The sequence below is a fragment of the Scaptodrosophila lebanonensis genome, unplaced genomic scaffold, assembly GCF_003285725.1.
Source record: "Scaptodrosophila lebanonensis strain 11010-0011.00,11010-0021.00 unplaced genomic scaffold, SlebRS2 tig00001410-arrow-pilon, whole genome shotgun sequence".
Classification (NCBI taxonomy): Eukaryota; Metazoa; Arthropoda; class Insecta; order Diptera; family Drosophilidae; genus Scaptodrosophila; species Scaptodrosophila lebanonensis.
Window position 1 is genome coordinate 793,696 of NW_022060738.1, and position 144,179 is coordinate 937,874.

Below are 144,179 nucleotides of genomic sequence, written 5' to 3' on the forward strand. Positions count from 1 at the left end.
TATGCCTTATGTGTGTACGCTGTGCAAGTTTGTTTTATTTTTTTTGATTTGCTGCCCAAGCGCTGCCCGCAGCTGTTGTTGATGTTGCTGTGTGGTTGGCTACAAACATGTTCACACAGACACGAGTAGACGCGCATAGACATACATACATTCACAACATGCGATTATCCACAAACAGGTGAGTTGAAGCTGCCAACCATTGTTTCTTTGGTTGCTGCATTAAGAATAATTTAGTTCGCGTTTGTTCAATTACATTGCACAGCAGTATGTCGATTGAAGAACTTAAGGCCAAGAGAGGTAATATTAAGCGTAATGTATCTCGCAAAATGTCTTTGGTTGAAATAAAGGATGAGTCCAATGATGAATTGCAATGTCGCTTGGGCATAATAGAGTCATATTTTAAGACTAGCAGGTCTTGCCCGTCTTTGCTGGGCTAAGTAAAATTTGATTATAATTATAAGTTTATTTACTATATGATATTCTTCTTTCGACACTCTCTAAAGTTTTTTAAAGAGTTCATTCGTTGAACCTTTCAAAAAGCATATGTAGTACAATAAGTACTATGTATGGTACATACATACATATATACATAGGTATCTTCGTTACGCACCGGAAGGACTGCCAGTCCTGTGTGCTTCCTCAGCACGTTGTACACATGGTCGAGTTATCCCCGAAAAGTCCGACGCTGGACATTTAATTTTGATTTATAAATCGGGACGTCCCGCCAAAATTGGAGCTTTCGGCAACGCTGATATGTGCATACATTTAAATTTTTCATGCAGGCGTTATCCGCCTCTATACATACATATAGAAGTATGTATTAAATTTTTTAATTCAGCATTAATTTGTGTCTTCAATTCCAAATATGATTGTTGTGAATGTAAAAGGTGTGTTTCTGCTTTTGTAAATCACATGAATACACTCAAAAAAAGGCTTAACGATAAATGACTCTTAGATTTGTTCAGAACACATTTGTAGCGTTGTTAGCTAACACTAAAACGGTAAGTCCCTGTAAATATGCGATCAGCTGAGATGGTAGAGATGGGCATGTGTCGGATGCTCTATGTGCTGGACCATCACAACTATCGATAGATGAATCAATCGATACAATCAATAATTCCATCGAAGTTTGAATGCAATTAACAGAAAATTTAAATAATAACATCTTATAATTTATTGAGATCAATTAGAACAAATCATATACAAACATACATATCTACATCTGCCCGCAACGCGAAGAAGAATATGCGTAGGTCCGCTTTCGGTTTCTGCTTTACTATCGCTTACGCAGTCGTTGCCTAGCGACGGTAACTGTAAACTTTTGACATTTTGCCTTTGAAATTAACAGGCGTAAATGATCAAAACGAAAGAAGAAGCGCGAGCCAATGACTTGCAGTTGTTGTTGTTTTTCGTTTTAACAATTTGACTTAAAACATTATTTATTACAATCAAACAACAGTGCTCGATTGTCCAATGTATACATTGTAACGACGCACAGCTGCCAGCTACGCAACGCGTCGTCACGATGCCGATGAGTAGTTTTAAGTAGGTGTAAGTAGTTGTAAGTTAAAGAGAGGTTTTGGAGTTAGTTCTGTTGGGGAGGCAAACGAACGCGCATTGAAGCGCACCCTCCTATTTGGAGATTTATGAAATAAAAGATAAATCATCCTATTTGAGTGGTAACTGCGGCATCGCTTTATTTCTGGGGGACCAAACCAAGAATTTTGCAGCGACTCTGGCCGACGAGTATACCCGGGCCAGAGCAACGTTACAAGTGGCGCCCGAGCAAGGACCCCAAAATAAAGTGAGGTTAAACACGACCGCGACCACGCAGCGAGTTGGAAAACGTAAGGCGAGAACTGTTGACTCGTGATGGTGCTAACGAGCTAGGTGCGAGCGTTGAGGAAAGAGGAGCTGCTGCAGGAGTTTGGGATCGACGACGCGGGCGCCGTGGAAACGCTGAGAACACGCTTCGCCACGTTTGTGAAAGCGGCGGGGCCGGAACACCAGTTACGCCTAGAACTGCTAGCGGCCCGCTATGAATCACGTCCGGTGAGTCCTGTACCGCCGAAGGCACAACTGGAGGTCCCCAAGCGAGAGGAAGGTTCGCCCGGCATGCATCTGCCGCCTACGGAAGCTGCGGCATCGCCAAGAAAACCGACCGAGCATCTCAAGACACCATCAAGTTGGGGCTGCACCAGTGACCGTGACCGCCACCACCACCTATACGACAGAAGCGCCAGCGGCGCCATGCGTGACCACGAACCAGATCGTGGCCACGACGGTGGTAACGACCCTCGCCACACCGTCGATGGTCTCGACGGCAGGGCCGGCCGTGTCAATCGCATCCGCGGCTGGTTCGGCCCACTCGACAATGTCACGAGCGGAGCGAAGAGCCCTGAGCACGGAGGTGGCACAGTGGGGAGTGCATTTCGACAGCAGCGGGGACCCACGGGCATTCTTGCGCAGACTAGAAGAAAAAGCGGAAGTGAGTGGGGAGCCGGTAGATAGTTTGGTGCCGATGTTACCAAACATTCTGGAGGGCGCGGCACTGACGTGGGACCGCACAAGGCGAAACTCGACCCAGTCGTGGGCAGAGTTCCGCGCGGAACTGCTAGAAGCGTACCCGGCCGCTCCTCACATTGAGCGGTGGCGACAGAATGCGCAACGACGCTTTCAGGGTGAGTCGGAGTCCACGGCGACCTACGTCCAAGCGATGCTGGAATTGATGCTCGATGCAGACATGCCCGGAGAGGAGCAGCTGAGGCTCATCTACCGCAACAGCCGACCAGCGATCAACATCAGGATACGACATCAGGATGTCCATACTGTGGCAGAATTCAAACGGCAAGCAGCAGAACTGGAGGAGTTGGGCCTGGTTCCGGCCTGTACCATTGGGGCAGGGCCATCCCAGCCAGCGTTCATGGGCCCACGGGGGTTCCCGATCCGACGTCCGGAGCCAACGGATACGCAGCCCATTTCTGGTGGTGAGTTAAACAGGCGAGACTTTGTCCCTTTACAGACTACACCCGCACGAACAACAGCAACCGGGCCCGAGATGCAGAGCTCGTCGGCACACCAGGGGCGGTCTTGCTAACGCTGTGGTATGGCGGGGCACGACAACGAATGCTGCCCAAACCAACAACAACTATACTGCTGGGATTGCGGTAGGCTGGGCATACGAGCGAACGAATGCTGTCGCCGCAGAGCGGGAAACGCCAGGGGGGCTCGCCACATACAGCCAATAGGCGAGCCCACGCAGGAAAACTAGTGGCAGAACGCTCGCGAGTGATGCTGTTGAGGGTGGATTGCGGTGGTGAATACGGGAGCCACTCGCAGCTTCGTGAGCCCGGCGCTGGCACGACGCTTGAGAAAGCCAGGTGGGGAGAATGTACGGAGTGTAGAGGTGTCGATGTCGATGGCCAACGGCTCGCGACAAACTGTTTGCGAGGAGACGATGACGGCGATAACAGTGGACGACAAATGCATCTCGGTACCACTGTTGACACTGCCGGGCTGCGAGGACGAGCTCTCACTAGGGCTGGATTTTATCAGCAAGGCCTATGGTACGCTCACCGCCGGCAGCCACAAGCTGGAGATGCGAGATGTGCGTGAGCGACGACGGCGGAGAAGGCGTCAGGCGCGCCGCAGAGTACGATGTGCGGCATTGGTGACCACAGAGCCAATTGCTCCATCGGCGGCTACGCTGACAGATGAGCAGGCTGCTCAGGCTGCCACGTTCCTTCAGGAGGAATTACCACGCTTTGAGAACATTGTGGGCGTGTCATCGGCGACGACACACACGATCCGCGTGAAAGACGACAGACCCATTAAACAGCGCTACTATCCGAGGAATCCGGCGATGCAAGCGGTGATTGACAACGAGGTTGACGAGTTGCTGGCGAAGGGCTGCATTGAGCGGTCCGATAGCGCGTACAGCGCGCCCATAGTCCTGGTACGCAAGAAGAATGGGGCGTGGCGAATGTGCATCGACTACCGCCAGCTGAACGAGCGCTCGGAGCCAGACGCATACCCCATTCCGAGGATCCAACATATTCTCGAACAGTTACGACAGGCAAAGTACATCAGCAGCATCGACTTGCGAAACGGCTATTGGCAGATCCCCATGGAGCCCGAGAGCCGTAAATACACCGCCTTCACAGTGCCCGGACGGGGCCTTTTCCAATGGCGAGTGATGTCATTTGGCCTGCACTCCGCCCCAGCCACCTTCCAGCGGGCGCTAGATAGCGTCATCGGCCCGGATATGGCTCCACACGCGTTTGCCTATCTGGACGACATAGTTGTGGTTGGGAAGACATTCGAAGAACACCTATGTAACCTGAGGGAGGTGTTTCGAAGACTGAGAGCGGCAAACCTACGGGTAAATCAAGATAAGTGTGAGTTTTTTCGCAGGTCCATACGCTACCTGGGGCACCTGGTGACAGAAGACGGGGTATAGACGGAACTGAAGCCCCCGGCCAACCTAAAACAGCTGCGGCAGTACATCCGGATGGCCTCGTGGTACCGCCGCTTTGTACCCAATTTCGCCACAAAGAAAGGCCACAAGTGGAGTTGGGGAACACCGCAGCAGGAGGCATTTGATTGTATCCAAAGATGGAAGCGCCGGTGTTAGCGTGCCCCGATTTCACACAACTCTTCTACCTACAGACTGACGCAACATTCGCACACATCGCTCACGCAAGCATTAGCTACACCAAATAACGTGTTTCACCAAGTGCAAGCTGCATCACATTCTCACAAGAATTTTTTTGCTCCTGGTGATCAGATTCTCTTGGCAACTGCTATGGTGTTGGTCAAAGATTCACCAGGTAAATACAAGCTTGGTAGAGCGTCACTGCATTCATGGTCTCAGGTTAACTTTATGACTGAAACCAAAAACAGATTGAAATGAGAAAACTAATTCAGCTTGAGGATGATAGCTTGATCTTTTACTTTGCGGATGGGCTGCCAGCCACCATATCCAATAAGGCAAGTCTTTATCGTTGCAAAACTATAAAAGATTTAAAAGAGGAATTCCAGCTCCACGAAAAGATCGTAGATGGTAGCAAAGAAATTGTTATGAAAAAAGGACAGGAACAAAATACAAGGAAGTGTTTTACATGCAATAAAGAAGGTCATCAGGCAAGGGAATGTTAGGAACCGTCAACATGCTATAATGATGCAACAAGTCTGGCCACATCACCAAAAATTTTAGGCAAAAAGTTAAAAAAGAGGAAACTGCACTTGCCGATTTCGAAGCAGTGAGAATGGACCTAGCCTATAAACAGTTTGTCATCAAGGACAGGCAGTTTTTAGCGATGGTTGATACTGGTTGTGATTTGTGTCTTATGAGAGAAGTCACAGCATTTGTAGCACCCCAAAAGGCAAGTGCTTGACGGAGTTGCTCGAGAGAGTTGCTGGAGTAAAGTTGCAAGAGTATGTGGACAGTGAGTGTTCGTCGGTAGTATAAAACAAGAAAGGAATGCTAAAGTCGTGCGGGCTCAACTCTTAAATACCCTGTATCACCCCACAAAAAAAAACAAGTAAAAAAGCTAATGTCGGGTGTCCCGACTTTGAAATACTCTGTACATATGTTTAAAATAATTATTTCTGTGTATGTCTCGTGTGCATGAGCAAAGCAGTAACAACTACAACAGCTGCTGGCACTGCTTGGTCTTATGTACATATATGGCTATAACTTCCTGTTAAATCGGCTTATCATTATGAAACTTGGCATTTGGACTTATAATCACAAACTGGAAATACGGAAGTTATGGATTGCGGGGGAGAGGGGGGAGGGAGGGAAATTCAAAAATGCAAATTTTCTGCATATTCACAAAAGACATCTTGGACTAAAATGTTGTGTTCCTAGGTCTTATAGTCTCTGAGATATAGGCGATTATACGAATGGAAAATCGGGTAAACCCCCATAGGGGTGAAGTGGGGGAGGGGTGGGGGGAGGGGGAAATCACGAAATTAAAACAAACTTCCACAGCGTACACACATAGCGCAACTTTGTGTAAAGTTTGGTATCTCTACCTCTTATAGTCTCTGAGATCCAGGTGTTCATACGGACAGATGGACAGACTGACGGACGGAATCTATGTATGTCTCTATATATATAAAACAGTTTGTCCTGACTGACTGACTGACTGATTGGCAATCAACGCACAGCCCAAACGGTAAGAGCTAGGAAGCTGAAATTTGGACACAAGATCCCTCTTATAGTGAAAGTGAGCACTAAGAAGGGGTTTCGGAAAATTCGAGCTCCAAAGGGGGGAAAACGAGCTCCAACGTTTGTATGAAAAATCTACAATTTTTATCCGATTAACTGCAAACTTAGTTTGTATATTCTCACAAAGATACAAAAAAAACTGTATACTTGGATTTTCAATATTTTTCCTGCGGCCTGAATAATAATGATTTTCCGGTGGAAAATTCGGTAAACGAAAAGCTATGTGCAATCAACGCACAGCCCAAACGGTTAGAGCTAGGAGGCTGAAAATTGGACACATGTTGTCTTCAGTGGTGTAGGTGAGCACTAAGAAGCGGTTTTGGAAAATTCGAACGCCAAGGGGGGAAAACGGGCTCCAACGTTTGTATGAAAAATCTACAATTTTCATCCAATTAACTTCAAAATTAGAGTGTATACTCTCAAAAAGAATACAAAAAAAACTGTATACTTGGTTTTTCACCATTTTTCCTGGGGCATGAAAAAAGGGGGGTTTTCCGTGGAAAAATTGAAACACAATCAACACCCCACAGCCCAAACGGTAAAAGCTAAGAAACTGAAATTTGGGCTCAAGTATCCTATCATGGTGTAGATGCGCAATAAGAAGGAATTTTGGAAAATTCGAGCTCCAAAGGGGGGAAAAGTAGCTCCAAAGTTTGTTTGAAAATTCTGCATTTCTGAATCGATCAACTTTAAATTTGGTTTTTATAATCTATAAAAGAATACAAACAAAACTGCATACTCGGTTTTTCGAAATTTGTGTTGGAGCTTGAATTATTGGGGTTTTAATATTTATTCATTTTTTCAAATGAAAAGTTTGTGTTATAAATTTTGTCCGATCGCTTTTAAATTTGGGTAATATAATCTACGTAACTAAAATTACAACTTTGCATTTAACGATTTTTAAAATATGCATTTTACAAATGCAGGCAGAACAAACAATACAAAATATCAAACAGTTGGGGACAACTAAGTATACATACACACACACACACATACATACAAGCAGCTGTTCGTGTAGTGCGTGGTTGAAGTAGCCAAAGCAAAATGTGAGACACTAATGTGTGAATGTTCATTTGTACACATGTATGTACATACATACATACATATGTACAAAAGTATGTACATACAAATGTGAGACACTAATGTGTGAATGTTCATTTGTACACATGTATGTACATACATACATACATATGTACAAAAGTACATTCGTCTTGCACTGACAGAGCAAGAAATGTTAATTAATTAAAAATTATTAACATTATAACATAAACATTTTTATGTTATTTTTTCTTTGTTTAGTACATTTGGCATAAGGGATTTTAGGTCAACGGACTACAAGGGCGTACGCAGGTTGGGCAGGGGGGACATTGCTCCCCTTAGAAAGAATTTCGCATTATGAATTACACCAGCACCATGTGTATTACATACGTACATACATATGTATGTACATACGTCCGTATGTATAGTATGTACATATGTACATCAATAAGTATGTATGTACGTACATACATTCTTATATACATATATAGGTTTGTATGTATGCTGTGGGCCATCGAACACTGTTGTTTAATTGTAATAAATAGTGTTCTATGGTTTCAAATCAAAATTTTTAAAACAACAACAACAAGTTATTGGCTCGCAAATCTTCCTTCGTTTTGATCATTTTCGGCTGTTAATTGCATGCCAAAAGTTTACAGTTACCGTACACATACAAATGCATTTGTATGTATGTATGTGTACAGTGAACAATCGAATACAGTATTATAATCAATAACTCCCAAACGATGTTTTTCGATGTATTTGTATTCGACATGTATTACGATATATCAACACAAGTATCGATATTTTCGATATATCGCATTTAATTTTATTATTGAGGTTTTAATATTTATTCACTTTTTCGAATGGTCAAATGTGTTATAAATTTTGTCCGATCGATTTCAAATTTGGGTAATGTAATCAACATAACTATATCAACAAATTGGCATTCAACGATTAAAATATAGCAATATGTTTTTTACTTACCATATATGAAATATCAAATAGTTGGGGACATCACATACACACACTCACACATACATACAACAAGCAACAGTTCGTGTCTATGTGTGCCCATGCACACATACATATGTACCATACAAGCATATGTATGTATGTATGCCTGTATATGTATGCAGCATGTACATACAAATCAACAACAACAACTTCAAGTTCTTGGCTCGCACATCTTCTTTCGTTTTGACCATTTAATGTTAATTGCAAAGGCAAAACGCCAAAAGTTTACAGTTACCGTCGCTAAGCAACGACTGCGTAAGCGATAGTAAAGCAGAAACCGAATAACGGAGCTACGCATATTCTGCTTCGCATTGCGGGCAGATGTATGTATGTATGATTTGTTCTTATTGATCTCAATAAATAATTAGATTTTATTATTTAAATATTCTGTTTATTGCATTCGATCTTCGATATTTTGATGGTATCGGTAGCTTCAACTATCGAAAGTTTTAATCTAGCAAATTGAGATGAGAATTGTCAGTGCTTTTCGATCGTGGCTCATCGCTGCACGGCACTGACACGAGTGCCGAGTTTCATATTCCGAGTTTGTGCGTGACCGTATTGACTCAATATGGCACGAAAAGACTCAAATGTGAATTTAAAATTAGGATATACCCTTATAATTATTCCCCTTTTTTGCACATAGTCTATCTTAAAACGTTGCTTTATCTCTATATATAAAACAGTTTGTCCTGACTAATTGGTGATCAACGCACAGCCCAAACGGTAAAAGATGAAATTTGGACTCAAGTATCCTTTCATAATATCCATCATAGTGTAGGAGCACACTAAGAAAGGCTTTTGGAAAATTCTAGCTCCAAAGGGGGGAAAACGAGCTTTAAAAAATATTAGTTATAGTGGTCATGTTCGTTTAACGAAATAGTTTGGCAAGAACAAAAATGTAACGGACTACTGAACAATTTTTTGTCAAGAACAGAAAATGTTCATTTAAATACCTTAAATGCCTTCCTACTGGTAACTTATAAGGTGAAAACATATGGGTAGGTTATGCACACACAAAATAAATACAATTGGAAACATTATATTGAGCCGGGTTAAGACGGGCAATACCTGCTAGTATTAAATAAATTAGTAATGTAGTGTTCTCTCTTGTTTTCTTACAAGAAACACACATGTACTCTACACAAAACATACCCATCCCAATTAATTATACACTCTATCTCAGAAACTCATCGGCGAACGGATACAGGGAATTGGCCCTTCTGGTACACAACACCATAGAACGAGAACAAATTAACATCAACAATTCAGACTTCAGACAATACATTCCAAAATAAAGTTCACTATAATCTCATCATACATTCCACCAAATAAACCTATCTCAAAAAAAGACATCAGAAATATCTTTAGTAACATCAGACCACCATAGGAGATTTCAATAGCTGGCACAGACACTGGGGCTCGCAAAAAAACAACACCAGAGATAATACACTTCACAAATTCATCAACTAAACTTCTCTTATTACTCCTAATTAGCGACCACTTCTGAATCCATCTAAAATTATTCCAGGAAAATAGCTCAAGTACACCCTCCTTCAAGCGCATATATAATCTTACAAAGTGCACATCCCACAGACACAGAAAAATCACACGACAGTTGAAAAATAAGAAAAACGCAGCTTGGCCTAATCTTAAAAGAAACATTAGCACAGAAAACATCCTCACCTACAAAAGAGGTAATGCCAAACTCAAGCGAGAACTTCATATTATACAAGTAAAAAAGCTAAATTCGGGTGTCCCGACTTTGAACTACTCTGTACATACATATGTGTAGAATAACTATAGAAATTAAAAAAAAAAAACTACTTCACCTCTCTCGGTATTCGAACTCACGTAAATGGTGTATAATTGCACATTTCAAAAGCAATTGCGCCTATGTGAGTGTATGAGTGTATGTATGTCTCTGCGCGTCTATTCGTGTCTGTGTGAACATGTTTGCAGTCAACCATGCTGGATGCTGGTGCTTCATCAAGAACAGCTGCGAGCAGCGCTTGGGCAGCAATTATCAAAAAAAAATAAAACGTATAGCGTACACACAGAAGGCATCTTTGTGCAAATTTTTCTCTAGCTCTTAAAGTATCTGAGTTCCAGGTGTTCATACGGCCGGACAGACGGACAGACAGACATAGATCGACTCGTCTTGTCGTGCTGTTCAAGAATATATACACTTTGTGGGGTCTGCCACGCCTGCTTCTACATGTCACATTTTTCAGCTCCAGCAGAACTAAAATAGTCTTGTGCATTTCATGTAGAGTATAAAAACGAGAAGCGCTGCAATATTTCACAGCAGAAATAAACCCATGCACTTCTACACCTAGAACTTGGTCCAATATCAACAGATTTTGCGACCTAAGCACTCGTCATGATATCCATTGCCTAGTAAATTATAACAACCCCACACAAACAATAGTCAAAAAAATTGAAATAGCCAACACCCTATGTGACCATTGGTCAACCGCAGCCTCAGACAACAACTTTCACCCAATATTTAGACCCCACAAAAGGAACTCCTGCCGTACAATAACGCAATCCCCATCACTTATAGCCATGAAGCTAGAAGACGATGTTTCTCTCCTAGAACTGAAAGCTGTCATTAATCAACTAAAAATCAGTCACCCTACGTTCAAAAACTAATAGAAGCAATACGCACTCAAAATTGACAATCTTATAGTAGACATTATAGAGTGGTGCAACTACTCAGGTGCATCACTCTCAATACCTAAATGAAAACACACCCATATCTACCGGAAAAAGGATGCACTTTTCAACTACAATCCAACAGTTTTACATTAAAAACTGAGGGCTCCTTTAAAATACTCGGAGTCACATTCAACAGCAACTACAGATGGAACCAACACATAGAAAATCTCACACTATAGCTATCAAAACGACTAAGCAATAAAGCTTATAAAGCAAAAGATTTAATTACCACACCAATACACTAATAAATATAGTAAAATTCATGATTTTATCCAAAATAGACTGCTGCCTTCAGCTATATGGTAAATCACCGGAATGATCACTTAGTAAAATATATATAATAAAATAAAAATCTTCAATTTTCATCCAATTAACTTCAATCTTAGTTTGCTCATAAAGAATACAAGAAAAACTGTATACTTTGCTACTGCCAGAATTATAGGGATTTTCCCGTAGAAAAATAGGGACTCGAAAAACTACGTGCAATCAACGCACATCCCAAACGGTAAGAACTAGGAAGCTGAAATTTAGAAAAAAGTTGTCTTTTATGGTGAGTAAGAAGCAATTTTGAATAATTCGAATGCCATTCGAAAACGGGCTCCAAAGATTGTATGAAAAATCTGCAATTTACATTTGATTGGCTTCAAACTGGGTTTGCGTAATCTAAATTTAAAAAACACTGCATTCTTTTTTACCATTTTTCCTGGGGCATGAGAGAGGGGGGTTCCTGTGGAAAAATTGAACACAATCAACACCTCACAGCCCAAGCGGTAAGAGCTAGGAAGCTGAATTTTGATCTCAAGTACTATGAAGATTTTGGTAAATTTGAGCTCCAAGTGGGGCAAAACGAGCTCAAAAGATTGTTTGAAAAATCCACGTTTTTCCACCAACCATTTTTAAATTTAATTTTTATAATCTATAACAAAATGCAAAAAAAACTACATACTCGAATTTTCAAAATTTGTGGTGGAGCTTGAATTTTTGTGGTTTTAATATTTATTCACTTTTTCAGTGAAAAGTTTGTGTTATAAATTTTGTCCGATCGATTTCAAATTTGGGTAATGTAATCTACGTAACTAAATATACAACTTTGCATTCAAGGATTTTCAAAATATAGAAATAAGTGTTTCGCTTTATGAATGCAGGCAGAACAAACAACATAAAATGCATGTCTAACAGTTGGGGACAACTCGGGAAAACCCCCATAGGTGTGAAGTGGGGGGAAATCAAAAAATAAAACAAGCTTGCACAGCGCACACACATAAGGCATCTTTGTGCAAAATTTGGTGTCTCTAGCTGTCAAAGTCTCTGAGATCCAGGTGTTCATACGGACAGACAGACAGGGCTAGATCGACTGTAATAAAAATCAAGAATATATATACAAGTGTGGTTATACTTATACTTTCTAAGATCCTTGCGTTGATACAGACAGGCGGGCATACTGATATGGCTATATTGACTCGCTTTATCACCCTGATCAAGAACATTTATACTCTTTGCGGACTGCCACGCCTCCTTCTATGTGTTACATACATACATTCGCACAAAACTAGTACACAGCACACAACTTACCTAGTTGTACCAGCGTATAAAAACATACATATGTTTTTATTCTTCCCTAAAAAGCCTACAATTACCCTTGAATAGATATTTAATATTCGTTCCAATGGTAACTTATATACTGTTAATCGTTGTTTTTTATCTTGTTTAAATAAATTTAGTTTGTGACTCACCCTTATACTTTTTGATAAATATCAAAGATAACAAATTGTCTTTGGCCCACGTTCTTTATATATGTATGCTAATTATATGTTTAAAATGTTTTAACAAAGCTCTTCAGGCACAAGTTATGTTTTTTACCTGTTTTAAGGGATATGTGAACATTTACACAATCAATATTATAAGAGTTTAACTGAATCAAAATTTGTAAAACTTTTTTTCATACAAATATTTTTAAAATATGCTCAGTGTTTTTATTATGTCATTATTTTTGTTGCCTCATTATATGCAAGCAAATACAGAATTTTTAACGAGGGTTTCCTATCAAGTGTTTATAAACATTTTTAATGAAAAAAGTGGTCATTTTGAAATTCTTTGCTACGGAACTATTTTACAAAGCCATGTTATTTTAACAACTGCATCATGTTTGATAAATGACGTTGAATCTTCAAACGTAATAAGCTACTTGAATTATGAGAAAGTTATTACTTTTTCAGAAGTGGCAACAAATGAAACTATATATCGCGTTGATACCGTTCATATTTTTCATAAATTTAATTTATTGACATGGGAACATAATATTGCGCTTATGAAATTGGAAACTCCGCTTCCTTTATCCTATAGAAATGATCTGCAATGGATAATTTTGGCGGATCCAGCACAGAATATAGAAAAATGTATTGTAGATCTAAAAGAGACCAACTTAAGTACTTTACATAAGGGTTGCCCTAAAATATATTTAAGAAACGTCAAATTGGCGTGCTGAACGCTGAAGGTATATTAAGCTTGTGCAATATATTTAACGTAATTCTTGGAATTTCGAACTCAAATTTGGGAAATACCGTATGTGTCCGTATGCCAATTTTCATCATGATAGACCGATTTAACAAGAAGTTATAGCCATAAATATATTCGCTTACACATGCTTACACAGACACGAATAGAAGCGCATAAACATACATACACTCACATAGACGCAATTGCTATGTAAATGTGCAATTATACACCCTTTACGTGAGTTCGAATACCCAGAGAGGTAAAATCGATCAATTTTTTATACCCTGTTCCCGTAGGGTAAAAAGGGTATATTAGGTTTGTGCAACGTATGTAACATGCACCTCCGCTCCCATAAAGTATATATGTACATATATTCTGAATCAGCGTGACGAGAGAAATCGATCTAGACATGTCCGTCCGTCTGTCTGGATGAGCGCAAGGATCTCAGAAATTATAAAAGCTACAATAACCAAAGTTGGTATCCAGATTCTCCAATGTCCGAGAAAGGACGAGTTTATTTTATTTTTTTGAATTTTCCCCCCTGCCCCCGCTACAGAATTCAATTCGTCAATAGCGTCCACATTTCAAATGCTACCTAAACCAAACTTTGCACACATAATTTATATATAATTATCTACTGTTGTTATTATTATTATTAGCGAAACAAATTCTCTCCAGTGCAACCCCCCCCCCACAAACTGCAGCAACAAGTTAGCTCTTCTTCTTCCTCTTTTTGCTTCTGCTATGGGCGCATATATGTATGTACCTTAGTGTCAGAGTATTTCAAAGTCGGAACAACCGACTTTAGCTTTTTTCTTGTTTTATTTTAAAAGTAAATTCTGATAAGTTCTGCTTAAAATCCAAAGTGAGGCAACTAAAGACCATAATACAATTTCAAGTTAATCGTTAAGCATTTCAACCATCCTAAACAAAATGATGTTGATTCATTTTTAGAGATGTACACGTTACCCGTGACGAGTAAATTTACGTTCTTATGACCGTCAAAAAATCGTCAATCAAAATACCGGTAATTGCACATCTCTATTCATTTTAGAACGCATCCATTGGCATCTACATATTTTGTGGCGGTACGTTGGCACTGCGTGTGAGCATTGACGATTGAGGAATTCCCCATTTAGTTTTCACCGCTGCTACTGGGGCAAGCTAGCAACATTATGTTAGGGGAATTCCGTATTTGATTTTTTTTGAGGGCTCTACTGACTGTGTATTCTTTGTGTGATTATTGTGACAATTGGTAATTTGTATCTTTGATTTGTCGTAGTTGTTCTTTTATTGAATATGAAAATGGTTGCAAAGTAAAGTTGATTGTGAAAATTAGTTGAAGTTAAATGTCTAGTTCCTGAAAATGTTTATGTGGGAGCGTATTTTATCAAGTTCTATATCTAATAAAGAGAGTCTTCAACTTCAATAACATTAAAAACATTAAGCCCTACTAGATGGGCAGCACGTTATGATACCGTTTTGCCTTTAAAAGATCGGTTTGTTGAAGTCCAAAAAACACTAACGAAAACAGTTCAGTTAAATTGCCTATCAAATGAAAAAAATGAAGCTGTTTCACTCAAAAAGAAGATCGAAAACTAAAATTGTATTATGATATTGGTTTTCCATTGCAAGATCCTACTTACTTCGATACAGTCTAAACCCATCGATCATTCAAATGCCTTAAAATGTAAAACTATGGTCCATCACCCCTGAAATTTCTTAAACTCGACAGAGCAAGGTAAAATGCCATTTTGATGAGCTTTACGAAGATGAGCGTCTCCAAGATCCGGAAAGTTTGTTCAAAGAACATATTTTTATCGAGCATTGGACATCATTATAAACCAACTGAAATGTTTCCTTCCAATGAATGAAATGGTTTCAAATGTTAGTGTTTTGCAACCTTCCACTTTAAAAGTTTTACATGGCACTGATCTATTAAAAATAGCTCTAGAATTTTTTGATTCTCAGTTTTAGATCCACTTTCAGAGACAAAATAGATAAATCTTGTTTTAAAGACCTTTCTGATTTATTAATACAAGTAATGTCCTGCAACTTTCCTGAAGTATGCACCGAAATAATGTTATTTCTTACAATTTCTGTGACTACAGCTAGTGCTGAACGATCATTTTCAAAACTAAAATTGACCTATGAGACAAGACAGGTTATGTAATTTAGCTATTCTGTCAATTGAAAATTCTATGGCCCAATCTTTGTTATAAAAACTTTTGCGGAACAGAAAGATCGAAAAAAATTTTTCTTAATATCTTATTGAAATTTAATTATTTTTATTTCATTGAAAATGTATGCAGGTTTTTCTTACGATGTTGTTCCTTCACCGAAAAGCTAGCGAATAGGTGATGAATCCATTGATATACTATGTTCTATGGATGAATGTAAAGTCTCCAATACGCATTGGGTAAGCGTGGGGACTACATACGTATACGCTGAAAATCTCAAAGTTTATTAAAACTGAACTGAGTACAACGTGAAGATTTTTACTGATAGGTCCCCATCAGAAAAATTTCCCACGGGTCGCAGATGGTATTGATTGTTCCCAAGAATTTCCCCATAACTGGAAGCCGTACGTCGAAATAGGCTTTATGTATGCGCCAGTCTGCTAGCCCTGTCTCCACAACTTTTAGATGGCAGACTATTTGCCGTTTGCTAGATATTATGGATATTATATTTATTTGTCCTGACAAATATCTGTCAATAAACATGTTACTAGCTTCCTGCCCCTGCTTCACACGGGTATTTTTAAAAAGTATACCTTTTATAACACACATACACCCTTTTGGCTATGAGTTACTAAGAAGGAATGAACTTTATTTTGAATATTATTATTTTAATGATTTTTTGTTCGTTTTTAAATTTTTTGTTATGCTATTAGGTCAGAGGTTCTCTGTAAAACATATTTGATGTTTTATTTTGTGGTAGCAAAATAAATTGATTTTGAGGAGCTCCGACCCGTGATTGGTCACATACCGTAAAACGCTTGGCCTTGGGACTACCGGAAATTGAAGCCATATAAATGATCAAATGGGATCATCGTATATGAGCTAGTTGACCAGTTGCTGGGCCATTGACAATAGTTGCTACATTTAAATTGTACTGCAATTCCTTAATAAGCAGCCTCGTCCCATTGCACATGCTTGGAAGGCTTTAATTTCTCAAAAGAATGTTTGCAATTCCGAATTTTACCGTCCATTCATGTGTCGGCAGTCCAGAAGAGTTTAGTGAATTTCAATGTCTTCAATATTAATCAAAATTAAACTGACAATGTTTCAAGGATGATTATGAATAAACAGCATGCAATTCAGGAGTTTTTATACTCTGTACATATTAGGTTTGCGGGAGCTGAAAATGTAACAGGCAGAAGGAGGCGAGGCAGACCCCACAAAGTATATATAGCATGACGAGACGAGTCGATCTAGCTCTGTCTGTCTGTCAGTCTGTCCGTATGAACACCTGGATCTCAGAGCCTTATGTGAATACTTGTACGTAGAAAATGTATATTTTGGAATTTCCCTCTTTCCCCCTCTCCACCACAAATCGTAACTCCCTTAATTCTTGGAATTTCAACCTCCATTTAGTTATTATAAGTCCAAATGCTAAGTTTCATCATGATAGGCCGAATTACCAGGAAGTTATAGCCATATATGTACATAAGACCAAGTAGTGCCCGCAGCTGTTGTAGTTGTTACTGCTTTGTTCAGGCGCACGAGACATACACAAATACACACATACACGCATAATTATTCTACACATATGTACAGAGTATTTCAAAGTCGGGACGCCCGACTTTAGCTTCTCTACTTGTTTAAGCAACGTTTTTTATACCTTTGGTTACATTATTGGCGTTTTAGTAAGGATTCCATTCTTTTTTGCAAATATAATATAGCCCATGTTAACCGTCGATAGTGTAGCTTCCCAACAGTGAAAGAATCCATTAAATCAGTCCAGTAGATTCGGAGTCTTTACAATTCAAACAAACAATCAATCAAATCTTTCCTCTTTATAATATTAGTATAGATAACATAAAACATACGAAATATGTACAGAGTATTTCAAAGTCGGGACACCTGACTTTAGCTTCACCACTTGTTGCTTCTGATCTCTATGGTTTTGTACAGGACTACGTCTAGCCAGATTCGGTCAAATGCTTATGCGACGTCAAGAAACGTTGCGGTTCTACGTTGTCTCCTTCTTCGTCACTGCGGAGCCAACTGCCGTGTGGCTTCGAATGGAACGGTTAGATTTCGATAAGCTCTTCATAATGAATGCTTTTTACTGGTGGGAAAAAGTTCCTCATTGTACTGGAGTTAGGCATTCTTGAGCGTCTGCGTTTAGCCTCTTTCTGTGTATTCTTTTAAGTCGGTGATCTGTTGGATTGCTACTATCGTCAAAGTCGCCTCTTATCCAGGACCAGGTTAATTTCTTAGTTAGTTCTGATGCCATTGTGCTAGGTATCACCCTGGAACCTAGAACGTATGCCTTTGGTATTATAAGTACCTGGCAAAAGCTATAGTAACCCAACGCAACGTAATGGCTGCTCTAGTTCAATCTCTTTTCAATCCCTGTTTTATAGAGGAGGTTGTTAGTCTCTCCTCTTCACTTTAAAAGGTGTTTGAGATCAGATCGTGGCTCGGGTTGCTGAGCGTGTAAAACTTAATGAGATCTTGTCGGAGCATTAATTTCGATTCAGGAAAGAGACAGGTGATAAAAGCCATAAAGCATAAAATATATACAAGCCATTTCACAATTGTTACACATCGCAAATAAATTACTTGTATATAAATTCAGCAACAAGAACTCTTAACGTATTATTAACATAGCTCTGTATATGAAATGTACAAAAGTATATTAGGTTTTCGGGAGCTGAAAGTATATACACAAGTATATATATTCTTGATCAGCATGACAAGACGAGTCGATCTATGTCTGTCTGTCCGTCTGCCTGTATGAACACATGGAACTTAGAGACTACAAGAGCTAGAGACACAAATTTTGCACAAAGATGCCTTATGTGTGTACGCTGTGCAAGTTTGTTTTGTTTTTTGATTTTCCCCTACTTCCCCACCTATGGGGGTTTTCCCGATTTTCCATTCGTATAATCACTTATATCTCAGAGACTGTAAGAGCTAGGGACACCAAATTTTACTTCAAGATGCCTTCTGTGAATACGCAGAAAACGTTTATTTTGGAATCTTCCCCTTGTCCCCGCAATTAGTGATTTTTCATAACTCCCGTAATTCTTGGAATTTCGAACTCAAATTTGCTAACATGACCCACGGCCATAATGTTCACATGCCTTTGTTTAATTATTACCCATTTAATTTCTTATATACTACATAATACAATAGTGATTAGTATGACTAATTAGAAGCGGATTAGTGCCGGTCTTATTATTCTGTATATGTCTGTTACTGCGGCAGTAGTTATTTTAATTAAATTTGCACCGGGCTTCCACCAACACGTCTGTTCTTCTTCGTTTCTAAACTACAAGTCAGTTTATTCAAAAGTGTTTACATATAATAGGTGTAATAAGTGTGTACATAATCTATTATTCAAATGAACTAAAAATCTGCTAAATTCATTTTAGCAAAATGTACAAATTTTCTGCGACAATGTCAATTAATCAGCTATTGGATTTATGTACTTAATCCGATTCAATTCTAATATACTAACTTACTTTTTTTTATAGTCGATTTTAGATCCGGAGAGATATAAGGGATTTGGCTTAACATGTGATAGCAAATTAATAGGAATATTCTCAGATTTTAGACTGCGGCAAGGAAATGAGTTGCAGTTTATATCAGTTCTTCCGTATTTCAATTGGATATTTGAAATAATATTGAACGAAGAACTCAAAGACATGCAAAATAAAAACTACACGACTTCAGTGCCTTATCAAGAAAGAAAAAATGCTCCTATGGGTAATAAATAAAACATACTATTTTATAATTCCTCATATAATTTCTAATAATCATTTCTTTGTTTTCTTTGCTTTCAGTTGATTCATATACAAATTCCAGGTCCACAAAATATACCGCTAAATCTTCTGATATTAGTTGTATGTGTATATTTTTCCAGCTATTAGCTATTTCAAATGCATTAACAATATCAATCTAATATTTTCAGACCTAAAATTATGATATAATCGAGTTTTTTATACTTATACTTACGTAGTTGCAATAAACTAACAAAAGACTTGAAAAAATATATACATATTTACCATTTTCATTTTAATTTTTTATTTTTCAATATTTATGTAGCTTAGATCTTTAATAAAAGGTACAACATCCTCTACCCATTCAGAATTTATTTCAACGACTTGGCGTAGAAAGTTACGACCAGTAAGTACCATTTCTGCAAATATGACACATTTTGGCTTATAAGATCCATGTAAAACACTAGATGGGTGAATTTTTGCTCTATGGCGACCAGTAATTGTAAGATATTCACCGTCTTTTTGAAGTACGGCAATATTGCCAAATAAACCAGTTATAAGGCACTTTCTCACAGAATCCAAGTTTTCCCCACAGCTGTTAAAAGAGAGTCCCAATTTTGTGCTAATTTCTAATAGTTGGCAACGCACATTACGTGCATATATAAGATTTCGTATATTTAAAAAATTATCGTGACACCACAGCTGAAAAAGAAGAAAAGGCATATGAATACCAAATTATTTACAAAAATGTGTTTGCGAAAAATTTGGAGAGCATGAAATAATCACCATGAGCGGCAATTCGAATACTACATATAATATTAAAGCTAACTTTATCGTGTTTTATGATGTTGACTAATATGTATGTGGTAAGGTATTGAAAAACGCTCTTTTTATACCCTGTACCCAAAGGGTGAAAGGGTATACTAGTTTTGTGCGAATGTATGTAACAGGCAGAAAGAGGCGTGGCAGACCCCACAAAGTATATATATTTTTGATCAGGATGACAAGACGAGTCGATATAGCCATGTCCGTCTGTCTGTCTGTCTGTCCGTCTGTCTGTCTGTATGAGCGCAAGGATCTCAGTAAGTACAAGAGCTAGGATAACCAAAATTGGTATCAAGGTTCCTATAAGCCCTAGGCAGATCGAGTTTGTTTATTTTTTCTGATACACCCCCCCCCCCCCCACTCCCCCGCAATTGTGTTTTTTCTTATAACTTCCGTAATTCTCGGAATTTCGAAATAAATTTTGGTAAGTACTTCCAGTAAGTACTAATGTGATATAAAAACATGCGACAAAATCTGAAATCAAGAATATATATATATATATTTACCTTTGTTTTTTCTGTTTTTTCAAAACACTTATAGATGTTTAGAAGAGTAAGATGATCGCCATATTTTGATTTAAATTTCGCATGCGCCAATGTGGCTAATTCCATTTTGTCTGGGGGATTCACATATATATTTTCGGTTGATAGAACGGCAACCAAGCTCAGCATTTCCTCCATGCAGCCAAAAGTTGGCGCTGATAACAACAACTTAGAGTACTTTGGGTCTAGTGGAAACTGAGACATTAATCGACCCAAACTTGTGATATTGGGCAATTTCGCACTTTTAATAGCACCAAGGTTTTCTAATGTGGTATAAGCATTACTAATACATTTCACATTTGGTGAATCTAATAAGTTAAAGTCTTGTATGTTGATTCCCAACGCTAAGAGTTGTAGAGTTGTAGAGGTCAGATTAGCTCTTAGAATTTCTGGTTCAGCTGAATTTTCGAATGATAACATTTCTTCCTTAGTATATGTACGATAACAGGTCCCCGGAGCATCTCGACCTGCACGACCACTTCTTTGCCAGGCTTGTGCTTTTGATATACGAACAGTTTGCAAAATATCTAGACCGGAAGTAGGGCTGTATGACTTTTCTTTAACAAACCCACAGTCAATGACGCAACGTATTCCAGGAATGGTAATTGATGTTTCCGCAATATTTGTAGCTATTACAATTTTCCGAGTATTTAGAGGAACTGGCAAAAAACATTCCAGTTGTTTTCCTTGAGCCAACTGAGAATACAACGTAAATACACGAACATCAGAAGATCCAACACTATTTATCTGCAAAAATAAAGAAATAAAAATATTATTAATTAAAGATAATGAAATCATTATGTAAACATGTATAAAACAATAGTTCTCCAATTTTGACCTGCATAACGTACAATTTAACATACATATAGGAGACCAAAGTTTTACATTTTTATATTACTTTATATAAATTTAAAGCGAAAACATTTATTATTTGGCTTAGTTGATGCCAAGTCTACTGCAGCTCGTTCGCAACCTTGCATTATACCGACTGATGTGCCGGCTTATATGGAACTCTGCGGTCTTCAGATTTAGGTCATGGTGCAGCATGGAACTGAGGCCGTACCAGTCGCACTCTTTGGTTCAACGCTGCAGCACCTCAACGTTTAGTGTGACAGGAAGGTGTCACTCTTCTTCTCTACGGAAAGCAAACGTTCCGACACTTCGTTGGATTGAGTTAAATTGAGTCGGAGATACTCTTGCGGACACGTTTAATCTTGGCCAACAGCCCAGTAAGTCAAACACGATCAAAAGCCTGTTGCAGGTAAATAAAACAACATTACAATAATCGCTGTTGTCATATGTAGCTAGGATATGGTTAAACACCCCGTGGACCTGTTCTATGGCGCCATGTCCTTCCCTGAAACGAAACGGCAAGATCTCATAATTCTTACTCGCTTATCAAGCCGAGCCACGACCAGTCTCTCGAACACCTTCGAAATTGAAGGTAAACGACTGATAGGCCGCTACGATACTGGTTCGTCCTCGGGCTTGCCAGGCTTCCAAAATACACATTTTCAGCGTATTCACATAAGGCACCTGGGACTATAATTCGGTGCTCCTAGGTCTTATAGTGTCCGAAATATAGGCGATTATACGAATGGAAAATCGGGATAGCCCCCATAGGGGGAAAGTGGGGGAAAAATCAAAAAAATAAAACAAACTTGCACAGCGTACATACATAAGCCATCTTTGTGCAAAATTTGGTGTCTCTATCTCTTATAGTCTCTGAGATCCAGGTGTTCAAACGGACAGACAGACGAACAGGGCTAGATCGACTCGTCTTGTCACGCTAATCAAGAGTATACATACTTTGTGGGGTCTGCCACTCCTTCTGTCTGTTACATTTTTCACCTCCCGCAAACCTAGTATACGCTTGTACTTTTCATGTACAGAGTATAATAAACAAGCTGTACAATCACAGCAAAAAGAAACTACAAATCCTAAATCACCCGAGGTAAACTTATTCAACTATGAGTTGAAAGCGTTTGAGCTCCTGGTGCAGGACACAGACAAGAGGGCAGGAGATAGTATTAGCAGCATGGAACCAAATCCAGGACATACGTCGTCAGCTCAACATCGACAAGGAAAACCCAGAGTACCAAGGCTTCGATTCCGTACGCTTCTTCGAGGCCCAAAGTCTACTGAATGAATTTCTTTGCAAAGAAGAGCCACAAGCATGAACGCCGTCTAGACAACCTGCGGACATCACCGTGCGGCTGCCACAAATTACAATTCCACCGCTATCTAAACTGGCCCGCCTTCAACGACCTGTTCCAGGAACAAATCCATAGGACCGGTCTACCGGACGTACAGAAGATGTGCTATCTGAAATCCTGCGTAAGGGGAGAGGCAGCTGAACTCATCAACTATTTAAACAGCTTCAAACTATTCAGTGGCCTGGGAGACATTAGTGCAGCGCTATCAAAACCCTCGGGCTATCACCACTGCCGTATTGGAAAGGTTAATGGAGCAGCCTTCAGCAAGAAACGATAGCAATGCTATCCGGCTGCTCCACGACACCACCGCTAAAACGCTTAGCGCTTTGAAGCAGGTAGGCCTGGATCCAGTCGAACTCATATGGGACAGCATGCTGTTGTACATTCTAAGGAAACAGTTGGATAAATTAAATTTAGCCTTAGTGGAGCAAGAAACCAAGGACTCAACTGAATTGCAAGCTGTTAGTTCGTTCCTGGACTTTCTTAACCGTCGCTTCCGAGCGCTGGAGGTAACAAGAACCAGCAACCGACCAGCCAAAACCACCATCGGAGCGGCACTGACCAGAGAGCTAAGGTCTAAAAGAGGCTGCTGCTACTGCATGCTGACTGGGCACACAGTATACAAATGCGTGACGTTCAAGGCAAAGCACGTGGACCGACGATGGGCCTGGATTCGAGAAACTAACCGATGCCCAAAATGCATCATCGCCACGCGCAGCTCTCGGGAGTGTTCAAGCACACCATGTTTCCGATGCCAGCAGCCGCATCATACATTGCTACACAAGGACAGCGGAATAACGGCGGCAGCAGCCTTCAGCCAACCAGCGATTTCCAGAACTAAGATCCAATATGTGTTATTGGCCACGGCACAGGTGAAAGTAGTAGCCCACAATGGTCAGCACAAAATCGTGCGAGGATTACTGGATTCTGGATCCCAAGCCAACTTTGTATCCAGTCGCCTATTGACACACTTGAAGATCAGGCCACAGCGAATAGAGACTACATTGCAGGGCATTGGATACAGCAATCTACCAGCTTCAAAACAAGTAAGTCTGCAGGTGTCATCGGCAAATTGCAAGCATGACATGCAAATAAATGCTCTGGTTCTGAACACAATTGTGCCCGACCAACCATCGACGACTATCACCAGACTTGATGAAGTACAGATTCCGATGGGAATAGAGTTAGCTGATCCTAAGTTCTACCGGTCAACCGAAATTGACTTGTTGATTGGAACCGAATTTTATCACCTACCACTAGTAATTGGCCAACCCATCTTACAAAGTACTGCACTCGGATGGATTGTGTCGGGACCAGTAAATGATCGGGAAACATCCAAGACAAGGGTCAATGAGGGCAGGCTGTCACAGTAGCAGAAAATTCAGGTCAGTACTACAGGAAGCATAACCGGACATCGCTCTACCAGGAGCCGTTGACCGGTCATCAGAACCGACAAATCAATGCCGAAATCGACCAATAATGAACCTGCTAAGCATGAGAACATGAGAGTCAGACGGACCGCACCAATCAGTTGATCACCCATAAGATGGATCGTAATGCTGTTGGTAGCTGTTGGTATACTACTAGCGTCAGCCGAGCATCCCAGCGTCAACGATACTTAGCTTCCAAATGTACCTGGACTTTATTGTCAAGGACGGGCACCCATGGCCACAGCAGTGTCCTAATGGAAATTCGTTAGCTACTATGAACTGCAATCGTTATGGCAAAATATGAAGATTGCCAAGCAAGGCATTGAAATGAATGTAAGGACACTTCGCAAAAAGACCACTTATGTAAGTCGCTTGTGTACTCCATCCAGCACGAAAGCACCTATAAAAGGAGGCAGGCAAAGCAGATCCGAACAAGAGATCGATGGAAACATTACCAACGGGCTATTTGAAGAACGGGACTCAAGGTATACTGTACCCAAGGCTAAGCCCATCATCTAGAATATGATGCAGAAAAATTGCATGAAAGACGCGCCCGAGGGCAAGCCTTGATTCAAGACAGCACGCTGAACATTGCACAACAGAACGGATTTGACAGCAAGGCGTTTGACTGGCAGCTTATAAACATGAAGACAACATTTATCCCCCCCATTGACCTTGCGTGCTCACTAAGCAGTTCACATTACCTCCTACCGCTAAGTACAGACCAAGTTACCATGTTGATGCAGTAAGCACAACTTACCATTCTGACAAATACACTACTTGAAGAGCTGGGATCCCAATCTTTGCTTGCCATCGTACTCTAGTATACTGATGCTTATAAACCTTCCTTCCTAAGTAAATCGTAGGACGGTGCTTGGAGTAGTTTTTCTTCACAAGTTGGTTATCGGTTATCTTCACAAGTAAATTTTTCAGTTCCTTGTAGACCAGCAAAGAATTATTTGCCGTTCATATTGGCAAGATGCACAACTGATTACGCTTTTCACATTCGTTTTCGGGTCATGTGCAGCCATTATAATGATCTTTCACATTTACTTCCGACAGGACTCTCTCTCTCTCTGTTCTATCAAAATTATTCTTTATAATTATCTTCGGGGAAATCTATGTCCAGTTACTGCTGTGAGTTGGGGCATAGCTTGCTGGACTGGTATTTAAAATGTCCCCCACCGGGTTGGAGATTTCCCTCTTTTTTTTTCGTCTCTCTCTTTCCACCTTTCTCTTTCCCTGTTTCTCTATCTCTCTTTCCTTCTATCTTTTTCTCTTTTCCTCTCTCTCTTTTTACTTCTTACTTTTTCTAATTAGTTCTTAAATAGAATTAATTTTCCTCCTATATCTACTTTTTTATAGTTTTTTAGGTCAATAATGTCTCTGACCACATATGGCTGTGAATCGGGGCATAGCTGGCCAACTGGCAAATAAAATTCCCCCAACGTGTCGGAGGTATTAATAGACGTTATTGTACAGCTTTCTGTTAGACTTTCTTATCTTTTAAGTTTAGTTTAAATAGTTATATTAAGTTATATTATATAATCGACATTAGATGTTCTAAATAAAATTAAAAAAATAAAATAAAAACAAGATAGAACGCTACAGTCGAGCAAGCCCGACAGTAAAATAGCCTGTACTCTCCACAAAAAGGAAAAATTAAAAAAAAAAAAATTCTTTAAAATTAAATTATTAAAAAAAATGAATGAATGAATTAATTAAAATAATTAATTAAATTAAATTAGAATACATGTTTATGTTCAGTTTAAACAGCATACATTTACATCACGTACCTATGCGTGTTTATATGCGTGTATGTATGCAGCACAAAGTTGAACCCAAGCAGCAACAACAACAGCTGCGGGCAGCGATGCCGACAGAGCTGCAGGCAGCGCATGACCAGCGATTTTACTTATGGCTATAACTTTCTTCACAATTGACCTATCATGAAATTTGGCACACGGACACATTAGTACTAACTGGATGTAATTACCAAAATTGATTTTAAAATTCCGAGAATTACGGAAGTTATAAAAAAATACGAATTGCGAGGGAGTGGGCGGGTGTATCAGAAAAAATAAACAAACTCGATCTGCCTAGGGCTTATAGGAACCTTGATACCAATTTTGGTTATCCTAGCTCTTGTACTTACTGAGATCCTTGCGCTCATACAGACAGACGGACAGACAGACAGACAGACGGACATGGCTATATCGACTCGTCTTCTCATATACTTTGTGGGGTCTGCCACGCCTCCTTCTGTGTGTTACATACATGCGCACAAAACTAGTATAGCCTTTCACCCTTTGGGTACAGGCTATAAAAATAAATAAAAAAAGACATAAAGTCAGTTCCACTTCGCCGCAGTCGTCGCCACCATTGGCATCTACGTAAACCTAATCATCTCAATCTGCATCATGTTGCGGCTCCGACGTCTGCCAATAATAGTCAAGGTCAGCAACGCACTTGACCATTAACATTAATCTCTAAACGGCACTACCGGTCGCCACAAATATACAACTGCTCTCGAAATAATTTACAATCGCCAAAGTCACACAAGCACTTAGCATTTGCGAAATTTGATCTAGTCTTCGCTTCAATGGCCGGTCGTAGTGACCAACTTTACTGCAACAGAGATTACGCAAATTGCGAAAGAATCCGAAATTTAGGGGGGAAAATGTTGTGACGCGGCATAAACAGAGCCGACAGTTCAGTGCACCTGCAAGTTACACGAATTGACCATCCAGGACACATGAAGGCGTATACTAAACACAAGAAATACGATTGACAAGCCATATTCACGCACCATGCGCTGCCCAAGCGCTGCCAGCAGCTGTTGTAGATGCTGGTGCTTTAGTTGACTGCAAACATGCGTACAGAGACACGAATAGACGCGCATAAACATACATACACTGACATAGACGCAATTGCTATGTAAATGTGCAAGTATACACCCTTTATGTGAGTTCGAATACCAAGAAAGATAAAATCAACAAAAAAAATTTTTTTTAATTCTCTTACTTTTTTTAAATTTCTACAATTATTCTAAATATATGTACAGAGTATTTCAAAGTCGTTACACCCGACCTAGCTTTTTCACTTGTTTTAAGCATGGCTATATAAGCCATGATTTGTAAGAATTATGCAAATTATCAACGAACGGCCTGGTACTTTGGGTTAATACGGGAACCGCTGATCGTTATCACGCCGACTACCACGTGGAACTACATGCTCCCAAGGATTGCCATCCGGTATCCTGCAGCAATATTGTACAAACTCTTCTATATACATAAATAATTTAAAAGTAACAGATACTTGTAACGCTAGGATAAGGTTAATAAATAAATAAATAATAAAATAAATATAAATATAATAAAAAAAATAATCTACATAAAATACATACATATGTATGTATGTACATATGCATATACAGTGGCGAGCACATGTGGATACATGTTTATCACTTTTCATCTATTATTCCTACGAAATCTTTAAAAATGCATCAATCCTTGTAATTCGTTTTTTATTTATTTACTAGCAGGTATTGCCCGTCTTAACCCGGCTCAATATAATGTTTCCAATTGTATTTATTTTGTGTGTGCATAACCTACCCATATGTTTTCACCTTATAAGTTACCAGTAGGAAGGCATTTAAGGTATTTAAATGAACATTTTCTGTTCGTGACAAAAAATTGTTCAGTAGTCCGTTACATTTTTGTTCTTGCCAAACTATTTCGTTAAACGAACATGACCACTATAACTAATATTTTTTAAAGCTCGTTTTCCCCCCTTTGGAGCTAGAATTTTCCAAAAGCCTTTCTTAGTGTGCTCCTACACTATGATGGATACTATGAAAGGATACTTGAGTCCAAATTTCATCTTTTACTGTTTGGGCTGTACGTTGATTGCAGATAGCTTTTCGTTTACCGAATTTTCCACCGGAAAATCATTATTATTCAGGCCGCAGGAAAAATATTGAAAATCCAAGTAAAGTTTTTTTTGTATTCTTTGTGAGAGTATACAAACTAAGTTTGAAGTTAATCGGCTAAAAATTGTAGATTTTTCATACAAACGTTGGAGCTTGTTTTCCCCCCTTTGGAGCTCGAATTTTCCAATGGTTATCACATTTTAACCATTTTGGTCAAATAATCGGACACAGACGTCAATCGATGAGACGGCGCATTATCGTGCAACAAGCGCCAACTTTCCAATACCCTTGGAATCATAAAAACAAATCAGCATTGTCTTCACTTTAGACTTCTCCATGCGCGATTTTTTGGGTTTCGGCTCGTCCGGTGCCTTCCATTCAGCACTCTGTCGTTTCGTTTCGGGATCATATTGGAAACACCACGTTTCGTCACCAGTCACAATATTGTAAAGGAAGTTATTGTCAGTTTTGACATCTTTAATCCTCCAACCTCATCACAACAAAAATGGGAGACGCTGAGCAGCGCATTCTTACCGTGCTGCTGGAGCGTCTGGATATATTGGCTGGTGAGATGAAGCAGCTGCACGAGAGGGTAAACTCTTTGGAGCGCGAGGTTTTGGAGCTGTCGGCATTGCGGGAGCGAGTTGGTGGGCTGGAGGCGAAACTTGCCTCTCAGCTCTCATCGCATGTGACCTGCGAGTGCATGGAGTCCCTTACGCTGAGGGTGAAAATCCACGAGCACTGTATAACGCCCTCTGCTTCGCCATCAACGTTGCACCACCGCCGAGGATACGGGAAATTTTCCGCACGAGGAGAACGCAAGTATCAACGGTCGATCCCGACATAATTATTCGTTTTGATCATTTTTATGAAAAAAACACGTTGCTGAGAGCAGTTGCAGCTTACCGACGAACAGAGAAAGCACCACTAACCCTACTAATGCTGGGCTTTGACTCCCTAGCTCCCATATATGTAAATGAGCAGCTTTCAAGGGAGAATTATAAGATCTTTAAAGAAGCGATAAAGCTCAAGAAGCAAAAACGTCTCGCTGCTGTTTTCGCACGTAGAGGACAGGTATATGTGAAGCGTAAGGAGAGTGAGAGTGCGCAGCTCATTCAAAGCTGTGATGAGCTTTTAAAGCTCGCTCAAGAAGATGCAATGGGTTTCCCTTTCCCCCTCCTCTTCCTTCTCAACATGTAACTCTCCTTTACAACCCAGTGCTAGCTCCCACTAATAAAATCTGTCCTAGGTTTAAGTCTATGCTAAGTTATATTGCTTATCTAAGTTTAATTGTTAATGTGCGTAGTATAGTGTGCAGTTTTTTTAGTCTTCTGGCTTTTTGTAAAGTGCGTATGCGATGGTTGTCTTCTGGTTTTAAATGCAAAATAACTTAAGACACTATTCCACAGCGAACAGCAAAACTATTATTAGGGTTCTTAGTAAACAATAGAAAGGTCTACATACTTGTATATGTCACCTTAATGCACAAAGCTTAGCGAAAAAAATGGACAGGTTCAGATTTTTGTTTGTTAACTCCAATGTAGATTTAATCTGTGTGTCTGAAACGTGGCTTGTGTCCTGTCTTAATGATCAATATGTATGTTGTGATGGGTACAGTGTATATCGTTCCGATCGTGAGGGGCATGTGGGGGGTGTAGCCATATATGTGAAAAATAATCAGAAATGTTATGTTAGTTGTAAACAGTAGTAGTATTGAGTATCTGTTTTTGCACATCTCAGCAAGCATAAATATGAATAACATCCTTGTCGGATGTGTATGCAGGCCGAACAGGCATACTGAATACAGTGAGGTCCTACACATCTTTTCTTCTGTGGCTATGAAACACTCCAATATTGTCCTGGCTGGGGATTTCAATAGCAATATGCTATTGGAACGACAATTAAAGGATGATATGGTCTCCCTAGGCATGGAGCTCGTTAACACTATTGTACCCACACACTTACCTGTGATATACTTCTTGACGTATTTTTTGTTAATGACACAAAAAAAACGCTCCCATTTGACCAGATCTCAGTACCTGCTTTTTCCAAACATGACATGATGTTCTTGACGTATGATATATTTTTGAACATAGTGACCACTCAATAACTTATAGGGACTTCAGGAATATTGACCATAGGCTACTGTATGACCATTTCGCTGACTTGAACTTTGATGACATATATACAAAACCCACTATTGATGACAACTTGAACTGTTTAATGAAAACATTCAGCAATTATACAATACTTTTGTGCCGCTGCGACACAAGATAATCAAGCCGGCAACATGAGTGGTTTAACAAAGATATCGGTAGTGCAATAAAAAGCAGAGATGATGCATATAAAAGGTGGAAAAAATGCAAAACGACGACTCACCTATTGCAATTTAAACAAGAGAGAACGCTACAGTCGAGCAAGCCCGACAGTGTAATACCCTGTACCCAGGTAAACTTCCGTCACTGAGTTATATGCGCCCATAGCAGCAGCAAAAAGAGGAAGAAGAAGAGCGAACTTGTTGCTGCAGTTTGGGGGGGTTGTACTGGCGAGAATTTGTTTTGCTAATAACTTTATTTAGAATTGAAAATTAAAAAAAATAAAATAAACTCGTCCTTACTCGGACCTAGGAAAATCTGGATGCCAACTTTGGTTATTCTAGCTTTTATAGTTTCTGAGATCCTCGCGTTCATCCGGACGGACAGACGGACGGACATGTCTAGATCGATTTCTCTCGTCATGCTGATCAAGAATATATATACTTTATGGGGTCGGAGATGCTTCCTTCTGTATGTTACATACTTTGCACAAACCTAATATACCCTTTTTACCCTACGGGTACAGGGTATAAAAATTAAGACGTATAGTTGGGCTGAAGATTACTAATGCTAAGCGTGCCCACTACTCTGACAAATTCACCTCAGCCACCACATCCAAATAAGTTTGGGCTGAAATCAAAAAGATAGCGGTTGGAAAAAATAGACCTTCTATATCTCCAGACGTAGATTTAAATAAATTAAATGATAAATTTATACAGTTAGCAGTACCTGAAACCCATGAAAATGAGTACCTAAACGCTACATCGTTAGTAAACTGTGATACTAGTTTTAGCTTTATGTGTGTACGTCAATGTGATGTTTTATACTCAATACTGAAAGTGAAGTCCAACGCTATTGGCTTAGACGAGTTAGATCCCAAATTTGTTAAGCTGCTGCTCCCCAATGTTCTAAAATATATTTTGTAATCCCACATCACATTTGTAATAAGGTGCTAACAACATCTTGCTTCCCAAATAAGTGGAAATTCGGAAAAATAATCCCTATTCCAAAAGGAGGCGATGATTTTAGGCCATCTGCATCCTACCTTTTCTATCTAAAGCACTAGAACATTTGATGACGAACCAAATGACCAACTATATGATAGGAAATCGACTCCTGAACGACAAGCAATCCGGCCTTAGGAAAAATAGGAGCTGCACCACCTCTTTAGTAAAAATCACTGAGGACATTCGCACGGAGATGGATAACAGTATGGTAACCTTGATGAATATGTGCCTGTAATGACGATCTTGGGAAAATACACAAATGGGCGAGTTTAAATGGATTGGAAGTTAACCCAAAAAAGTCGAAATATTTAGTTATATACAAAAAGAAAGTACACACACTCAAATTAGAGAAAGTGTGGCTAAACAACGAGCCTATTGAATATGTAGAGAGGGTAACCAACTTAGGGATAACCATGAATCAAACATTATCTTGGCATGACCATGTAAATAAAACAGTTGGGAAGCTTTAGAGCTCGCTAAGGCATCTGTCCTTGACGCAGCATTTCCTTCCAGTTAAACTGAAGCTCCTAATTGCTAAGACTTACTTGACACCCTCATTATTCTATGGTATTGAAATCTTCAGGAGCTGTGATGCTGTAAGCCAGAATAAAATCAAAGTAGCCTTTAATAGTATAACCCGATATATTTTTGACATTAAGAGGCAACAACCAATAACGGCTTTCGCTAACAAAATTTACAACATGACCCTTAACGACTGGATAAAACTTAGAACTCTAATTCTCTTACACCGAACTATAACACGTAAAGAACTAAATTATTTGTACGAAAGAATCAGTTTCTCCACGTCAAGAAGAACAAATAATTATACTCTGCACATGAAATGTACAAAAGTATATTAGGTTTGCGGGAGCTGAAAAATGTAACAGGCAGAAGGAGGCGTGGCAGACCCCACAAAGTATATATATTCTTGATCAGCATGACAAGACGAGTCGATTTAGCCCTGTCTGTCTGTCCGGCTGTCCGTCTGTCCGTCCGTATGATCACCTAGATCTCAGAGACTATAAGAGCTAGAGACACCAAATTTTGCACAAAGATGCCTTATGTGTGTACGCTATACGAGTTTGTTTTATTTTTTTGATTTTCCCCCCACTTCCTCCCTATGGTTTTCCCGATTTTCCATTCGTATAATCGCCTATATCTCGGAGACTATAAGACCTAGGAACACCAAATTTTAGTCCCACATCCCTTATGTGAATACGCAGAAAATGAATATTTTGGAATTTCCCTCCCTCCCTCCTCTCCCATGCAAATCGCAATTTTCTCTAACTCGAAATAACTACGAACGATTTACCGCATCACTTTAAGACAATTACCAGGGAAACGCACTTCAAACTAAAAACTCAAGCACACTTACAACAGCACATCTAAATAACGTAAATTATAATATATATCACATGTCTGTAACACGCACGTTCAACGTCAATTAAATTAAATTAAATTAAATCAAACTTTGTAACTTAAATTAAGCTGAATTAAATTGAAAATGAATATGTATTGTAATGACTAGCGTAATAACTTAAAAGTAATCTGTTACTTGTGACGCTAGGATAATTAAGTTAATAATAATAAATAAATAATAGGTTACACTAAAAAAAAAAAAAAAAAAATCGGTCAAAATGCGATAAATCGATGTTTTGGAGATGTTCAATTCTATTTCCATCAATTTCAATGATGATTTCGGCTGATTTTTGATGAATTCACGCACAGTTTCAATGGAAGTTTCGGTGATCACAAATTTTGATTGATATTTTCCCACTAAATTATTTGTTCGTGTGCAAGTTATCCAAACCTTGTAAAGGCGTTTATTTTTGTATCCACTCCCAACCTCGGCGTTTATCGAGATCATTTCTTCGTTTCTGGCCTGCGCAAATTATTTATATTTTTTGGAAATATGGGAGACACATTTCTTTTCTATTCTAAAACTAGCAGGTATTGCCCGTCTTAACCCGGCTCAATATAATGTTTCCAATTGTATTTATTTTGTGTGTGCATAACCTACCCATATGATTTCACCTTATAAGTTACCAGTAGGAAGGCATTTAAGGTATTTAAATGAACATTTTCTGTTCTTGACAAAAAATTGTTCAGTAGTCCGTTACATTTTTGTTCTTGCCAAACTATTTCGTTAAACGAACATGACCACTATAACTAATATTTTTTAAAGCTCGTTTTCCCCCCTTTGGAGTTAGAATTTTCCAAAAGCCTTTCTTAGTGTGCTCCTACACTATGATGGATACTATGAAAGGATACTTGAGTCCAAATTTCATCTTTTACCGTTTGGGCTGTGCGTTGATCACCAATTAGTCAGGACAAACTGTTTTATATATAGAGATAACGCAACGTTTTAAGATAGACTATGTGCCATATTGAGTCAATACGGTCACGCACAAACTCGGAATATGAAACCCGGCAGGCGTGTCAATGCCGTGCAGCGATGAGCCACGATCAAAAAGCACTGGCAATTCTCATCTCAATTTGCTAGAGTAAAACTTTCGATAGTTGAAACCACCGATACCATCAAAATATCGAAGTTTGAATGCAATAAACAGAATATTTAAATTATAAAATCTAATTATTTATTGAGATCAATAAGAACAAATCATATACATACATACATCTTCCCGCAATGCGAAGAAGAATATGCGTAGCTCCGTTATTTGGTTTCTGCTTTACTATCGCTTAAGCAGTCGTTGCCTAGCGACGGTAACTGTAAACTTTTGACATTTTGCCTTTGAAATTAACAGGCGTAAATGATCAAAACGAAAGAAGAAGCGCGAGCCAATGACTTGCAGTTGTTGTTGTTTTTCGTTTTAACAATTTGACTTAAAACATTATTTATTACAATCAAACAACAGTGCTCGATTGTCCAATGTATACATACATACATACGAATGTACATAAATGCTTTATATGTACTGTTTATTTTTTCAACCGTACGTAGAGAACCGCACACATAGACACGAACTGTTACTTGTTCTGTGTGTGAGTGTGTATATGATGTCCCCAACTATTTGATATTTGCGTTCTTTGTAATTTGTTGTTGCTGCATAAAGTTACTAATGAAAACCCTAATGCCAAATGTACTAAACAAAGAAAAAATTACTTTTAAAAAAGTTAAATAATTTTTAATTAATTAACATTTCAGGCTCTGTCAGTGCAAGACGAATGAACATACATACATACATAGATGTGTACATGTACATAGATGTATACATATATATGTGTGTACATTAACACATTAGTGTCTTACATTTTGCGTTGGCTAATTCAATCATTTGCATGCAACTACACGAACAGCTGCTTGTATATGTGTGTGTGTATGTATGTATACTTAGTTGTCCCCAACTGTTTGATATTTTGTATTGTTTGTTCTGCCTGCTTTTGTAAAATGCATATTTTGAAAATCCTTGAATGCAAAGTTGTAGATTTAGTTACGTAGACTACATTACCCAAATTTTAAATCGATCGGACTAAATTTATAACACAAACTTTTCATTTGAAATAGTGAATAAATATTAAAACCCCAATAATTCAAGCTCCAACACAAATTTCGAAAATATAAGTATGCAGTTTTGTTTGTATTCTTTAATTGATTTTAGAAACTAAGTCGATCGGTTGAAAAATGCGGATTTTTGAAACAAACTTTGGACCTCGATTTCCCCCTCGAATTTTCCAAAAACCCTTCTTAATGAGCACCTACATTATGACAGGATACTTGGGCCTAAATTTCAGTTTCCTTACTTTTACCGTTTGGGCTGTGGGGTGTTGATTGTGGTTCAATATTTCCACGGAAAACCCCCCCTTTTTCATTCCCCAGAAAAAATGGTGAAAAATTAAGTATACAGTTTTTGTTGTATTCTTTTTGAGAGTATACAAACTAAGTTTGAAGTTAATTGGATGAAAATTGTAGATTTTTCATACAAACGTTGGAGCTCGTTTTCCCCCCTTTGGAGCTCGATTTTTCCGAAACCCCTTTCTTAGTGCTCAATTTCACTATAAGAGGGATCTTGTGTCCAAATTTCAGCTTCCTAGCTCTTACCGTTTGGGCTGTGCGTTGATTGCCAATCAGTCAGTCAGTCAGGACAAACTGTTTTATATATATAGAGATAATATCCGAAAGCAGTCGTAAGCTTTCCGTTTGTATCGGCGCCCAACAAACGGAAAGCGGAAAGCCAACATTCCAAGCTCAACACACAAAACTGTGACCCTATTTTGTGCTTCTTCTGCGACCGCAAGCTTCCCAAGATCGCCTGAGCTGTCTGGGAGCAATCCTTAAAAAGCAAAACAGAAGTTCCAAAATTGGTGGATCTCAGCACGTTTCTGGTTGAACGCTCCCGCACCCTTGAGGCAATGGACGACGAGTTCCAGTTTTCAGGACCAAAGCCATTCCAAGCCTCAGAGAAGGGGCGGGGTGCCTAAAAAAAAATCGTTGAAATTCGTTTGAGACACAGGTCAGCGTGAAACCACCCTCATCCAACAAAACCAAGCCACAGGCATGCAAGATATGTTCAAAGGAGAATCATGCCATCCGAATGTGCTCTCGATTTGTGGCAATGTCCATTATCGACCAGATTGCTTGCGTCAAACAGCAAAAACTTTGTCTTTGTCCTCCATCGATCCCAGCTACAAGCACATCCACGCAAGCTGTAGCTTCTTCAACAAGTTTCGGTATACAGTCCACTACTCTCAGTCCAAGAGAAGCATACTCTTCTCCACCGATCCCAGCTACAGGCACATCCACACACGCCGTAACTGCTTCTACTCCAAATGGGAACATACAGTCCACGACTGCACAAGCGAATGTACAGAATTACCTCGCATCAAACATTCAAGGTGTGCTTTTGGGCACCGCTGTAGTTAATATCTTTTACTCAAGCACAATCCATACAGCACGTGCACTGTTCGATTCAGGATCAATCAGGCTCTCGTTCCAGACGTTACAGGCCCAAGTATCCGGGCTCAACCAAGTCATTTCTGGCGATGTTGAGAAGCTGTGTAATCTTATGCTTGTTTTTCCTTCGAAACCAAGGCTGCAAATTGAGATTTCAGCCTTTCACACACGATGTTTTGAGGGACCTGCCAAATTTACAGTTGGCTGACCATTTCTTCTTCCAAAGCTCGCCAATAGATATTCTCATCGGTGCGGATATGTTTCCATCAATTTTATTGGACGGTTGTATATTGACCTGCCTAGTAGTCCTTCTCCACGTAGTTTGAGCACAAGATTCCTTTTAATGGTGGAGAGACAAAGGGAATCCCGGTGATGCTAACAAACACGGCAGCTTTTACAAAAACTACAGTCATCATACAAGATGTGAAGCCAGATTCAGCCAAGGATAAGTCAACGCCTATGGATTGCCCTGGTCTAAATTCTTGATCAGCGTGACAAGACAAGTCGATCTAGCCCTGTCCGTCTGTCTGTCCGTCCGTATGAACACCTGGATCTCAGACACTATAATAACTAGAGACACAAAATTTTGCACAAAGATGCCTTATGTGTGTACGCTATTCGAGTTTGTTTTATTTTTTGATTTTCCCTCACTTCCCCCTTATGGGGGTTTTCCCGATTTTCCATTCGTATAATCGCCTATATCTCGGAGACTATAAGACCTAGGAACACCAAATGCCGATGCCTTATGTGAATACGCAGAAAATATATATTTTGGAATTTCCCTCCCTCCCCCCTCTCCCATGCAAATCGCAATTTTCTCTAACTCCCGTAATTATTGGAATTTCGAACTAAAATTTTGCAAATACCCCCAGTTGGTTATTATGTGTCCGTATGCCAAGTTTCATGATAGGCCGATTTAACAAGAAGTTATAGCCATAAATATATTTGCTGCTGCAGCGCTGCTCAAGCGCTGCCCGCGGCTGTTGTTGATGTTACTGCTTTGCACAGGCACACATACACACACAAACACACACATACACGCATAGATACGCATAATTATACTACACATATGTACAGAGTATTTCAAAGGTTCCGACGCTCTCCTCACGGGGAAACTCTCGTCATGCCGTCCGCGTCCTTATTGATCCCTGCAGCCCTGTAAGCCGCGACAACGAAATTCATCCAAATTTTGTACCCGTTGTAGTCTAAGAAGTTTCATTTTATTGTGAATTATCAAGTGAATAAACAACCAAGCAAAAACCAACCACCAACTTCTCGTCTACTACTCCATCTGATAACTGTGTTTTATCAGTTGTCCACCCCACTACGTTTTAGTAGTATGCAGTATTCAGTTTCTCTTGGAATACTTCTGAGAGTATACAAACCAAGTATGAAGTTAATCAGAAGAAAATTATAGAAGCCTGTTTTCCCCCTTTGGAGCTCGAAATTTCCAAAATCTTATAGCCAGCCTACGCTATAAAAGGATACTTGAGTCCAAATTTCAGTTTCCTAGCTTTTACCGTTTAGGCTGTGCCTTGATCACCAATCAGTCAGTCAGGACAAACTGTTTTACATATATAGATACTTGTATATGAAGTTGCTATTAGAGCTGGGAATCTATCGATAGTTGAGACATTCGATATTCTCGATGTTTTTCAACAAAAAATTCGATAGTATCGTTTTTTTAAGCATTTGAAATTCTGTTTATTATTTAAACTAAGGAACGGTTCATTTCACAGTCATTAGTCGCATTATTACTAATGTAAAAAAATTAATTTGTTTTCAAATAAAAATACTTCCAATACTTTCTTTCAGAAGACGAATCGTAATTGTTCGTCAGAAATGGAACAATCGTCCTGGGGCCTTCTGGTAATTCGTCCAATGAAAGGCCTGGGTTCACTCTCTTAATGTGGTCGAATAAATTTGACGTATTTCCACTTGTTTTATAAACATTCTAACAGTGGATACATCTGGCCGTCTTACCATCTTTCGACCTTTCGAAATGACCCCAAACCTTAGATTTGCCAATTCGGGGCTTCTTAATTGATTCAGAATCTCCCTCATTGTTCATGCTGGGATCTGCTTGCGAACAAAACTATAATGAATATTTGCACATAGCGTTAAATAAATAATTGCACCTACCCTTGAAACTTGCATTTTGCAAAAATTTGTCCATATTTACAAAATTAGAAGCCGCCAACACCAATTAATTTAAACGCGTATTCCAAATGCGCCAAAAACAGTGATGTGAAAATGTAGAAAATGCGGGCCACTATCGTTTACTATCGGAACCGAAACATCGATAGTATAACGCTCCCACGATATATCGATAGTATCGTGAGTAGTCGACCCAGCTCTAGTTGCTATTGAACCAATAGCCAAAAAAAAACAATAGAAAATGCATGTGCACGTGCACTCGCCGATATCATTGCTCGGTTGCCATGACTCGGGAATTACTCGGGAATTATAATTAATGCAACGTTCGATCATTGCTTGCACACAGGCAAAAAGTTTCGGTCACCACCGCTCTTTCTGAGTCTTTGCAGTTTCAATTCGAACTGACTGGTTGGTGAGCGCTCGCTCACAACCGGTCATTGCTTGTATTCATGCAACAAGTTTCGATCACAACCGCTCACTTCTAAGCAGGGTTCGTAAAATGTTTCTGTTTCTGCCGCGGGTTTTAGTGGGTCGCAGCCGGCAGAGCCCGTGGGTATCGTGGGTCGTTGTCGACAGCAGCAAAGTATCGTACAAGCCGGCAGGAAAAGCCTAGCGCTCATTCGTGGCCACGAGCGAGCGCTCGGCTTCTGCAGCGCAGCTCGTACGATTCTCAGCTGCTGTCGACGGCCGACACGCACGACCTCATGGTCTCTGCCAGACGGCTCAGACGACCCTCTGAGTCAGTCGGCAGCTAATCACTGTGACCCGCGGTAAAATTTCTCGTGTCCGAATGAGTTTTGCTCGCATTTTACGAACCTTGCTTCTGAGTGTTTGCATTTTTGATTCGAACTGAGTGTTCTTTCACAATCAGTCATTGCTTGTCACGATTCCCCAATGAAATAATCATACCGAGTATGGGTAAATACTCGAGTATGACCGAAAATGTAGTACTCGTTGCAGTTCTCTGGTATATATATATGAACATACGTCTTGCACTGACAGGGAAAGAAATGTTAATTTAAAACTATTAAACATTTTTAAATGTAATTATATACTAGTTTTATGCGAATGTATGTAACACAAAGAAGGAGGTGTGGCAGACCCCACAAAGTACATAAACTATTGATCAGGATGACAAGACAAGTCGATATAGCCATGTCCGTCCGTCCGACCGTACGTCTGTCTGTATGAGCGCAGCCATCTCAGCAAGTACCAAACTTGGCATTCAGGTTCCCCTAATCCCTAGGCAGATCGAGTTTTTTTTTTTTTTTTGATGCACACCCCACCCCTCCGCAATTCGTCTTTTTCATAGCTCCCGGAATTCTGGAATGGAATTTTTAACTCAAATTTGACATATACATCCAGTTAGTGATAATGAATCCGTACGTTAAATTTCATCATTATTGGTCAATTCTGAAGAAAGTTATAGCCATAAATAATCGCTGCTCATGCACTGCCTGCAGGTATGTCCGCAGCTGTTGTTGTTGCTGCTTTGGTTCAACTTTGTACTTCATACGTACACGCATATAAGCACGCAGAGACACGAGAGAGGCGTGTCAGACCCCACCAAGTATATATATTCTTGATCAGTATGACGAGACGAGTCGATCTAGCCCTGTCTGTCTGTCTGTCCGTCTGGATCTCAGACACTATAAGAGATAGAGACACCAAACTTTGCACAAAGATGCCTTATGTGTTTACGCTATACGAGTTTGTTTTATTTTTTTTTAATTTTCCCCCCACTTCCCCCTATGGGAGTTTTCCCTATTTTCCATTCGTATATCGCCTATATCTCGGAGACTATAACACCTTATGTGAATACGCAGAAAATGTGTATTTTGGAATTTCCCTCCATCCCCCCTCTCCCACGCAAATCGTAACTCCCGTAATTCTTGGAATTTCGAACTTAAATTTTGCAAAGTGATTATGTGTCCGTATGCCAAGTTTCATCATGATAGACCGATTTAGCATGAAGTTATAGCCATTAATATATTTGCTGCCCACGCGCTGCCCGCAGCTGTTGTTGATGCAAACATGTTTACACAGACACGAATAGACGCGCATAGGCATTCAAACATTTACATAGACGCTGGGCATTGTCAGCAGTGTTGCCAATTTGCCTTTTTCCCCGTCAAACGGTTGTTATACCCTGTAACCGTAGGGTAAAAAGAGTATACTAGGTTTGTGCAAAGTATGTAACATGCAGGAGGAAGCATCTCCAAGTGTATATATTCTGAATCAGCATGACGAGAGAAATCGATCTAGACATGTCCGTCCGTCTGGATGAACGCAAGGATCTCAGAAACTATAAAAGCTAGACTAACCAAAGTTGGCATCCAGATTCTCCTAGGTCCGAGAAAGGACGAGTTTATTGTATTTTTTTTTTAATTTTCCCCCGCTACAGTCAATAGCGTCCACATTTCAAATGCTACCTAAACCAAATTTTGAACACATAATTAATATATAATTATCTACTGTTGTTTAAAATTTCAATTCTAAGAAAAGTTATTAGCGAAACAAATTCTCTCCAGTGCAACCCCCCCCAAACTACTGCAACAAGTTCGCTCTTCTTCTTCCTCTTTTTGCTGCTACTATGGGCACATATAACTCAGTGACGGAAGTTTACCTAGGTACAGGGTATTACACTGTCGGGCTCTCTTGTTTTTGAAATGAGATTGCAGGAAAATAATCCAAATTACGGGAAGCGGAAATTATGCCTTTTTAAAAATGCATTTAGCTTTTTTTCCGCATTTTGTAATTTGGCCAACAAATATATGTTTATTTGTGGTTAATAAAAAAAATTGACTTATGTACTAATTCTGTTTTCCGCTCGCTTGTGACAGTAATAGCGCTCGCTTTTGAAAATAGAACAATGTATTGATGATCAACTGTTGTGGTTATACATGACATCACTAGTTTAAGCCATCTTTTTCTCAAAATGCGCTTAATTTGTAAAGGTGGGAATGCCGAAAGAATGCAATGATAAATGCCGTGATGTTTGGCGCACTTACAAAGAAACACAGACTTTCTATGGGACAAACAAAATTAGTTTTGTAAAGCTACCGAAGAAAGAAGCAGCCTTTTTCTTGCTCAGCAAAAAGCAATAGCGCAGATTGACCGCTTTTGAAGAACACATGTTGAAATAGGTAAATATCATTTAAAATGTTCATCAAGATGAAAATACATTTTTCTAAGCATATCTTCTTCTTAGCTTTTTATTAGGATTTTTTGCAAACATTTTTAGCTTTATTTCACTCTCCTTCACGTCAAAATCAGCTTTTTTTTCCTTCTAAAAAGTTGGCAACACTGATTATCAGCGCTTTTTGATCGTGGCTCATCCCTGCACGGCATTGACCTCGTGCCGTCTTCCATATTCCGAGATCGTGCGTGATCGTATTGACTCAATAAGGCACAAAAAGTCACAAATGTGAATTTAAAATTAGGATATACTACTATAATTATTCCCCTTTCTTGCACTTATCCAAACATATATACACATATATATCAAACAGTTTGTCCTGACTGATTGGTGATCAACGTACAGCCCAAACGGTAAAAGCTAGGAAGCTGAAATTTTAACTCAAGTATCCTTTCATAGTATCCATAATAGTGTGGGTGCGCACTAAGAGAGGCTTTTGGAAAATTCGAGCATTGGCTGGCGACAAACGCACGTATTTTGTTTTTGGCACTCGTCTTTTGCATCTGCTGGCGCTACTTATTAAAACATGATGGAAATTTCCCTTCTACCTTCTTTTGCTTTCGAACTCACGTCAAGGGTGCATAACATCAGACAAAGCAGCAACAACAGCTGTGGGCAGAGCTTTGGCGGAGATAATATTTATGGCTATAACTTTCTTCATAATTGGCCTATCATGATGAAACTTGACATACAAAAACACATAATCCATAACGAGATGGTATTAGCAAATTTAAGCCCAAAATTCTAAGAATAACAAGAGTTATGGAAAATAACAAATAGCAAGGGAGTGGGGGTGTATCAGAATAAAAAACAAACTGGACCTGCCTAGGGCTTAATCTAATTTGGATACCTAGTTTGGTGATTCTAGCTCTTGTACCTTCTGAGATTTTTGCGCTCACACAGACGGACATGGCTTTAAGAAACTTGACTTGTCACCCTGATCAAGAATATACAAGTGTTGTATTTTGCATCACGATAAGGAAGGAAGGATAAGTTCATTATATCTGAGGGGGATTACTTTGAAGGGGACAAATGTATATTGATAAATAAATTCTTTTAAAAAACAAGCAAAAAAGCTAAAGTCGGGTGTCCCGACTTTGAAATACTCACATATGTTTACAATAATTATAGAAAATAAAAAAATTAAGAAAATAAAAAAAAATTTTGATCGATTTCACCTTTCTCGGTATTCGAACTCACGTAAAGGGTTTATAATTGCACATTTACATAGCAATTGCGTCTCCGATTTAACGAGAATTTAAAGCCATAAATATATTTGCTGCTGCAGCGCTGCTCAAGCGCTGCCCGCGGCTGTTGTTGATGTTGCTGTTTGGTTGACTGCGAAAATGCTTACACAGACACGAATAGATGCGCATAGGCATACATGTATGTCTATCATAGTGAAATTTGGCATACGGACACATAATAACCAACTGGGGGTATTTCCAAAATTTTAGTTCGAAATTCCAAGAATTACGGGAGTTTGAGAAAATTGCGATGCGCATGGGAGAGGGGGGAGGGAGGGAAATTCCAAAATATTCATTTTCTGCGTATTCACATAAGGGATGTGGGACATAAGGGATGTGGGACTAAATTGGTGTTCCTAGGTCTTATAGTCTCCGAGATATAGGCGATTATACGAATGGAAAATCGGGAAAACCCCCATAGGGGGGAAATGGGGGCGAAAATCAAAAACACAAAACAAATTTGCACAGCGTACACACATAAGGCATTTTTGTGCAAAATTTGGTGTCTCTATCTCTTATAGTCTCTGAGATCCAGGTGTTCATACGGACGGACGGACAGACAGACAGACAGCGTTAGATCGACTCGTCTCGTCATGCTGATCAAGAATATATATACTTTCTGGGGTCTGCCACGCCTCCTTCTGCCTGTTACATTTTTCAGCTCCCGCAAACCTAATATACTTCTGTACATTTCATGTACAGAGTATAATAAATTCAAAATTCACCTTTTCTCTTGCACAGACTATGTATACTGTTTGTTACACACTAATATACACTTTGGGTATAGGGTATAAAAACTTTGAAATTTGCAATGGGCCATGGGTACTGATGGTATTAATTTTAAAAATGAACTCGTGCACTTACCTTTGCCAGTTGACGTATTTGTTGTGCCAATACCTCAATTTCTTCTTTTCCAGTTAAGAATATTAAAATGTCATGACTGAAATAGATTTTTGATAAGGTTTAAAATAAAAATGGTAGAACTTATCAGACATTTGTATTGTAAAACTTGACATTTTTAGCGTAATCAGAATGTGTTGACTTATTATGTGGTGGTCGTCCACATGTAAAAGAATTCTAAGGATTCCGACAAACTATCATACATTCAATATTATATATGGATTTATTCGTTAGAAAGATTTGTTCGCCTTCGATACTGAACAATATTTTAGAAAAAGGCTGGTCTCGTATCAATTGGTGCTAATTGTTGGTAGCAATATATAATGCAACGAGAACCCCAAAGCGCTGACTGTTTGATAGAAGATTGAAACACCGTTTTAATACCCTGTACCCGTAGTGCAAAAAGGATATATTAGGTTTGTGCAAAGTATGTTACGGGCAGAAGGAAGCATATTCCACTGCATGAAGTCTGTCCGTCTCGATGAACGCCTGGATGATTTTTTTACAGCAGTTATGGAGAGTTGTTGTGGAAGAAGCCGTGAATATCTCAAATACACATGTTCTGCATTTGTATACCCTGTACCCGTAGGGTAAAAAGGGTATATTAGGTTTGTGCAAAGTATGTAACATGCAGAAGGAAGCATCTCCGACCCCATAAAGTATATATATTCTGAATCAGCATGACAAGAGAAATCGATCTAGACATGTCCGCCCGTCTGTCCGTCTGGATGAACGGAAGGATCTCAGAAACTATAAAAGCTAGAATAACCAAAGTTGGCATCCAGATTCTCCTAGGTCCGAGAAAGGACGAGTTTATTTTTTTTTAATTCAAAACCCCCCCCCCCCTTCCCCCCCCTTAACCAAACTTTATACACATAATTTATATATAATTGTCTACTGTTGTTTAAAATTCTATTCAATTCGGTCAATTCTAAGAAAAGTTATTAGCAAAACAAATTGTCGCCAGTACAACCCCCCAAACTGCAGCGACAAGTTCGCTCTTCTTCTTCCTCTTTTTGCTGCTGCTATGGGCGCATATAACTCAGTGACGGAAGTTTACCTGGGTACAGGGTATTACACTGTCGGGCTTGCTCGACTGTAGCATTCTCTCTTGTTTTTTTTTATTCTCGTTCACCTTAGCATTCCTTTCTTGTTTTTTTAATTTTAATTTAATTGGGCCAATCAAAATTCGTGATCACCGAAAATTCCATCGAAACTGTGCGTGAATTCATCAAAAATCAGCCGAAATGAAATTGATGGAAATGGAATTGAACATTTCCAAAACATCGATTTATCGCATTTTGACCGAACATTTGGGCTTACGAAAGGTGTGTGCACGGTTTGTTCCGCACAAATTGACTGACGAAATATTGCTCAGAATCCAACATTTGAAGGAAATCATTAAAGAGGTCAAAAACTTCCATCCTGGTGTTTCCAATATGATCCCGGAACGAAACGCCAGAGTTCTGAATGGAAGGCACCGGACGAGCCCACTTTGAAAACGTTGAAACCACTCGTGCACTCTGCTACGGGATAGGCAATTATCGCCATAAACTTGTTCCATCAATTGAAACGTTTCGGTAAAAGTTTTACCAATTTTAAAACAAAATTTAATGCAATAACTTTACTTCCAATCGATGAAATGTCATGGACAATCGATAAAGATAGCAGATTCTAACGCACCAGTCAACATATAGATAGCGCTACCGGGGGGCGCTAGATTCAAAAAGTCCTGTTTACTTTGGAACACACCTTGTATATGGATTAAATTAATTAATTACATTTTTTTCATTAATTTTTTTTTTTTTTTTTTGGGGGGGGGGGGGGGGGGGGGTATGTGGTATTTAAGAGTTGAGACCGCTTGACTTAAGCATTCCTTTGTTGTTTGGACAATATAATGTCCTTTGTCCCAGCTAATTATTTCGCGCACTATATAAGGCTGTCGAATAGGTGCAGCATCTATCACCCTACAAGTACATTTGCATGTTTCATACAGATTATAAAACCAACTAAAGGGGGAAGATGGATGCAATGCAGGAAAACACATTAAATATGAACACCTCAGTTTGCCTGGGCTCGTAGAGGCGGTCAGACAAACTAATACTCGTGTCAACGTTCCTAATTAGCTCTAATCGAAACATTCAAGCTATGGAAGCTCAAAAGCTTCATGGGCTGTGTAAACAAAGCAATTGCTAAAATCTGGTGATACATCTGCATAATGGAAACTTATAACATATGCAGCGTTTTATTCAATAAGAATACATACTTGATTGGAGTAGTACGATGAACTTCAAAAACGGTAACTAGTACTGCATGCATATAGTCTGCTTGATGCTCTTTTGTGTTCAGCACACGAACTGAATGAGTTCGACCTTCTAAATACATTCCACGCACATTTAAGTATTTTCCAAAATGATCTATATCCATTGTTGCTGAGGTAATTATAAGTTTTAATCCAGGTAGTTTTTGAATACATCTTTTGTGTTGAGCTTCTTTAACTATTCCAAGAAGAACATCAGTATTCACAGTGCGCTCATGAGCTTCGTCTAACATAATTATAGAATATTTCCGTAGAAGTCGATCACATATAGCTTCACGTAATAAAACGCCATCTGTCAAAAATCTGATTCGAGTTTTATGTGATGTCATATCTTCGAATCGTACGGTGTAACCGACGATGTCACCAACAGTGGTTGACAACTCTTGTGCAACCCGCTTAGCAATTGTAATAGCGGCAACTCGCCTAGGTTGCGTGACTGCAATAACACCGTTACGCGCATGGGCTGAATAAAGTAGAAATTGTGGGATCTGTGTTGTCTTTCCCGAGCCTGTCTCACCCATTATTAATAATGTGTCGTTCGTTTCTAATTCCTTCAAAATTCTGTCACGACAATTAAAAACTGGCAATTTTTTTCGTTCCTCTTCAATAGAACATCCCGATAGTTGTTTTGTTTGCAAATAAAGACATTTTTGGTCCGTCAAATCATTCAACTTTATTTTTCGTTTGGAGGGTACTGTGATAGTACTTTTTCCAGATATAAAATACTTTGAGTCCATTCCACACCTTGGCTTTCTGAAAAGATAAATAATTATAGATACTTATTTGGTGTACAGCTCATCTTAATGAAGAAAGAAATGCTAAAGTCGAGCGAGCTCAACTCTTAAATACCCTGTAACCCATCCCCGCCAAAAAAAAAAAAAAATTATTAAAAAAATTTAATAAATTACTTTAATTAATTTAGTTAAATAAAAAACAAGAGAGAACGCTACAGTCGGGCAAGCCCGACAGTAAAATACCCTGTACTCTCCACAAAAAAGAAAAATTAAAAAAAAAAATTTTTTTTTTTTAAATTAATTATTAAAAAAAATGAATGAATGAATGAATTAAATTAAATAAGAATACATGTTTATGTTCAGTTTTAACAGCATACATTTATATCACCTACATATGCGTGTTTATATGCGTGTATGTATGCAACACAAAGTTGAACCAAAACAGCAACAACAACAACAGCTGCGGGCAGCGCTGCCGACAGAGGCAGGCAGCGCATGAGCAGCGATTTTACTTATGGCTATAACTTTCTTCAGAATTGACCTATCATGATGAAATTTGGCACACGGACACATTAGTACTAACTGGATGTACCTACCAAAATTTCAAAAAAAATGATTTCAAAATTCCGAGAATTACGGGAGTTATGTAAAAAAAACACGAATTGCGGGGGAGTGGGGGGGGGGGTGTATCAGAAAAAATAAACAAACTCGATCTGCCTAGGGCTTATAGGAACCTTGATACCAATTTTGGTTATCCTAGCTCTTGTACTTACTGAGATCCTTGCGCTCATACAGACAGACGGACATGGGTATATCGACTCGTCTTGTCATCCTCATCAAAAATATATATACTTTGTGGGGTCTGCCACGCCTCCTTCTGTGTATTACATACATGCGCACAAAACTAGTATAGTATAGCCTTTCACCCTTTGGGTACAGGCTATAAAAATATTCAACACTTGCATACACACATAAGTGTACCGGGTATTTAAGAGTTGAGCTTGCTCGACTTTAGCATTCTTTTCTTGTTTTAATTAAAAATTGTGTCATAAAAACAAGAGAGAACGCTACAGTCGAGCAAGCCCGACAGTAAAATAGCCTGTACTCTCCACAAAAAAAATTTAAAAAAATTAAATTTGTTTAAAATTAAATTATTAAAAAAAATTGAATTAATTAATTAAATTAATAAAGAAAATTTATTTAATAGATACTTAGAAGACATGTTTATGTTCAGTTTTAACAGCATACATCTCCATCAGGGAGTTTATATGCTTGTATGTATGCAGCACAAAGTTGAACCAAAGCAGCAACAACAACAACAGCTGCGAGGAGCGCTGCCGGCAGAGCTGCAGGCAGCACATGAGCAGCGATTTTATTTATATGTAATTTTCTTCATAATTGATGCAACTTGGCACACGGACACATAAGCTCTAACTGGATGTAACTACTAAAATTGAATACGGAATTTATCAACAAAACAAGTAAAAAAGCTAAAGTCGGGTGTCCCGACTTTGAAATACTCTGTACATATGTTTACAATAATTATAGAAAATAAAAAAAAATAAATAAAAAAAGAAAAAAAAAATTGGATCGATTTTACCTCTCTCGGTATTCGAACTCACGTAAAGGGTGTATAATTGCACATTTACATAGCAATTGCGTCTGTGTGAGTGTATGTATGCCTATGCGCATCTATTCGTGTCTGTGTAAGCATTTTCGCAGTCAACCAAACAGCAACATCAACAACAGCCGCGGGCAGCGCTTGAGCAGCGCTGCAGCAGCAAATATATTTATGGCTATAACTTCTTGGTAAATCGGTTTTTAGTTCGAAATTCCAAGAATTACGGGAGTTAGAGAAAATCGCATTTGCGGGGGAGAGGGGGGAGGGAGGGGAATTCCAAAATATACATTTTCTGCGTATTCACACAAGGCATCTTGGACTAAAATTTGGTGTGCCTAGGTCTTATAGTCTCCGAGATATAGGCGATTATACGAATGGAAAATCGGGAAAACCCCCATAGGGGGGAAGTGGGGGGGAAAATCAAAAAAAAAAAACAAACTCGTATAGAATACACACATAACGCATCTTTGTGCAAATAGTCTCTGAGATCCAGGTGTTCATACGGACGGACAGACGGACAGACAGACAGACAGGGCTAGATCGACTCGTCTTGTCACGCTGATCAATAATATATATACTTTGTGGGGTCTGCCACGCCTCCTTCTGCCTGTTACATTTTTCAGCTCCCGCAAACCTAATATACTCTTGTACATTTCATGTACAGAGTATAAACACGAATTAAACACAATTAGTCAGTCAAATGTAATCGTCATTGGTCAGCTGTTGCTGACAGGTGAGTGCGTTACAGGAATTATATATAGGGTGTAAAAACATATTCCCGCAGAGACAAAATGTTGATTTAAATGTATTATATAGAAACTGCGTAAATGAGAACGAGAATCGAACTCAAACATACACAGACACACACATACACGCATAACTATTCTACACATATGTATAGAGTATTTAAAAGTCGGGATACCCGACTTTAGCTTCTCTACTTGTTATACCCTGTACCCAAAGGGTACAAGGGTATATTAGTTTTGTGCGAGTGCACATGGAACACACAGAAGGAGGCTTGGTACACCCCACAAAGTATATATATTCTTGATCAGAATGACAAGCCGAGTCGATATAGCCATGTCCGTCTGTCTGTCTGTATGAACGCAAGGATCTCCGAAAGTATAAGAGCTAGAATAACCAAACTTGGTATACAGATTCTCCTGAGCCCGAGAAAGGACAAGTTTGTTCATTTTTCCTCATATATGTACACACAAGGTGCGTTCTAAAGTAAACAGGACTTTTTGAATCTAGAGCCCCTGGGGGCACTATCTATATGTCGACTGGTGCGTTAGAGTTTGCTATCTTTATCGATTGTCCAGTGAGAATTTCATGACATTTCATCGATTGGAAGTGAAGTTATTGCGTTTTAAGTGTCAGTATGTTTGTGTTATCGGTGCGAAAATGAGCTTCGAACAAAGAGCCAACATTAAATTTTGTTTTAAAATTGGAAAAACTTTTACCGAAATTGATGAAACAAGTTTATGGCGATGATTGCCTATCTCGTAGCAGAGTGCACGACTGGTTTCAACGTTTTCAAAGTGGTCGTGAGGACATAAATGACGATCAACATATGGGCCAATCAAAATTCGTGATCACCGAAAATTCCATCGAAACTGTGCGTGAATTCATCAAAAATCAGCCGAAATCATCATTGAAATTGATGGACATGGAATTGAACATCTCCAAAACCTCGATTTATCGCATTTTGACCGAACATTTGGGCTTACGAAAAGTGCGTGCACGGTTTGTTGCGCACAATTTGACTGATGACCAAAAATTGCTCTCATCGATCGACGCTTTTGACCGATTATTTGACCAAAAATCGCATTTTAACCATTAACCACTCGCGTATTCACCTGATATGGCACCGTGCGACTTTTACCTTTTCGGAAAAATGCATTTAGCCATGGAAGGAAAGCGTTATGCAGACGTAAAGGCCATTCAAAAGGCTTGTACTGGCATACTGGCCAACGAGCTAAAACATTCGTTCGACATGCTTTTGGATCGTGCAAAAAGCTGTATTGAAGCAGAAGGAGACTATTTTGAATAAAATAAATTGATTTTGCCGAAAAAACCATTTGTTCCGTTTTTTTTTAAAAGTCCTGTTTACATTTGAACACACCTTGTACATGCATTTTTTATACGGTCATATTCGGGTAAAACCCACGCAATCCTCGAGACATACTCGGGTAAAACCTGCGCAATACTAGAGTAATACCCGAGTATAACTCACGCAATACCCAAACAATACTCGAGCAATAACTTCACTATACTCGTTCGATCAAACGCTCATTCTACCAAGTCTGGTTTGTTTCGATCAGGACTAAAAAAATGACTAAAACGAAGTGACCGAGTCTGAACTGTTTGAAAGCAAACCAATCAAGGCCGGTACTTGTGTGAACCGCCCGCAATAAGCAAATAGACAGAGCTTGGTGTGTTCGAAAGCAAACCAATCAAGTCCGGTGCTTGTTCGTAAAAATAGATCGATGGCTCATGCAAGTTCGATCATATCAAAAATGCTGAGAGTACTCAACTTATTCGAGCTCGTTTGCTGCCAAGCAATGATCTGATTTGATTGAATTTTCAGCAAGGGTGGTCGAACATACTCGTTGCAGTTCTCTGATGTGGAATTGTATTGTAATTAATAAGAAGGGAATGTGTGAACTGACGGGGCATTTCATAACTGGCGCAGCTGGTAGTCCTAGTCACTGTTTGCTGTTTTTATAGCCTGTACCCAAAGGGTGAAAGGCTATACTAGTTTTGTGCGAATGTATGTAACACACAGAAGAAGGCGTGGCAGACCCCACAAAGTATATATATTCTTGATCAGGGTGACAATCCGAGTCGATTTAGCCATGTCCGAGCTAGAATTACCAAACTTGGAATCCACACATACAGGTATATATACACAAAATACAAATTCAGACGCATTAAGCAGAATCCAAATAGATATAAATCTAAACGATGCAGCATGACCCTCCGCTTTACGTTTTACAAAATAACAGCCGCCAATATTTCAATCTTTATTTAAAAACAACATGAGGCTAATTGTTGCGCAGGAAGATTTCAACGAGAAATCTGTACTGCATATATTTAAAACATATATTGAACCTCATAAACTAACTGCAATTTTTTGTAACTATGATATTTTTACAAGCGTACAAGATGTGTTTTCAAAGTTCTTTCGCCACCAAACATACAAGTTCGTTAAAAGTACAACATTTTTAAAAGATATAATTGAGAAGGATCATCAGGATTCACTTATCCACCGTTACCATAACGACAGTAACCGCAGGGGAATTGAAGAAACACTGCTTCACCTAAAAAGAGATTTCTATTTTCCCAATATGAATGGTAATATAGCAGAAATGATCAATAGTTGCGACATTTGTTACCTTAATAAATACGACAGACACCCACAAAAACTAGCTTTCGAAATTCCTGAAACCTCAAGTCATCCCCTTGAAATAATACACATAGATATTTTTTTAGCCTGTACCCAAAGGGGAAAAGGCTATATTAGTATTGTGCGAATGTATGTAACACACAGAACGAGGCGTTGCAGACCCCACAAAGTATATATATTATTGATCAGGATGACAAGTCGAGTTCGTCTTTATACCTTTGCAAATAATACCAGGGATAGTTTAACAAAAATATTGATAGTTTTGCAACCAATACGGGACTGAAATTCACTATACCTCATACCAACAATCTTCCAGCAATTCCCAAGTCGAAAGATTCCACTCAACGCTCATTTCATTGCAACTTGATAAATGTGCATTTTATTCTTTTAGATTTTAAGTCTGAATCACACTTATTAAACAAAAAAATTGAATTGTTAAGAAGGTTTATTGGAGCGTTATTGAAAGCCGTATCGTTGTGTTTTGGCGAACTTAAAATTAAGAATTATTTAAAATGCCTCGCGAAAACGAGTTAAGCACAGAAAATTAAATAATTACTAAAACTATGGCTGATTATGGCATAAAAGTCTGCGTTATTGCTAAAGCAATAAACAAGCATCGGAATACCGTCTCAAACTTTTTAAAGTATCCGCGAAAATGTGCTCAAAACAACCGGAAAAGGGTAGTTTCCAAAGTTGGAGACCGCACTTAACGGCATTTTGGCGTGATTTAAGCAATCCCCAGCAGATTTGCCACGGATGCAACCACGGCGGTATGATACTCATGGTATGGGCGGCTTTAAGCTCCCTTGGGAAGCTACCAATATGTTTCATACCAGATCGGCCGAATGCGCAAATGTATGCGGATCTCCTGGACTTATAACATTTCCAAAAGAGTTCCATGGATAGGATTGGAAATTTCAGCAGGATAACGCCCCAATACCCGTTACATAGTATAGCATGATGTTTTTCTAGATATGAAATATCCCCTTGATGCATTGTCCTGCAGAAATTCCGGATTTAAATCCAATTGAGGACCTTTAGGGCATCCTATCAGGCAAAGTTCCTAGGTGTGGAAAACAATTTGACCCTTTAAAAAATGTAAGGGGAGCCATTGCCTAGGAATGGTCAAAAATTTACATAACCGTCCTTCAAAAGTTGGTTAATCCATGTCCTGGCGGTTGCAATAGGCCGTATAACAAAAGGGAAACACTATATATTACTAAAACTATAACTAAATTGTATTTAAAATGTAAAAAATAATTAAAATTTGAATTTCTTTTCATTTGCACATAATTTCTTTGCGATAACTTATTATTGAGCAAATAATTAAATACCAAATATATTTATGGGTTTTTAATTATCAATATCTATCACCTATTTAAAAGTAAGAATCTAACATTCAAGGGTTCCTAAGAAACTTAAAAAAAAACAAGTTGCACATACTTGTATATCAATTTTACTGAGGTATTGGATAATAAATTCGAAAAAGAAAGAAATGAACCTCAGCCTCGACCATACTGAAATGCTTGCGGATTACATTAATCACATATAACAATAATAATAATTTAATCTGGGGAGGGGAGGAATTATACACGTGTGTCTTCGTACACTGGAACATAATTCCGACTACCAACACTGTAATGTTGAAACCACTGAGAGAAAACAGAGTAGTTACAGGAGAGAGGTTGAGCAGAGCAGTGTGTGTGGATAAATAAACAATATAAAATAACTTAATAAACGTGTATTGTAATTAATAAGAAGGGAATCTGTGAGCTGGACGGGGAATTTCATAACTCGCGCTCGCCAATTGGCACGATACCCCGAACAGCCGAAATCCGAAGCGCAGCAATTCCAAAAGAAACAGCCTGGTAACGACATCACCAGTAGTAGCAGCAGCGTTAGGAATTAATATGTATGAGACAGCGCAGGCTACGCCAAAAGAAACAAGAAAGGAATGCTAAAGTCGAGCGAGCTCAACACTTAAATACCTTGTACCTCCCACCAAAAAGAAAAAAATGAAATCGATTTTAAATTTATATTATTTAATTAAATTAAATACAAATTATTCATTACATATATACAAAAGTGGAGACATGTTCATGTACAGTTTCAACAGCATACATTAACATCACGTGTCCATGTGTGTTTATATGCGTTTATGTATGCAGCATAAAGTTGAACCAAAGCAGCAACAACAGCTGCGGGCAAAACTACAAGCAGCGCATGGACAGCGATTTTATTTATGGCTATAACTTGCTTCAGAATTGACCGATCATGATGACTTAACTTAACATACGGACACATAATAACTAACTGTATGTATATGCCAAATTTGAGTTCAAAATTCCATGAATTACAGGAGTTATGCAAAACGTGAATTGCGGGAGACTGGGGAGGTGTATCAGAAAAAAAATCACAAACTCGTCCTTTCTCGGACTTAGGAGAATCTGGATACCAAGTTTCGTTATTCTTGCTCTGCCACGCCTCCTTCTGTATGTTGCATACATTCGCACAAAACTAGTATAGCCCTTTACCCTTTGCTACAGGCTTTAAGCCAGATAGCAATGCATACTTAGAGCTCCCCACGACAGGAGCTAATATACAATATGCGAGCATTAGAAGAAGACACGCTAGCAAAATGCAAAGCTGTATTGAGGTAAATGACGCACGACAGAGATATGTAAGTATCGGAGCTGAGTGAGCATTTCGAAGACTAAACATCGGGTCAACTAGGACATTTAGAACTTAGCACTACCCCAGATATTGAAATTTCTTGGAAACATACAATGAGAGGGACCATGAATATATAACTTTCGGACGAACACTGCTGAAGATAACGCACCACGAAACAAACGGAGATGAAATGTGAAACAACACCCTTCTAATCAACGCAATTGATAGGAGGGCGACCGATACAAAAGACATACGGAGCACCGAGGCCATCGTCAACAACACCAAGGGAGTCATGAAGAGGGATTGCTCTGCTTCAATGACAAAGGCTGGTAACAAACACAGACATCGTCCAGAAGTTTACTGGTGAACCGATGAAATAAAGCTAAAACTGACGGAAACACGCATTAGAAGACAGACGCCTCCTTACTCGAGAAGACGTAGAAAACATATTAGAACACAAGAGGATCAATATATATCCAGGAAGAAGCTTAATGTCGCAATAAGGAACATCAAACGAGAGAAGTGGAAAGAACTTCGCAACGACGTTAATATAGACGCATGCTTGACGTGGAAGAGGAACAAATGGACAACTTTTCCCTGCCCACCAAACAAGAATACTACACACAACGCGGCAGACGACATCGACGCATTCAGCGTGAAGGAATTCACAGAAGCAGCAAGCAGCCTAAAAAATCGGAAAGCGCCAGGGCCCGACAATATCTAGGTAGAAGTCCTTAAAGCTATAGCTGAAAGCCGACCTCATGATATCTATGACCTAACTTACAAAACCACAGTAGCTAAAAAATGGATCCTCAGGGTCTATACTAGGACCGGGGCGATGAAACGTCAGCTACGATGAAATTCTACGACACAAGTAATGGAGCGGTTAATGAATTGGTGGACTCACACGGATTACAACTGGCGACGGAAAAAATCGAGTTACTTTTGATTAGACATAAATTTCAACTGTGTTGTTGCCCAACACGAGCGCGCCAAATTGCAAAAAGGCCACCTGCCCAAAAAATTGTGTTCTCTTCTCTCTTTCTTTTAAAGGAATATTTTTCGACAGAAACGTCGACGTGAATCATTAAAATGGCTAAAAGAAGAAGAGGGGGTGAGTGGGAGATGGGGAGAGGGGAAGAGGGGGAATGCGCGGCGGAAGGGCAAAAGAAAACATTTGCAAAATTGCAGCGCCAGTGAAGCTTGAACAAAGGAATATATACAAATAAATAAAACAGAGAAAGTTGAGCCCGCTCGACTTTAGCATTCCTTTCTTGTTTAATAAATATCTTCGGATCTGCCAGGTAGCAAAATATTGCACCGTATGCAGACTTTTGGCGACCACTGTATATACGTTGTGGGGTGTGCCACGGCTCCTTCTGTGTGTTCCATATGTACATTCGCATAAAACTACTATACCCTTTCACCCTTTGGGTACAGGGTATAAAAATGTTATGGGCAGACAAAGACAGAACTGAGTACTAAGCCAGTGAAACTCTATTATTTTTAGCGATTAAACACAATTTTATATATTAGTCGGAGGCACATCATAAAGCATGTCTTAGGCGTACAATGAAAGTAGTCGTACCAATTAATTGTGATTAGGGCTCGTATGTATGTATATACTTTACTAGCAGGTCTTGCACGTCTTTGCTGATATGATATTCTTCTTTCGACGCTCTCTTTAAAGTTTTTTAAAGAGTTCATTTTCCAAATAGCAAATATACTACAATAAGTACTATGTATGGTTATACGTACGTACATACATACATATCTTCGTTACGTACCGGGCCAGTCCTGACTTAACTGTGTGCTTTCTCAGCACGTTGTACGCACGGTCGAGTTATCCCCGAAAAGTCCGACGCTGGACATTTAATTTTGATTTATAAATCGGGACGTCCCGCCAAAATTGGAGCGTTCGGCAACGCTGATATGTACATACATTCAAATTTTTCATGCAGGCGTTATCCGCATATATACATACATACATCTCTATATATATAAAACAGTTTGTCCTGACTGACTGATTGGCAATCAACGCACAGCCCAAACGGTAAGAGCTCGGAAGCTGAAATTTGGACACAAGATCCCTCTTATAGTGAAAGTGAGCACTAAGAAGGGGTTTCGGAAAATTCGAGCTCCAAAGGGGGGAAAACGAGCTCCAACGTTTGTATGAAAAATCTACAATTTTTATCCGATTAACTTAACAAACTTAGTTTGTATATTCTCAAAAAGAATACAAAAAAAACTGTATACTTGGATTTTCAATATTTTTCCTGCGGCCTGAATAATAATGATTTTCCGGTGGAAAATTCGGTAAACGAAAAGCTATGTGCAATCAACGCACAGCCCAAACGGTAAGAGCTAAGAGGCTGAAAATTGGACACATGTTGTCTTCAGTGGTGTAGGTGAGCACTAAGAAGCGGTTTTGGAAAATTCGAACGCCAAAGGGGGGAAAACGGGCTCCAACGTTTGTATGAAAAATCTACAATTTTTATCCGATTAATTTCAAACTTAGTTTGTATATTCTCAAAAAGAATACAAGAAAAACTGTATACTTGGTTTTTCACCATTTTTCATGGGGCATGAAAAAAGGGGGGTTTTCCGTGGAAAAATTGAAACACAATCAACACCCCACAGCCCAAACGGTAAAAGCTAGGAAACTGAAATTTGGGCTCAAGTATCCTATCATGGTGTAGATGCGCACTAAGAAGGGATTTTGGAAAATTCGAGCTCCAAAGGGGGGAAAAGTAGCTCCAAAGTTTGTTTGAAAATTCTGCATTTTTGAATCGATCAACTTTAAATTTAGGTTTTATAATCTATAAAAGAATACAAACAAAACTGCATACTCGGTTTTTCAAAATTTGTGTTGGAGCTTGAATTATTGGGGTTTTAATATTTATTCATTTTTTCAAATGAAAAGTTTGTGTTATAAATTTTGTCAGATCGATTTCAAATTTGGGTAATATAATCTACGTAACTAAAATTACAACTTTGCATTTAACGATTTTTAAAATATGCATTTTACAAATGCAGGTAGAACAAACAATACAAAATATCAAACAGTTGGGGACAACTAAGTATACATACACACACAAACATACATACAAGCAGCTCTTCGTGTAGTTGCGTGCAAACGGTTGAAGTAGCCAAAGCAAAATGTGAGACACTAATGTGTGAATGTTCATTTGTACACATGTATGTACATACATATGTATAAAAGTACATTCGTCTTGCACTGACAGGGCAATAAATGTTAATTAATTAAAAATTATTAACATTATAACATAAACATTTTTATGCTATTTTTTCTTTGTTTAGTACATTTGGCATAAGGGGTTTTTAGGACAACGGACTACAAGGGCGTACACAGGTTGGGCAGGGGGGACATTTCTCCCCTTAGAAAGAATTTCGCATTATGAATTACGCCAGCACCATATGTATTACATACGTACATACGTCTGTATGTAGAGTATGTACATATGTATGTATGTACATCAATAAGTATGTATGTACGTTCATACATTCCTATATACATATATAGGTTTGTATGTACAAGTATGCAGTGGGCTATCGAACACTGTTGTTTAATTGTAAAAAATTGTTTTCTATGGTTTCAAATCAAAATTTTTAAAACAACAACAACAACTTCAAGTTATTGGCTCGCAAATCTTTCGTTTTGATCATTTACGCCTGTTCATTACATACGCAAAATGCCAAAAGTTTACAGTTACAGTACACATACAAATGCATTTGCATGTATGTATGTGTACAGTGTACAATCGAATACAGTATTATAATCAATAACTCTCAAACGTTTTTTTTCGTTGTATTTGTATTCGACATGTATTACGATATATCAACACAAGTATCGATATTTTCGATATATCGCATTTAATTTTATTATTGGGGTTTTTATATTTATTCACTTTTTCAAATGAATAGTTTGTGTTATACATTTTGTCCGATCGATTTCAAATTTGGGTAGTGTTATCAGCATAACTATATCAACAAATTGGCATTCAACGATTAAAATATAGCAATATGTTTTTTACTTGCCATATGTATATCAAATATCAAATAGTTGGGGACATCCCATACACACACTCACACATACATACAACAAGCAACAGTTCGTGTCTATGTGTGCCCATGCATACATACATATGTACAAGCATATGTATGTATGCCTGTATATGTATGTAGCATGTACATACAAAACAACAACAACAACTTCAAGTTGTTGGCTCGCACATCTTCTTTCGTTTTGACCATTTAATGTTAATTGCAAAGGCAAAACGCCAAAAGTTTACAGTTACCGTCGCTAAGCAACGACTGCGTATGCGATAGTAAAGCAGAAACCGAATAACGGAGCTACGCATATTCTGCTTCGCATTGCGGGCAGATGTATGTATGTATATGATTTGTTCTTATCGATCTCAATAAATAATTAGATTTTATTATTTAAATATTCTGCTTATTGCATTCAAACTTCGATATTTTGATGGTATCGGTGGCTTCAACTATCGAAAGTTTTACTCTAGCAAATTGAGATGAGAATTGTCAGTGCTTTTTGATCGTGGCTCATCGCTGCACGGCATTGACACGAGTGCCGTGTTTCATATTGAGTTTGTGCGTGACCGTATTGACTCAAATGTGAATTTAAAATTAGGATATACCCTTATAATTATTCCCCTTTTTTGCACATAGTCTATCTTAAAACGTTGCGTTATCTCTATATATAAAACAGTTTGTCCTGACTAATTGGTGATCAACGCACAGCCCAAACGGTAAAAGATGAAATTTGGACTCAAGTATCCTTTCATAGTATCCATCATAGTGTAGGAGCACACTAAGAAAGGCTTTTGGAAAATTCTAACTCCGAAGGGGGGAGGTTTAAAAAAATATTAGTTATAGTGGTCATGTTCGTTTAAAGAAATAGTTTGGCAAGAACAAAAATGTAACGGACTACTGAACAATTTTTTGTCAAGAACAGAAAATGTTCATTTAAATACCTTTGTTGGCGCAGATGCTGCTTTAGATTAAGATAGTTTAAGAGAATTATTTGAATTTTAGTTTAGGGCGAAAAGAGAGCGCGAGAGCGGCCGTTTGCGGACGTCGCCTCGCGCCCTTTTTTCGCCGCCTTAGGATTAGTTTAGCATGTAAGCCTAATTTGAAGTCAGTTGTAAAATAGAACTAAATATAAGCACAATTGTCGCCAAATCGTTCGCATTTTCCGCATTAAAAAGTTAAAAGCAAGCGTCCCATTCTTTCTTTGTTTTTAATAATTTATATAAAATAATATAAATTTTCATTGGCGCCCGAGCAGGGACTTGCTTGTTTTTTTTAAATTAAAAACTTTAATTTGTGCGGAACCGCGTCGGTCGTGTTGTTGTTGCTGCACTGGGGAGTGTGTGTGTTGCTGTCACGTCAACTGGATTATTGGAGGATGAGTCAAGTCGACCAAAGGGAAGTTCCTGAGCCAAAGTCGACTTCACAGGTACTGTGCTAAAGTTTGAAAGTGGAATTTAACCAGCGAATTGCTTATTTCGGCCTTCAACTTTCAACCTTTGGCACATACGTGACCATAATATAATACGGTAGATAGTTGAGCATAATTAACTCAAATATAAATCGCATGTCGTACTAATATTAAATAAAAGTGAACCGCTATAGGCAATTATTTAAAGTGCCAATTTATTGTCGTTTGATTTTGTTATACATACATACATACATAAATATACATAGCCACTTTTACATACGGCATCCCCCCCCCCCCCCCCCCCCCCACGTCAATCTCAGCCAACTGTCGGCAGTTTTCGTTTGTTGCTTGCTCTCGTTGTTCTCATCAAATTCGCCGTTGTCGTTATTACATATGTACATATATACCGACATACTCGCATACATAACATAGCTAATACATTGCTGTCGTGTTCGCGCTTAAGCTGCTGCATTTTTTGTTTGCCTGCGCTTCGCATAATACATGCATAAGAATTAGCTGTTCTGCTAACGCACACAAGGCATTTGTATTAGAATTATTCTTTTCGTTTGTCGCCACTTTCGCTGCTGCTTCCAAAAATATTGCCTTCGACGGTCAGTCAACTGCAGTTCTTCTCGTTTTCGTTCGCACTGCTAGACGACCATCTGTTGCGCTCCCCTACACTTGCTGAGAACAGCATATTATTTTCGATTTCTCGTTTGTCACTCGACAATTTTCGTTCGATCAAGTTTAAAACTTTAAATCAATATGAGTAAGGACTTGATCGAAGAACTTAAAAGGAAGCGCGAGGGCTGTATGAGGAGTATATGTCGTATGCAACGGCAATTAAAAGAAGGCTCGATTTCGTTAGAGCCAATCGAGTTAGAATGCAGGTTAGAGCTTCTAACAACTCATATAGAAACTGCAAATATATTGCAAAGCAAAATTGAAGCAAAAGATACGGAAGATGACTACCGTGAAGAGTTGGAAGAAACTTGCATTATGACCAAATCCTTATTAAAAGGCCAGCTGGAAAAACTAAGAAGAAAAAGCATCGACAATTCAAGTTCGGCAAACGGTATTGCACCGCCTACTTCAAAAAAGCCAAGGTGTCGATTGCCAGCGGTCGCTCTTCCAACTTTTAGCGGCAAGCATTCTGAATTTAAAAATTTCATGAGTCTTTTTGAAACTTTTGTTCACAATGATGACACACTGCATGATATTGAAAAATTCAATCACTTAATATCATGTTTGGCTGGTGACGCTTTAGGCACAGTTCGCGCCTTCCAAGTGACGGAAGACAATTATAGCAAAGCCCTTGAAAGTCTAAAGCGGGTGTACGATAATGACTGCCTAATATTTTTCGATAACATATCGACACTTTTCAATCTGCAAAAGATTTCCCAGCCATCTGCGTCAGCTTTGAGAAGCCTGATCGACACAGTGTCGGCCACCTATGACTCACTTCTGTCAATTGGTGACGACAAGAAAATCGCTAATGCCATTTTAATTTATTTAGTTATGGGCAAAGTCGATCCTACCACAAAAAAGAAGTGGGAAGAGCAGCTCGACTACACAACGCTCCCACTATGGCGAGATTGTGAGACTGCTCTTAACAGACGCTACCAGCATATTGTTGCTGAAGAAGCTAGTAAAGCTCAAGCGAAGGGCAGCCAGTCGAACAATAACACTCAGACTCAAAAAGTAAAAAATGCTAGCAGGATAAATCATTCGTTCGTTGCTGCCAAAAACGAACAGAATAACCTTTGTCAATTTTGCAATTCAGCTGACCATTCGATTGGCAATTGCCAGGCATATATTGCCTTGTCAGTGCAGCAAAGGTTTGACTTCGCTAAAGGTGCGCCTTTGTGCATAAACTGTCTTCGACGAGGCCACACAGTAGCGAAGTGTAAGGCAAAGAAATGTAGCGTGTGCCAACGTTCTCATCACACACTGCTACATATTTATACTGCTAGCACAAATCTTGCGTTACCACCACCCTCTCAGCCACCACATCTTCAAGATAGCTCTTCCACTTCGCATGCCATGCATGCGACTGCTTCGGATAGAGTGGTTCTTGCAACAGCAGTCGTGAGCGTTAAAACGAAAAGTGGCGATTTCGTTTTAGCAAGAGCATTGTTAGATTCTGGGTCACAAGTCAACTTTGTGACTGAGGATCTAGCTCAAAAGCTACAGCTCAGACGAGAGGATACGTGTATGGTCTTGCGCGGCATTGGAGACACCAATGCGCGTGCCAAGAAAAGAATTCATACAGTGGTGAAGTCGCGTGTCAATTGTAGCGAGTTTTCCGCAGATTTTTCAATCTTGGGATCGATTTCTGGTTATCATCCCGATCAAGCGGTGAACACCAGCGGGTGGAGGGTCCCCAAAAATATTCAATTGGCCGATCCTCAATTCCATAAGCCGCAAAAAATTGATATGCTAATTGGAGCAGAGTCATTCTTCGACTTATTGTCGGTAGGCCAAATAAAGCAAGGCCCTGAGTCTCCCACATTACAAAAAACGCTTCTCGGCTGGATAGTGTCAGGCAGATGCTCTACTCAACCTACAACGAGTATAGAAGGAGCAGTGAATTTAAGTTGCCAAGAAGAACAATTACTTTCGATAGACTCAACGATACAAAAGTTTTGGTCCATTGAGGACTTGCCTAATAATTCGAAAGTTCTCTCACCTGAGCAACAGCTTTGTGAACAACACTTTGTTGATAATACAAAAATCTTGTCGTCTGGTCGATTTCAGGTACGGTTACCTTTTAAATCTGACCCAAAAAATCTTGGCTCGTCGTATGAAATTGCGAAACGTCGTTTTTTGTCGCTTGAAAGGAGGTTGTCAAAAGACCCTCAAATGAAAAGCATGTATCTGGAATTTATGGACGAGTATGTTTCGCTCGGTCACATGTCCTCAACGGACAACAAAATTCCAGATACTCCACACTATTTTATTCCGCATCAGTGTGTCCTGCGGCCTCAAAGCACGTCGACCAAGTTGCGTGTCGTTTTCGATGCCTCTTGCCGCACGTCCACTCAGATTGCGTTGAATGATACCTTAATGGTCGGTCCAACAATTCAGGAGGAGCTTTATTCTACGCTGCTTCGTTTTCGTTTGCGAAAGTTCGCCTTAGCGGCAGACATTAAAAAAATGTACCGTCAGGTGATGGTGCACGAAGCAGATAGAAACTATCAGCTCATAGTGTGGCGAAGAGATCCGTCTGAGTCTTTGAAAATCTTCAGGTTAAACACTGTAACGTATGGCACGTCGCCAGCTCCGTTCTTGGCGGTGCGGTGTTTAACAAGGCTGAGTGAAATGGTCCGTTCCTCACATCCAACAGCTGCTGAAGTTATTCGGAGCGACTTTTATGTCGACGACATGTTAACTGGTGCTGAAAGCGTTGAACAGCTAAAAAAGCTTCGAGCAGAAGTGTCGCACGTTCTTCAAAGTGCAGGCTTCGAATTGGCAAAGTGGTTTTCGAACTGCTCGGAATTGTCCGCATTTGATAGCACAGTTATTCCAGTAGCCACAGTCGACTCAGACCCAACGGAACATATTATCGGTGACTGCCAGGCTTTTCGATCCTCTGGGCCTTCTTTGCCCGCTGATCACCAAAGCAAAAATGTTGCTGCAAGATTTGTGGCTACAAAAACTAGATTGGGACGAATCCATCCCTGAGAATCTTCATACAGTTTGGGACTCATTTAAGCAGAATTTGTTGAACCTCAGCGGTATTCAAGTCCCTAGATTCGTCCATACAGATACGCAGTCACCCATTCAAATACATGCGTTCGCCGATGCCTCAATGCGAGATTATGGCGCCTGTATTTATGTTCGTGTTTCGACTGCGAATGGTTGGAAAGTGTCACTTTTGACCTCAAAATCCAAAGTAGCTCCACTCAAGACGAAAACTTTGCCTCGTCTTGAGCTGTGTGCAGCTCACCTTCTCGCAGATCTTTTTCGTCAAGTCCGCCCGTTGCTTAATTCTCCAATAGACAAGATAGTTATGTGGACTGACTCGGAAATAACGCTCCACTGGATCAAGTCGCATCCGTCGGCATGGTCAGTTTTCGTTTCAAACAGGGTTTCTCAAATCCAAGAGTGGTCCGAGAATGCAACGTGGCGACATGTCCCAACGAAATCCAACCCAGCAGACATCGTGTCCAGAGGATGTAATGTAGACGAGTTGCGTAGCTCCATTTGTTTTACAGGGCCAGCCTTTCTCATGGAATCGGAAGAAAATTGGCCTGTGAATGCTCACTTTGAGCCGCCTAAAAATTCAGCTGCCCTAGAGATTCGTAAGTCTGCTATAGTTTTACTCGCAGATCGGCAAGCCAATTACATTCTCGAAGTTATCGAAAGCTACTCGTCACATTCAAAATTGCTGAGGGTGTTCGTTTGGGTTTTTCGATTTATACAAAGGTGCAGAAAGGTCTCGAAGCCCTTTGATCCTATAGCCAAGCCAAGCGAACTCAATTTGGTATTCAACAAAATTGTTCAAGTCATCCAGAACAATGAGTTCGGTGACGAAATCGACAAGGTTCGAAAAAAGAGAACACTTAACGCCAACTTACAGCGTCTGAGTCCATTTCTACATGAGTTTGGAGAAGACGGTTTCTTGTTTTCCTTGCTGAGAGTGGGGGGAAGATTATTAAATGCTCCTATCCCGTACGAAGCTAAGTTTCCGTTGTTGCTGTCTAAAAAGTCGCAATTCATAAGATCGTACGTATCTTATTTGCATGTGTCAAATTGCCATGATGGCCCTAGATCGCTGGTGAGCCTGCTTCGTGAGCGAGTTTGGCTGGTTAACGCTCAGGAAGTGTGTCGCCGAACAGTACGTTCGTGCATCCTCTGCTTCAAATGGAAGCCCCGGTTGGCCTCCCAAGTAATGGGAAATCTTCCGGCAGACAGGCTCCAGCCGTTCCACCCGTTCGAAGTATGTGGTGTTGATTTTTGTGGCCCTATAAGCACAACGCTCCGCATCCGTGGCAAGCCACCGTACAAGTCGTACGTGGCTCTTTTCGTTTGTTTTGCCTCGAAAGCGGTTCACTTAGAGCTTGTGTCAGATCTAACCACTGATGCTTTTCTCTTGGCTTTTGAAAGGTTCGTCGGCAGGAGAGGCGTCCCTCGCAAAGTTTACTGCGACAACGCAACGAACTTCGTGGGAGCCGACAGGAAGCTGCAGGAGTTCCGAGCAAGATGGGAAAAGGAGGCGGAAGGCGTACGCGAATTCGCATCAAGAAAAGGATGCGAGTTTGCGTACATACCACCCAGAGCGCCTCACTTCGGCGGTCTATGGGAGGCAGGTGTCAAGTCTGCAAAGCACCTGTTCCTACGGACGGTGGGCAATGCGCTCCTGACCGCAGAAGAGCTCGGAACACTCCTGGCGAGCGTCGAGGCCGTGCTGAACTCTCGGCCACTGGGACCACTCAGCGCGGACCCCAGCGACGGCGAGGCGCTAACCCCGGGCCACTTTCTAATCGGACGGCCTCTTCTGGCGACTCCAGCTCCACCGCTCCCGGACATCGACAGCCAAACCTGCTTAAGGCGATGGCGCAATGCCTCGTGTCTCAAGCACAGGTTTTGGCAGCGATGGTCCCGGGAGTACATTTCGAGCCTCCAGGTGCGAGCGAAGTGGTTCCAGGAGGAACCCAACGTCGTCGTGGGACAACTCGTCGTGGTGGCCGAAGACAACGTGCCGCCACAAAAGTGGATACTTGGCAGGGTCACCACAACTCACGCCGGGACAGACGGGAAGGTGCGGGTGGCCGACGTCGCCACGAGTAGTGGCAATCTACGGAGGGCTATTCATCGGCTGGCGCCATTGCCCGTTGAAGGACGATGTCCCTCCAAGGGGGCCGGTGTTGGCGCAGATGCTGCTTTAGATTAAGATAGTTTAAGAGAATTATTTGAATTTTAGTTTAGGGCGAAAAGAGAGCGCGAGAGCGGCCGTTTGCGGACGTCGCCTCGCGCCCTTTTTTCGCCGCCTTAGGATTAGTTTAGCATGTAAGCCTAATTTGAAGTCAGTTGTAAAATAGAACTAAATATAAGCACAATTGTCGCCAAATCGTTCGCATTTTCCGCATTAAAAAGTTAAAAGCAAGCGTCCCATTCTTTCTTTGTTTTTAATAATTTATATAAAATAATATAAATTTTCAACCTTAAATGCCTTCCTACTGGTAACTTATAAGGTGAAAACATATGGGTAGGTTATGCACACACAAAATAAATACAATTGGAAACATTATATTGAGCCGGGTTAAGACGGGCAATACCTGCTAGTATGTAAATAAGTATGTATTAAATTTTTTAATTCAACACTAATTTGTGTCTTCAATTCCAAATATGATTGTTGTGAATGTAAAAGGTGTGTTTCTGCTTTTGTAAACTCACAAAATAGGCTTAACGATAAATGACTCTTAGATTTGTTCAGAGTATATTTGTAGCATTGTTAGCTAACACTAAAACGGTAGGTAAGTAGGTCGGAGCGGCAGCCAGGGTATACACCCCTACTCACTTAAGCCCTAGAAATTGGCCCGTTGTGATACCGCATGGACAAGTCCACTTCCCAAATGCCCGTGTTTGGCTGCATGTCTGCGCGAGTATTACGTCCATCCAGCTGCCTGGATGAACTTGAAAATGTTTATCGGCTTCCTGTTTGCTAGTACCGATAGATTTGGGAGGAGGCTGGCTCCTAGGAAGCGTTGTCTTGTCCTTGGCAAAGCCGGGCAGTTGCAGAAGAGGTGGGTTACAGTTTCCTCCTCTTCCACTTCTCTGCAGCTTTTGCAGAAATCGTTGTGATAGAGTCCTAGTATGGCGGCATGGGTGCCCACCAGCCAGTGCCCTGTGATGGCTCTGATTACAACTGAGCATTGGCTTCTGTTCAGCTTACAGAGTTCTGAAGATCGTCTCTTGTTGAGGATTGGCCACGTTTGGCGTGTGATTTTACAGGAGTCTGTGTCGGTGGTCCACATTTGATTAGCGACCGAATCAAAGTGGTTTCGAACTGACAGTTTACAGCTGGCCATCGGTGTACCGACGCTCTCCTTGTCTGGAAGGAGGGAGGCGGTGGTACCGTGTCTTGCCAACTCGTCGGCTATGCAGTTTCCCTCGATATCCCTATGGCCTGGGACCCAAATGAGGTATATTGAGAACTGTGTTGCCATCTCGTGAAGAGATATGCGGCAGTTCTGTACTGACATCGAGTTCGATGTGATGGCATTAAGGGATTTTATAGCCGCTTGGCTATCCGAGTATATGCAGATTTCCCTGATATGAGTGGCTGGGCTTGGCAGTATAAGAAGAGCTTCTTGAATGGCTATGATTTCCGCCTGGAACGCACTGTAGTGATCCGGTAGCCTGAAGGCTTTTCTGATGCCGAGTTCTTCGCAGAAGACACCCCCGCCTACGTGGTTATCCACACTTAGAACAGTCTGTATATATTTTGATGGAATTGGTTGGGCCTGGCGGGCCGAAGTTCCAATCTTCCCTAGAGAGAATGATGGTGTGAAATGGAGTATGTGGATACTCCTCTGGGATGCAGTGGTCAGTGACTGACGCTAAAACGGTAAGTCGCTGTAAATATGCGATCAGCTGAGATGGGCATGTGCCGGATGCTCTATGTACTAGAGCATCAAAACTATCGATAGTTGAATCCGTCGAAACAATCAATAATTCCATCGAAGTTTGAATGAAATTAACATAAAATTTAAATAATAACATCTTATAATTTATTGAGATCAATTAGAACAAATCATATACAAACATACATATGTACACCTGCCCGCAACGCGAAGCAAAATATGCGTAGTTCCGCTTTCGGTTTCTGCTTTAATATCGCTTACGCAGTCGTTGCCTAGCGACGGTAACTGTAAACTTTTGGCATTTTGCCTTTGAAATTAACAGGCGTAAATGATCAAAACGAAAGAAGAAGCGCGAGCCAATGACTTGCAGTTGTTGTTGTTTTTCGTTTTAAAAATTTGACTTGAAACCATAGAACATTATTTATTACAATCAGTGCTCGATTGTCCAATGTATACGTACTTACATACATACGATTGTACATATATATGGACGTACACAGGCATACATAAATATGTATGCATATATGCATGCATGTTTCTCTTTACTTTTTCATACATAGACACGAACTGTTGCTTGTTCTGTGTGTGAGTGTGTGTATATGATGTCCCCAACTATTTGATATTTGCGTTCTTTGTAATTTGTTGTTGCTGCTTAAAGTTACTAATGAAAACCGTAATGCCAAATGTACTAAACAAAGAAAATATTACTTTTAAAAATGTTAAATAATTTTTAATTAATTAACATTTCAGGCTCTGTCAGTGCAAGACGAATGAACATACATACATACATAGATGTGTACATGTACATAGATGTGTACATGTCTACATAGATGTGTACATGTACATAGATGTGTACATATGCATATACATTCACACATTAGTGTCTCACATTTTGCTTTGGCTATTTTAATCGTTTGCACGCAACTAAACGAACAGCTGCTTGTATGTGTGTGTGTATGTATGTATACTTAGTTGTCCCCAACTGTTTGATATTTTGTATTGTTTGTTCTGCCTGCATTTGTAGAATGCATATTTTGAAAATCCTTGAACGCAAAGTTATAGATTTAGTTACGTAGATTACAGTCGCCAAATTTGAAATCGATCGGATAAAAATTTATAACACAAACTTTTCATTTGAAAAGGTGAATAAATATTAAAACCCCAATAATTCAAGCTTTACCACAAATTCCACAAAATCCGAGTATGCAGTTTGGTTTGTATTCTTTTATAGATTATACAAATTAAATTTAAAGTTGATCGGTGCAGAAATGCAGAATTTTTAAACAAACTTTGGAGCTCGTTTCCCCCTCTTTGGAGCTAGAATTTTCCAAAATCCCTTCTTAGTGGGCACCTTCACTATGATAGGATCCTCGAGCCCAAATTTCAGCTCTTACCGTTTGGGCTGTGGGCTGTTGACGCGGTCTCCTTTTGTGCCCCATTTTTTTTTTACAAGAAAACTCCCATGTTTCAGTCCCCAAAAAAAAAGAAACCTAGTATACAGTTTTTCTTGTAATTTTTCTGAGAGTATACAAAATAAGTTTAAAGTTAAACAGATGAAAATTGTAGATTTTTCATACAAACTTTGGAGCTCGATTTCCCCCCTTTGGAGCTCGAATTTTGCAAAATCGCTTCTTAGTGGGCACCTACACTAAGAAAGGATACTTGAGTCCACGTTGCTGTACGTTGATCGCGAATCAGTCAGTCAGGACAAACTGTTTTATATATATAGAGATTGGGTCGGAGATACTTTCTTCTGCCTTCAATATACCCTTTTTACCCTACGGGTACAGGGTAAAAAAATTGTTTGTGTTTGTGGGGGTTGAGCCCACATGATTCTAGCATTGCTTTCTTGTTTAATCGCTCATTTTGACAGTGACAGCTCTTTCAATCACGTTATCAATGAAGGCGCCCAAGGCAAATATCAAGCAAGCCAATCGTTAAATAGAGCCAGAAACCAAAACCAAGGTCTTGGAAAACTTGGCTAAAAGTCTGCGCTTTTACGTGTTCTATAAATAAGATAAATCAATATACTAAATTGTTTTAGTATTATTATGTTAAGAACCTACCAAATTATTGGGAGTACATGCGGAAGACCTCCCACTTAAATGAGTTCATTAAGCTTTCAGTATTTGCGTGAATACAGGTGCAGCTAAGTCATGGCGACAATTTGGAATATGACTGGCAAATAAGTGATTTTCGATGTCAATCCACTGCAATTTGCAAAATCACATAAATTCAAATTAGATTAAGTTATAAAATGTACAAGCTTAAATTAAATTATATGCACAGGTTCATCATTCGTCCACAAGAACATTAATTTTGAACTGTGTCAAATTTTTTGATGAATGTGGTTGACATGTAGGTAAAGATCGAACTTTTGAATTTAATTTAATTAGGCGATATTTGATCCACCATATGCATGAGCGCGCGCAGGATGTGGTGTCGAATATTCACAATTATGGCCGTCCAGATCTCTTCAGGTGCTATTCGAAGTGAGTGACATCAAAGATAATTTATGTCTTTGCCGGTCACATACCGAATGGTAATGACGAAATAGCAGCTCTTGTATTAATCAAAAATTGAAAGCACGGATGGAATTGTGACACGTGCAGTAATTGGAGATATTCGTTCATGGTCAAAAAGATGTCTTCCGCATGGTTGAGCAGCAATAAAACCATTTGTACGCATTAATGGATAACTAGAAATTTAAACCAATTTCATTTAAACATTTTCCCCAAGTCAAGTCGTATCGATCAAGGAAAGAATTGTGCATTCCAAAAGTTATTTCGAAAATTGTGAACACCTTTATTGGTTGTGAAGGTTTTTGAGCCTATACAAAGCCCTTCAAATCTCACGTATGTATGTATGTACATACATATCTACATATCCATATAAATTTATGTACATACATATGTACATATATCTAACCAATTTTATGCACAAAACTTTAATAATAAGTTATAGGTTTAAAAATTATAGAAAACGGGTTGAGTATAGTGAAATCGCTCGCATTAATCATCACACACAGTGTCTGCCTGGAGCGTCATGCCCAGCTATAAATACATACATACATATATACAAATGACACTGCGTGCTTTTCAAACTTACAAAAATGTTTAATTTTGTCTATGTCCGTTGTATTAAATGTATATATATGTGGATCACGCGTTTTGTTATGCTGATTTTTGTTATATTTGACTATAAATTTGTCACGAGTTTAAGATTGCAGTAAGAAACGAGTTGCTAATAATCATTAGGGCTCTTGAAAAATAATCGAATTAATTAAAAGTCGATATATGTATTATGTATGTATATGTATTATGTATATTATGAACAATTTTGAAATGCATAGCATTATACCAAGAACGTATCGTTTGTAAAAACGAAATCCCTAATTCACGTGATTCTTAAAAAACCGCCTTACGAATCAGCTGTTTATGGTTTTGTTCATTAACATAAAAAATATAATAAAAAAAGTATACCTTGTCGTTTTTTCGAAAGAAAAATTGTAAATATGCCATTGTGTTATTCGCAAATAAAGACCATACAAGAGCATTGATATGTTATTTTAAAATACTTACTGATGCAAAACAGCCGATTTTCGATACAAATGTCAAGGGTCGATAACTCTAGCTGAAATAGTACAGTACAGTGTAACTGAGGCCTTACACTTTTAACCTTTGTGGAATTTTGAAAACGTTCCAGTTTGATCAAAGAGTTAGTTTGGAATGAATTTAGTAATACAATTTAGCGTATTTTGCCTTAAAGATAGTAACGGAAGGATTTAAATGGAAAAGTTGATATATACAAGTATCATATATTAATATTATTATTTTTACAGCAATTTTTGTTTTTTTTTGCTTTTTTCTGTCGTAATTACTTCGGCTGTTAGCGCGAAAATGTTGTGGAAGTGCAGGGTGTTGCATTGGGTTGGTCACAGTAAAAAAAAATCAAAGTGCCAGCGCTGCGGGAGGCGACGAAATTTCGCAGCAGCGCCGGGTTGTGTCCCGATAGCACCACAAAATAGTGAAACATCAAGGCCGCGACGGACGGTTGCAAAAGGGACAAAGAAATCCACAGACGCACGATATCCGGCCTATATAAGGCAAGCCACAACAAGCCTGATTTTGGGGCGACCGTTCAGACCAACGAGGCGTCGACCTCAATAAGAAAAGGACGTGTAACCACGAAAATATACATATGTAGAAACCAGAAGCAGTTCCAAGGTGAGCACGACAAAAAAATTATATATGCATATAAGTAATGCAAATATGAAAATATATATACATATATAAGAGTATGCAAGTATATATACATATATGAATATGCAAAAATGTACCTACCGGATGTCTAAAGCTCTTAATTGTTCAATGGTGTAGGGATTATTGCCATACATCGCGCGGATAAAAGGTCCGCGTGGGAACGGTGTGTATATTGGCAGAAGCAGCACCGGCGCAACATTGATGGCGTCACAATAAGCGCTAGCGCTAACTTCATCGTAGTAGCCGCACCAACAGCAGCGTTCGGAAGCCGTCAGCGTGCCAAAGCCAGCAGCCATAGTGGCAACGGCAGCACCAGCAGCACCGTCATCAGCCGCAGCGCAACAGCACCAGCAGCCCAAAGCGCAAAGCACCGGCAACACCATCGACAGCCCGTACCAGCGTCGGCTACGGCTGCATCATCAGCGGCACCGTCATCAGCCGCAGCAGCAGCAGCGCAACAGTGTAGCGTGTAACGTCTAATCGCTTGCTCAGCGGCTACCAAGGACTGTTTAACTGTCTGAGACTGGCGCACGCTCAGTTTTCCGGCTCTAGCTCGTCGGCTTTGGGGTGGGAATCCATCCAGCTCAGAAATAAATATGTCGGGTGCTACTCTAACTATTACATTACAATATTAAAAAAATAAAGGGAGCGTGCTAGTTGCTAGCTTATAGAAAATTAGGGACAGACCGAATAATAAAGTATATATGGGATAGAATAGGTTGAAGACGGCGTTTATGTGCGATATGCTATAACCACTGCTGTGCTTGTGGATAAAATTCGCCCACCCAACCATGGTCATCATTGCCAAGCTGAAAACATGTTATTAATATACGGATGACCCCTTTTTTTTAAACCCTACACAGAAGCGTTGGCCAGCATGAGTTCAATGTTTACTTATATTTATTCCATCGTTACTTAATAGCTAATAATCAGACAAACAAATCATATGGCATAAGTACAAATAAATAGATTTTAGAACAGCTGTGTCTTATGCTCAAGCTGTATTTTATTATTGCTTATGCAAAAAGAAGTATGAAAGAAAATATGAAAAAAAAACTTAAGAGAAGTTTTATAATTGCAAGAATTAACGCAATCGATCAGAATAACTGGACATTATCCGCGTGAGAGCAGTACTCTTTCAAAAACTATTCGCTCTCTATTTAGCTCTTCCGATGCGAAGGCACACAAGCAGGGAGTAAATTAATGCCGTTTTAAATATTTATTTCTGGCTTGACGTTGCTTAGCGCAGAAGCTTGCACATTAATAAATGCGTTTGGATAAAAATTACAAGTTACAAACTTACCCCACTCCTAGCCGGTGATGAAAGCGCTTCCATTTGGGCGGTGGGCTAAATATGTGGCATTAAGTTATGCCTAACTGAAAATTCACTCACAACAACAAAAATAATTTAACACAAAAAAAACTAAGCACAATTTACCTCTGCCTTCGCATAGCAGAATTATGTGACGGAGAAAAAAAAAGAAAAAAAATAACATTAATAATAAAAAAAGAATCATTAGATTACTTATATATATAAATACACGTAGTGCATTATTCTTTCGTTGAACAAAAAAAACTAACACTATAACTTAAACACTATTTCCGCTTAGTCGCGGACCGACAAATATGCGGCGGTTTGCCGGCGGTAACGCTGCACTTGCACTAATTCGGCAATGTCGCTATTCTTTCCGTACGCCGGTGCCGCTAAGTGGTTGCGCTCTTTTGTTCCTCCCACCGTTTACTCAAATGAGGTTCAAAGTCCGCTGCTCATGCGCGGGCAAATTCAAATTCAGGGAATTGAGCCACTGCGAGTCGCTTCTTCGGAATTTGTTTTTTTTTTGCAATATTAACTGCTGCCGCCCCCCAATAAAATTTGTTTGGTATTACGCACCAAGTCCTGTAACCAATTTTGTACTTATATGGACTGCCTACACTGTAACCGCTGCATTAAAATCTTACCCCTTGTCCTTGGCGCAGGTAAAGAAAAATATTAAATTTTCCTCGTTCCAATTTAAATTCGCTACGTTGGCACTTAAACAACAATATTTACACCACGTAGGTTAACGAAGTAAATTTTGAAATTTGGTTAAATTTGAAACCATTTTAGGATTACAAATAGAAACTGCACTTTCACGTTTCACGGCTTCAACTCCACTGAAATTGTGATGGCGGCCTTACTATGATGGGACAGCGTCTGGGGAATTTAGAAATTCCAGAGAGAGGCTTTCTCCCTTTGCAACACATCCAACTCCCATTGCAACCCACAGCAAATTACGCTATCGTCAGCTAGGTGGCGGTATTAAGCCCAGCGCTTCTCAAACTACGCCTTAATGAGAAATATAGCTACAAGCGCCACTACAAATCCCCCCTGCCAAGATCAGACTAGGGGATGGTTCGACCCAAAGGCTGATACCGCTTGTAGCTGCACGATTTGCTACTGCCGAATATCTTTGGCATGGTATTTGCCTATACTGCGACCTTGCATATCCTCAAGCTCATAAATTGAATTTCCCAGCTTTTTACGCACCCGGGCTTTTACAAAACGTGGCCCAAATTTAGCATTAAAGCCGGTTTTCGAAGTTACTGGCCTTAAAGTTCCGTCGAAAGATTTCTTGACCCACTTGATATAGTACTTTTGTGGCCCTCAAATCGTATTGTCTTTTATTCCTATCATGCTTATTCTGCCTGTTTATATTCGCTTTTTCCCACACAAGTTCACGTGAGTCATTGCGATCGAGCATCAGCGAGCGGTCTTCGAGCAGCCCCAATTTGCGTAATAATGAATACGTTAACCCACAATTGACCATGTGCTGCCCAAAAACCATATAATATGGTGTTACTCCGATACCAGAGTGTACAGCCGACCGTAAGGCACAACAAATTTGGCTTAGATACTCATCCCAGTCCTTCTGATCAGGCCTCACATAAGATCTAAATGCTGCTATTACAGAACGATTCACTCGCGCGGCTGCATTAGCTTGGGGAGCGTGTACTGCTGTCAACATGTGCGTTATTTGGAACCGCTGCAACAAGTTTTGAAAAGAAACTGCTCTAAACTGAGACCCATTATCTGAAACAATCGTTTCAGGTACTCCGTACGTGAGAAACAAATCGTCTTCTAGGTATTTAATTACCACATCCGCAGAAATTTGTTTGACTGGTTTTAGAAAGACGTACTTTGAAAAGTGGTCTAAAACAATAAATATGCCTATATGACCACTACGGGATCGGGGGTATGGCCACAGGAAGTCTATATAAAGCCTTTGGAAAAATCTGTGCGATTCTGGCGAATTTCCCATGGGTGGCCTTAGTATTTGGTTGGGCGCCTTTGAAGACTTACAAACCTCACAAGCATTTATGTATGTTCTAACGTCATTTACCAAGCCTGGCCAAAAGTAGTACCGCCTCACACGCTCTAACGTTTTATGTATGCCACCATGCGCAGCCAAAGGACTGTTGTGAGCATTAAACATAACTTCCTTAATTAGTTCCGACGGCCCCCAGAGCTTCCAGGCATACTCATCATGCATTTGGTCTCCAGTTAGATGTTCAGCACGACGATAAATTAAACCATCTTCAACTTTTAAATCCGGTAATTTGTCCTGCATCCCTTTTATGCGTTCGCCTAGTTCAATATATTTTTCCGATTTAAAATAGTCAGATTTTAGGTCGATAATGAGTCCATTTTTCAGATCTATTGCTGCTATCTGGTACAACATTCAACTTTCCTTTCCGGTGCTGTATTTTAAATGTATAGCCCTGCAATCTCAAAGCCCACCTTGCCAGCCTAGTGCTCAGATCCGTTTGAGACATTAGCCATTTTAATGAAGCGTGGTCCGTTATGACCGTGAACTCATGGCCCTCAACATATGGTCGAAAACTTTTAATTGCCACCATGGCTGCTAAGCATTCTTGCTCCGTTACCGAATAATTCCTCTGCGCCTTGTTAAGCTTTTTGGACATATACGCAATCGGACATTCATCTCCTTCCTCTGACATTTGTACTAAAACGCCACCCACACCTGACTTACTGGCATCGCAGTGAATAAAGAAGGGCTTAGAAAAATCAGCACTTCTCAGTACTGGGGCTTCACTCAGTTTGCATTTGAGCAGCTCGAAAGCCTTTTTAGCGTCTTCAGAAAAGATGAATTTTCGTTTTGGAGTGATAGAAGCATAGTTAGGTATAAACTTCCGATACCATCCAGTCAAACCTATAAATCTTCTGAGTGTTCTCAGCGTTTTCGGTACTGGGAAGTCGGTGATTGCAGATATTTTAGCGGGATCTGTTCTAATTCCTCCATCGCCCACTATATGTCCTAAATAATTAACACGCTTCGTGCAGAAGTTGCTCTTGCCAATATTTATTGTTAAGCCAGCTCTTTTTATATGTAATGACAGTTCCCTTAATACCTCCAAATGCCTGCCAAAACTGTCGGACACCACCAGCAAATCATCTAAATATATGAATACTTCATTACGAAGGTAAGGCGGTATGACGTTGTCCATTAGACGAGACATAGTTTGGGGTGCGTTGCATAGGCCAAAAGGCATTACTTAAAAATGGTACAGTGGTCTACCTGGCACAGTAAACGCCGTTTTATCTCTTAAAGCTATATCCAGAGGGATTTTCGACTCTTCAGTCACTCCTAATTCCAATATTCAGTCTACTTCCCCATATATTAGTTTCTCGACCGCTGGTGAAACTGAAAAGTGCCGCTGTTTAATAGGTTTTGCGTCTCCCACATCAATAACATGGGCCAATAGGTTTGTTTTTCCTAGTCCCTGCTGAGCAAAAGATGGAAATAAATTAACTACATTGGCTAGTTTTAAGCGTTCTATTTCGTTTAACTCGTGTTTTACAGTGCTAAGATTCAACTCTGAAATATTCAGTTGAGATATACATCTAGTCGCAAGGACGGAATTATATAAATAGTTATTGACTTCCGCTCGCCATTGAAAACTACATCAGTATTCATTTTCCCTTTAATTATTTGTTTGCCTCCATCCGCCGTACTAGCAACTGAGTGCACTGGTTTTACTGTTGCCTCATTATTAAGAACCTTTTCGGCAAAATTGCCGCCAATACAACTAATTGCTGCACCTGAGTCTAACAGTCCACGGACAGTGGTGTTAAACAATTCCACTGTAATGAATGGTCTGGGGTCGCTGTCTTTGCTGACAATTGTACAAATATGCTTTAAATCACGTCCAAGACCTTTCCTTTTTTCCCAAAATGTCTTGATGCGTTTGCTACTGCGTGACTTAAATTTCTTAAAAGTTTGAACAAATTGTATTTTATTATTTTGCAGGTTTTGTAAATGTTGTAACTTTTTGTGTAAAAGATTGGATGCTGTAGCAACTAAAATTTCTGGGTTCAGAGATGATTTAACTTCGTCCCTAACTAAATCTACATTAACGCTAGTGCTATTTACTCTGTGTTTGTTGATTGAGTTCTGAGCACACGAGAGACTCTCCCCTTTTTCTGAAGCCTCTGTGCGCTCACTATTGAGTTTTTTGCGCATTTAGGGCAGCTCGGTTTGTAAGTGTTTGCAGCACCGCACCCATAACAAAACACACGCCTTTCTGTCTTGGTATCTGTGTCCTTCTCTCTTGCAATTCCAGCATATTAGTGCGATTGCCTCTACATTGCCGTCTATTTCATCACCAGAGCCTTCACCTTCAGACATAATTAGATCCTGTTGTAACTCGGCCAGATCTCTTTTAAATGGATTCTTTTTAATATAGTTTTGTGTTTGCCTAATGTCCTTTAAAAATGTTTCTCGCCTCCTGCACGCTTCTCGTAGCTCAGAAACAGAACTTATTTCAACATTTAAAAGCTCGTGTCGAATTTCAGGCCGCAAGTTGTTCCTTAATATTCTTACCAACTTGCTGTTACCTAATGGATATTCCATTTTGTCCGTTAAAGCAATAATAGCGTCATAATATTGATCGAAACTTTCATTTGACTCTTGTTTTCATTGTCTTATCAAATCTTCAATGTCCCCGTCATCTCTGCCGTCTCGAAATTGTTTTCTTAAGGCAGTACACAGAAAATCCCAGCGGATTTCTCCTACACTTTTGTGGTGTCGCCAGTAAAATTCGTTTGCTTTACCTTCAAACAAAGCACTAGCATTTCTACACATGACCATAAAATTGCTTTCTAAAGTCTCGTGCGTCAGTGCTTCTACTCGGTAAATAAAGTTGTCTACAGACAATCCTGATCCTGTGAATTTTATTTTCCACGCACTCATAATATGACCCACTTTGTCATTTCTGTGCATCAAATCAGAAGTTGCGCTGCCTGTACGAGATGTGTCTATTCTTGAATGTGCCCTTTGCAGCTGCGGCTGCTCATTGACTGACAACAACTGATCCACAGTGGGACGTTCAGAACGATTTTGGACGTTTTGTGTCTCTAAGCCAAGACGCTGTACACAAGCGGATACGTTTGCCTCGATCAAACGAGACATTTGCTCCGTTAAAGCTGTTAACAACTCATTTTGCATTTGCATAAAGGCCTCCTGATTTGCCATGATCGCAGAATTTGATGTTGAGGCTATCTCTTCCCCAACTCGGCCTGAATTTTGCTCACTGCCAGCCCTTGATTGAGCTTGCGAACGACTTTGTGAACGTGTGTTATAGGCACCGCCTTGAACTTGGGATGCGGTTGTGGTCAAGCAGACAAAATTGCAATTAGGACACGTATTAACAGTTTTAAAATGATTGGAAATGCAGGCCTTATGAAAATGATGGTTGCATTTTGTCTTATAAAATTCTGCTGGATTTTGCACTTCCCCATCACAGAGTCCGCACACAGTTTTATTGCGCTCTGAAACCGCATCAGAATTATCAAACGAACGATTTACTGCCATCCTAAATGACACCTACTAAAATGCCAACAGCTGCTAACAATTTACCTCGCCAAAAATTAAGCAAACGACCTTGCTATTTGTAACAATAAGTGTGCAAAGAGAGAACAAAAAGAGTGCGCACGATCAGCTGTGTGATACTATTGTTAACGGCACTGGTTAGACTAATTTATGCTGATAAAGCTCAACAGCTCACAGTTTGTCACGCAAAGTGAATGTTATGTATGTATATAATCAAAACCAAACACAAATAAAAGGAAAAATAAATAAAATTGCTGTTAAACATAAATATAATAAAATTATGCGATACAATATTCATTAAATAATTTGAACTCATGCTAACCTGGCCTCTATGTAAAGTCTTAAACACTGCACATGAAACCTCGATTTGAAAAATACAGTTGAAAGGTCAGAATTAAAACTAATGATTGTGGCAAGCAAACATTTTATAAAACAATTTATTTTAGCTTTGTCCAATGCAATCATTTCGCTTGATAGATTTTAATTCAAGAGAGTCTATAAAATCAGTTATTCGTCGTGGTCAAAAGAATTTTCGAAATGTTCTTTATGATGTCCAAAGCGCTCAATCACTGACTCAATAGACTTTGAGGCGAAGAAAAAAAAATCAGAAATTCCTACCCTTTGTATTTTATATCCGTGGTAAGGTAATGTCTCGAAAGTCATTTAACCAAAAGTCCTATGCGTCTATAACATATTTAGAGAAGAAATGTATTGCTTCCTTAGTAATTGGGAATAATCGTGGATAGGTGACAAACTAAGTGTTTACTTCTACCTATATTCCAAGCGCTTAATTACCCATATACCTCGTATGCAATAAAAGGTAATCATTTGTTTTACTTTTTTAAATGTGGCCAAATAAAGAATACTATATATTCTACTACCCTGTCATCCAAACAGTTAATAAATAAGACAAATGATTTTATAAGAAAGTACGATTGAAAGAAAAGTGAGTAAAGAATTAAATTTAAAAAGTGAACACATTGTAATAAACAAAATGTTTTAAAACAATGAGGCCACACTTGTTGGGCGCCATTTAATATTTCTAATATAATTATAAATGTAGCGTGTAACGTCTAATCGCTTGCTCAGCGGCTACCAAGGACTGTTTAACTGTCTGAGACTGGCGCACGCTCAGTTTTCCGGCTCTAGCTCGTCGGCTTTGGGGTGGGAATCCATCCAGCTCAGAAATAAATATGTCGGGTGCTACTCTAACTATTACATTACAATATTAAAAAAATAAAGGGAGCGTGCTAGTTGCTAGCTTATAGAAAATTAGGGACAGACCGAATAATAAAGTATATATGGGATAGAATAGGTTGAAGACGGCGTTTATGTGCGATATGCTATAACCACTGCTGTGCTTGTGGATAAAATTCGCCCACCCAACCATGGTCATCATTGCCAAGCTGAAAACATGTTATTAATATACGGATGACCCCTTTTTTTTAAACCCTACACAGAAGCGTTGGCCAGCATGAGTTCAATGTTTACTTATATTTATTCCATCGTTACTTAATAGCTAATAATCAGACAAACAAATCATATGGCATAAGTACAAATAAATAGATTTTAGAACAGCTGTGTCTTATGCTCTAGCTGTATTTTATTATTGCTTATGCAAAAAGAAGTATGAAAGAAAATATGAAAAAAAAACTTAAGAGAAGTTTTATAATTGCAAGAATTAACGCAATCGATCAGAATAACTGGACATTATCCGCGTGAGAGCAGTACTCTTTCAAAAACTATTCGCTCTCTATTTAGCTCTTCCGATGCGAAGGCACACAAGCAGGGAGTAAATTAATGCCGTTTTAAATATTTATTTCTGGCTTGACGTTGCTTAGCGCAGAAGCTTGCACATTAATAAATGCGTTTGGATAAAAATTACAAGTTACAAACTTACCCCACTCCTAGCCGGTGATGAAAGCGCTTCCATTTGGGCGGTGGGCTAAATATGTGGCATTAAGTTATGCCTAACTGAAAATTCACTCACAACAACAAAAATAATTTAACACAAAAAAAACTAAGCACAATTTACCTCTGCCTTCGCATAGCAGAATTATGTGACGGAGAAAAAAAAAGAAAAAAAATAACATTAATAATAAAAAAAGAATCATTAGATTACTTATATATATAAATACACGTAGTGCATTATTCTTTCGTTGAACAAAAAAAACTAACACTATAACTTAAACACTATTTCCGCTTAGTCGCGGACCGACAAATATGCGGCGGTTTGCCGGCGGTAACGCTGCACTTGCACTAATTCGGCAATGTCGCTATTCTTTCCGTACGCCGGTGCCGCTAAGTGGTTGCGCTCTTTTGTTCCTCCCACCGTTTACTCAAATGAGGTTCAAAGTCCGCTGCTCATGCGCGGGCAAATTCAAATTCAGGGAATTGAACCACTGCGAGTCGCTTCTTCGGAATTTGTTTTTTTTTTTGCAATATTAACTGCTGCCGCCCCCCAATAAAATTTGTTTGGTATTACGCGCCAAGTCCTGTAACCAATTTTGTACTTATATGGACTGCCTACACTGTAACCGCTGCATTAAAATCTTACCCCTTGTCCTTGGCGCAGGTAAAGAAAAATATTAAATTTTCCTCGTTCCAATTTAAATTCGCTACGTTGGCACTTAAACAACAATATTTACACCACGTAGGTTAACGAAGTAAATTTTGAAATTTGGTTAAATTTGAAACCATTTTAGGATTACAAATAGAAACTGCACTTTCACGTTTCACGGCTTCAACTCCACTGAAATTGTGATGGCGGCCTTACTATGATGGGACAGCGTCTGGGGAATTTTGAAATTCCAGAGAGAGGCTTGTCTGCAGAAAAAAAGAAGAGAAATAACATTAATACAAGTGCGTTCCAAAGTAAACAGGACTTTTTGAAGCTAGCGCCACCTGGAAGTGAAGTTATTGCGTTTTAAGTGTCAGTATGTTTGTGTTATCGGTGCGAAAATGAGCTTCGAAAAAAAGAGCCAACATTAAATTTTGTTTTAAAATTGGTAAAACTTTTACCGAAATTGATGAAACAAGTTTATGGCGATGATTGCCTATCCCGTAGCAGAGTGCACGAGTGGTTTCAACGTTTTCAAAGTGGTCGTGAGGACATAAATGACGATCAACATGTGGGCCAATTAATATCCGTGATCACCGAAAAATACATCAAAACTGTGCGTGAATTCATCAAAAATCAACCGAAATCATCATTGAAATTGATGGAAATGGAATTGAACATCTCCAAAACATCGATTTATTGCATTTTGACCGAACATTTGGGCTTACGAAAAGTGTGTGCACGGTTTGTTCCGCACAAATTGACTGACGACCAAAAATTGCTCAAAAATCAACTGATTGTGACCGATTATTTGACCAAAAATCACATTTTAACCATTAACCACTCGCCGTATTCACCTGATTTGGCACCGTGCGACTTTTACCTTTTCGGAAAACTACATTTGGCCATGAAAGTAAACCGCTATGCTGACGTTGATGCCATCCAACAGGCGGCGACCGCCATCCTCAACGCTATACCGACAAATGACCTATAAAAGTCGTTCGATAACCTTCTTGAACGTGCAAAACGTTGTATTCAGGAGGAAGGAGACTATTTTGAAGGCGACCAATAAATTTAAAAAAAAAGTGGATAGCGGTCGTGGGTTCAAGCCCCACTCATGGCGAAAGCATAACTCCCGAACTAACTTTCTTCTCTCGATAAACTCCCCGAAATACATGCCTTCACCGTCGTGGTCATTTTAATAACCACCAAACACATCCATCCACGCTATCTGGACAGCACCAACAGTAGCCCCCCCAAGATGCCTCTCCCCGGCGGCGACAGGTGGCAGCCCCACCACTAGGATACGTCACATCTGGCCAATCACCAGTTCGATTGACAATTCACTGATTACCGAAACTGATACAAGCGAAATAAAATCCAAGCGGCTGCACTTCGATGACGACCATAGGCAAAAACGGACAAGAATCTGACAATGGAACGTGAGAACTCTAAAGGAACCATCCAGGCTAGCACAAGTTGAAGGAGAAATGGACCTGGCGACGGACCACCCTTCAGGAATTAATCCCATAACAACATCACATGGGACACAGCTAGACAGACGGCCAGAAATAGAGTTCAATGGAAAAGCGCTTGTAAGTGGACTAAAAAGGAATTATAAAAAAAATATATATATCCGTGAGGACATATCTGTCGTTTGGTAAAACTTTTCTTTTAGTATGTATGGGCCTCTATATTTAGGAACAAACTTTTTATTGGTACCAATTGTTGTGTCAATATTTCTCATTACAACAAAATCACCTTCGGAAAATTTTGCGTGTTCTTTGTGTTTTTTTTTTCTTCAAAATACAGAGCACTTTTCTTTTGGTGGTTTTCACTCTTCTCAAAGGCTTCTTTGCGTATGGAATCTAAATGACGATTTGTTGGCGAATCAATTTGGTCTTCCAAATATTCCGTCAATGCGTCAATATCGCAACCTCTTTGCTGAACCCCAAACAATAATTTTGACGGAAGCTCACCTGTACCGGAATGCTTTGAATTTTTTATAGCATATTCGACTTTAACAAGGAGTTTATTCCAATCTGAATGTTGCACTGGCTCACTAATTTTAGCTAACATTGCTTTTATTGTTGACCCTTTCGACTTGACTATTTGCTTGCGGTGATGCTGTTGCTACTTTTATATGTTCAATGTTATTTTCTAAAAGGAATTTATCAAAGTCCAAAGACGTAAAACATGAACCTCTGTCACTAACAATTTCACGTGGTCTGCTATAGTATTCGAAAAATTTTGAAAGACATAAGTATATTTACTTCTTTTGTACTAGTGCTGTTCACAGGAAATAATTTTACGAATTTCGTAAATCCATCAATAACAACTACAAGTAATATATGTTTCTTTTTGTTGAAATAATAGAAGAAAGAGGGCCAAAGTGATCAATATGTATGGTATCAAATGGGATCGATTGGTTGGGGATATTATGAAGGGTTCTATTATTTGCATGTGCAGGCACAGTAAACATAATACATTTTAAACAGTTTTGAATAAACGAATCAAATTTGGTTTTCATATTCGGAAACCAATAGTGTTTTGCTATTTCTTTTAAGCATTTCTCGGTCCCTAGGTGGCACAATTTCTCATGAATCCTTCTTATTAAATGTGTTTCCATTTCTTCTGGTACATATAACAAGTCAATATCATCTTTACCTTGTCTATATACAATGCCGTCACTTAAAACAAAATTCTTAACAATACCATGCTCCCATTTATTTCTAAGCTCTGTAATATTTCTATCTCGATTTTGTGTGAGTTGAATTTGAAAATTAATATCGTCACTGTCAATAACTGCAATTATTTTATCTTTGTTCACGTCTTCCTCAATGGTCACTGTTGGTTCGTACTTAAATTCTTGTTGAATAGCTGAAGAGTATCTACTTAAAGCATCCACATGTTGCATATATTTTCCACTACGATGTTTCCTAGTACAATTATAGATAGCAATCTCCATAGCCCATCTTGCTATAGCTGAATTCATTCCTCTTCGCTCAAGACATAATACTAGTGCATTGCAGTCTGAAACAATAGTATACGGTATATCCTCTATATAAATACGAAATTTTTTCAATGAATAGTATACAGCTAATGTTTCTAATTTGAAACTTTCCATTCACGATTCTTGTTTAGTTGTCTCCGCGAAAAATATGCAATCGGATGAAATTTCCCGTCGTTTTGTTTCTGTAGTAAAATTCCTCCAAATCCGTCACTACTTGCGTCACAGTGCAATTCAGTTTCTCGATTTGGATTATAAAGAGCTAATATAGGAGACGAAATCAATTTTTCTCTAAGGTATTCAAAAATTGCAACACACTCATCATTAAGTTCAAATCTCGTAAGTTCTTGCAATGGCTTCACGACTTTTGAATATGCTGGAATAAATCTTCTAAAGTATGAGAATAATCGTAAGCACTTTTGCATTTCATGTCGGTCTCTAGGTAATGGAAGATGTTTTATTGTAGAAATGTGCTCGTTATTTGGACTTATTCCTTTTCCACTTACGGTATATCCCAAGAACTCTATGCTTGTATATGCGAATTGGCACTTACTAATTTTTATTTTTAGTCTATACTCTGCCAGAAGTCGTAACACTTTGCCCACTGTTCTGAAGTGGTCGTCAATTGACTTTGAACCTATAGCTATATCGTCCATATATACAACTACGTCACCTTCACGAATCAACGGCTGTAATATGAAGTTTATAAATCTCATGAAAACAGCTGGTGCATGCATAAGTCCAAAAGGGACTCTGGTGTACTCGTATTGGCCATTAAGCGTGACAAAAGATGTATACTGCACTGAAGTTTCTGCTACTCTTACTTGATGGTAACCACTTTATGGTTTCCTTCCATTCTTTCTAAGCAATCATCTATAAGGGGCAATGGATATCCATCTCGGATAGTTAATTTGTTCAATTGTCTATAATCAACACACATTCTTTTTTCTCCTGATTTTTTCTTTACCAGAACTATTGCCGAAGTATAGGGTGAATTGCTAGTTCTAATGTATCCCTTAGTCAATAAATAGTCAATTGTATTTTAAACATCTTGCTTTTCTTGGTATGATAGCCTTCTTGGAACAGACCTCACAGGTTCATCAGAATTGAGTTTTATATTCATTTCATAACGATGATCAATAGTTGGAATGTTGTGCAAATCTAAATAATTCGATTTGATTAAAGCAATAAGTTTTTCTTTGTGTTCAATATTCAATTTGGGGTCAATATTATATTCTTCAAATAAATAAATATATAAATATACGGAACATCTGTTTCATTAATGTCTGTGTTTTCACAATTTACGATTGTAATATTTTGTTGTACCAAATCATCAATATTTGTTAACAATTTCGTTAAATTCAATGTGTCCTTTCCAATGTCTTCCATCTCATTTTTTTCTAAATTTGGCAACATCACTTTTTCCTAAAACACTGTTGGTCAATTGGTCATTAACAATTTCTTTACAGAGTTCACTATCACTATTGTCATTCAAAACACCACCTTTTAGTTCAATACACTTTTTACAATTTTTAAGACAATTAATTTTATTCAATGTAGTAAATCCTAACCCATAAGATTTCAAAAAGTTCCGGCCTAGTAATGCTTCAGTCACAATGCTGTTTGGAATACGCTCGAAATCTGAGATCCATTCGTTTGCCGTTTCCAAGCCATTGCCATAGAAAGGCGCAATCGATTGCTTAATCAGTTGGATATCTGCTACAATTTTTATACTCTGTACATGAAATGTACAAGAGTATATTAGGTTTGCGCGAGCTGAAAAATGTAACAGGCAGAAGGAGGCGTGGTAGACCCCACAAAGTATATATATTCTTGATCAGCATGACAAGACGAATCGATTTAGCCCTGTCTGTCTGTCTGTCCGTCCGTATGATCACCTAGATCTCAGAGACTATAAGAGCTAAAGACACCAAATTTTGCACAAAGATGCCTTATGTGTGTGCGCTTCGTTTCATTTTTTTGATTTTCCCCCCCACTTCCCCCTATGGGGGTTTTCCCGATTTTCCATTCGTATAATCGCCTATATCTCGGAGACTATAAGACCTAGGAACACCAAAGTTTAGTCCCAGATGCCTTGTGTGAATACGCAGAAAATATATATTTCGGAATTTCCCTCCCTCCCCCCATCGCCCCAGCAAATCGTAATTTCCAATTCTTGGAATTTCGAACGCAAATCTTACAAATACTTCCAGTTTGTGATTATGTGTCCGTATGCCAAGTTTCACTATGATAGACCGATTTAACAAGAAGTTATAGCCATAAATATATTTGCTACCCAAGCGCTGCCCACAGCTGTTCTTGATATTGCTGTTTGGTTGACTGCAAACATGTTCATACAGACACGAATAGACGCGCATAGACATTGATACGCTCACATAGACTCAATAGCTTTGTATATGCGCAAGTATACACCCATTACGTTAGTTCGAATACCGATAAAATCGATCACAATTTGTTTTTAATTTTCTTAGTTTTTTACATTTCTACAATTATTCTAAACATATGTACAGAGTATTTCAAAGTCGGGACACTCGACGTTAGCTTTTTTACTTGTTTTATATAAAAGACCTGCATGCCAAGCATTGTACAACATTCTTTGCGTTCAAGTGCATTTACGATTTCCCATTCACATTCCATATTGCTATATGAAGGTCTACTTGCAAAACTTGTTCACTAGCAACATTATCATGTTGAGTAAGTTGTTCCCTCTGATAGATTGTTCAATTCTATCTAATGCTGATTTTTCTTGTGTTAAAGCCTCATCTCGTAGTATTTGCGCCTAATTTGCTTGATTTGAGTATGTATTTTCATGGCTTGGTTTTGTTAGAATGTTTGGGGTTGATCTCAGTCTATCACGAGTCGCAGTTGTCGCTGACCTGCTAATGGGTGCCATGGGCTTATTTCTGGTAATGCCTTGGTAAACTCTGCAGCCTTTATAGGTGGCAGCATGATTCTCATGGCAGTTGGCACAAGGTGCTGGTGAATTCTTTTCTTTAGGACAGTTGACGCTTGTTGGGTTCTCAGCACATCTAACACACTTGAATCTTTTCTTGCAATATGATTTGGTGTGCCATATCATTCACTTTCCTTGGTGGTTTAATTGTAACTATGCCATTGTTAATATGTTTTATATTGTAGATCTCAGTGTTGTACTTTTACGGTTCTTGGTCTATGAAAAACATTGGCAGTACGGCTTTTAATACTATGCACCCCCTAACTTCTTGCCCTGCAATTCTATTGCGTTCTTAATTGTTTGAATGTTTTTGGCTACAACCCTAAATGCCCGGCCCTGCTTGAGCTAAAATGTCAAGTAGTCTATTTTATCAATCTTTAGAAATGACTTGACTTGTTTCCTGTATTTTTCAACTTTCTTCACAATGATGCGAATGTGACCATCTCGCTGTGACTTATAGGTGAATTCAGAGGTGTTTAAGTATGGCCTAAGGAAAAAAAGCAATCCATTTATATCACTAACATTAGGGATAACAAGTAAAAAAGCTAAAGTCGGGTGACCCGACTTTGAAATACTATGTACATATGTTTACAATAATTATAGAAAATAAAAAAAATTAAGAAAATTAAAAAAAAAAAATTTTGATCGATTGTACCTTTCTCGGTATTCGAACTCACGTAAAGGGTGTATAATTGCACATTTACATAGCAATTGCGTCTGTGTGAGTGTATGTATGCCTATGCGCATCTATTCGTGTCTGTGTAAACATGTGTGCAGTCAACCAAAGCACCAGCATCAACAACAGCCGCGGGCAGCGCTTGAGCAGCGCTGCAGCAGCAAATATATTTATGGCTATAGCTTCTCGTTAAATCGGTCTAATTCCAAGAATTACGGGAGTTAGAGATTTTTGGGGGAGACGGGGGGGAGGGAGATTCCAAAATATACATTTTCTGCGTATTCACATAAGGCATCCGGGAATAAAATTCGGTGTTCCTAGGTCTTATAGTCTCCGAGATATAGGCAATTATACGAATGGAAAATCGGGGGGAAGTGGGGGGAAAATCAAAAAATAAAACAAACTCGTATAGAATACACACATAAGGCATCTTTGTGCAAAATTTGGTGTCTCTAGCTCTTATAGTCTCTGAGATCCAGGTGTTCATACGGACGGACAGACAGATAGACAGGGCTAGATCGACTCGTCTTGTCACGCTGATCAAGAATATATATACTTTGTGGGGTCTGCCACGCCTTCTTCTGCCTGTTACATTTTTCAGCTCCCGCAAACCTAATATACTTCTGTACACTTCATGTACAGAGTATAAAAATTGGAGGTGGTTTTTCAGGTGTTGTTGTATCATATTCCATTTCCTCACTTGTTGTAGGTTTCGTTATTGTTTGATTGGGAGTGGTTCCATCTACTGATTCTGATTCTGCCAACAAGGCAAAGTGGTTAGCAAAGTTGGGTTTCGAACGTCCGAGATCCGAATAGTTACTGACCTCGTGACCGTTACTGTAAGTTGTTTTTGTATTTTGATATTTTGGTTATTTGTTTTCGAATTCGACTACTATCCGTGCGCGACCGTCCTCTTTGGAAGTTGGTTATTGACTGATCTGAAAAAATAACTTAGAAGAATACGAATACTTAGTTTTGTCATTTTTGCTCTTATGATGCCGGAAAGTGCATATAGATGTACGGACGGACCGGCTCGTCTGTTATACTGACTTACTGCGCCCCTTTTTATGTTCCTAATACATTCATACTAACCTAGAGTATCCTTTAGGGACAGGAAATAAAATATGTTCATTATTTTGATGGGGTAGGTTACCTAATAGTTCTCTCGATTTTGGTATTCAATGCCTTTTTTGTTGTCATTGCCTATTGCTGTTGAAAACTGAAAGCGTGAAATTTAAATATATTAAATATTTTCCATACTATATCCATGTTTATCTCACAAATGAATCAATTAAGAATTGAAAGAGCGGGTATAAAAATTAGAACTTAAGTAAAATACAAATATAATTGCTTATTTTATTGGAAGTCAAAATATTTACTCTGGGACATAAATTTAAATTCCTCTCTCTAAAAATATTCAAATTGTAAAATTATTATTACCAATAAATAATATTATCCGTTTGTAATTGAAATGAAGCAAATCATATTTCAACTATTCCCGACTATCATTTTTCGGATACTAATGTTTATTGCGTTGTTAAATATTTACATGAATCCAAGCCGTGCTTTCAAATTGTTGTAGTATTGAGCTGTGTATGTATAAATCCTTCGTTTGTACATTACATTACATAATGTTTCTGATTTGTACTTAAAAGCATTATGATATTAATTTGATATAAGTTTTGTTACATCTATACAATATAAATGTGTAATTAATTGCTTTTCTATTTAAATTTAAATTTATGTGTTACATATCAAAGCGAGTTTTAAGATTTTCTAAAAGTAATATCTGTTTGCTTTTTTAAAATTTTTTGTATAAAAATAGGTGAGAATTATAAACTCCTAGTGAGTAATATAACTAATAACTGCGAATATTTATTAGGGTTTAAAACTGGTGTAGGAATAGTGTATTGTAAAATTCAATATTAGAGTTTTAGTATTTCGTTTTCCAAATACATCGTTGAGCAAGCTATAGAATTTTACCTACGACATATGCTTGAACCTCCTAATAGCTGTCTTATGAATACCGCTTAGGAGTTAATGGCTTAAACTGCTAGCTTTCTTCTGTTGATGGATTCGTCTGAATGAGAACTGTCAGGCCAGTTATTTCTTAGTCGTCGGAAACTAACTAAAGATGAACTGAAGGCAAGCTTTTTTTGTTTTCCAGGTCAAATATTCTACAAAAAAACAAGTAAAAAAGCTAAAGTCGGGTGTCCTGACTTTGAAATACTCTGTACATATTTTTAGAATAATTATATAAATTAAAACAAGATAGAACGCTACAGTCGAGCAATCCCGACAGTAAAATAGCCTGTACTCTCCACAAAAAATAAAAATTAAAAAAAAAAATTTAAAAAAAAATTAAATTATTAAAAAAATGAATGAATGAATTAATTAATTAAATTAAATGAGAATACCTGTTTATGTTCAGTTATAACAGCATGCATTTACATCACGTACCTATGCGTGTTTATATGCGTGTATGTATGCAGCACAAAGTTGAACCAAAGCAGCAACAACAACAACAGCTGCGGGCAGCGCTGCCGACAGAGGCAGCGCATGAGCAGCGATTTTACTTATGGCTATAACTTTCTTCAGAATTGACCTATCATGATGAAATTTGGCATACGGTCACATTATTACTAACTGGATGTACTTACCAAAATTGATTTCATAATTCCGAGAATTACGGAAGTTATAAGAAAAAACACGAATTGCGGGGGAGTGGGGGGGTGCATCGAAAAAAAACTCAAACTCGTACTTTCTCGGTCTTAGGAGAATATGGAAACCAAGTTTGGTTATTCTAGCTCTTATACTTTCTGAGATCGTTGCGTTCATACGGACAGACGGACAGACGGACGGACGGACAAGGCTATATCGACTCGGCTTCTCATCCTGATCAAGAATATATATACTTTGTGGGGTCTGCCACGCCTCCTTCTGTGTGTTACATACATGCGCACAAAACTAGTATAGCCTTTCACCCTTTGGGTACAGGCTATAAAAATTAACACTTTTAAAAATGAAAAACTCGAAAATATACATTTTCTGCGTATTCACATAAGGCATCTTGGACTAAAATTTTGTGTCCCTAGGTCTTATACTCTATGAGCTATAGGCGATTATACGGATGGAAAATCGGGAAAACACCCATAGGGGGAAGTAGGGGGAAAATCAAAAAAATAAAACAAACTCGAATAGCGTACACACATAGCGCACAGACGGACAGACTGACAAACGGACAGACAGACAGACAGACAGGGCTAGATTGACTCGTCTCGTCATGCTGATCAAGAATATATATACTTTATTGGGCCTGCCACGCCTCCTTCTGTGTGTTACATACATGCGCATTAATTAAATTAATCAAATTAATTAAATTAATTAAATTAATTAAATTAATCAAATTAATCAAATTAATTAAATTAATTAAATTAATTAAATTAATTAAATTAATTAAATTAACTAAATTAATTAAATTAATTAAATAAATTAAATTAATTTAATTAAATTAAATTAATTTAATTAATTAAATTAATTAATTAAATTAAATTAATTTAATTAATTAACGAAATTAAATATAAAATATTCCATACATGTATGAGAAAAATGAACAAACTCGTCCTTTCTCGGCTCAGAGAATCTGTACACCAAGTTTGGTTATTCTAGCTCTTATTTTTTCTGAGATCCTTGCGTTCATACAAACAGACAGACGGACAGACAGATGGACAGACGGACATAGCTATATCGACTCGGCTTGTCATGCTGATCAAGAATATATATACTTTGTGGGGTCTACCACGCCTCCTTCTGTGTGTTCCATGTACACTCGCACAAAACTAATAAACCCTTGTACCCTTTGGGTACAGGGTATAAACACTTGATAGGATTGTGGGTTACAGCTTGACCGTACTACATAGGAGGTTAGAAAGATAAGCCCACTGTTATTTACAACCTGTCATATTTTTGCTGCAAATTTCAACATTCAACAGGCCATCTGTGGCCTTTCCTATTATCGTAAAATATTTTCGGTAATCGTAATGTTCTTATGAGAAATCGTGTAAAGTCAGGAGTCATCTGAACTGGCACCTGGGGTGGACAGCTTGTAAAACAAGAACGTACCTGGAAATTTGCTAGGTTTAATCTAGTGTCAGAATGTTGCACCTACCAGCTAATTAGTCTCTTGATCTGCGGAAAGACTCAGTGTTTGGCTGCCGACGTTGACCAGGGAGCTGACCAATCTGGCGCAGTCGCTTCTGGACTTCTTTCTGTAAGTTCTTGGTTTGTTGGAGGAATTTATTTCCCACCTCCTTGGTATATCTGCCAGGCTTTCCTCTGTCACCCACGTGGGGACGCGTCCAAATAGAAAACTTGAACTCCACACGATGTTGGTGCTGAAATTGTTGTTATCGAATTGTGTCTTTATTGAATCAGCCTTATCTGTTTTTGGCCAATATTTGACTGTAAATGTTGTTTACGTCGCAGATAAAACGGTACTTCCCCATAAGCCCTCTTGCAAAGAAGGACCCGTGCCATCGTCTGTAATTAGTTGCTGGTGATGTAATAAAATGAAATAGATGATTTTCCTATTGAACCGTGTGAATGTTAACCTTAGTTAAGCCATTTTAGCATACACTGCGATCAATGGAGATATGGTATCACCGTCACTCGCTCTGAATGTTCTGCATAGCCACATACATATATTTGCTCTGATAGACCCAATTTAAGGCATCAATCTAGGTTTATTATGTACTTTTTCAATTGATAATAATAGATCACAATGCAATGTGAAAATTTTAAGAAAATATATTTACACTTTTATAAACTTTTAACGTTTTAGAAAAATTATGTACATTGCTATTTGTCTTGCCATTGCACTTGTAAAACTTTGCAACGGGTTGGAAAATGGACTTGCCAGAACACCTCCCATGGGATGGCTGTCATGGGAACGTTTTAGATGCAATACCGATTGTGTAAACGATCCAGATAATTGCATAAGGTATGTGTATCTACAAAAAAGATTTATTTTACAATATCTATATTTGTTATTTATATTTTTATACTCTGTACATGAAATGTACAGAAGTATATTAGGTTTGCGCGAGCTGAAAAATGTAACAGGCAGAAGGAGGCGTGGCAGACCCCACAAACTATATATATTCTTGATCAGCATGACGAGACGGGTCGATCTAGCCCTGTCTGTCTGTCTGTCTGTCTGTCCGACTGTCCGACTGTCCGTCAGTCCGTCCGTATGAACACCTGGATCTCAGAGACTATAAGAGATAGAGACACCAAATTTTAGTCCAAGATGCCTTATGTGAATACGCAGAAAATGTATATTTTGGAATTTCCCTCCCTCCCCCTCTCCCATGCAAATCGTAACTCCCGCAATTCTTGGAATTTCAAACTAAAATTTTGGAAATACCCCCAGTTAGTTATTATGTGTCCGTATGCCAAGTTTCCCTATGATAGACCGATTTGCTGCTGCAGCGCTGCTGAAGCGCTGCCCAAGCGTTGCCCAAGCGTTGCCCAAGCGCTGCCCAAGCGCTGCCCAAGCGCTGCCCGCGGCTGTTGTTGATGTTGCTGTTTGGTTGACTGCTAACATGTTTACACAGACACGAATAGATGCGCATAGGCATACATACACTCACACAGACGCAATTGCTATGTAAATGTGCAATTATACACCCTTTACGTGAGTTCGAATACCGAGAAAGGTAAAATCGATCATATTTTTTTTTTAATTTTCTTAATTTTTTTTATTTTCTATAATTATTGTAACATATGTGTGTACAGAGTATTTCAAAGTCGGGACCCCCGACTTTAGCTTTTTTACTTGTTCAATTTTATATTCGACTTTACAAATTATCGCTTAAATTATTTGAGTATATTGAAAAGCTTAATGTGATTTAAATACGAAATGCTTTTGTAAAAATTGAAAAAGTTCGGTAATCGTGTGGCCATGAGATATTTGTTTATTCGGGGTAATACGCCTACGCAAAAATAAGATGGACGCTGTCTATCGGGACTTGTCTTATTTTGGCCATATTTTGAACAATGATAAACTATCGATAGTTGAATCCGTCGATACAATCAATAATTCCATCGAAGTTTGAATGCAATTAACAGAAAATTTAAATAATAACATCTTATAATTTATTGAGATCAATTAGAACAAATCATATAAAAAACATACATATGTACCCTGTACATATATTCTGTACGCATATTCTGATTCGCGTTGCGGGCAGATGTACAGGGTGCGCCATCTTTTATGTCGGTATGTAAACATTGAATATCTTTCAAACCGATTTTCAAGTATGAGATATTTTTATTTAATTTCGTTCTGTAAAATTTCTTGAACTGAAGTTTTCAACATTGGTCTACTCAAGTCAATCGGTTCACTAATGACAAAGTTATTCAATATTTACATACACTATGATAGGATACTTGAGCCCAAATTTCAGCTTCCTAGCTTTTACCGTTTGTGGGCTGTGGACGCTGTTTCCTTTTGTGCCCCAACATTTTCTTACAGGAAAACTTCCATATTTCAGGCCCCAAGAAAAATTTCAAAAAAACAAGTATGCAGTTTTTCTTTGAATTTTGGGGGTATACAAACTAAGTTTGAAGTTAAGCAGATGATTTCCCCCCTTTTTCCGAAATCCCTTCTTATCGCCAGCCTACACTATGAAAGGATAGTTAAGTCCAAATTTCAGCTTCTTAGCTTTTCTCGTTTGGGCTGTGCGTTGATCACCAATCAGTCAGTCAGTCAGGACAAGCTGTTTTATGTATATAGATGACCAAGCAGTGCCCGCAGCTTTTGTGTTTGGTACTGCTTACGAAACATACATAGACACACATAAACACACACACGCATAATTAATCTACACATATGTACAGAGTATTTCAAAGTTCGGACACCCGACTCTAGCTTATCTACTTGTTTTCATATTCCTTTTATTTCTTTCTACATATACTCATGTGATCTACTACAAGATTTTTATAAAATATTCTAACTTCCGCTATTTGTCATTATTTAATTATTTCACAGTTATGTTCAGTTTTGCAAGAGATATAATACAGTCGACTCTCGTTAATTCAAACCTGTAATAAATTCAAGCTCTCTATAATTCAAAGTTCCCTCCAAAATCTCTTTATAATTCGAACTAAATCAATACATTTTTATGCATTTAGTAATTCGAACGAAAAAATCATTGCTATATAACAAAACGACGCGCTAATTCGAACTCATCGGCGTCCAGCACTCGACGACAATTCAAAGTTGCATAGAGAAAGAGGCGGGAAGATTGTATACTTATTTTGCGACAAGTTCAAACTTGTATCAACGTACAGGTGCTAGTCCCTCCCGCCGCGCCGTTATTCATACCGCCAAGCAGACCCAAAAATCTACTTCTGCGAATCTAAGGGTCACCGCTGAAGATCCGTCCCGGTAACTGTTTTTTTATGATTAGTTTGACTATTTGACACACATTTCACACAAATTGTTTAGTTATCATTCAGTTACTTTTACTCTTCTGACATTGTCATAGTTATAGTTAATACAAGTAAATAATAATAGTACAGCACTTAATAATTCGAAGTTCTATTTATTTTCTCTCACATATTTCGAACCATTTGATATTTCAAACTCTCGATAATTCGTAATATTTTAAGTGTCCCTCGAGTTTCGAATTTCTTGAAAAATATTGCAAATTAAAGTAAATGTTTTTTTTAGCTCAGGAATGGTTGCAAAATGAAAATACTTTAATAATGCCCTGTACATAAAGGGTGAATGGGTATACTACAGAAGGAGGGGTGGCAGAACCCCAAAAGTATATATATTATCGATCAGGATGACAAGGCGAGTCGAAATAGCCATGTCCGTCCGTCCGTATGAACGCAAAGATCTCAGAAAGTATAAATAGATTCTCCTAAGACAGAAAAAGTACGAGTTTGGGTTTTTTATCGATCGATCCATAAATAAAAGTGAAAAAACAATCTTAAGCTTAAGGCCTTAATAGCTATAACTTACTCTATAAGCTGATTGCTATTCGTAATTGAAAGCGGAATTTTAATAATAAGGTGAAATTTAGTTGCTAAGATTTACAATTTTTTATGTTTTAACCGATTTCAAAAAAGAGGAGGTTATCAATTCGTATTTCAAAATATCATTTCACCTGACAAGAGACGCATAAGGCCAAGGTCTCAGAGCAATGTTGTATCAGGGCGGTCGCCTTATTACTATGGTTTCGAGCGATAATGATATAAACTTTGCAACCAATGAAAGAGAACTTCTTGTAAATGTATGGGCTTTAAAACACCTTCGGAATTACTTATACGGAATCAAAAATTTGAATATTTTCACTGAATATTTCATTGACTTCTGACATTTGCAGTGTCAGACAAAAATCAGAACGCAAAAATACAAAGCTGGAAAGCTTTTATTTAAAAGCCTAGCAAAGGGAACTTCGTGGAAGACGCCTTGTCTCATCACAATGATAACGCCCTAGAAGACTCTGTGCATTCAGATGCCGCCACAGTGCATAGCAAGGAATCCCTTGCTTACGCTATAGAGGCAACCGAAAAACCGGTAAACTGTTATCAGATTGTTATTGAGGAGAATATAACCCCTTCGGTGAAAACTTTAATTTCTTTAAAGAAAAAATGTATGCACATTGTCCAGTTCTCTGACCGAAACACTCTTGCAAATTTTAAGAGCGGGCGTGGTCAACGCTATACATTGCGATTTGCCTATTCTGGCGAATATTTAACACGAGCTAATAGAACCATTCCCCTCAACCATATTCTGATATCCCAAGAATTTTGTAACGGACATAAATAACAGCACAGATCAGAGGGAAATAGCCACGATAGAGCATAATCGTGATTATCATTTTTGAGCGTCATATCTATGTCGTTTTGAAACGATATATGTCCGCGCGGAGATATGTCGTTTTCAATTCGACGAAAATATGTCGTCGGAAATATGTTGGTATGCCATTATTTCTTTCCCAAAACGAGTCGACTAGCGACGGAAATAGCAGCAAATTGCAGAATTTGCGCTATGGGAAAATATAAATAATAGGACAGACGCGAATACCATCATATGCAGAGGAAATGTTGCATGTTGATGTTTATTTCACAGATAAAAAATATTTTCTGACCTGCGTAGACAAATTTGCAAAGTTCGCAGTGGTGCAAACTATTCATTCACGTGCAATCGCGGATATTAAAGCTCCGATTTTACAGCTCGTACGCTGAACACAATTCATAGAACAGGAAATTTGTGCGAAACCATTCGTGCAAAGAACCGAATAATTATCACTAATCTTAAAGACCTAATATTTTCCATAACGTTAGAAAAAATCAATCTAATGAGCACTCTTATTCTGGACAGTGTCGAAATTAAAGTATTGGCAAATGAACACTTCACAAATGTTAGCATAGCAGACATTCTATCAGTATCTAGCATTAAAGCTTTTCAAAGTAGCAATATGTTATATTTCCTAATTAAATATCAAAAACCGAAATTAGTCTGAAAGCAAATTAATGTTTTCCCAGTTCATAAGAACAAAGTAATTTTAGATCTGGAAGACAGTAGCACGGTAGCCGATTGCGGTGAGCAGGCCTTCGCCATTTGTGAATGTGGCGCAGTTGTAAGCACTACCTTCTGCAAGACGAGGCAGCCTCCAACTTGAGCTTAACAGCTGGTGTCCGGAATCATCGCACATTGTGCTACTCGCCCTGGACACTTAGAATCGGTAACTCTGATTGACGAAGGTCTCCTTCTTAACAACGACGCGACCATAAAGGTCGAAAATAACAATGGTATCAGCTGGTTTCGGGAACATATATGGCAAGCTTCTATGACCGCATTTCCCTGAACGGAACACTATATGAAGAATAAACCTGCGTTGTCCGCCTCGTCCCAAATCAACGTGACTAGCCACCGAGAGCACCATCTAAGCTTGAAAAATCTTCAACGCATTGGCAACTTTCCATCCGAACTACTATCAAGACCATTACCAAGCAGCTGCCTTACTCTCGCTCTAGTCCTGCTTTGTTATGTTAGTATTCTGAGAGTCCGCCAACATTTACCCCTTAAACGCCGAATTGAACTCGCAGCACTCTGGGAAAACACGAGTATGGCTTTCACTTAACCCCGGTAGGATTAAACACGCCCAAGACAAAATCTGCTGACATTAGATCGGACGCCGGTGCAACACAGATGCCAGTTCACACGAGGAAGGCAGTATCTGCTGACCAAGAAATTAAAATTTTGATTAAATAATGCACGATGCATTTAAAAAACAAGAGTGAACGCTACAGTCGAGCAAGCCCGACAGTAAAATACCTTGTACTCTCCACAAAAAAATAAAATTAAAAAAAAAATTTGATTAATTAATTTAATTAATTAATTAAATTAAATTAAAAAATATTCAATCCATACATACAAAAGTGAAGACATGCTTATGTACAGTTTCAACAGCATACATTTACATCATGGTGTCTATGCGTGTATGTATGCAATACAGGAATAAGTCAAAGCAGTAGCAACAACAGCTACGGACAGAGCTTCGGAAGATAATATATGTATGGCTATAACTTTCTTCATAATTAACCATGAATGAAACTTGGCACTCATAATCACTAACGAGAGGTACAAAATTGTAAAAATTACGGCAGTTATTGAAAAACACAAGTAGCGGGGAAATGGGGGTTGCAACTCAAACTCGTACTTTCTTGGACTTGGGAGAATCTGAATACCAAGTTTGCTTATTCTAGCTCTTTTACTTTCTCTTATCCTTGCGCTCATACAGACGGGCAGACGGACATGGCTATATCGACTCGTCATCCTGATCAATCTATATATATAAAACAGTTTGTCCTGACTGACTGACTGATTGGTGATCAACGCACAGCCCAAACGGTAAAGGCTTGGGAGCTGAAATTTGGACTCAAGTATCCTTTCATAGTCTTGGTGCCCACTAAGAAGGGATTTTGGAAAACTCGAGCTCCAAAGGGGAGAAAACAGGCTCCAACGTTTGTATGAAATATCTACAGTTTTCATCTGATTAACTTCAAACTTAGTTTGTATACTCTCAGAACAATTCCAAGAATACTATATATATATTTGGTTTTTTTTTGTGGAGCCTAAAATATGGGAGTTTTCCTGTAAAAAAATGTTGGGGCACAAAAGCAAACCGCGTCAACAGCCCACAGCCCACACGGTAAAAGCTAGGATGCTGAAATTTGGGCTCAAGTATCCTATCATGATGTAGATGCGCACTAAGAAGGGATTTTGGAAAAATCGAGCTCCAAAGGGGGGAAAACGAGCTCCAAAGTTTGTTTGAAAAATCCGCATTTTTCAACCGATCGACTTAAAACTTAGTTTCTAAAATCAATTAAAGAATACAAATACGAAATTTGTGTTGGATCTTGAATTATTCGGGTTTTAATATTTATTCACTATTTCAAATGAAAAGTTTGTGTTATAAATCTAGTCCGATCGATTTAAAATTTGGATAATTAAATCTACGTAACTAAATCTACAAAATTGCATTCAAGGATTTTCAAAATATGCATTTTACAAAAGCAGGCAGAAGAAACAATACAAAATATCAAACAGTTGGGGACAACTAAGTATACATACACACACACACACAAACACAAACACACACACACGCACACAAACACACACACACACATGCAAGTGAAAGTGAAAGTGAGCGCGCGGACGTGTTTCTTTCGGTCGTCATTTTTCCTTCATTTTTGAGTAGCAAGTTGGCTGCAACAAATTGTTTTTTACCCAACACTTGGTGGTCACTAAGGTGTGGAAGGTACTCACCTCTGTCTGTGACACAAGCCTGGTCGGGTGCCACTCCTGCCCCATCTTTGTGGTTTGGTGGTCCGGCGTCTGGACTTTGACCCCTGAACTTTGATCCCTACTGAGACGTACTAGTGCTGGTCAAGCAGGCCTAGCGTGAGTATACTTTTTGTTTTTAATTTCGTTGTTGCTCCGCCCACGCGCTATAGGCAGTCGCACAGTTGCATTCACAACAGCTGGCTGCCCAGCTTACGCAGGGTTGCATTTTACCATCTGGTGTCCAGCCAGCCGCTCCTCAAGAGAGTGCCAGGCTTTGACATCAGACCGCTTGGACCGCCCCAAGGCTTAGTAAATTGCAGCGCTGGTGCTGCATACTTTTAGGACCTCCCGGTAATTCGGACCTAATACTCCAAATCCTGATGCAGCCTTTTAGGATCAAAACATATCTTGGCTGGGTTCTTAAGCGAGTTTATATAAAGGCCGGACGGGCTATATTCCAACCCCTACCGCATCGGCGGTGCATCCCAGTGGGGCTCTGGTGACCGAGCAGGGGCGGGATAACCTCCATCCCGTCAAGGAGAAATACTTGGCCAGCGAGGGAACTCGCCACGAATCCGCCTCGATGACCGACATGCAACTGCATGGGCTACAGAAAGTGGCCCCCACCGACCAGCCACCAGGCGTACAACCGGCGCAACCTACGGTCTACCTGGAGTGGCCTCTTTCCTTTACGCATGGCGCGCCTTCGGCAACCCTGGGTGAAGAATTGTGGCTAAAAACCAACGAAGCGGTAGCAGGCGCGAATCCTTTCGCGCGTAGGTCTCTGGTGGCCAGATCCCCACCAAAGTCTGCTCCACCGTCCGTCACGCTCCACAGCTATCCCCTCTTGTGTCCATCTTCTGCTTCTTCGCGCGCAGCAAACGTAGCCGAGCCGGAGAACACGCCATTCTCGACACCTCTGGCAGCGCCTTCGTCGCCTACGCCTTTGCCGATAGTAGGGGCGTCTAGCGGCCCCCCAGCCCAACCAACCACCGCCCAGGCAGAGATGCAGGAACTGGGCTCCCACCTGCGGGCGGTTTGCCGACTTTTCGAGGGTCAAAATAAGCGACATGTCAACCAGCAGGATAAGGAGATTTTTGCTGAGATGCTGAAGCTGCACAGCTCGATTTGTAGCAAAATAGACTGGTCATGCACTGGTGTGAAGCAGCATTCGAGAGAAATTGGCATTCAAACTGCTGAGGCCTGGCCCAAAGTGTCCAGCCACCCCCAAGCAGGCACCCCAAAAAGGCTCAGGGACCCCAAAAGCAACCAGCGCGCGACTCCTCCAAAGAAGCATAAAACGCGTGACCAGAACTTGCCTCCGCATCGCAGAGTACAAGTGGCCAGGCCCTAAACACCCCGACGCAAGACCTCGCTCAGGTAGTGAAGGGAAATGGCAACCCCCCTGACGCTTCTATCGCTCCCAAGGCTGATACATGGACGAAGGTTCAGCGTCAGACACGACCGAAGACCAGGAGACCCGATGCCATTATAGCCAAAGGCGTTGGAGAAGCCCAGTACGCTGATATTTTGAAGGCAGTGAAGTCGGCTCCGGCTCTGCAGTCACTGAAAAACGATGTTCAACGAATCAGAAGAACGGGTAACGGCAGCTTGCTCTTAGAACTGAGCAGATCACCGACGCACGACATTGGTAAGCTTCACGAAGCTGTGGAGGTGGCCCTACAGGGTATGGCTGTTGTCAAGCCGCTGGTGGAAGAGGCCCAATTAGAGATCCGGGATTTGGATGAGCTAGCCACCAAGGAGGAGATACTGGAAGCGCTAAGGTCGGTCAGCGAGGACCTCAGCATCGGGCAGGACGCAGTGAAGTCAATCCGCAAGGTGAGCGGTGGACAACAGATTGCCGTACTATCTCTGCCAGCAGAGAAAGCAAGGAGGCTCATAGAAACAGGCAAAGTGAGAATAGGCTGGGCAATCTGCCGCATCCGAGGGGTGATTAGGCCAACTCGCTGCTACAAGTGCCTTGGCTTTGGTCATACGGCAGCAAGGTGTAGCAGCGCTGAAGATCTGAAGGACTCGTGCTACAGGTGTGGTGAAAAGGGGCACCTAGCCAGGAACTGCTCAAACAGCCCGAGATGCGCATTATGCGCAAAAGACAGCCTGCCAGCGACGGACCACGCCACAGGAAGTTTTAAATGTCCGGCGTACAAGGAGGCGGTAAGACTACTAATATGATAAGGTTCTTGCAGCTCAATCTGAACCACTGCATTGCAGCACAAGACCTGCTACTGCAGACCATCGGCGAGCAGAATATAAGTCTGGCGCTACTCAGCGAGCCATATAGAACGTACAGCAATAGCAATTGGGCAGTGGATCTTTCCGGCAAGGCTGCTCTATGGCTTTGTGAGCCTAGAGCGCCCGCTTTCTCGGAATGCAAAGCTGGTAACTACTTCGTGAGAGCCAAAGTTTCTGACCTGTGGGTCCATAGTTGCTACCTTCCACCCAGCCTTTCCATATCGGAGTTCGCCTCTGTCCTCGACGCTCTGGTAGACGACGCCAGGGGACGTAGCCGTGTTATAATTGGCGGAGACTTCAACGCATGGGCAATTGAGTGGGGCAGCAATACCACTAACGCGAGAGGCCGAACACTACTGGAAGCTTTCTCAGTATTGGATCTGACGCTGCTGAATACCGGGTCACAGCACACATTCAGCAGGGCAGGCAGCGGATCCATAATTGACCTGTCGTATGCAGTCAGATCATGTGGTCCATTAGCGACGCTTATACGGCAAGCGACCATGTGGCCATTACACTCACAGTCGGAGTAACTTCCCGCAACATGCTGAATCCACCGTCCGCCAACGTGGCATACAAGCTGGATTCCTTCCGTCCAGCATCCTTCGCAAGCGCCCTCAGCGGCTTCCGACTCTCCGGTGATCCTGAAGTTATGGCTATGGACGCCGTGGCCCAAATCCGCGCGGCATGCGACGCCAGCATGGACAGACGTTGCCCCTATAGGCGCCACCACGTTCCAGCTTACTGGTGGACCAATGAAATCGCGGAACTGCGAAGCTCTTTTATCAGGGCAAGAAGAATGGCGCAGAGAGCTCGCGGCACACCCTCGTCGCCCCTCAGACAGGATGCCTATCGGGAGTCTAGGCGATCTCTGAAAAAGGTGATAGCAGCAAGCAAGAGGCGATGCTATTACCCTATTACCCTCGAGACCTGAGTCGCCTGCGATGATCCCTACCAGAAACGAGTTATCGCCTGCCTTAGGCGACGTCACCACTGAGGAAGTGCTGCTGGCTGCTCGTAGCTTGCAGCTCAACAAAGCGCCGGGCCCGGATTCTATACCGAACCGCGCACTCAAACTGGCACTATGTATGCACCCTGGGGCGTTCGCTACTCTGTTCGGAAGGTGTATCAGGGAAGGCATATTCCCTGCCTGCTGGAAGGTGCAGAACCTGGTACTACTGCCGAAACCTGGAAAACCACTCGAAGACCCCTCATCTTACAGGCCGATTTGTCTCCTGGACTCGATCGGTAAGGTGCTGGAGAGACTGCTTTGCTCGAGGCTTGAAACAGCAATCGGTCTATCTCCCAACCAGTACGGGTTCATGAAATCGAGGTCCACCATAGACGCGATCAGTAGAGTGGTGGTCGAAGGCAATAACAGGTAGCAGATGGAAGGGAGGTGCCAAAGAATACTGCCTGGTGGTGACCCTCGACGTCAAAAATGCATTCAATTCGGCAGACTGGGGATGCATTCTCAACGCACTGGTGGATCAAGGCGTACCCACGTGCCTGGTGCGCTCCATTAGAAGCTACCTTAGCGATCATATACTTAGGTTTCACACATCGTCTGGCACCAAATCCCTCAATGTTGTCGCTGGCGTCCCCCAAGGGTCGGTCCTAGGGCCGCTGCTCTGGAACGTCATGTATGACGGCATTCTCCGCCTCCAACTCCCACCCGGTACGGAGCTAGTGGGGTACGCAGATGACGTCGCAATTGTAGGCGTTGCGAAAGACATCAAAGCCGTGTAAGACGAGTGCAACCGCTGCATCCGGTCGATCATTAGCTGGCTGAACACCGTGGGCCTGGAACTAGCGGCGGGCAAAACAGAGGCAGTGCTTATCAGCAGCCGCAAGGCGGTAGAGCAAGCGCACATCTCAATTGACGGTACTCTCGTGCGGTCCAAACGATCAATTAACTACCTTGGGGTTAGGTTGGATACGAGATTGTGCTTTCGTGAGCATCTGGAGCAGACGAACAAAAAAGCTGCAGAGGCCACACGGGCGCTAGCCCGAATTATAGCCAACACTCGGGGCCCAAAGCAAGGTCGGAGGTTATTGCTTATGAGCGTAACCAGATCAATAATGCTGTATGCGGCACCGATATGGGCTGCCGCGGTGAACAAGAGGAGCTACATCCGCGACCTCGCTGCTACATACCGTCTTGGCGCTCTCCGTGTCTGCAGTGGATTCAGGACGGTTTCTGACGATGCCGTACTGGTGATCTCGTGGATGGCACCTATCGACCTCCTCGTCCTGGAAGCGAGCTACCTTCACAGTTTTGCAGCCGGGCGGCCTCGCAGAGACGCGCGGGCGGCGGCTAGACGTACGACGGTAAGCAAGTGGCAAGAGCGATGGAATGCCTCGTCAAAAGGCAGGTGGACCCACACGCTAATTACTAACGTAGCATCGTGGATCGGCAGAACACATGGCAAGGTCGACTTCCATCTGACCCAACTTCTGAGCGGCCACGGATGCTTCAGAAGTTATCTGCATAGATTTGGGCACGACTCCAGTGCGGAATGCCCGGCCTGCAGAGGGATACCGGAAGATGCAAACCACGTAGCCTTCCATTGCCCAAGGTTTGAGGCGGACAGAAGGAGATTGGAGGCGACAACCGGATCCCCTCCAACGGCGTCGAACTTTGTGGCCAACATGCTCGCTAACGAAGATTCGTGGGCTGCGAGCGCAAACTTTGCTGCCTCCGTTATGGGCAAGCTCAGGAAACAGGAGCGGGACAGAAGCGCGATATAAGCGGGTTGATCGGCCGGGCGAAGCAATGCCTAACGGCCGTACCGCCTGGACTTTGACCTGCGTATATTATTATTACTTTTACTACTTTCCACTCTTTGTCAGTTTATATAAAGAATACAAAAAAAAAAAAAAAACACATGCAAGCAGCTGTTCGTGTAGTTGCGTGCAAACGTGTGAATGTCCATACATATGTGCACATCTATGTATGTACATATGTATCTACATATGTATGTATGTACATTCGTCTTGCACTGACAGAGCAAGAAATGTTAATTAATTGAAAATTATATAACATTTTTAAAAGTATTTTTTTCTTTGTTTAGTGCATTTGGCATTAGGGTTTTCATTAATAACTTTATGCAGCAACAACAAATATCAAATAGTTGGGGACATCACATACACACACTCACACACACAACAAGCAACAGTTCGTGTCTATGTGTGCGGTGCTCTACGTACGGTTGAAAAAGTAAAGAGAAACATACATATGTATGTATGTATGCCTGTGTATGAATATAGCATGTATGTACATTCGTATTAATGTGTACATTGGGCAATCGAACATAGTTGTTGGATTGTAAAAATTGTAAAAAAAATAATGCTCTAAAAACAACAACAACAGCAAGTCATTGGCTCGCACATCTTCTTTCGTTTTGACCATTTAATGTTATTTGCAAAGGCAAAACGCCAAAATGTTACAGTTACCGTCGCTAGGCAACGACTGCGTAAGCGATAGTAAAGCAGAAACCGAATAACGGAGCTACGCATATTCTGCTTCGCATTGCGGGCAGATGTATGTATGTACATATGTGATTTGTTCTTATTGATCTCAATAAATAATTAGATTTTATTATTTAAATATTCTGTTTATTGCATTCAAACTTCGATATTTTGATGGTATCGGTGGCTTCAACTATCGATTTACTCTAGCAAATTGAGATGAGAATTGCCAGTGCTTTTTGATCGTGGCTCATCGCTGCACGGCATTGACACGAGTGCCGTGTTTCATATTCCGAGTTTTTGCGTGTACGTATTGACTCAATATGGCACGAAAAGAGTCAAATGTGAATTTAACAATAGGATATACCCTTATAATTATTCCCCTTTTTTGCACATAGTCTTAAAACGTTGCGGTATCTCTATATATAAAACAGTTTGTCCTGACTAATTGGTGATCAACGCACAGCCCAAACGGTAAAAGATGAAATTTGGACTCAAGTATCCTTTCATAGTATCCATCATGGTGTAGGAGCACACTAAGAAAGGCTTTTGGAAAATTCTAGCTCCAAAGGGGGGAAAACGAGCTTTAAAAAATATTAGTTATAGTGGTCATGTTCGTTTAACGAAATAGTTTGGCAAGAACAAAAATTTAACGGACTACTGAACAATTTTTTGTCAAGAACAGAAAATGTTCATTAAATGCCTTCCTACTGGTAACTTATAAAGTGAAAACATATGGGTAGGTTATGCACACACAAAATAAATACAATTGGAAACATTATATTGAGCCGGGTTAAGACGGGCAATACCTGCTAGTAATATATATATCTTTTTTGGGGTCTGCCACGCCTCCTTCTGTGTTTTACAGTTTCGCACAAAACTCGTGTCAATTCGTGTTTTTTTTATAAGTTCCGTAATTCTTGGAATTTTGAAATTTGATATTTTGGTAGTTACATCCACTTACTGTTCATGTGTCCGTGTGCCAAGTTCCATCATGATAGGTCAATTCTGAAGAAAGTTATGGCCATAAATAAGATCGCTGCCTGCAGCTCTGCCCGCAGCTGTAGTTGTTGTTGCTGCTTTGGTTCAACTTTGTGCTGCATGCATACACGCATATAAGCACGCATAGGCACATAATGTAAAAGTATGCTGTTAAAACTGTACATAAACATGTCTTCTATGTATGTACAATATTAAATAAATTTTCTTTATTAATTTAAATAATTAATTCAATTTTTTTTTTAAATTTCATTTTAAATTTTTTTTTTTAATATCCCTTTTTTGTGGAGAGTACAGGCTATTTTACTGTCGGGCTTGCTCGACTGCAGCGTTCTCTCTTGTGTTATTTTAAAAATTTCTCAGTTTTATTAGGCAAATATTGCACCGGCAACAAAATTCAACTTTGAGCTCATATTGTGCAGCTTCTAAATATCATAGCACAATTTGCAATGATTTAAAGCTTACAAATTTATCTTTCCAACTAAATTTGTTTGATGAAAATATCTTTATCCGTTCAAGAGATATGATTTTTGCAACGAAAAAAGTCAGAAGGCCCCACTGTGCGTCCGTCCGACTGTGTGAACGCAAGGATCTCATCAAGTACAAGAGCAAGAATAACCAAAGTTAGTATCCAGATTCTCCGAATTATGAAGGAAGTTATACCCATTAATATATTCTCTGCCCAAGCTCTGCCCGCAGCTGTTGTTCCTGCTTTGACATAATTATGTAATGTACACATACATATATACATACTAGCAGGCCTTTCCCGTCTTTGCTGGGCTAAGTAAAATGTGCTTATAATTATAAGTTTATTTACTATATGATATTCTTCTTTCGGCGCTCTCTAAAGTTTTTTTTAAGAGTTAATTTTCCAAAAAGCAAATATAGTACAATAAGTACTATGTATGGTTATACGTACATACATACATACATATGTACATATATTCCTTACGCACCGGGCGGAATGCCAGTCCTGACTAAACTGTGTGCTTCCTCAGCACGTTGTACGCACGGTCGAGTTATCCCTGAAAAGTCCGACGCGGGACATTTAATTTTGATTTATAAATCATAACGTCCCGCCAAAATTGGAGCGTTCGGCAACGCTGATATGTACATACAATTAAATTTTTCATGCAGCCGTTATCCGCCTATATACATACATACATAGATATATAAGTATGTACTAAATTTATTAATTCAACACTAATTTGTGTCTTCAATTCCAAATATGATTGTTGTGAATGTAAAAGGTGTGTTTCTGCTTTTGTAAATCACATGAATACACTCACAAAATAGGCTTAACGGTAAATGACTCTTAGATTTGTTCAGAATACATTTGTAGCGTTGTTAGCTAACATTAAAACGGTAAGTCGCTGTAAATATGCGATCAGCTGAGATGCTAGAGATGGGCATGTGTCGGATGCTCTATGTGCTAGAGCATCAAAACTATCGATAGTTGAATCCGTCGATACAATCAATAATTCCATCGAAGTTTGAATGCAATTAACAGAAAATTTAAATAATAACATCTTATAATTTATTGAGATCAATTAGAACAAATCATATACAAACATACATATGTACACCTGCCCGCAACGCGAAGCAAAATATGCGTAGTTCCGCTTTCGGTTTCTGCTTTATCGCTGTATCGCTTACGCAGTCGTTGCCTAGCGACGGTAACTGTAAACTTTTGGCATTTTCCCTTTGAAATTAACAGGCGTAAATGATCAAAACGAAAGAAGAAGCGCGGGCCAATGACTTGCAGTTGTTGTTGTTTTTCGTTTTAAAAACCATTATTTATTACAATCAAACAACCACATTTTCGGTCATACTCGAGTATTTACCCATACTCGGTATGATTATTTCATTTGGGTATAGTGACAAGCAATGACTGGTTGCGAACGAGCCCTCAACGAACACTCAGTTGAATCAAAACTGCAAAAACTCAGAAGTGAACGGTTGTGCCCGAAACTTCTTGCATGAATGCAAGAAATGATTGGTTTTAAACGAACCCTCACCAACCAGTCAGTTTGACTCACAACTGCAAAAACACCAGAAGTGAGCGGTTGTGCCCGAAACTTTTTGCCTGCGTACAAGAAATGATCGAACGTCGTATTTACAATCATGCCCGCATGACCGAAATGACCAATAATATCGGCGGGTGCACGTGCACTTGCATTTTCTATTGTTTTTTCTGCTATTATTTAAATAGTTACATCGTATACAAGTATGTAAATGCATATAAATTAAAGAAGCCAGCAAAACTATTAGCAAAAAGAAATACCTTCCTTTTTATTTAAATTAAAAAAAGTTATGCTATTTCAATTTATATTAATTTGTTTATTTTAAGATATTTGAGGTCCTTTTTTAAGAAATAAAATCATGCTAAATATCATAATATAAAAACAAATATATGTATACATATGTTTTCTTTTCATTCTCTCTTTATTTAAAATACCTACATACATACAGTGACGAACAAAATTATTGGCACAGTTGGCATGTCTGACTTTCGCACAGTGTTTCTCCATGAAATATGGTGATATTTAAATAAAACAAATTTTATTCATATACATTGATCAATTTCCTACTAAAATTACTTTATTTCATTCATTTATATTTTTCCATTAATTTAAAAAAATTAAAAATATAAAAAAACAGCCGTTTTCGCCTGAACAAAATTATTGGCACACTTAACCAAAAATACTTAAAATTAACATAAATAACCGTTTTTAAACAAAAATTAATATTTTGTGGCTAAGCCCTTATGTTTAATGACTGCTTCCAAGCGTCTGGGCATCGAAGAAACCAAACTTTGAGTGGTTTCTGATCCAATATTGCGCCACTCCTCCACCAGTGCCACCTTCAGCTCGCCCTTTGTAGATATAGCGCATTTTTTTACACGTCTATCTAATTCTTCCCACAAATGTTCGATGGGGTTTAGATCTGGAGATTGGGGCGGATGCGGCAAAGTATGTTTTACATGATGTGCAAGCAACATGCGCAGATCATAAGCCGTATGCTTTGGGTCATTGTCGTGTTGAAACGTGAATGTGGCTGGTATATTCAACTTTTCGGCACTTTTTTTTAGATTTCTCTTAAGGATATCTAAATAATACTTTTTGTCCATAGTTCCTTCTATAAATTCAAGTTCGCCAACACCACCAGCGGACATGCAGCCCCACACAATGACGCCTCCACCACCATGCTTTACAGACATAGCGATGTTTTTTTTTTCCAGTTCCGTATTAGGCGTTCTCCAAACAGTTTGGCGGCCATCACATTGAAAAATGTTGAATTTACTTTCATCGGAAAAGATGACATTGTTCCAAAAGTCCATCGGCTTACTCAAATATTCGTTTGCATAGGCTAAGCGCTTTTTCTGGTTGACTTTTGAAATAAGTGGTTTTCTTCTAGCAACGCGGCACTTGTATTTAGCTTTGTGCAGTGTCCTCCGAACCGTAATCGGGTGAATATCTTTTCCAAATTCATTTTTAACCTGAGCTGCAATCTGTGTTGAAGAGATTTTTGGGTTCACCTTCACCTTCCTGATGATCTCGGTGCGTTCCCGGTCGGTCAAAGCCTTGGGTCGACCAGTGTGCTTAGCACTCTCCAATGTTAAGGCTCCTTTAAAACGCTGGACAATGCTCCGAATGGTAAACCGGCTTCTATCCATAATTTCTCCAATCTCAGCATATGATTTGCCTTGATTATGCAAATACAAAATTATTTTCCGCTGAGATTCAGTGGTTTCCTTTTGTTTGCCGCTCATTTTGTTAAAATCTTAGAGATTTTGCTTATAAAAAAAGGCACTGCGTGGTTTTTAACTCAAACATTTACAAATATGTCATTCCAAATATAAACATAACGGGGTTTTGAAAAAAAAGTTGCCATATTGTTGAAATTTTGAAAATATAGTTCACAATTACCCAAGTGTGCCAATAATTTTGTTCAGGCGAAAACGGCTGTTTTTTTATATTTTTAATTTTCTTAAATTAATGGAAAAAAATATATGTATGAAATAAAGTAATTTTAGTAGGAAATTGATCAATGTATATGAATAAAATTTGTTTTATTTAAATATCACCATATTTCATGGAGAAACACTGTGCGAAAGTCAGACATGCCAACTGTGCCAATAATTTTGTTCGTCACTGTATACACATGTTTGCGCATAATTGCAAACAACACATGCACGCACAAGTACATAAATATGTACATACATGCATATTTCATAAGGTCATACTCGGGTAAAACCCGCGAAATACTCGAGTATTACCCGAGTATAGCTCGCGCAATACCCAAACAATACTCAACAAATAACGGCACTATACTCGTTCGATCAAACGCTCATTCTGCAAAGTCTGGCTTGCTTCGATCAGGACCCAGTCATCTTAAACGAAGTGACCGAGCCTGAACTGGTCGAAAGCAAACCAGTCAAGGCCGGTACTCGTTCGAACCGACCGCAATAAGCAAAGTGACTGAGCCTGGTGTGCTCGAAAGCAAACCAATAAAGACCGGTGAGAAAAATGCTAAATACTCAACTCGTTCGTGCTCGTTTGCAACCAAGCAAAGATCTGATTTGATTGAATTTTCAGCAAGGATGGTCGAACATACTCGTTGCAGTTCTCTGGTGCACAGGCATACATACATACATATGTATGTACATATGCAAGTTAACAACGAAAATATTTAAAGTCTGTAAAAATGCAATTGTCTTCAAAACTTCAATTGCAATAAGATCTGGCAGGCAAGTGCAAGAGCCCCAATAGTGCTAACCTCAGCGTCTGGATAACTTCCCGCACGCGCAACCCAAAACCCCACTTCGCTGCAACAGCCGCTGCCGACGCCATCGCCGCTGCCAACGCCGCCGTCGACACACACAGCTCTCATTAGGGTTTCTTTACCTTAGTTTGATTAGTCTTAAAATTGTAACCAACAAATAAAGTCCAAATTGGACAAATAAAAGTTTAATTTTTTTTTATAAAAATAATAAAAAGAAATTTAACTGGCGCCCGAGCAGGGACCAGTGGAATAAACGAGAAAGCAAAACCGTCTTTAAGTTTTCGGTTCGCGACGGGTTAAGTCCGACAGTTGCCAGCCACCCATTGGCCTAGTGAAGTGTTGAATAGACTCCCTCGCGTTAATTCGTGCGGTCAATACTAAACTAACTGACAGGAACTTAATTGTTCCATCAGCGAATGCAGTAGATCTTAATTGATTACTCGCTCATCGGTGGACTACAGTTCTGTAAGATCCGCTCGCAGAACATCCTCAACGTGTACTGGTCGCAGGATCCCCAGTAGAGCAATCAAAAAGGATGAAATCCGGACAGTCGGGAGGAGTAGCCACATCAATCAACTTTATGTAAGATAGTGCTTAAGAATTACACGAAATATAAAAAAACTTTTAAATAAAATTACATACATTGAAATTGAAAAAAAAAAACACAAATTGAAAATTAAAACAAAAATTTATTCAAGAATCGTCAAAGGCGAACAAATACCAAACCCATAAAACACTGTAAAACGATAACAGATTAAACTTAACTACTTTAAGAGTAGTATAACTGATTCCAATCTTGCGATTCCCAAGGGACCCTCCAAGATAGAAGGAAAAAAAACAGCCACTGGTTTTAACAAAATTAATAGTATCTTTAAGTTTTCATATAAAACATAAAACAATCTCTTCAAGTTACCATAAAATATTTATCGAACCATATTATCACCCTCTTGAGTTATCTATACTTGCACAAGTTCGTACCCCAATTTAAAAATTAATGGCTAACGAAAATAATTTACTACGACCTTCCATTTTGAACCAGGACAACGTAGGTATCGAACAACAAGCGCGACAAAGACGCCTGTCTGTCAAAGATTATTGGAACAACAACAGAATAGAAGTATGGCGACTATAGAACAGGTGACTGCATTAGTCAGTCAATTAATAGCAAAACAGGTTCCGCATATAGTGCAAACTATAAACAACCCAGAGCAGGAGTTTAATAATGCAATAGATCAGGTTATAGACGAAGACCACCGTGGAAATTTGAGTGGACTTGATAGAATCCCCGATGTAGTCAAGTGTCTAAGAGAATTTTCCGGCAATCCAGCGGAGTTAAGCTCATGGAAAAAGAGCGTTGACCGCCTACGGGGACAAACGTGATCTTGGTACCCTCGAATACCAGATGACTATGTTATCGCAAGGTAGTAACCAATCGGTTGAAGAATTCCACCAAATGGTATACCAACACCTGTCTTTCCTCTTGAATAAGGTGAATTGCATGGATTTGGGAGAAGAAGCTCACCGACTTCTAAAGAAGATGTACCGCGACAAGGCCCTTGCTACGTTCGTATGTGGCTTGCGCGGAAATCTTGCTCGTATTCTAGGAGCGCAAACACCACCAGATCTTCCTTCGGCATTAAACATATGCTTAAAAATGGAAAATCAAAAATATCGATCCATGCATGCAATAACCTTGGGACAAACCAATAGCAGAAATGCGAATGGCAGACCACCACCAGCTTCGCGCAACATGCAATTTATTAACTCAGGTTTTCAACAACCACCACAGGTTCCCCCAAGAAATCGTCCGTTCCAATATCAACAAGCCCCACAGCAACAAAACTACACTAACTTCAGACAGCAACGACAATTCGCCGCACCGCGGCAATACGATCCCAATCAATATAGACAGCAACCGTTTACACCACCCAGGCCAACAGCGCCAAAACCGTTGCCAAAACCAGAACCCATGGACGTAGATCGGAGCGTTAGGTCGAGAATGGTTGATTATATGAATCGGCCACAGTTCGAATTAAGGAAGAGACCTCCCGGCCCAATGGCCGATACACAAAAAAGACAGAGAAACTTCAATATACAAACAAACGAAAATGGTCAGAACGAAATGCAACCTGCTGATACGTATGCCGCTATGGCAGAGTACGGGGAAGCAATTGCGGACCAGACAGATGAAGAACCTCAAAACGAGACCTTGGACGAATACCTTGACAACTACGACAACGAAGAAACCGAATACTATGACAACTCCGGAATGAATTTTTTAGAATAGAGCATTCCTCGCTTCCATATTTCAAATGCAAGCTGATGAATGGAACAACATTAAAAATATTAATAGATACAGGTTCAAATAGGAATTATATTCAACCTAAATATGTCACCAATCCGATACCCAACCAAAAGCACTTTAACGCTGTGTCTATAGGAGGCAGTGTAAATGTCACTCATCATAAAATAGCTAACCTTTTTAACCATCCCGACATTAACGTCAAGTTCTTTTTGTTGCCGACTTTAAAGTCATTTGATGCCATTCTGGGCAACGATGGCCTTAAAGAGCTAGAAGCTGAAATAAAAATCAGCAAAAAAATAATGACAATAAAGAACAAAATTAACATACCCATAAAAGAAAAGAAATATGAGGCAGTAAATACCATAGTGCCAAGAACCGAGCATTTGACGAGATTTCAAAGTGACAGATTAAAAAAACTTCTTCAAGTATATCCAAAATTATTCGCAGAGCCAAACCAGAAACTGACCTACACAACTAATGTGAAGGCAGAAATACGAACTTCTTCGGATACACCAGTGTGTTCTAAGTTCTATCAATATCCAATGAGCTTGAAAGATGAGGTAAACAAGCAGGTCTCTGAACTTTTGAATGATGGAATAATCAGACCATCAAGGTCTCCATACAACTCCCCCGTATGGATAGTACCGAAAAAAGCAGATGCCTCAGGGGTAAAAAAATATCGCATGGTTATAGATTACAGGAAATTGAGCCTAGTTACCATTGCAGATAAATACCCAATCCCGGAGATAAATGAAGTGCTTGCCCAACTAGGAAACAATAAAGTATTCTCCGTATTAGACCTTAAGAGTGGATTCCATCAAATACCATTGAAAACGTCCGACATAGAAAAAACCGTCTTCTCCATAAATAACGGAAAATACGAGTTTACACGACTCCCATTCGGACTAAAGAACACGCCAGCAATTTTCCAGCGCGCCTTAGATGATATACTTCATGAACACATTGGTAAAATATGCTTCATCTACATTGACGACATCATCATATTCAGTAAAGATGATGAATCACATTTTAAAAATCTGGACATTATTGCATTGAAACATTGAAACTAACCCAGATAAAGTTACGCTAAGCTCGCCAAGCCCCTTATCTCGCTTTTGAGAGGGGAAGACGAACGAGTGTCCAAAAAATTGTCCTCAAAAAAATCAATTTCGCTTGACAACCAAGCACTAGAAGCATTCAAGAAGCTCAAAAGCAGTTTAATTTCTAAAGATATAATACTCCGCTACCCAGATTTTGAAAAGGAGTTTCACTTAACAACCGATGCATCCAATTATGCAATAGGCGCCATTTTATCGCAAGATAACAAACCTATCTCATTTCTCTCAAGAACCCTATCCAAGGCAGAAGAGAATTACGCCGCTAACGAAAAAGAGATGTTAGCCATCATTTAAGCCCTAAAAAGCTTAAAAAATTACCTTTACCGTAAATCTAAAGTTAAAATATTTACGGACCACCAGCCTTTGACTCATTCTCTGAGTAGCTGGAACGGAAATGCAAGAATTAAAAGGTGGAAGTCTTATTTGGAAGAATACGATTATGAAATATTCTATAAACCAGGAAAAGAAAACGTGGTAGCCGATGCACTATCTCGAATACCACCTACGGGGCAAATTAACTCAATAGCCTCAACGCAACACAGCGATGAAAGCTCAGGCGAGGAACTGATACCAAGCATGGAAGTTCCCATCAATGCCTTCAGGAATCAAATTTTCTTTCACAAAGCAGAGTCTTCGGACAGCATACCATTCCCAAGTTTCCATAGACACGACATTTACAGACAGCAGTACAGTTCAAATGATCTATTATCCGATTTGAAAAAATATCTTAATCCCTCAATAATCAATGGCATCTGTACGACCGAAGATATAATGTGGAAAATTCAACAATTATATCCAAGCCATTTTAGGAACTTCAAAGTACGTTTCACCCAGACCCAAGTAAAGGACCTGACCAAGACAACGGACCAAGAGGAGCAGATCCTCAAGATCCACAACAGAGCCCATAGAAATGCCTTAGAGAACAAAATGCAGTTATCTGAAGAATTCTACTTTCCGAAAATGAAACAGAAAATCGCAAATATAGTCAAGCAGTGCAAAATCTGCAAAGAAACGAAATATGATCGGCATTCACCTAACCCAGAGATAAAAGAAACTCCCATACCAGAATACCCCGGACATATAATTCACATTGACATCTACTCAACGGAAAAACAACTCGTACTTACAGCAATAGACAAATTTTCCAAACTAGCGAAGGCTCAAATCATAAAATCGAAAGCAATAGAAGATATTAGAACCCTACTACGCGATATGGTATTCTATTTTGGCGTACCGAAATTTATAGTAATGGACAATGAGAAATCTTTAAACTCCGGATCAATACGATTTATGCTTGAAAAGAGATCAAACCCATCGAAATTTTGAAGAACTTCTAGATAGAGCCGTCTATGAGTATAATTACTCAATTCATTCAGTAACGAAGAAAAGGCCATTAGAAGTTTTCTTTGGCAGAAGAGTCACCACGGACCCGACAAAGTACGAACTGGCAAGACTTGACAACATAGAACAACTAAGACGCAAACAGACCAATGACGTGGTGGACCATAATAGCAGGGAAAACCCCATTCGAACCTATGAAGTAGAAGAAGAAGTATTCGTAAAAATAAATACAAGATAAGGGTCGAAACTTTCCGATCGATACAAAAGGGAAACCGTAAAAGAAGACAGGAACACTACAATACTAACAGAATCAGGACGTACGGTACATAAAAGCCATAATAAATCCTAAGTTCAATTTCAGGATGTTGATATGCTTCGCCAATGCAACTATGACAATAATCAACTATACTGATGCACAGACTGTGACGATTTACAAAGGAATCGGAAAAATTCGTTCCAACGACACTAAAATCTTACACATTATCAACTTGGAACAAATTCGGGACGCTCTCAACATTTTACAAATGCACACAGAAAATGAGCTTAAATATAATAACTTATATCACACCATAAAGCACGAGATAGCCCAAACATTTGTAATTTTCAAGACCATCTCTACATTCCACTCTAGGAAAAGTAGGGCAATAGATATTCTGGGCACTGCTTGGAAATTTGTAGCAGGCAGCCCTGATCATAACGATTTAATTCTAATAACGGATAGTATAGACAAACTGACTAACAACAACAATAAACAAGTAATAATCAATAGACAACTAGAAGATAGAATAAATAAGCTGACTAAAATCTCCAACGACCTTACAAACTCAATTAAAAAGGACTCAGTTTTGAGTGATGGCCATTAGTTTTCAAAACCAGGTTCGGCTTATTAAAGAAGAAGTAGTCAATATAAAATACGCCATCCAATGGGCGAAATTGAATATGATCAATACATTTTTGTTGAGCGAAAACGAAATTAACGTAATAAATCATCAATTCAAAATTGGCCACATGCCGCCTTTAACTACTGAAGAGATGTTAGAATTCTCAGACGTTTCCATTTTGCATAATGGAACTACACTTATTTACATTGTCAAAATACCAAATTTCGAAACAACAACTTTCAAAATTATATAATAAAGCCAATAATAAAATCCAATAGCATTGTTAATCTTCCTGCAAAGGAAATCTTTGAAAACAAAAATAAAAACATAATGTTCGGCATTAAGAATCAATGTAAGAATTTCTATAACATTAAAATTTGTAACAAAAATAAGTTCGAAGATTTAAGTCAGAATAATTGTTTGCCTAAGTTACTCAGGGGAGAGCAAGCGATGTGTGAGTTTACCAACGCCGACCACATACCCATATTGGAGGAAGTCGACGAGGGAATCATTCTAGTGAACAACTTTAATGGCACCGTAACTTGGCAAGACAACGCGAAGCAGATAAAGGGAACATTCCTTATAAATTTCTGGAATGAGACAATCTCCATCAACGGCAAGGAGTTTAGCAATACAGAGATGACAATTGCTGAACCGGGAATACCACTTATCCAGCTAGCTCCAGTAGAAATAGAACGATTGAGAATTTTATCACTGGAAGCACTAGAAGGGCTTCACCTGGATAATACAGAAAAACTGCAAAAACTCCAAACCCACTCAAATATCAACCGGATCGCACTCTTGACTGCAATAGCATCCCTAGCCATCCTAACACTTACCCTCCACTGGTTCAGAAAGAAGACAATAAACCTACAGCTCGGGAACATCCATCCAGAGGTCACCCAGGTAGCACCAATAAACTTACAGCTCGGGAACATCAATCCAGAAGTCACCAAAGTAACGCGAAGTCCCCCAGCTACCACATACCAACCGACAAATACGCAGTTCAACAACATGCCATTTTTTTGATTACACTTGAGGACAAGTGTGAATCTGAGGGGGAAGAGTTAACAACGAAAATATTTAAAGTCTGTAAAAATGCAATTGTCTTCAAAACTTCAATTGCAATAAGATCCGGCAGGCAAGTGCAAGAGCCCCAATAGTGCTAACCTCAGCGTCTGGATAACTTCCCGCACGCGCAACCCAAAACCCCACTTCGCTGCAACAGCGGCTGCCGACGCCATCGCCACTGCCAACGCCGCCGTCGACACACACAGCTCTCATTAGGGTTTCTTTACCTTAGTTTGATTAGTCTTAAAATTGTAACCAACAAATAAAGTCCAAATTGGACAAATAAAAGTTTAATTTTTTTTTATAAAAATAATAAAAAGAAATTTAACTTGCATGCATGTTTCTCTTTACTTTTTCAACCGTAAGTAGAGAACCGCACACATAGACACGAACTGTTGCTTGTTCTGTGTGTGAGTGTGTGTATATGATGTCCCCAACTATTTGATATTTGCGTTCTTTGTTGTTGCTGCATAAAGTTACTAATGAAAAACCTAATGCTAAATGTAGTAAGCAAAGAAAAAATTACTTTTAAAAATGTTAAATATTTTTTAATTAATTAACATTTCAGGCTCTGTCAGTGCAAGACGAATGAACATACATACATACATAGATGTGTACATGTACATAGATGTGTACATGTACATAGATGTGTACATATGTATGTGTGTACATTTACACATTAGTGTCTCACATTTTGCTTTGGCTATTTCAATCGTTTGCACGTAACTAAACAAACAGCTGCTTGTATGTGTGTGTGTATATGTATACTTAGTTGTCCCCAACTGTTTGATATTTTGTATTGTTTGGTCTGCCTGCATTTGTAGAATGCATATCCTTGAACGCAAAGTTATAGATTTAGTTACGTAGATTACAGTCCCCAAATTTGAAATCAATCAGAAAAAATTTATAACACAAACTTTCCATTTGAAAAGGTGAATAAATATTAAAATCCCAATAATTCAAGCTCCACCACAAATTTCAAAAATCCGAGTATGCAGGTTTGTTTGTATTCTTTTATAGATTATAAAAATCAAAAGTTGATCGGTGCAGAAATTCAGAATTTTCAAACAGATTTTGGAGCTCGTTTTCCCCCTTTTTGCAAAAATCCCTTCTTAGTGGGCACCTACACTATGAAAAGATACTTAAGTCCAAATTTCAGCTTCCTAGCTTTTACCGTTTGGGCTGTATGTTGATCACCAATCAGTCAGTCAGGACAAACTGTTTTATATATATAGAGATGTATATAGAGATTAGAGACAATAATAAATTTGTAAATAATGATTCAAATAGTTTTCAGAGCAATTCTGTGACCGACCGATGTTTCTCAGAAAGAAAAACTAACTGAACACAGATTTACTCTCTCTCCATATTCCGATTCCCGTTGACAGGCAAAACATTGAGAGAGTTATATCCAAATAGGGCAAGGCTTAACAAATCCCTGTATGCTACGCTGACCAATAATAATTATGCTCTAACATACATGTGTGTATGTATTGAATATTTTTATTTCATTTAATTAATTAATTAAATTAATTAAATTCTTTAAATTAATTTTTTTTTGTAGGGTGATTCAGGGTATTTAAGAGTTGAATCTGCTCGGCTAGGATTCCTTTATTGTTTTTAATTAAATAACATTTCTTGCCCTGTGGTGGAATGGTGAATGTAAATATGTACACACATTAGTGTCTCACAGTTTGCTTTGGCTATTTCAATTGTTTGCACGCAACTACACGTATGTAAGTGTGTGTGTGTGTATGTATACTAAGTTTTGTCCCCAACTGTTTGATATGCATTTTATGTTGTTGGTTCTGCTTGCATTTGTAAAGCGAAACACTATATTTTTTCTATATTTTGAAAATCCTTGAATGCAAAGTTGAAGATTTAGTCATTACATTACATACATTACCCAAATTTGAAATCGACCGGAAAATTCCCCATGTTTTCACTTTTTTCGTGGCACTGCTGCTGGGGCAGACCAGCAACACTATGTTATGGTATTTTCCGGGTTTGACATTTTTTTATGAAGGCTCTACTGATTGCGTATTCTTTGTGTGATTGTTTTACAATTGGTGATTTGTATCTTCGATTTTTCGTATTTTTATTTTATTGAATATGAAAATGGTGGCAAAGTAAAGTTGATTGTGAAAGTTAGATATTAAAATATCTAGTTCCAGAAAATATTTAACTGGGAGCGAAAAACGAAAGAGAAATGGAGAAAAAGGGAGACTGAAATAAAAATAAAAAATGGCCTAAAATAAGGCAGTACTTAAAAAAGTATGACTTAAATAATGAATAGTATACCAGAATTATAAGATGCAGCACCCAACACCAGTGACTATCCAGATCCAGAACAACCACAACAAGGTAATAGCAAAAATCAAAGATAATTATATTTTAGCATGAACAATGTTGTATCTTCGCCATATGTTACTGATACTGTTACTTAAAGAGCTAACTGATCAAGTGAAAAGGTTCGTGAATGAAAACTAAGATTGTACTTGTATACCTAAGGGCCCTTTCTTAAAAGATAGTGACAATAGCTCTTTTCTAGAAATCCGGCATATAAGAAAATACTACATTTTTGGTTTATGGCTATGACAACTGGAAACATATTGTACAAGTAGATGCCATACAAATACACGATCATTTTTAAAATTAAAAACCTATTTAAGAGAGACAATGAGACAACTCTATGTAACTTGGCTATTCTGTCTATTGAAAATGCTATGCCCCGATCTTTAAACTTTGATAATAAATATCTTATTGAAATTATTTTTGTTATTTATTTCATTGAAAATGTATGCAGATTTCCTCTCGATGTTGTTCCTTCACCGAAAAGCTAGCGAATAGATGAAGAATGCTTTGAGATATTAAAAATAAATAAAATAAATAAATAAATAAAATAAGTAAATAAATAAAATTAAACGGTGTAAAATGTTATAACGAAATAATAGCCATGTCCGTCTGTATGAACGAAAGGAACTCAGAAGGTACTAGAGCTAGAATTAGCAAACTTGGTACCCAGGCTTCCCTAAGCCCTAGGCAGATCAAGTTTGTTATTTTTTTCCGATGCACCCCGCCCCCATTTCTTCGCTATTAGTGAATTCTCATAGCTCCCGTAATTCTTGGAATTTCGAATTTGGTAGTCACATCCAGTTAGAGTTTGTGTGTCCGTATGCCTAATTTCATCATGATAGGTTAATTATGAAGAAAGTTATAGCCATAAATATAATCTCTGCTGCGGGCTCAGTTTGGGCAGAGACTACATTTATGGGGTTCGTAAAATGTGCTGACTACCCGACCACTAAGAAATTCTGCCTCGGGTATTACTGGGTCGCTGTCGGCAGAGCTCGTAGGTATCGTGAGCCGCTGCCGACAGCAGAGGAGTGACGTAGGTGGTACCTGGTACTATATTTCTGAATGAATGTCTTCAGTTTTTTGGCTATCGGAAATAAATAGATCATTTGCAAATAAATAAACTTGTTACTAATATATTTTATACTACAAGTATTCTAAACTCTGAACGAAACTCTGCTGCTGTCGCCAGCGACCAACGGAGAAGTACGGCGAACCACGGCCGACCCGCACGACCTATGGCATCTGCCAGACGGCTCAGGCGACACTCTGCTTCAGTCGGCAGTGACCCACGGCGACCCGCGGAAGAATTTCCCGTGTGTGCGAATGAATTTTGCTCGCATTTTACGAAACCTGTTCACAATTGGCCTATCCTGATGAATCTTAATATACGGGACTCATAATCACTAACTGGTTGTAATATTAATCAAACCACTGTCGTCAGGCAATAGAACTGAAATTACTAAAATGTCTCAAAACTAAGCACTCGCACTTACATAACTACTTGTCAATATAAATCAACCAACATATTTTTCCAGCGAGCAGCTTTTTCAAACGATGGCTGACCTTTTAATAACAGAAGGATATGCGTCTGCTGGGTATGAGTTTATTAATATTGACGACTGCTGGCTTGATCGACGTCGAGCACCAGATGGCAAGCTTGTACCTGATGGCAAACGGTTTCCCAATGGAATACGAGCGCTGTCTGATTATGTAAGTTATGTATTTTGAACATCACTTTTAGTATACCTTTTTATACTCTGTACATGAAATGTACAAGAGTGTATTAGGTTTGCGTGAGCTGAAAAATGTAACAGACAGAAGGAGGCGTGGTAGACCCCCAAAGTATGTATGTATATTCTTGATCACGACATATGGCTGCAAGATCCTAATTGTTGAATACACTCGCAATCGGCGGAAGTTGATTTAACTTCTGCTTATTTATGACAATCTGTTAGGTTATGATTTTTAAGAGTCGCTGCTTCTTGTTTCCCGGTGATTTTTGATGCGTTTTTCAAGTACATAAACCAATAGCAGGATCACAGACAAGCATAAATTTATAATTTGCGATCATTAAAAAATGTGAGAGTATTTCATTGGCATGCGGTAAAGAAGAAAAACAAAGCTGAATACAAGATAAAAGAGAACGCTGCAGAGCAAGATAAGAGAGAACGCTACAGAGCAAGGCCGACAGTAAAATAGCTGGTACTCTTCCCAAAAAAGGAAAATTTAAACAAATCTATTAAAAAATTAAACTATTTTAAACTAGTATAGCCTTTCACCCTATGGGTAAAGGCTATAAAAAATTCAATTAATTAATTAAATTAAATTTATTTAATACAAACATACAAAAGTGATGACATGTTTATGTACAGTTTCAACAGCATACATTTACATCATCGTTTATATGCGTGTATGTATGCTATACATATTTATGTCAAAGCAGCAGCAACAACAGCTGCGGGCAGAGCTGCGGGGCAGCGATTATTTATGGCTATAACTTTTGTCATAATTACCCTTTTTGGTTCAACTTTGTGCTGCACACATACACTCATATAAGCATGCAGAGACACGATTCTATGTAAATTTATGTAAACATGAATCCACTTTTGTATACATATATATATTCAATAATTTGTATTTAATTTAATTACTTAATTTAATTAATATAATTTTTTAACATTAATTACACTTTTTTTTTATTATTTACTTTTTGGTGGGAGGTACAGGGTATTTAAGAGTTGAGCCTACTGTTTTCTTGTTTTCATTCATTTTGCTGTAAAAATGTATTTGTTTGGGCCCTAGAGCTGCAAAATAGTCGATGCTGACTGACGATCCTTTCTATTTTTTGTTGTTGGGATTATTGTTGAATGGTTTGTATAATTCAATCTATAGGGACTATTCTCCGTCGTTTTCCATTGTTCCATTGTAGTTCTAGGCAGCTGAGCTGAGAATGAGCTTAGAAAATGAGAGAAGTCCGGGGCGCCCAAAAACTTAAACCACTGACAAAAACATCGCCAAAATTTCCCAAATGATTCTGGACGTCCGCCAAATCCTAGTAAGGGAGATAGCTGATATTACCATATTTTGTACAATGAATTGGTTATGAGAAAGCTTTGGGCACGTTCTGTTCGGCATTTTCTCACTTTTGATCAAAAGCGTGTTCTCATATATCAGCCGTTTCCATGACAAAAATTCATAAATTTCACTTTGAACTGATTCAGGACCTTCTTTTTATTCCCAAAACTTATAGTTGCACTAAGAGGACAGAAATTTTACTCAAATGTAGAGGATATTATCTTCGTAAACAACAAATTTTAGGAACAATATCGACTTATTTTTGGGGAAGTTCATGAGATGGAAGCATCGCTGGGAACACTATGTTGACTTAAAAGGAAAAAACAAAGAAATGTTGAACCATAGTTAGACTGAGAACATTTTAAATCTCCCTCGTGTATTGTAAGAAAATAATTTACAAGTATATATTTTTTTAATGCTCTTTGTTTCCAGCTTTGTTGACTCTGAAACTCTTTTTATACTCTTTACATAAAATGTACAAAAGTATATTAGGTTTGCGCGAGCTGAAAAATGTAACAGACAGAAGAAGGCGTGGCAGACCCCACAAAGTATATATATTCTTGATCAGCATGACAAGAGCAGTCGATCTAGCCCTGTCTGTCTGCCTGTCCGTCTGTCTGTCCTTATGAACACCTGGATTTTTTAAAAAGAAGTTATAGCCATAAATATATTTGCTGCCCACGCGCTGCACCAGCGCTGTCCTCAGCTGTTGTTGATGCTGGTGCTTTGGTAACTGCAAACATGCTCACACAGACACGAACAGACGCCCATAGACATTCATACACTCACATAGACGCAATTTCTTTGTATATGTTCAATAATACACCCTTTACGTGAGTTCTAATACCAAAATAGGTAAAATTGATCACATTTTTTTTCTTAATTTTTTTAATTTCTACAATTATTCTACACATATGTACAGAGTATTTTAAAGTCGGGACACCCGACTTTAGCTGTTTTACTTGTTCTACCCTGTACCTTATGGTAAGAAGGGTATATTAAGTTTATGCAAAGTAAGTAACAGACAGGAGGAAGCATCTCCCACCCCATAAAGTATATATATTCCGCCCGTCTGAATGAACACCTGAATTTTGGGAACGGCTAAACGCACAATCAAACATGGTATGTAGACGCTCCTGGTCCCTGGGCAACACGAGTCCATTTTATTACATAAACAACAAACGTAATACACCTACAAATATCTACTTTCACTTCAGTACTACGCCCACAATCAGCAGCTTCAGCTGTGGGTGCATATAAGTCAGTGTCGGAAGTTTGTCTGGGTACGGGTGTTTCACTGTCGGCTTGTTCGGCCTTCTCTGTTGTATTGATTGTCATTCTAAAATCAGGTCTTGGTAAAATATCTAATAACTAAAAAGAACATTGTGTATCTTTCAGATTCATTCCAGAGGCTTAAAATTCGGTATTTACGAAGATTTTGGAAATTATACTTGTGCTGGGTATCCAGGTATAATAGGATATGAGAAACTTGATGCGCAACTATTCGCAGATTGGAATGTTGACTATGTTAAGCTGGATGGTTGTTATGCCTTACCACAGGATATGGATAGAGGCTATACAGAATTTGGAAAACTTTTAAATAATACTGGTAAACCGATGGTCTATTCATGTAGCTGGCCTGTTTATCAAATATATGCTGGTATCCAACCTAATTTTTCGGCAATAAAAACACATTGTAACCTTTGGAGAAACTATGATGATATTCAAGATTCCTGGATGTCCGTTGAAAGCATAATTGATTATTATGGCAATAACCAAGATATAATCGCACCCAACGCAGGCCCTGGACATTGGAATGATCCTGATATGGTAGATATGACCTTATGATATTATTTATGTTCTTACCGACAAATTTGAGGTAGACAGAAAATTCTTAAGATTACTGCAATCGGGAGTCATACTGTGAGAAATACATCTAGCTCATGGTCTTTATACTTTGGGACTATCTGCATGTTGTAACGTTACTATCTGGGGTGCCAGAGAAAACTCTCGATATTTCGGCTACAGTTGTTTTTGAATTTTCTTAAAAAATCCGTCGTTGCAACAGAACTTCTAAAGATTTCATTTTTTCGAACTTCCTCTCCAAGCCTGCTGTTAGCAAAAGCTGACTCATAATGACTCATTGTCTAACAGTCTCGACTGAGTTGCCAGCGCACGAATTTAAATCTGGCAGTTCCGTATTATCATATTTATTTTTCTTTTCGTGTTTGCATTTTTAGTAAATTTGGTACATAACTTATAATAATTGTAAAGATTTTTTTAAATAATTAAATGGCGCACGCCTAACTCATAAATAAACAAGATAGAACGCTACAGTCGAGCAAGCCCGACAGTAAAATAGCCTGTACTCTCCACAAAAAAGAAAAATTAAAAAAAAAAAAAATTTAAAAAAAATAAATTATTAAAAAAACAAGATAGAACGCTACAGTCGAGCAAGCCCGACAGTGAAATAGCCTGTACTCTCCACAAAAAGGAAAAATTAAAAAAAAAAAAAAAATTAAAAAAAAATTAAATTATTAAAAAAAATTAATGAATGAATTAATTAAAATAATTAATTTAATTAAATTAGAATACATGTTTATGTTCAGTTTAAACAGCATGCATTTACATCACGTACCTATGCGTGTTCATATGCGTGTATGTATGCAGCACAAAGTTGAACAAAAGCAGCAACAACAACAACAGCTGCGGGCAGCGCTGCCGACAGAGCTGCAGGCAGCGCATGAGCAGCGATTTTACTTATGGCTATAACTTTCTTCAGAATTGACCTATCATGATGAAATTTGGCACACGGACACATTAGTACTAACTGGATGTACCTACCAAAATTTTTTAAATTCCGAGAATTACGGAAGTTATAAGAAAAAATACGAATTGCGGGGGAGTGGGGGGGTGTATCAGAAAAAATAAACAAACTCGTTCTGCCTAGGGCTTATAGGAACCTTGATACCAATTTTGGTTATCCTAGCTCTTGTACTTACTGAGATCCTTGCGCTCATACAGACAGACGGACAGACGGACAGACGGACAGACGGTCAGACGGACAGACGGACATGGCTATATCGACTCGTCTTCTCATCCTGATCAAGAATATATATACTTTGTGGGGTCTGCCAAGCCTCCTTCTGTGTGTTACATACATGCGCACAAAACTAGTATAGCCTTTCACCCTTTGGGTACATGCTATAATGAATGAATTAATGAATGAATTAAATTAAATTAGAATACATGTTTATGTTCAGTTTAAACAGCATACACTTACATCACGTACCTATGCGTGTTTATATGCGTGTATGTATGCAGCACAAAGTTGAACAAAAGCAGCAACAACAACAACAGCTGCGGGCAGCGCTGCCGACAGAGCTGCAGGCAGCGCATGAGCAGCGATTTTACTTATGGCTATAACTTTCTTCAGAATTGACCTATCATGATAAAATTTGGCACACGGACACATTATTATTAACTGGATGTACCTACCAAAATTGATTTTAAAATTCCGAGAATTACGGATTATAAGAAAAAATACGAATTGCGGGGGAGTGGGGGGTGTATCAGAAAAAATAAACAATCTCGTTCTGCCTAGGGCTTATAGGAACCTTTATACCAATTTTGGTTATCCTAGCTCTTGTACTTACTGAGATCCTTGCGCTCATAAAGACAGACGGACATGGCTATATCGACTCGTCTTCTCATCCTGATCAAGAATATATATACTTTGTGGGGTCTGCCACGCCTCCTTCTGTGTGTTATATACATGCGCACAAAACTAGTATAGCCTTTCACCCTTTGGGTACAGGCTATAAAAAGTGATGTTTGAAAAATATAATTTTTATAGCCCAGCCCCCATACCATTCTCTGTCTTACAAATAAAATAAAATTTCTCCATCAATCTATACAATATGATGGCACTCATATTATGGTGAGCTTGTACATAGTTGCTTGCTATGCACATAGAACTATTTACTACCAAAGGCTAACACATATTTTTTGTGTAAAAGCATCTTTGGAAGAACTCGTAATGAAATAAACCAACGCTCCAATTTCTTATGTGCTAAAAATTTAATATTTTACTCTTTCTTATTCTCTGAACATTGTACTTTTTGTCTATCCGGATCATGTCAAGTGGTTTTCCCCTCCATATGTATTTGAAGCCTTTTCCTTATCTAGTGCATTGCGCACCCACCCTTAACCACTATCGCTCCATATGCATATGAATTTCTTGCTATCTCCCATGCGTTGGTTTGCAGCACTACTGCACGCGACTATTTGTAACGGTTAAACTACACGGACTGGGCAGCGCTTGGGCAGCGCGTGGGCAGCAAATATATTTATGGCTATAACTTCTTGTTAAATCGGTCTATCATAGTGAAACTTGGCATACGGACACATAATGACTAACTGGAGGTATTTCCCAAATTTGAGAGGGGGGAAGGACGGAAATTCCAAAATACATTTTCTGCGTATTTACATAAAGCATCTTGGACTAAAATTTGGTGTGCCTAGGTCTTATAGTCTCCAAGATATAGGCAATTATACGAATGGAGCATCGGGAAGGGAAATGTACAAGAGTATATTAGGTTTGCGGGAGCTGAAAATGTAACAGGCAGAATGAGGTGTGGCAGACCCCACAAAGTATATATATTCTTGATCAGCATGACAAGACGAGTCGATCTAGCCCTGTCTGTCTGTCCGTCTGTCCGTATGAACACCTGGATCTCAGAGACTATAAGAAGTAGAGACACCAAACACAAAGATGCGTATTTTGGTGTGTGTATTTTGGAATTTCCCTCTCTCCCCCCTCTCCCATGCAAATCGCGATTTCCCCCGTAATTCTTAGAATTTCGAACTTAAATTTTGCAAATACCCAGTTAGTAATTATGAATCCGTATGCCAAGTTTCATTATGATATACCGATTTAACAAAAAGTTATAGCCATAAATATATTTGCTGCTGCTGTTTGGTTGACTGCTAACATGTTTACTCAGACACGAATATACGAGCATATACATACATACACTCACATAGACGCAATTGCTTTGTATATGTGCAATTATACACCCTTTACGTGAGTTCGAATACCAAAAGAGGTACAATCGATAAAAAAAAATTTTTGTTTAATTCTCATACTTTTTTTTAATTTATATATTTATTCTAAACATATGTACAAAGTATTTCAAAGTCGGGACACCCGCCACTTGTTTATTAAAAATAAATAGGCGACACTCGCGTTTACTTATTGACATTCGGTTTTTCTTTTAACAACTTTAAATTTCGGTCACTGCTATTTATGGAGTTTAATGTTATTTCTTTTCTATTCACTTTTCTTGAATATCTTTAAATTCTTTTTCGGTGCTGACTAGACACGTCTGCACTCTCTGACGGGTGGAAATAGAAACTGCCGAAGGTTAGCTTCTATCGTCTGACTTAACCCTTTTTCCTTTCGAAAGTGGTGAAAGCGCCATCATAGGAGACACTGAACCGCCTATGACAATTAAAATTTTCCCCATGCCAACCAATCTACGATCTAAGACCGTTGCACAGTGGGGCCTTCTGACTTTTTTCGTTGCAAAAATCATATCTCTTGAACGGATAAAGACATAAATGTTGACGGTGCAATATTTGCTTATAAAACTGAGAAGTTTTTAAAATAAAATAAGATAGAACGCTACAGTCGAGCAAGTCCGACAGTAAAATAGCCTGTACTCTCCACAAAGAAGAAAAATTAAAAAAAATAAAAGTATTAAAAAAATTAAATTATTTAAAAAAAGAGAAAATGCTACAGTCTAGCAAGTCCGCCAGTAAATTAGTCTGTACTCTCCACAAAAAATGAAAATTAAAAAAAAATTATTTAAAAAAAATTAAATTATAAAAAAAATTGAATTAATTAATTAAATTAATAAAGAACATTTATTTAATACATACATAGAAGACATGTTAATGTTCAGTTTTAACAGAATACATTTACATCAAATGCGTGTATGTATGCAGCACAAAGTTGAACCAAAGCAGCAACAGCAACAACAGCTGCGGGCAGAGCGAAAATATTAAGAAAAATAAAAAAAAAATTTCATCGATTATACCTCTCTCGGTATTCGAACTCACGTAAAGGGTACATAATTGCACATATACAAAGCAATGAAAGTCGATACGCGTATATTCGTGTATAAAACAAACTTGCACAGCGTACACACATAAGTCATCTTTGTGCAAAATTTGGTGTCTCTAGTGAGATGAGTCTGTCACGCCTCCTTCTGCCTGTTACATTTTTCAGCTCGCGCAAGCCTAGTATACTCTTGTACATTTCATGTACATCACAATTTAGTAATGCGTCAAAAAGATTGCAATTTTGATCAGCATGACAAGACGAGGCGATCTATGTCTGTCTGTCTGTATGTCTGTCTGTCCGTATGAACACCTGGATCTCAGAGACTATAAGAGGTACAGACACCAAACTTTGCACAAAGATGCGTTATGTGTGTACACTGTCCAATTTTTTTTATTTTCCCTGCACAGTTTCTCCCGTATCAGGATTTTCCCGATGTTCCGTTCGCATATTCATTTCTGTCTTGTTTCTTTTTGTAGGGGTGGTAGCTGACCCCGCTGGACTCTAGCATTCCTTTCTTGTTATACTTCCTTGTCTAGCGGACTTGACTGCCTAGGGTCATGACATACAGACACATAATCACTAACGGGATGTAATTATCAAATTTTAGTTCAAAATTCCAAGAAATTCGGGAATTATGAAACAAAAACACGATTGCGTTGGAGTGGGGGGGAGGGTGTATCAGATCAGCTGAGATGCTAGAGATGGGCATGTGTCGGATGCTCTATGTGCTAGAGCATCAAAACTATCGATAGTTGAATCCGTCGATACAATCAATATTTCCATCGAAGTTTGAATGCAATAAATAATCACATCTTATAATTTGTTGAGATCAATTAGAACAAATCATATACAAACATACATATGTACATCTGCCCGCAACGCGAAGCAAAATATGCGTAGGTCCGGTTTCGGTTTCTGCTTTACTATCGTTTACGCAGTCGTTGCCTAGCGACGGTAACTGTAAACTTTTGGCATTTTGCCTTTGAGCCAATGACTTGCAGTTGTTGTTGTTTTTCGTTTTAACAATTTGATTTAAAACCATAGAACATTATTTATTACAATCAAACAACAATGCTCGATTGGCCAATGTATACATACATACATACGAATGTACATACATGCTATACATGTACGTACACAGGCATACATACATACATATGAATGTACATATGCATGCATGTTTCTCTTTACTTTTTCATACATAGACACGAACTGTTGCGTGTTCTGTGTGTGAGTGTGTGTATATGATGTCCCCAACTATTTGATATTTGCGTTCTTTGTAATTTGTTGTTTTTGCATAAAGTTACTAATGAAAACCCTAATGCCAAATGTACTTAACAAAGAAAAAATTACTTTTAAAAATGCTTTGGCTTTTTCAATCGTTTGCACGCAACTACCCGAACAGCTGCGTGTATGTGTGTGTATGTATACTTAGTTGTCCCCAACTGTTTGATATTTTGTATTGTTTGTTCTGCCTGCTTTTGTAAAATGCATATTTTGAAAATCCTTGAACGCAATGTTGTAGATTTAGTTACGTAGATTACAGTCCCCAAATTTGAAATCGATCGGAAAAAATTTTTAACACAAACTTTTCATGAAAAGGTGAATAAATATTAAAACCCCAATATTTCAAGCTCCACCACAAATTCGAAAATCCAACTATGCAATTTTGTTTGTATTCTTTTATAGATTTTAGAAACCAAGTTTTAAGTCGATCGGTGGAAAAATGAGGATTTTTCAAACAAACTTTGAGCAAGTTTTCCCCCCATTGGAGCTTGAATTTTCCAAAATCCCTTCTTAGTGCGCACCTACACTATGATAGGATACTTGAGCCCAAATTTCAGCTTCCTAGCTTTTACCGTTTGGAATGTGGGCTGTTGAGGCGGTTTTCTTTTGTGCCCCAAGATTATTTTTACAGGAAAACTCCTATATTTCAGGCCCCGAGAAAAATCTGAAAAACCAAGTATGCAGTTTTTTTTTTTAATTTTGGGAGTATACACACTAAGTTTGAGGTTAATCAGATGTAAATTGTAAACTGATTTTTCATACAAACTTTGGAGCTCGATTTCCCCCCTTTGGAGCTCGAATTTTCCAAAAACCCTTCTTAGTGCGCACCTACACTATGATAGGATACTTGAGCCCAAATTTCAGCTTCCTAGCTTTTACCGTTTGGAATGTGGGTCAAAACAAATTATTTTAATTCTCTTACTTTTTTTAATTTCTATAATTATTGTAAACGCATTGCTTCTGCCTTCGTCTGGCAGCATACGCACCATTTATTGGAATTTACATCGTTCCCATTGTTGTTTCGTCGGTGAACGAATAATCGCTGTAAAGATCGTCAGTTAGTCGCATAATTAACTTGTCACTATCAGCTGCATTGGATTCTTTGGCTGCTGCATTTACAATTATTTAGTTCACGTTTTTTCAATTTACATTGCACAGCAATATGTCGATCGAAAAACTTAAGGCCAAGAGAGGTAATATTAAACGTAATATATCTCGCATAAGGTATTTGGTTGAAATAAAGGATGAGTCCAATGATGAATTGCAATGTCGCTTGGGGAAATTAGAGTCATATTTTAAAATGGCTTAAACTTTGCAAACTGATATTGAAAGCTTGGACCCTACCGATAATGGTCGCGCAGATATGGAAGACACATATGTGGAAATTAAGCTGTGCATTAAGCAACAACTCGGAGGAAAATTAAATACTACTGTATTTCCTTCGGAATCAGAACCGTCTGCAGCTACCATTAAGTCATCGTCACTGCCAAAGCTGTCGCTACCGACATTCGATGGGATTACGCCAATTACGCCAATTATCAATCAAGGCAACTAACATTTCGACAAGGTCAAAAGACTCCGCCTTTATATCAACTGCCTCGGAAGTGCCTTCACCGGCTTATCGTTGCCGCACTTGCAATAGAGGGCATCATTCATCGCTGCATCATGGACAACCATTGCAACATTCGCACACATCGCTCACGCGAGTAATAACGTGTTTCACCAAGTGCAAGCTGCATCACATTTTCACAAGAATTTTTTTGCTCCTGGTGATCAGATTCTCTTGGCAACTGCTATGGTGTTGGTCAAAGATTCATCAGGTGAATACAAGCTTGGTAGAGCGTCGCTACATTTATGGTCTCAGGTTAACTTTATGACTGAACACTTCACCCAAAAACTTCGCTTGCATCGAAAAAGGCACCACATCGGGATCCGTGGTATCGGTGATTCCTTAACTAGATTAAGATAAGGCTCGTACAACAACATCAATAAAGTCACGAACATCCAATTATCAGTTGACGCTGCAATTCGGAATTACGTCGCACATAGCGTACCAGCCTGACACCGAAATTGACATCTCAAATTGGAATTTGCCTGCTACTGCACCGTTGGCAGACGATAATTTTTTTAAGTCTCGACTTATCAACTTGCTGCTGGGAACTGAAGCATTTTTGAAGTGGTTGCTGTTGGTCAAATTCGTATCGGACCAAACCTACCCATTCTGCAGAAAACCCTGTTTGGTTGGGTCATCTCCTGCAAAAATCAGTATCAACGTAGCCAGAACCTACCATTGTGATAGGCCATTGTGGAGGACTCAATTGATAAACACTTGCAACACTTATGGAAAATCAAGTCGATAGAACGCCCGATTAAGGAGCATCACCCAAATCATCGTCGCTGCGAAAATAATTTTGTCGCCACTACTCATAAGGATGCTATCGGGTGCCATGGAAGCTCTGTCGCAACAGCTCGGAATCGACTTTTTGCCATAGAAAGACACCTGTCGCGCCTACCCGATATTCGCTCACAGTACATATCCTTCATGCAAGAATATGAAGGTCTTGACTACATGTCGCGCGTCTAAAGAAACCGCACTATTACATTCCACATAATTTTGTACTCAGGCCGAGCAGCTCATCAACAAAGCTCAGAGTCGTCTTTGAAGCATCATGTCGCACGACATCTAAAATATCGCCTTATGATTTGCTTTTGATCTGCCCTACCATTCAAGATGAGCTCTACATGCAGCTGCTACGTTTTCGAATGCATCGGTTCGCTTTCACAGCTGATGTTACAAAAATGTACAGGTAAGTACTCCTTACCAAAAACGATAGAAAGTTCCAGTATATCTTTTGGCGAGCCTCTCCAGATAAGGATTTACAAACTTTCCAACTTATGTAAGGGACGGCTTCAACGCCATATCTCGCAATACGTAGTTGCAGTACCTGGCGGATGAATGTAAAAACGAGTTTCCTGTTGGAGCTGCAGCTGTCAAGTCTGCTTTTTACGTGGATGATCTGCTATGTGGAGCAGTCGATATCGACGCCGTGCAAACCCTGAAATGGGGGATTACTGCAATAGTCTTGGAAATTTTCCCCTATGCAAATGGAACTCAAATCTTCGAGAACTTATGGAAGACCAAGGTACTAATCAGCAAAGTGATGCGTTCAGTTTTACATTCACGCCAAAAGAAGTGTATACCACTGCTACAAAACAGACAAAACGGCCTATTGTCCCCACTCGTCGTATCATGAAAAATCAGGAATCAGGAATTATGGCTTCTGAAACTCGACTGGGACGAGTCTGTCCCACAATCCTTACTTAATTCTTGGACTTGCAGTCCTTGAACTCCATCTCGTAGCTAACTTTTCCTCGATATTGCCTCGCCGAGCCCTTGCAGAATTCAATTACATGGCTTCTGCGATGCATCAATCAGAGCATATGGCCGATTCATTTATTTCATGGACATATTAACTTGCATAATCTGGATCGATATGACATGATTACCGCCAGTAAGCAACGATTTTGAAAGCGCTGGATATAAACGAGTTACGAGCACGTACTAAGTGGACGTCAACATCACCAAACTTAGCTTCGTGTGGTGCACTTCCGCACTACCACTGCAACATGCTGCAGACCCATACACAAACTGGCAAAACTACATGCGTGTCATTTCAAAGAGGCCGGGATGTTGGGTCAAACTAACCACACTCGCAGTTAAAAAACATTATACTTAGGTTAGGCTGGTGTGAATTTTTTTCCTACCCTGCCACTTAGGCCAGAGGAGGCCCGTTGTGATGCCATATAATCTCTCTCTTTACTGGTTCGCCCCTAACCACCCAGAACATCTAAGGAATTTGGATAAGCTTGCTATCTCAGTACTATGTACTTCTGCTAGATTGCTGAAAAAAGGTCGCCCTAGTGTGGCAAATCTTCGCCTGCTTTAAGCTAGGACGCTTCGGCGTCCCTGCAGCTTCTGCAGTCATTATATGGGATGCCAAGCCTGGCGGCGTGGACAATGTCCAGTACTTACTGCCAGTACCGTTTAGATTTCTGATATACTTAACTTTATGAGCTGAGTTGTTCTTTTAGTGTCCAAAACTGGCCATGCTAGCTTTGCTTTGGCACACTGGTTGGTGTTGTCCCATCGCCGTTGGGTTAACGCCCTTGTATGGCTACGCGTAAGTAGACGGAAACAGACTATCGGCATGCCAATGCCTTCCTTGTCAGTGTGGATGCATATTTGCGTGGTTCCTTCCCTAGCCAGTTCATCTGCAATGCAGTTCCCCTCTATATTCCGGTGTCCCGGTACCCATATGAGGTTTGTACAGACATCTCGTTGAGATTTCTACTGCAGTCTGTGATAACGTTGGAGTTGTCCAGATTGGCCTCTAGTGCTTTAAGCGCTGCTTGACTGTCTGAATAAATATAAATTGGTCTACTATCAATTGTGGTTGCTAGTAGGTGCAGCGTAGCGACATTAATAGCGGAGACTTCTGCCTGATAGACACTGGTCTGGTAGGCGGAAGGAGAGTCTCAGACCCAGATCGGGTGTGAAGATTCCTCCCCCGACGCACCCTGCCAGTTTTAGGCCGTCAGTAAAAACATTTATGGAGTTGTTTCTCAAGTGAGGGAGGTGCTTCTACTATAGACGAGTAGGTATGCTAACCGTGTAGTGCCTGGCAAAGGTGACCACCGGCGTGTGATAATCCGTGTGGGCCGAAACCCCTGTCCATGTTAAAGATTCCCTAAGCCTCAGGGTTTATTAGTGGCTATTTCTTACCTATAATGTCCAGGGGAGATATCCAAAATTATGTTAAGTGAACCATTTAGAGTGGTGCGGAGGGCCCCACTGATGCAAAGCTCCGCCGATCTCTGAACTCTGCTGAGTTTCGACAGAAGGATAGTTTTACGTAGTGCCGGCCACCATACTAAGATTCCATACAATAGTATGGGTCGCACCATCTCCCGATATATCAATTGCAGTACCTGGGGTGATAGTCCCCATCTGGTGTCATTTCTGTCCAGGATAACTTCCAAGTATTTAGCATTATTGCTAAAAGTAAAACCCACCCCGTTTATCGTTGGCACAGTAAGTTTCGGTATTTTGTACTTTCGTATGAAAGGTACAAGCTCAGTTTTAAAGGGATTTACCCCTCAGCCGCTAGAGGATGCCCTTCCTCTGCAGATGACCGTCACATCGTCCGCATACGCTATGACGTCGTAACCATCTGCCGCCATTCGCTGTAACAGCTGATTTACTACTAACAGCCAGAGTAGCGGGGATAAGACCCCACCTTGTGGGGGTGGAAAGACCCCCGAGTTTGCCACCCTGCTAGTGAACAGTTGGCCGATAAGGTCAATCAGAGATCCTTCCACTTAAAGCTCTTCCGTAGGTCGTATGATCGCTTATGGTAAAATATTGCTGAAAGCGCCCCCAATGTCTAGGAAGGCTACTAGGGCGTATTCCTTAGTAAAGAGCGAATTTTCTATTTTGGACACAAGAGCGTGGAGTCATGCTGGGAATTTGATAGCAGTGTCGGGTTAATGGTTTCTTTAAGATAAGCTTCTAGTAGTCTCTCAAGTGTTTTAAGCAAAAAAGGGGACACACTGATTGGCCTAAAGTCCTTCGGTTTAACATGCGATATTTTCCGAGCTTTGAGAATGAACACCACCTTTATCTCCCTCCAGCTGATTGGGATGAGGTTGACATTCAGGCAGCCCCTAAACATTACCTGAAGCCACGACATTATTTGCTTTAAAGAGAGTTGGAGTTGGGCAGGTATAATACCGTCCGGTCCAGGGGATTTATAGGGCTTAAAATATTTAATGGCTTAAGTTATGCGTTTTTCAGTGACTATTCTATCTATCAGATACCTTGGAACTGTACGTGGAGAAAGAGGTTATATGTTACTGGGACAATCAGTGCACCCCAGAAAATAGGTGCTTGTTAGTAGGTCCAGTGACTCGTAGTCCATGAAGTGCGGTTGGCCTTCCTAATAGCCGTTTTGTACACGGCAAGTTCTCGTTTATATTTAGACCAGCTAGATTCTGTGTTTTCGAATCTGGCTTTGTTAAATTGCTGCCTGCTATTGATTCTTAGTGTATCTAGATCAGGGGCCCACCAAGGGGCTTACGACCTTCCCTGAGGGCAATCTTTGGACAGGCCATGTTGAGCGCATCGACGCATGATTAAGTAAAATTAGTGACCATGTTATCAAGGTCCTCCCCAGTATCATGTTCCATAACCGGTGACGGGGGGAAATTTTTGGATAGCAGTCTGAGGTAATACCCCAATTGGTGGTTTTAGGATTAATAATCTTAACGGGAGCCGGTACCCTAGCTTGAATTGGATGAGTCGATAATCCGAGAAAGAGTGATCTCTCAAGATTTTCCATGTTAGTATCCTATCACTGAGAAGGTCAGACGCCAGTGTTACGTCTAACACATCGATTCGATTCTTGGTTATGAAGGTGAGGTCGTTCCCTATGGTACATATTAGTAGATTAGTACTTATTATGTAGTCATATAGAGACTCACCCCTATCGTTGATATCAGTGCTACCCCATAGGGTATGGTGAGCGTTGGCGTCCCCTCCAAGTATTACGCATAGTCTTTTTCGTCTACTGTCATGAACTAGGGATTTCAGCAGTGGTGGTGGTGGAGTGCCTTGGTGATCGTGGGGCCTAATAATGACGCAATTCTTATCTCGGCTTCTCCCATTTGTCTTTGTCGTTGGTATTTAGACTGACTGATGTTATGTCAGCAACGCTGTATTGCGAGAGTAAGATAGCATTGACTTGTTTCTTTGCTAGGATACATGACCGCTGCTTACCACAACTAACAAGATAAGCTGTGATAAGCCAAGACCCCGGATAGTATTATTACTTACCCATGATTTCTGTATTAGGACAATGTCAACTTCGCCTGTTACTAGACGAAGCTGTAAGGCAGCGCTTGCTGTCTTACTATGGTGCAGGTTGATTTTGACGACCTGCACCATGGAAACGTCCTTCGCTCTCCTCCGTAAGCGTCGCATGCGCTTCCTCGTTGGCGTCATCGAGGAGCTCATGCTCAGTATAGAGCCGACCTAGCGTCGCCCGGTAGTCCGAATCGGTTGAGATGTCATCGTGCAGATTCGCATTGGGGTTATCCACGTCGATGTTCATCTCTTCCTAGCTTCCGGTTTATTGGTGTCACTGTTCTCCGCCAGTTTGCAGATCCGAAATGGTCTTTGTATGCATTGAGACTAATGTGACTGAAGCCAAAGTTGACCGGTCCTTCGTCTCTGCTGCGTTGCTCAAGGCAGTCGTTGTTTAACAACATTCCGACTTGCATAGTGCCTTTATTTGTGGCTTCGACACAGATGACCCTCCAGCCTTGTGTATCCAGGTTTGGATTACAAAGTTGGAGAATTTTCAGCACGTCCGCCGGCGCAGTCGGGTTTCCCGGTATCCACGCGCGTGCTCTAGGGCGGGAGGATATATCCTTGGAATCGACCACTTCCAACTTGGCTCCCGGATACGCCTCTCCTACCTTCTCGATCGCCATTTTATATAATGAAACTGACCGCTCGTCTTCGCACGCGATCCGTTTCACATAGCCCTGGAACCACCCCGCATCAGTGCAGCGGGGGAGAGGGCCTGGATTCGCCAATAAGACTTGCAATGTGACCATGGTGAGTTCCGCTAGAACCTATCGCCACTGATGTTTGGGGATCCTGCCGTCCTCATTGTTGCGGTCGATGACTCCAATGACTTTGCGTCCTTTGGCCACCTTCGCAAACGATCGCAACCACGAATTCCCCTAGGTCTTTTATTTTTTCGACCCCGTATTTGAGTCATCCTCCGTTGATCGCTTTCGCTTGGCTGGCTGGTTGATTTCGTAATTAAGTGTAAAAGTAGGTAGCACCCGCCTTGCCCATTTAACAACCTCGCGGAATTTGGAGGGCGTTTCCTCTAATGCCTGTCTTGCCTCAATAGGCTCATCATGCCAGAAGCCATGCCTAAGAATGCCTAAGAATGCGGGCTGCCGTGCGTCGTTCGTTGGAACCGATTTTTTTCGGGTCTGGCCGTGGCTGATTAGCCGACCTATTCTTCACCGGTTACCCTTTGGTTGTAACGACGCACAGCTGCCAGCTACGCAACGCGTCGTCACGATGCCGATGAGTAGTTTTAAGTAGGTGTAAGTAGTTGTAAGTTGAAGAGAGTTTTAAGGTAGTTCTGTTGGAGATGCCGATGAGTAGTTTTAAGTAGGTGTAAGTAGTTGTAAGTTGAAGAGAGTTTTAAGGTAGTTCTGTTGGAGAGGCAAACGAACGCGCATTGAAGCGCACCCTTCTATTTGATTTGGAGAAATAAAACACAAAGCATCATATTTCAGTGGTAGCTGCGGGCTCACTTTATTTCTGGGGAACCAAACCAAGAATTTTGTAGCGACTCTGGCCGACGAGTATACCCGGGCCAGAGCAACGTTACAAGTGGCGCCCGAGCAGGGACTGTGAAGTTACAGGTGGCGTCGACAGGAGGCCAAACGCGAGGGGTGGCAGCGCTGCCACCCAGCTGCTACACATCTGCATTTCGATTATGGCGCGATGCTAACAAAATTTGAAAACACCATCAATCGGGCCGTTCGACCCTTTGGGGAAAGGGGGAGGAGTAACGACGCACAGCTGCCAGCTACGCAACGCGTCGTCACGATGCCGATGAGTAGTTTTAAGTAGGTGTAAGTAATTGTAAGTTGAAGAGAGTTTTGAGTTAGTTCTGTTGGAGAGGCAATCGAACGCGCATTGAAGCGCACCCTCCTATTTGATTTGGAGAAATAAAACACAAAGCATCATAATTGAGTGGTAACTGCGGGCTCGCTTTATTTCTGGGGAACCAAACCAAGAATTTTGCAGCGACTCTGGCCGACGAGTATACCCGGGCCAGAGCAACGTTACATGGTTTATCCTTGCCGGTCCGCCGTGATCCAGCCCTCACCTCTAACAATGACCAGATACCTTTGCCAGACATCGCAGCTATTGAGGAGGTGTGGCCGTGGTACCTGACCTTAGCTGGACACCGTTTACCGACAACGCACGGGACAATTGTAGTGCCATTTCCAGTCGGCACCCTCTGGGAGGGTTCAGCTGGAAGTTTTTTGCCAACTAACATTATACTTTCTAAACCCTTTTATAATAGCAAATATCACTTCTCTCCGTATTATTTTATACTTCTTACATTTGAATTCACCAAACTGTAATTTAAACTCTAATGCATCAGTACGAAAATACCAATAAACAGTTTTTAACCAACTCTTGAAGAAGAACCACTGTCTATCGCGTACAAGTTCTTGGTTAGCTGTCAATTGCATTTCAGTTTGTGTTTGAACTAATTCGCACACCGCTCAGATCTGAAGTTTCATGTTGGCAAGGAGAACGCTCCTTGACACAACAAAACAGACAGCGCCTAACAATTACATATATGTGCATAGATCTACTTTCAAACAATTTATTTTCCACTACTTAAATCTAAACTTCAAACATTCTTAATAGCTACTTAAATTTAGTTTCTTATTTGAGATGGTACGTCTTGCGGCACTACGATTCATGGATTCACATTCAGTTCCCCTCAAAACTACGTCTTAACCAAGCAACGCTTCCATTTCCTTCCCTTACCTTTACCCCTGCCTTCTCTCGCATTAAATCGTTAATAAAACCTTTAGCGGAATATCTTACTTGGGTTTTCAACGGGTGGTCCGGACTGTGCTCAAAGTCGAGAACATTAGTTGGTGGCCTTATACTAGCTTTACTGAGAAAGATGTAGCAAAGTAAATTGAAAATTGAGAACAATAAAAATTTTCACCAAAACCGAAGCAGGTATTTATTCTGTTCCAAAATATAGATAATCATTTTTGTTTAAATTTACTATATATTTGTATTTTTTTCTATTTCAGTTAATTATTGGAAACTTTGGCCTTAGCTACGAACAGGCAAAAACGCAATTCGCTATTTGGGCTATTTTAGCTGCTCCACTTTTGATGTCCGTAGACTTGAGAACTATACGACCAGAGTTTAAAGCAATTTTGCAAAATAGAAAAGTTATTTCTGTGGATCAAGATCCATTAGGAGTACAGGGTCGACGGATATACAAACACAAAGGAATTGAAATTTGGTCAAAGCCTTTAAGTCCAATATATCATCATTTTTACTCGTATGCAATTGCTTTTATAAATAGACGGACAGATGGTACACCATCAGATGTAGCGGTGACGTTAAAAGAGCTGGGTCTTGCTAGCTTAAACGGATATAGAGTTGAGGTGAGTATAGCCCAATAAAAAATCTAGAACAAATGAGAGCGAATATTGTATATAATTTTGTATTTAATATGTTAAGTTTAATCGAGCGGGCACAACTTTTAAATGCATAACAAGTCCAATAAAAACAAGTGAGGAAGCTAAAGCTGGGTCCCGACTTTGAAATACTTTGTACATAAGTTTAAGGTAATTAGAGAAATTCAAACAAGAGAGAACGAGGGAATTTTTTTATTTTCCTTTTTTACGCTTCGGGTAAATGCTATAAAAATTAAGAAAATTAAAAAAAAAATTTGCTCGTTTTTATCTCTGTCGGTATTCGAACTCAGGGTATATAATTGCATATTTACATAGCAATTGCATCTATGTGAGTGTATGCATGTCTATTCGTGTATGTGTGATCATCTTTGCAGTCAACCAAAGCACCAACATCAACAAAAGCTGTGGGCAGTACGTGAACAGCAAATATATTTAAATATAACAAAATATAACAATTATAGTCCCTGAGATCCAGGTGTTCATACAGACGGACGGACGGACAGACAGACATAGATCGACTCGTCTTGTTATGCTGATCAAGAATACATCTACTTTGCATTTTCACAAAGACAAATTACTTGTATACCATGTGTTCTCGAAAGCAGAGCCTCGTATCGAGCATCATTACGAGGTATTTTAGTGCGCGCTTCGACTCCACCGTTGTGCTGCCGACAGTTATGCGCGCAGTTTCAACCGTTTTCCGGCTACTGACCAGGACCGCCGCCGTTTTTTTTGGGAGCCAGCATCAGCCCAGCAGCGCTGACCCAGTTTGGGACTACACCAATCGCTGCATTGCAGGTCGTCTCAACGTCTCGCAGCTCCTAGCTACTGTAACTAGCGCCACGTCGTCTGACAATCCAATAATATGGACCACCTTGGTAGACGCAGCCGCAGGACGCCATCGTACATCACATTCCACAGGAGTTGCCCCAGCACGGAGCCTTGGGGCATGCCCCGGGATATGTGATACGTGCGTGTTCCCTCGTCGATGCCATAGCGCAGCGTTGTCCCGTCAAAATAGCTCTGCACTATTACGAAAAGGTACGGCGGGATGGAGAAATTCTTCAAGGCCATCAGGATCCGGCCCCATTCAGCTGAATTAGGCGAGTAGGCAGTATTTTTTGTTGCCTCCCTTCCAGCGTCACTGGCTATGTTGACACCTGATTGATGGCATCTACCGTGGATCGAGCCTTGCGGAAGCCGAATTGGTTGGGTGAAAGTCCTCCGGACCTTTCCAGCGCCACATTTAATCTGTCACTAATGAGCTTCTCCAATATCTTGCCCATGGTGTCCAAGAGACAGATTGGCCTGTAGGACGATGCATCCTGATGAGGCTTGTGTAGGAGGATAAGCCTTTGCGTCTGCCATTTGTCTGGAAATACACCTTCGCGAATGCATTGATTGTACAAATCCACGAATGCTGATGGGTAGAACTCTGTTTGGGATAAATCAGGGCCGGGCGGTGTAGTCGGCTTAAGTCTACGAGCGGCTGCTGACAGCTCCTCGATCGTCACCATGTCAATCGTAGGCTGCCCAAGTCAAGCAGGAATTCACTTGGCACTACGGATTGACCGCGTGGGAATAGCACCTCGACTATGCGGTCTAGGGACTGTGCGTCCGTCGGTACTGAGGATGCATTCTGGCCCAGACGCTTAAACAGAATCTGGTAGGCTTTGCCCCATGGGTCATGCTGGGCAGAGTCACACAACTCCAAGAAGCAGCGCTTCTTGCTGTCTTTTATAAATCTCTTTAGGGCCCTCCTTTTTTGCAGGTAAGCCCCCTGAAGTTCATGGGCCTCCGGTGATTCTCTAGAGCGTTGATAAATCCGACTGGTTCTGAGGCAGGCTCTGCGCGCCTCAACAATTTGTTCGCTCCACCAGATCGCTAGACCGGCTTCTTCAACCCTAGCTGATACTAGGCAGTACCAGTGGCCCAGAGGTCCTCCAGTGCAGCTGCGAAGACTCGAGTGTTAAGCGATTCGCTGCGGAACATCCTGATAGAGGGAATGTTCATACGTTGCTGGCTGGTCCCCACTCCAATCTCGCAGAGAATGTCCTCGTGTTTACTTGCCAAATAGTCCAGACCTAAGCAACAGGTGCAGGATCGCAGCAGTGCGTTGCTGACAAACGTCTATGCAGTTATGTGTGTATTTGTGTGTGTCTGTGTATGTCTCGCAAAGCATTAACAACAACAACAGCTGCGGCCACTGCTTGCCCATACATACGTATTCGGCTACAACTTCCTGTTAAATCGGCCTATCATGATAAAACTTGGCACACGGACTCATAATCACTAACTGGGTGTATTATTCGAGTTTTAATGAAAAATTCCAAGAAACACAGGAATTGTGGGAAATCACTAATTGCCATGGTGAGGAGGAAGGGAGGGAAATTAAAAAATACACATTTTCTGCGTATTCACATAAGGCATCTGGGACTAAAACTTGGTGTCCCTAGGTCTTATAGTTTCCGAAATATAGGTGATTATACAAAAGGCGTTACGGAAACCCCCCAAAAAAAATTAAAAAATAAAACAAACCCTTATAACGTACGCACATAAGGCAACTTTGTGA

At 39.6% G+C, this 144,179-nt stretch overlaps 3 protein-coding genes across 5 annotated transcripts in view; 2 read left to right on the forward strand and 1 right to left on the reverse strand.

The window, feature by feature from the left end:
* The first annotated feature begins 3,457 nt into the window (after positions 1 to 3,457).
* LOC115630732 lies at positions 3,458 to 19,610 on the forward strand. The gene is made up of 5 exons (XM_030527386.1): positions 3,458 to 3,783; positions 13,088 to 13,412; positions 19,215 to 19,446; positions 19,524 to 19,545; positions 19,604 to 19,610. The coding sequence occupies exons 1-5, from the start codon at positions 3,458 to 3,460 to the stop codon at positions 19,608 to 19,610; spliced, it is 912 nt and encodes a 303-aa protein (XP_030383246.1).
* Positions 19,611 to 19,740: 130 nt separating this feature from the next.
* LOC115630499 (ATP-dependent RNA helicase DHX33) lies at positions 19,741 to 71,185 on the reverse strand. Of its 3 annotated transcripts, none has more exons than XM_030527091.1 (6): positions 71,078 to 71,185; positions 46,408 to 47,214; positions 44,106 to 44,181; positions 20,792 to 21,574; positions 19,976 to 20,162; positions 19,741 to 19,879 (listed from the first exon to the last, which is right to left on the reverse strand). In XM_030527091.1, exons 2-6 carry the CDS (start codon positions 47,196 to 47,198, stop codon positions 19,764 to 19,766), a joined length of 1,953 nt encoding a protein of 650 aa, XP_030382951.1. In that variant the 5' UTR covers positions 47,199 to 47,214; positions 71,078 to 71,185; the 3' UTR covers positions 19,741 to 19,763. The 3 variants fall into 3 exon arrangements, with proteins under 3 accessions (XP_030382951.1, XP_030382950.1, XP_030382949.1); XM_030527090.1 differs by adding an exon at positions 70,036 to 70,179 and having other exon boundaries at positions 19,741 to 20,162; positions 71,078 to 71,177; XM_030527089.1 differs by having other exon boundaries at positions 19,741 to 20,162.
* Positions 71,186 to 93,188: 22,003 nt separating this feature from the next.
* Positions 93,189 to 144,179, forward strand: part of LOC115630733 (alpha-N-acetylgalactosaminidase) — a 51,536-nt gene continuing 545 nt past the window's right edge. The window contains exons 1-4 of the mRNA XM_030527387.1: positions 93,189 to 93,340; positions 122,325 to 122,499; positions 125,263 to 125,694; positions 141,212 to 141,574. Of these exons, the coding sequence (XP_030383247.1) occupies positions 93,189 to 93,340; positions 122,325 to 122,499; positions 125,263 to 125,694; positions 141,212 to 141,574 (1,122 nt within the window). The remainder of the gene's footprint in view (positions 93,341 to 122,324; positions 122,500 to 125,262; positions 125,695 to 141,211; positions 141,575 to 144,179) is intronic.

Excerpts from the sequence above, each read along its gene's own strand:
- LOC115630732 (XM_030527386.1), top strand. The coding sequence starts at position 3,458 with ATGACGGCGATAACAGTGGACGACAAATGCATCTCGGTACCACTGTTG. Across the intron at positions 3,784-13,087 it reads TTTGAGAACATTGTGGGCGT|TGGTCATTTTGAAATTCTTT; the intron begins GTCATCGGCGAC and ends TAATGAAAAAAG. Across the intron at positions 13,413-19,214 it reads AGAATATAGAAAAATGTATT|TCGATTTTAGATCCGGAGAG; the intron begins GTAGATCTAAAA and ends TTTTTTTTATAG.
- LOC115630499 (XM_030527089.1), bottom strand. The coding sequence starts at position 47,198 with ATGGACTCAAAGTATTTTATATCTGGAAAAAGTACTATCACAGTACCC. Across the intron at positions 44,182-46,407 it reads CATCGTACTACTCCAATCAA|TCATGACATTTTAATATTCT; the intron begins GTATGTATTCTT and ends AATCTATTTCAG. Across the intron at positions 21,575-44,105 it reads AAATACGTCAACTGGCAAAG|ATAAATAGTGTTGGATCTTC; the intron begins GTAAGTGCACGA and ends TTATTTTTGCAG.